At 46.9% G+C, this 121,896-nt stretch overlaps 1 pseudogene; it reads right to left on the reverse strand.

The window, feature by feature from the left end:
- Positions 1-53,975: 53,975 nt before the first annotated feature.
- On the reverse strand, positions 53,976-103,144 carry LOC141212364 (uncharacterized; annotated as a pseudogene).
- Between the last annotated feature and the right edge of the window lie 18,752 nt (positions 103,145-121,896).

Here is a 121,896-nt window from a genome sequence, read left to right on the forward strand (position 1 = left end):
GAAGATACGACGCAGAAGTCTGGCCTGCACATTGTGACAGAAGGAAAGCATTGTACATTGCCATCTGTACAATGTGCACGGCCAGCTTCTTGTACCACACTCTGGCCTTTCTCAAAGCACTGTATGGCTGGAGGACTTGATCAGAGAGATCAACTCCCCCCATGTACTTGTTGTACCCCACTACACAGTCTGGTTTGACGACCTGTGTAGTGGAACCTCGTACAGTGCTGAGTGTGCTGCCATCACCATGTGTGGTGGTCAAGAAAAGGACATCCCTTTTGTCCTTGTACTTGACCATCAACAGGTGGTCGCTACATTGGGCTCTGCTCTCACCCCTTTTGAGCAGCTGCCCAATTAGCGTCTTTGGGAGGCCTTTCTGAATTTTGCGGACAGTACCGCAGGCTGCGGTACGTCGCGCAGAGAGGGACTGGAAGAGCGGGATACTTGTATAAAAGTTATCCACGTAGAGGTGATAACCTTTATCAAGCAGTGGGTGCACCAAGTCCCACACAATTTTCCCACTCACTCCCAGAACAGGGGGGCATTCAGGGGGTTCAATCAGGGAGTCCTTCCCTTCATAAACTCTAAACTTGTGAGTGTATCCTGAGGTACTCTCACAAAGTTTATACAGCTTGATCCCATACCTTGCCCTCTTACTGGGCAGGTACTGCCGGAATCCAAGCCGCCCCTTAAAAGAAATTAAGGACTCATCCACGCAGATGTCCCTTTGGGGCACGTACACTTCACCAAACTTGTTGTTGAAGTGTTCGATGACTGGCCGAACTTTGAAAAGACGATCAAAGTTCGGGTCATCGCGTGCAGGACACCTTGCATTATCTTGGTAATGCAAGAACTTGTGGATGGCCTCAAAACGTGTCCGGGGCATGACCATTCGGAACACTGGAGTGTTATACAAAACGTCAACACTCCAGTATTGCCGAAGCTCGGGCTTCTTCAAGATCCCCATAAGAAGGACCAGGCCCCAAAACTTCATCATTTCTACTGCGTCTACAGGAGACCAGTTAGAAAATGATGACGAGGGGTTTTGTTCAAAAAATTGATGAGCGTATAAATTAGTTTGGCCCACCATGAGGTTTATAAAATCCTCAGAGAAAAAGACTTTGAAAAAGTCTATTTCTGTGAGGCCGGTGGTGTCAAACTTGATTCCTGATTCCGCTACGAAATCTGGAATCAGCGGTCCATATAGGCTCAGTAGTGGGGGGCGCTGGAACATCTCTCCTGCGACGACGGCGGGGTGGGCCAGCAGAACCTGAGGAAGAGGAGGAAGAAGAGAAGGAGGAAGACGACGAGAAGTCGGAGAAACAAAGAAATGTGGGATCCTCACCCTCACTGTCAGTGTCAGTGTCGGAGGCAAGAATAGCGTAAGCCTCCTCCGCTGAATACTGAGTTTGGGATGAGCAGGACATTGTTTGTTATGTATGTGGTGCGTGTGTGTCAATACTTTGAGAGTGTGTGTGTGTCAGTACTTTATTTAGAGTGTGTGGAAAAAGGAAATACTGTATGTGGTGCAAACAGCGAGCACGAGTGTGGATTGGTGAACTATGCCACCGATCAACACTCGGCGGCTGCTGGATGTGCGCACAAATGTGTGGGGAGTGGGAAGAGGGGAGGATGAGGGGAGGATGAGGGGAGATCAGATTACTTACCAAAGTCCTCTCTGTTCTTCTATCAGGACCGGGAGCCCGGCGCTGGTGACCGGGAGCCCGGCGCTGGAGACCGGGAGACCGGCGCTGGTGACCGGGAGCCCGGCGCTGGAGACCGGCGCTGGTGACCGGGAGCCCGGCGCTGGAGACCGGCGCTGGTGACCGGGAGCCCGGCGCTGGAGACCGGCGCTGGTGACCGGGAGCCCGGCGCTGGAGACCGGCGCTGGTGACCGGGAGCCCGGCGCTGGTGACCGGGAGCCCGGCGCTGGAGACCGGGAGCCCGGCGCTGGAGACCGGGAGCCCGGCGCTGGTGACCGGGAGCCCGGCGCTGGTGACCGGGAGCCCGGCGCTGGTGACCGGGAGCCCGGCGCTGGTGACCGGGAGCCCGGCGCTGGTGACCGGGAGCCCGGCGCTGGAGACCGGGAGCCCGGAGCAGGAAGACGGGAGCCCGGAGCAGGAAGACGGGAGCAGGAGACCGGTACTGGAGCTGGAGATCAGAAGCAAAAGAATTAACAGGGACACTGGGGTGAGGCGGATTGGGGTGGGAAGGGGGGTAAAAAGACAGGGGAGTGGGAAGAGGGGTAAAAAGACAGGGGAGTGGGAAGAGGGGGATTGGGGTGGATGAGGGGAGATCAGAGATGGACTTACCAAAGGGTCAGCAGGACTGGAACAGAAGACCCAGAGCAGGAGCCCGGGAGCCCGGAGCAGGAGACCAGGAACCCGGAGCAGGAGACCAGGAGCCCGGTGCAGAAGACCAGGAGCCCGGTGCAGGAGACCAGGAGCCCAGTGCAGGAGACCAGGAGCCCGAAGCTGGTGACCGGGAGCCCGGCGCAGGAGCCCGGAACAGGAGACCAGGAGCCCGGTGCAGGAGACCAGGAGCCCGGTGCAGGAGACCAGGAGCCCGAAGCTGGTGACCGGGAGCCCGGCGCAGGAGCCCGGAACAGGAGACCAGGAGCCCGGTGCAGGAGACCAGGAGCCCGGAGCAGGAGACCGGTACTGGAGCTGGAGATCAGAAGCAAAAGAATTAACAGGGACACTGGGGTGGGAAGGGGGGTTAAAAGACAGGGGAGTGGGAAGAGGGGTAAAAAGACAGGGGAGTGGGAAGAGGGGGATTGGGGTGAATGAGGGGAGATCAGAGATGGACTTACCAAAGGGTCTGCAGGACTGGAACAGAAGACCCAGAGCAGGAGACCGGGAGCCCGGCGCTGGTGACCAGGAGCCCGTCGCTGGTGACCGGGAGTGGAGCTGGATACTCGGACCAGAGCTGGAGACCGCTGCAGGACACAGAAAAAAAGGTAAGGGGGGGTAAAAATAGGGGGCAGGGGGAATTGGGGTGGATGAGGGGAGAACAGACTTACCAAAGTCTTCTCTGCAGGATCAGCAGCAGGCTCTGGAGCAGGAACCACAGCAGGTCAGGAGCAGAAGATCCAGGAGCTGGAGCAGAAGATCCAGGACGCTGGAACAGAAGATCCAGGATGCTGGAACAGAAGATCCAGGACGCTGGAACAGAAGATCCAGGACGCTGGAACAGAAGATCCAGGACGCTGGAACAGAAGATCCAGGAGCAGCGACTGGAACAGTGAGAAGATGGTCTTGTGGTGTCACAGAATATTCTGTGGCACTACAAGGCCCAGCACAGACACATCAGATGTGACCGCTCTGTAGAAATCCTCACCAAATGTGAGGGTCTGCAGGTCGGTCACAGGGTGATGATGGGGTGGTGACAGGTGGAGGTAATCTGATTGGAGCAATTATTGATGACATTGATTGCTCCAATCAGAGTACTTGAATACAGGTGACCAGGCGGTCACAGGGAGGTGTCACCTTTCTGTGACCCCCTGTGGTGCATGTTGTGCCCCAGCCATCTGATTGGTGACACTGATTGCACCAATCAGACATGGCTGGAGCAGAGCACGCACCACAGGGGGTCACAGAAAGGTGACACCTCCCTGTGACCGCCTGGTCACCTGTATTCAAGTACTCTGATTGGAGCGATCGATGTCATCATCGATCGCTCCAATCACAGCAGTCTGGGGGCTTGAATCACTTTACAGGGGGTCATGGGGCGGTGACAGGCAGGTCACAAGCCGGTCACCGCCCCATGACCGCCCTGTCACCGCGCGGTCGCGCTACGATCGGTGCGATCGATGTGATCGGCGATCGCACCGATCATAGCAGTCCGGGGCCAGGGCTGGGGTGTCCTAGCAACAGTCTAGGATCAGTGCTCATAGGAGCACCGATCCTAGGCTGCAGATCACTGTTTCCGGCAATCACATTGCCGGAAACAGTGAGAAATGCTGTGATTGGCTGTTCAGATTTGAACAGCCAATCACAGCGATCGCCGGTGCGGGGGGGCGGCGACGGCCCCCGGGATGATGACGCCATCTACCAGGAGGTAGGATGGCACCGTAACTTTAATGCTGTCACCGCGACTTAAGTCGCGGTGCCGCATTAAAGGTATGACGTACTAATACGGGTCTGGGCATTAAGTCCCAGTGCACAGACGCGTATTAGTACGTCAGATGTCAGTAAGGGGTTAAACAGAGAGAAACCAAAGACAAGAAAAATACCCAAATAACTGAAAGTAAATATATAGATCGCACAGTGCAAAAATAATAATAAATAATGAATAATAAAGGGTATTGAGTTAACATAATTTTGATCAAAATAATGTAAAAGCTATCCCGCCACTTCACGGCAACCCTTATGGGACAGTCCTAACTCAGGTTTTATGTTTTATAATGAGTCCGTAAAAGTGGCGCAATACCTCTGACAACGTTGACATCAGTGACCTGGGAGTCAGATGCTTCCAGGGGTCTTCCCCATGCTGTTTCCATGTCATTTGAGCACTGTTCCCATCGATTTGGGCAATTTTTTAGGCCCTCTGCAGACTGCCAGGGGGGCCACCAGAAAAATGCTCGAGTTTCCCATAGACTTACATTGGGCTCGTTACTCGGACCGAGCACTCGAGCATTCCAATTTGCTCTACCCGAGCATTTTAGTGCTCGCTCATCACTAATAGGATCCTCAGTTACAGGGGGAAACAGCCCTCAAGTATGATTTCAGTCACTAGCAGAGCTGATCTAGGTCATGCTGGAGAAACAATTGAGTAAACCTGGCAATCACAAGATTGCCGGGTTCAGTAAAAGTTATGGCATTGCTGCTGTCTATGGTCACAGTATATGGATGTGACAGAGACTGTTGTGTTCCTGCCCCTGAAGACAACAATTGTGTAGTGTGAATACTGTCATGCGTTTTTCCTGCGTTTTATGGTGACATGTAAAATGTATAGAGTGTAATGTAACTAATGTATAATGTGATAGGTACTGATGCTGCTGCGTGGGTACGGCAAAGGCAATGCTTAAGGTAACTCTGGTACACTCAGCTCAGGTGTAGGGAAAGTATAGAATATAGTTTAGAGTTTAGGACATAGAGAAAATGAGACAATGATAGGCATTGTACTATGCTTAGTGCATCCTGTTAGAAGATAGTGACTGTAGTTAAGTAGGTGAATGGTTAAGGTTACCTAGCAACAGACTGCTGGGGCAGACAGAGTAAAGAGACAGTTAATGATTGGTCTAGCGCACCGTGGGAGGGGTTCAGGCCAGTAAAAGGGAATCACTTCCCGGTTTAGTCACTTAGTAAGAGTTAGTGAGAGACAAAATCGAGTTCAAGTGGCAGTGAAATACATATTGTTCTGGCAGTATGAGGTCGTATCAAATTTGCTGCGGACCTTCCTGCAATGTCCGGGGCCTAAGGCCCAAACTAGACACTGAGGAGAGTGCCTTTATCCCTTCCATGCTGAGGAAAACAGGACGGGGAACTGCGTGAGAGAAACGTAGTGGATCTCGGGAATACTGTGGTGCCAGATGGGGAATCCGTAGGGCTAGCAGGACCTGTTAAAGTAGGGATAGTCCGAGCTAAACATAAGCAAATGCTTGAAATATACTGTGTTGATGTACCAAGAACCGGAGGGTGCTGTGCCTGATACTGCGTGTTAAAGACTGATGTACTTGAAATGTCCAGTAAGGTTGAACTTGTTATAATGAACCGGGTGTCCCCTGATGTGTGTGCTGCTGGTCCTGGAAATGAGGACGTGGAGACAGTGAAGACCTCCGGCTTGCAAGTGAATACAATGCAATGTACACAGCACAACACTTATGGACTGGGACACATTTCGTTTGTAAAGTGCCAGGGTGTTATGGAGCAGCAGTTCGCCCATGGCTATTTTCCTGGGCACCTTACAACTTGGCTTAGTTGGCAGGATGAAATCATGCATCAAGGAAACTGGAAAGATGCAGGGAAGCTTTTGGATGCATCTACAGATGGTGACTGTTAGGGAACCCAAAATGATGGACGATGCCGCAAAAACCAGAGGGAACGCCGCCTGTCGTGGGCATTCAGAGAACAAAATGGCACGAAAGCCCGTCCGACTTGGAGAGTGACCTGTCTGGAGAGGTCATCCCATCGTGAATGGTACCCACCCAGGCCCAGTTGTGTCATCCCATCATAAGTTGTGCCATGGGCAAAAAAAGAAACCCCACCCATTAATGCTAACCACGGAGAAATGGGCGGATACTCCCAAGAAATGGACAGGTGATCCAGAAGAAGTCCCAGCCCGGAAGAGGTGGAGCAACTGAAGATTATGCCTCAAGCAGAGCAGGCTGGCGCCATTTCTAGTGAGAATGATGGAGAAGGAGCAGTCCGGAGTGACTAGAGAGAGAGACAGCCGGCGATATGGCGTGGCGACCGTGGGGGACGGGGAAGGTCCGAGTGGAAGCTGCAGCTGGTCTGGCAGTCAGAGGAGGTGCGGCCGGGAAGACTGAAAAAGCCCGAGGTCCCGAGTCAGGAGCCGGATCCCAAGACAGAAGCAACCATGACAGTGTGGCTGAGGCCCTGTGGCCAGCCGAATGTCTGAAGTCCCTGAAAAAGGTGCCAGTTCAGGAGGTGGCCCCGATATCTCGACCACAGATGTATGTGTAGGAGGAACCCCGTCAAGGCTAAGGTGGTGGCGGGACTCATCCAAGAGAAGAAAAGGAGGGAAAAGCGGGTGCGGTTCCAGTTGGATCTCCCCAGGGGTGGAACGGCCGACGAAGGGGTGGAGCAGCTGAGCATAAGCAGATGCTTGAAATGTACTGTGTTGATGGAACAAGAACCGGAGGGTTCTGAGCCCGATAGTGCGTGTTAAAAACTGATGTACTTGAACTGTCCAGTAAAGTTGAACTTGTTAAAACAAACCGAGTGTCCCTTGATGTGTGTGTGGCTGGTCTTGGAACTGAGGACTTGGACACAGCGAAGGCCTCCTGCCTGCAAGTGAGTCCAATGTACACAGTACAACACTTATGAAGGCCCCCACCTCAGTAGGCCATTATGAGGGGGGTCTCATGATAATACAGACCCTTATATTCATTTTTGGTGGTACAATTGCTCTGTTTTATTTTTGGTTATGAAAGGGTTAACTGCTTTATACAGGTCAGCTGTGGTAGCCACAAGCAGATTATTCTTGTTTAAACTGGATTTTTGGCAGTCAAATCTCCTTGGATTTGATTGGCTGTCATGAAAAATGGGGGAAGGAATGCAAGATATAAAGACAGCTGTTTGCCAGCTGTGCGGCATTCCAGCTGTCAGAAGAAAAGAAGATCCCGCCCTCCCTCCCCCTTGTTTTAGTTTTTTTCTTTTTTAATTTGTCATGATAGTTGATTTGCGGAAAAATCGCCCAATGAATGTGACGCGCCCCCTGGGCCGTGGGGTACTCGGCAGCCGGGCCTTGTGGCTGCTTTTGGGGGAATATCACGGTGGCTGGCCCGGTCCGTGACCCAGGGCGGTCAGTAAAAATAGAAAGGGGGAAAGGTTTATATGGGATAGGGGAAATGTTTGTGACGCCACCTGTAGATTCTGGTGAGGATCACCAGCGCTGCGGCAGTCCTCTGAGGCCGATGTTCTGGCATCGTAGTTGGTATAGCTCTCCACAGGTGGAGCGGGGCCTCAGGGCAGTGTAGATGCAGGGATGCAGGACAGAGGGGACCCAGCCGGGTCAGAGAAAGGATGGGCACACACAACGGTTCACTTCAGTACCTTTACTGGTGGTGTTTCAGGCACGATCCAGGGCACTCTAGGGTGAAGGATGCATTTCAGGATTCTCCCCAGTGAGCGGGTGTGGGGCCTCCATTCTCTGCCTTTCCTCGATAAGTTTCTGACCTGCCTAGAGCTATGCCTAACTTGGTTTCTATCTTGCACCTGCTGATCCTGGTGATAGGGCCTTCGGTTGGAGTACGCACTCCCTGGTATATGGGGCTTCGGTAACTCCTGACCCTGGTACATTGTCAGCGTTTGGTTAGCCTGGGACATGTAGTTCGCCAGGGGTTCCGGTTGTTTTCTGCTGGGTGTAAAGAATCCCTGCAGACTCGGACCCGGTGTCTGGTATATTGTTTTGGGGTGAGCGGGTAAAGCTCCTCTGCCCCCTATGTTACTCTCTTTCCACTCGCCTTCGGCCACGCTCGGGGCCCTGACTAGGCTTCACACGGGCAGTAGGCCTCGCTGCGCTCGGTGAGTCTGGACTGTGCTCCACTGCAGGCTAGCAACTGCAGGAGCTGGAAGTGGCTCTGCCCCCTGAGGTAACTGTTCTTAGACTGTACTTCTCACAGACTGGACTTCAGACTCCTCTCAGACTCCAGACAGCTTCCAGACTGCACTGCCTAGCTCCACCTTCCCTATTTATATCCCTAACGGGCTACCTCTGGTGGTCTGAGGTGGAAGGTGGAGGTGTGTGAATGCTTATGAGGGCCTCTTGTGGAGGAATGCGTCCATGCACGCCTCTGGGATCTGTGGCACCTAGGCGCAGCGGGGCGCCACAAATGCTGGGTGGATTGGATGTATTTATATGGAAAATTATTTTATTGATTGTTTGGTTATTAATATTCTAATTATGTAATAAAGTTACCCAAAATAAACTTCACGGCCATTATTTATCCATACCTGAGTTGTTGTGATTTTTATAAAAAAAAAAAAAAAAAGGGTTTTGTAGTATCATGAACTGGGACAATGTGTTTGTAAAGTTCCACGGCGTTATGGAGCAGTAGTTTGCCCACAGCTCCCGTCCTGGGCACCTTACAACTGCATCGTGCTCACTGAGCAGTATATAGGCTGAAAGAGACAGGTTATATATATGTTATCATCAGGGTTCCCAGCTGTCTCTGAACGTTTGGCACCTGACCAGGTCCTGATAGATTGAAGGAGCAGGAGTGTAATGTAGCGACGTTCACAGACATTGCTGCCGGCTTCGCACCGCCTGCCATGTAAACAGGAGTTTAAATTCACATTTCTTCTCCTTACACACGTTTGCTTTCATTTTGGGCTTTACTAGAAGTAAAAATAAGGGCAAATAAAAATATCTCCTAATAAAGGCACTGCTGTAGTCTGTGCGATGTATATTGTCTACAGGAAATTGCAATTGCACATAGTAACATGATGTATAATAAACACTAAAAGCTCTGTATTGAGTAAGAGTTGGAAACTGACCACAACTTCTTCCAGAAAATGAACTGCTATTACATTATGCAATAGATCGTGTGAATTATATTTTTTCCCTGGAATGTGTAGCAAGAAATTCTATATAAAACTGAATATGTCACAGGGTTTTTCCAACCTTTTTTGACACCTAAGAACCCCTGAGAACCGCTATAAAAATAAGTGATCGTTCATGTGAATGATTCTTTTTCCTGCAATGCGTAGCAAGAAATATTCAATATAAAACCAAATATGATAGTGTTTTTCCAAACAATACCATAAAAACTACAAGGAAAAGTGAGTGGATGGTTTTGTGCAAAAACAATAAATTCTGGTAAAAAGTCCCAGTGCGGCAACACAGCGAAGTTGGTAAAACTTAAAAGTCAATTGAAAAAAAATGCAATGCATGTAAATGAAAGGGGTTGACCACTACTTGGACAACCCCTTCTCAATCCCTATGTTTTTCCCCCCAGTAAAATAATAATAGTTCGGCTGCGGTCACACGAGTGATGCTTCTTCTGAGAGAATCCGATCGATCGTGTAAATGACTCTCGACTCAACCTCTGATCAGCGTTTGATAATCAGCTTAGTGTGATGTGATTCTCTCGTAGTAGAGAACTGTATCATAAGTAGTGTTGAGCCACCCCCGTAGTGTTCGGGTTCGGTTCGGTTCGTCGAACACCGGGATGTTCGAGGAACTGTTCGTCGAACTGTTCGTCGAACACCTTAGAACACCGTCGAACACCGTTAAAACCAATGGCAGGCAAACAAAAACACATAGAAACACATAGAAAACACCTGCAAAGGTGTCCAAAAGCTGACAAACTGCTCAGAAGACACTCTCTTTAAAAAAGCCGGCCGGCAAATTCAGCAGCGGCATACACCGGTACCCGACAATTTAGACAAGAAGGAATAGAGCATCACACATAGATTAGATAGATAGAAACATGTCAGTCACACATATAAGAAGCACAGTGACAGTGTTGGTTACTGCACTTGTCATTTAGTGTAAAGGATTTATTAAAAAAAAATATTAGTGTTTTCATGCACCTTCTCTTTAAAAAAGCCGGCCGGCAATTCAGCATCTGTACCCGACAATTTAGAACAGAAAGAATAGAGCTTCACACATAGATTAGATAGATAGAAACATGTCAGTCACATATATAATAAGTACAGTGATAGTGTTGCTTACTGTACTTGTCATTTAGTGTAAAGGATTTATTTAAAAAAATAATAGTGTTTTCATGCACTGTCTCTTTAAAAAAGCCGGCCGGCAATTCAGCAGCGGTACCCGACAATTTAGAACAGAAAGATAGAGCATCACACATAGATTAGATAGACAGAAACATGTCAGTCACATATATATGAAGTACAGTGATAGTGTTGGTTACTGTACTTGTCATTTAGTATTAAAATAAAGGATTTATTATTAAAAAAATTGGCGTTGGGTTCCCCTTAATTTTAGGCTCTAGCGGAGGTTAAGCAGACGGCTGGGGCAGATGTTTGAAGCCTGGGAAGGGGGTAATACCCACGGAGCTTCCCAGGCTACTAATATCAGCCCCCAGCTGAATACATAGCCTTTACTAGCTATTAAAATGGGGGACCCCCCCAAAAAAATGACGTGGGGTCCCCCCTAATTTAATAGCTAGCAAAGGCTAGGCAGACAGCTGGGGGCTGATATTAATAGCCCAGGAAGGGAGCCATGAATATTGGCCCCCTCCCAGGCTAGAAACACCAGCCGTCAGCCGCCCCAGAAATGGCGCATTCATAGGATGCGCCAATTCTGGCACTTAGCCTCGCTCTTCCACGCTGCCCTGGTGCGGTGGCAGGGGGTAATAGGGTTGGGGTTGATGTCAGCTTATAATGCCAGCTGACATCAAGCCCAGGTTAGTAATGGAGAGGCGTCTATAAGACACCCCCATTACTAACCCCATAGTCAAAGTTAAAAAAAACACAAACACCCAGAATAAAGTCCTTTAATTGAAATAAAGACACAATCCTTTATTGTTCTAAATTAAACCATACTTACCATCACGCCCATTCCAGCTGAAGCCAACGATCTCCTGCAATAAAAGAAAAATAATAAAGCAACCTCATCCTTACCTTTCCATGGTTCCCACGACAGCTTCAGCTCTGCTACATCGAGATGACAGGCTGGACCGCAGCAGAACGCTGCCATCCAGCCTGTCATCCCGCAGACACTGAGAAGCGCAGGCTTGCTTGCGCTGCTCAGCATCTCTCTGTGACGACATCCAGAGGAGCCGAGTTCATGTCCAATGAACTCGGCTCACCTCATGCACGTCACTGACAGCGTGGGAAAATTCTCACGCTGAAGCGCTGATTGCAGGAGAATTTTCCCACGCTGTCAGTGACGTGCAGGAGGTGAGCTGAGTTCATTGGACATGAGCTCACCTCATGCACATCACTGACAGCGTGGGAGAATTCTCCTGCACTCAGCACTTCAGCGTGAGAATTTTCCCACGCTGTCAGTGACGTGCATGAGGTGAGCCAAGTTCATTGGACATGACCTCGGCTCATCTGGATGCCGTCACAGCGAGACAGTGAGGAGCGCAAGCATGCCTGCGCTTCTCAGTGTCTGCGGGATGACAGACTGGATGGCAGCGTTCTGCTGCGGTCCAGCCAGTCATCTCGATGTAGCAGAGCTGAAGCTGTCGTGGGAACCATGGAAAGGTAAGGATGAGGTTGGTTTATTATTTTTCTTTTATTGCAGGAGATCGTTGGCTTCAGCTGGAATGGGCGTGATGGTAAGTATAGTTTAATTTAGAACAATAAAGAATTGTGTCTTTATTTCAATTAAAGGACTTTATTCTGGGTGTTGTGTTTTTTTTAAATACTTTACTAGAAATTCATGGCGGTCATGTCTAATACTGGCGTGACCCCATGAATTTTGGGCTTGGAGCCAGCTGATAATACCAAGCTGGCCCTAACCCCTTTATTACCCAGTGAGCCACCGCACCAGGGCCCTGGATGAGTTGGGTACAGCGCCAGAAGATGGCGCTTCTATGAACGCGCCATTTTCCGGGGTGGCTGCGGACTGCAATTTGTAGCGGGGGGGGGGCCCAGAAAGCTTGGGCCTCCCTGCGCTGCAGATTCCAGCCGCCTAGTTGTACCTGGCTGGACACAAAAATAGGGCGAAGCCCCACGTACTTTTTTTTTAATTATTTCATGAAATTCATGGAATAATTAAGAAAAAAAGGGCTTCCCTATATTGTTGTGTCCGGCCAGGTACAAATAGGCAGCTGGTGGATGGGGGCAGCCCGTTCCTGCCTGCTGTACCTGGCTGGACACAAATATAGTGCGAAGCCCCACTTCAATTTTTTTAAATTATTTCAGGAAATTCATGAAATAATTTAAAAAAAATTGACGTGGGGCTTCGCACTATATTTGTGTCCAGCCAGGTACAGCAGGCAGGAACGGGCTGCCCCCAACCACCAGCTGCCTATTTGTACCTGGCCGGACACAACAATATAGGGAAGCCCTTTTTTTCTTAATTATTTCATGAAATAATTTAAAGAAAATTGACGTGGGGCTTCGCCCTGTTTTTGTGTCCAGCCAGGTACAACTAGGCAGCTGGGGGCTGGAATCCGCAGCGCAGGGAGGCCCAAGCTTTCTGGGCCACCCCCGCTGCAAATTGCAGTCCGCAGCCACCCCGGAAAATGGCGCGTTCATAGAAGCGCCATCTTCTGGCGCTGTACCCAACTCATCCAGGGCCCTGGTGCGGTGGCTCACTGGGTAATAAAGGGGTTAGGGCCAGCTTGGCATTATCAGCTGGCCCTAAGCCCGAAATTCATGGGGTCACGCCAATATTAGACATGACCACCATGAATTTCTAGTAAAGTATTTAAAAAAAACACAACACCCAGAAAAAAGTCCTTTAATTGAAATAAACACACAATTCTTTATTGTTCTAAATTAAACCATACTTACCATCACGCCCATTCCAGCTGAAGCCAACGATCTCCTGAAATAAAAGAAAAATAATAAAGCAACATCATCCTTACCTTTCCATGGTTCCCAGGACAGCTTCAGCTCTGCTACATCGAGATGACAGGCTGGACCGCAGCAGAACGCTGCCATCCAGCCTGTCATCCCGCAGACACTGAGAAGCGCAGGCTTGCTTGCGCTCCACAGTGTCTCTCTGTGAGGGCATGAGCCGAGTTAATGTCCAATGAACTCGGCTCACCTCATGCACGTCACTGACAGCGTGGGAAAATTCTCCTGCACTCAGCGCTTCAGCGTGGGAGAATTCTCACACTGAAGCGCTGAGTGCAGGAGAATTCTCCCACGCTGTCAGTGACGTGCAGGAGGTGAGCTGAGTTCATTGGACATGAGCTCACCTTATGCACGTCACTGACAGCGTGGGAGAATTCTCCTGCACTCACCGCTTCAGCGTGAGAATTTTCCCACGCTGTCAGTGACGTGCATGAGGTGAGCCGAGTTCATTGGACATGAACTCGGCTCATCTGGATGTCGTCACAGAGAGACGCTGAGCAGCGCAAGCAAGCCTGCGCTTCTCAGTGTCTGCGGGATGAGAGGCTGGATGGCAGCGTTCTGCTGCGGTCCAGCCTGTCATCTCGATGAAGCAGAGCTGAAGCTGTCGTGGGAACCATGGAAAGGTAAGGATGAGGTTGCTTTATTATTTTTCTTTTATTGCAGGAGATCGTTGGCTTCAGCTGGAATGGGCGTGACGGTAAGTATGGTTTAATTTAGAACAATAAAGGATTGTGTCTTTATTTCAATTAAAGGACTTTATTCTGGGTGTTTGTGTTTTTTTTAACTTTGACTATGGGGTTAGTAATGGGGGTGTCTTATAGACGCCTCTCCATTACTAACCTGGGCTTGATGTCAGCTGGCATTATAAGCTGACATCAACCCCAACCCTATTACCCCCTGCCACCGCACCAGGGCAGCGTGGAAGAGCGAGGCTAAGTGCCAGAATTGGCGCATCCTATGAATGCGCCATTTCTGGGGCGGCTGACGGCTGGTGTTTCTAGCCTGGGAGGGGGCCAATATTCATGGCTCCCTTCCTGGGCTATTAATATCAGCCCCCAGCTGTCTGCCTAGCCTTTGCTAGCTATTAAATTAGGGGGGACCCCACGTCATTTTTTTTGGGGGGTCCCCCATTTTAATAGCTAGTAAAGGCTATGTATTCAGCTGGGGGCTGATATTAGTAGCCTGGGAAGCTCCGTGGGTATTACCCCCTTCCCAGGCTTCAAACATCTGCCCCAGCCGTCTGCTTAACCTCCGCTAGAGCCTAAAATTAAGGGGAACCCCACGCCAATTTTTTTAATAATAAATCCTTTATTTTAATACTAAATGACAAGTACAGTAACCAACACTATCACTGTACTTCATATATATGTGACTGACATGTTTCTATCTATCTAATCTATGTGTGAAGCTCTATTCTGTCTGTTATAAATTGTCGGGTACCGCTGCTGAATTGCCGGCCGGCTTTTTTAAAGAGACGGTGCATGAAAACACTATTATTTTTTTTGATAAATCCTTTACGCTAAATGACAAGTACAGTAAGCAGCACTTTCACTGTACTTCGTATATATGTGGCTGACATGTTTATATCTATCTAATCTATGTGTGAAGCTCTATTCTTTCGGTTCTAAATTGTCGGGTACCGGTGTATGCCGCTGCTGAATTGCCGGCTTTTCATGTTTCACTGTTGGCACTGTTCCCATCGATTTGGGCAATCACTGTAATGCCACAACCACCATGGCTGTGGCATTACAGTGAGTGGCAGACAATCCCTGCATGATTGGTGCTCTAAATAGCGCCAGACATGCAGGACACGCTTTTGGTGCACGAACAGTTATCGAACATAACCTCGAACAGCCGAATTTTTTGCAAATCGTTCGGGTTCGTCGAACAACTCGAACACCGCCCAAAACAGCTCGAATTTGAGATTGGCGAACAGTTCTAGTCGAACACCGCTCATCTCTAATCATAAGTGCGGAGAATATAGAGACCTTCATTCCTCCATCTTCTCCATTGTCTGAGTGCGTATATCGGACTGCACTGGGAAGTCATTTGAGTGCAGTCTGATGTTTTACATGCACCCATAGACTTCAAAGGGTCTGCGTGATTTAATTTCTGGAGCCACTTGCAGCCAATTTGATCTGTAGAAAAAGACGCAGATCTGCACTGCCCCATCATATAATATTGGTCCGAGTGCTATCCGATAAAACATCGGATTGCACTCGTCCGAGTTATACGCTCATTTGAGCGAGCCCTTATATTCCCCTCCGATGCTAGTGCCATTCCATTGATTCCGGTACAGGCTCTCCCGGCAATCGCGTGACAATGTCTGTCAAATAAATCAGACTTCCGGTGGAAGCCGGAGCAGCTGCTGTTCTCTCATTTCCTCCAGAAGTCAATGTGGAAAAAAGTCCAAACTCATTAGATTTTATTGCTACCTGCTTGTCGCAGTCACAGGACCCTTGGGGTTGCAATGTGACCCCATTCACTTGCACTTCGATATAGTAGAGTAGAGATTGGTTGCAAGACAGGTGCAGTGTTCAAAGTCGCCGTATAGCCGTAACCTAGGACAGAAGAGGAGGTAGGAGAATGTATGGGCTCCTGTCAGGTATATATTATTGGAGGCAGGAGAATGTATGGGCTCCTGTCAGGTATATATTATTGGAGGCAGGAGAATGTATGGGCTCCTGTCAGATATATATTATTGGAGGCAGCAGAATGTATGGGCTCCTGTCAGGTATATATTATTGGAGGCAGGAGAATGTATGGGCTCCTGTCAGGTATATATTATTGGAGGCAGCAGAATGTATGGGCTCCTGTCAGGTATATATTATTGGAGGCAGGAGAATGTATGGGCTCCTGTCAGGTATATATTATTGGAGGCAGGAGAATGTATGGGCTCCTGTCAGGTATATATTATTGGAGGCAGCAGAATGTATGGGCTCCTGTCAGGTATATATTATTGGAGGCAGGAGAATGTATGGGCTCCTGTCAGGTATATATTGTTGCAGGCAGCAGAGTGTATGGGCTCCTGTCAGGTATATATTATTGGAGGCAGGAGAATGTATGGGCTCCTGTCAGGTATATATTATTGGAGGCAGGAGAATGTATGGGCTCCTGTCAGGTATATATTATTGGAGGCAGGAGAATGTATGGGCTCCTGTCAGGTATATATTATTGGAGGCAGGAGAATGTATGGGCTCCTGTCAGGTATATATTATTGGAGGCAGGAGAATGTATGGGCTCCTGTCAGGTATATATTATTGGAGGCAGCAGAATGTATGGGCTCCTGTCAGGTATATATTATTGGAGGCAGGAGAATGTATGGGCTCCTGTCAGGTATATATTATTGGAGGCAGGAGAATGTATGGACTCCTGTCAGGTATATATTATTGGAGGCAGGAGAATGTATGGGCTCCTGTCAGGTATATATTATTGGAGGCAACAGAATGTATGGGCTCCTGTCAGGTATATATTATTGGAGGCTGCAGAATGTATGGGCTCCTGTCAGGTATATATTATTGGAGGCAACAGAATGTATGGGCTCCTGTCAGGTATATATTATTGGAGGCAGGAGAATGTATGGACTCCTGTCAGGTATATATTATTGGAGGCAGGAGAATGTATGGGCTCCTGTAAGGTATATATTATTGGAGGCAGGAGAATGTATGGGCTCCTGTCAGGTATATATTATTGGAGACAGCAGAATGTATGGGCTCCTGTCAGGTATATATTATTGGAGGCAGGAGAATGTATGGGCTCCTGTCAGGTATATATTATTGGAGGCAGGAGAATGTATGGGCTCCTGTCAGGTATATATTATTGGAGGCAGGAGAATGTATGGGCTCCTGTCAGGTATATATTATTGGAGGTAGGAGAATGTATGGGCTCCTGTCAGGTATATATTATTGGAGGCAGGAGAATGTATGGGCTCCTGTCAGGTATATATTATTGGAGGCAGCAGAATGTATGGGCTCCTGTCAGGTATATATTATTGGAGGCAGCAGAATGTATGGGCTCCTGTCAGGTATATATTATTGGAGGCAGGAGAATCTATGGGCTCCTGTCAGGTATATATTATTGGAGGCAGCAGAATGTATGAGCTTCTATCAGGTATATATTATTGGAGGCAGCAGAATCTATGGGCTCCTGTCAGGTATATATTATTGGAGGCAGGAGAATGTATGGGCTCCTGTCAGGTATATATTATTGGAGGCAGCAGAATCTATGGGCTCCTGTCAGGTATATATTATTGGTGGCAGCAGAATGTATGGGCTCCTGTCAGGTATATATTATTGGTGGCAGCAGAATATATGGGCTCCTGTCAGGTATATATTATTGGAGGCAGGAGAATGTATGGGCTCCTGTCAGGTATATATTATTGGAGGCAGGAGAATGTATGGGCTCCTGTCAGGTATATATTATTGGAGGCAGCAGAATGTATGGGCTCCTGTCAGGTATATATTATTGGAGGCAGCAGAATGTATGGGCTCCTGTCAGGTATATATTATTGGAGGCAGGAGAATGTATGGGCTCCTGTCAGGTATATATTATTGGAGGCAGGAGAATGTATGGGCTCCTGTCAGGTATATATTATTGGAGGCAGGAGAATGTATGGACTCCTGTCAGGTATATATTATTGGAGGCAGGAGAATGTATGGGCTCCTGTCAGGTATATATTATTGGAGGCAGGAGAATGTATGGACTCCTGTCAGGTATATATTATTGGAGGCAGCAGAATGAATGGGCTCCTGTCAGGTATATATTATTGGAGGCAGGAGAATGTATGGGCTCCTGTCAGGTATATATTATTGGAAGCAGGAGAATGTATGGGCTCCTGTCAGGTATATATTATTGGAAGCAGGAGAATGTATGGGCTCCTGTCAGGTATATATTATTGGAAGCAGGACAATGTATGGGCTCCTGTCAGATATATATTATTGGAGGCAGGAGAATGTATGGGCTCCTGTCAGGTATATATTATTGGAGGCAGGAGAATGTATAGGCTCCTGTCAGGTATATATTATTGGAGGCAGGAGAATGTATGGGCTCCTGTCAGGTATATATTATTGGAGGCAGCAGAATATATGGGCTCCTGTCAGGTATATATTATTGGAGGCAGGAGAATGTATGGGCTCCTGTCAGGTATATATTATTGGAGGCAGGAGAATGTATGGACTCCTGTCAGGCATATATTATTGGAGGCAGGAGAATGTATGGGCTCCTGTCAGGTATATATTATTGGAGGTAGGAGAATGTATGGGCTACTGTCAGGTATATATTATTGGAGGCAGCAGAATGTATGGGCTCCTGTCAGGTATATATTATTGGAGGCAGGAGAATGTATGGGCTCCTGTCAGATATATATTATTGGAGGCAGGAAAATGTATGGGCTCCTGTCAGGTATATATTATTGGAGGCAGCAGAATCTATGGGCTCCTGTCAGGTATATATTATTGGAGGCAGCAGAATGTATGGACTCCTGTCAGGTATATATTATTGGAGGTAGGAGAATGTATGGGCTCCTGTCAGGTATATATTATTGGAGGCAGCAGAATGTATGGACTCCTGTCAGGTATATATTATTGTAGGCAGGAGAATGTATGGGCTCCTATCAGGTATATATTATTGGAGGCAGGAGAAAGTATGGACTCCGGTCAGGTATATATTATTGGAGGCAGGAGAAAGTATGGACTCCTGTCAGGTATATATTATTGGAGGCAGGAGAATGTATGGGCTCCTGTCAGGTATATATTATTGGAGGCAGCAGAATGTATGGGCTCCTGTCAGGTATATATTATTGGAGGCAGCAGAATGTATGGACTCCTGTCAGGTATATATTATTGGAGGTAGGAGAATGTATGGGCTCCTGTCAGGTATATATTATTGGAGGCAGCAGAATGTATGGGCTCCTGTCAGGTATATATTATTGGAGGCAGCAGAATGTATGGGCTCCTGTCAGGTATATATTATTGGAGGCAGCAGAATGTATGGACTCCTGTCAGGTATATATTATTGGAGGCAGAAGAATGTATGGGCTCCTGTCAGGTATATATTATTGGAGGCAGCAGAATGTATGGGCTCCTGTCAGGTATATATTATTGGAGGCAGGAGAATGTATGGGCTCCTGTCAGGTATATATTATTGGAGGCAGGAGAATGTATGGACTCCTGTCAGGTATATATTATTGGAGGCAGGAGAATGTATGGGCTCCTGTCAGGTATATATTAATGGAGGCAGCAAAATGTATGGACTCCTGTCAGGTATATATTATTGGAGGTAGGAGAATGTATGGGCTCCTGTCAGGTATATATTATTGGAGGCAGCAGAATGTATGGGCTCCTGTCAGGTATATATAATTGGAGGCAGCAGAATGTATGGGCTCCTGTCAGGTATATATTATTGGAGGCAGCAGAATGTATGGGCTCCTGTCAGGTATTTATTATTGGAGGCAGGAGAATGTATGGGCTACTGTCAGGTATATACAATTGGAGGCAGCAGAATGTATGGGCTTCTGTCAGGTATATATTATTGGAGGCAGGAGAATGTATGGGCTCCTGTCAGGTATATATTATTGGAGGCAGGAGAATCTATGGGCTCCTGTCAGGTATATATTATTGGATGCAGCAGAATGTATGGGCTCCTGTCAGGTATATATTATTGTTGGCAGCAGAATATATGGGCTCCTGTCAGGTATATATTATTGGAGGCAGGAGAATGTATGGGCTCCTGTCAGGTATATATTATTGGAGGCAGCAGAATGTATGGGCTCCTCTCAGGTATATATTATTGTTGGCAGGAGAATGTATGGGCTCCTGTCAGGTATATATTATTGGAGGCAGGAGAATGTATGGGCTCCTGTCAGGTATATATTATTGGAGGCAGCAGAATGTATGGGCTCCTGTCAGGTATATATTATTGGAGGCAGGAGAATGTATGGGCTCCTGTCAGGTATATATTATTGGAGGCAGCAGAATGTATGGGCTCCTGTCAGGTATATATTATTGGAGGCAGGAGAATGTATGAGCTCCTGTCAGGTATATATTATTGGAGGCAGGAGAATGTATGGGCTTCTGTCAGGTATATATTATTGGAGGCAGCAGAATGTATGGGCTCCTGTCAGGTATATATTATTGGAGGCAGGAGAATGTATGGGCTCCTGTCAGGTATATATTATTGGAGGCAGGAGAATGTATGGGCTCCTGTCAGTTATATATTATTGGAGGCAGGAGAATGTATGGTCTTCTGTCAGGTATATATTATTGGAGCCAGCAGAATGTATGAGCTCCTGTCAGGTATATATTATTGGAGGCAGCAGAATGTATGGGCTTCTGTCAGGTATATATTATTGGAGGCAGCAGAATGTATGAGCTCCTGTCAGGTATATATTATTGGAGGCAGGAGAATGTATGGGCTCCTGTCAGGTATATATTATTGGAGGCAGGAGAATGTATGGGCTCCTGTCAGATATATATTATTGGAGGCTGGAGAATGTATGGGCTCCTGTCAGGTATATATTATTGGAGGCAGCAGAATGTATGGACTCCTGTCAGGTATATATTATTGGAGGCAGGAGAATGTATGGGCTCCTGTCAGGTATATATTATTGGAGGCAGCAGAATGTATGGGCTCCTGTCAGGTATATATTATTGGAGGCAGGAGAATGTATGGGCTCCTGTCAGGTATATATTATTGGAGGCAGCAGAATGTATGGACTCCTGTCAGGTATATATTATTGGAGGCAGGAGAATGTATGGACTCCTGTCACATATATATTATTGGAGGCAGGAGAATGTATGGGCTCCTGTCAGGTATATATTATTGGAGGTAGGAGAATGTATGGGCTCCTGTCAGGTATATATTATTGGAGGCAGCAGAATGTATGGGCTCCTGTCAGGTATATATTATTGGAGGCAGGAGAATGTATGGGCTCCTGTCAGGTTTATATTATTGGAGGCAGGAGAATGTATGGGCTCCTGTCAGGTATATATTATTGGAGGCAGGAGAATGTATGGGCTCCTGTCAGGTATATATTATTGGAGGCAGCAGAATGTATGGGCTCCTGTCAGGTATATATTATTGGAGGCAGGAGAATGTATGAGCTCCTGTCAGGTATATATTATTGGAGGCAGGAGAATGTATGGGCTCCTGTCAGGTATATATTATTGGAGGCAGGAGAATGTATGGGCTCCTGTCAGGTATATATTATTGTTGGAAGCAGAATGTATGGGCTCCTGTCAGGTATATATTATTGGAGGCAGGAGAATGTATGGGCTCCTGTCAGGTATATATTATTGGAGGCAGCAGAGTGTATGGGATCCTGTCAGGTATATATTATTGGAGGCAGGAGAATGTATGGGCTTCTGTCAGGTACATATTATTGGAGGCAGGAGACTGTATGGGCTCCTGTCAGGTATATATTATTAGAGGCAGGAGAATGTATGGGCTCCTGTCAGGTATATATTATTGGAGGCAGCAGAATGTATGGGCTCCTGTCAGGTATATATTATTGGAGGCAGGAGAATGTATGGACTCCTGTCAGGTATATATTATTGGAGGCAGGAGAATGTATGGGCTCCTGTCAGGTATATATTATTGGAGGCAGCAGAATGTATGGGCTCCTGTCAGGTATATATTATTGGAGGCAGGAGAATGTATGAGCTCCTGTCAGGTATATATTATTGGAGGCAGCAGAATCTATGCGCTCCTGTCAGGTATATATTATTGGAGGCAGGAGAATGTATGGGCTTCTGTCAGGTATATATTATTGGAGGCAGCAGAATGTATGGGCTCCTGTCAGGTATATATTATTGGAGGCAGGAGAATGTATGGGCTCCTGTCAGGTATATATTATTGGAGGCAGGAGAATGTATGGGCTCCTGTCAGTTATATATTATTGGAGGCAGGAGAATGTATGGGCTTCTGTCAGGTATATATTATTGGAGGCAGCAGAATGTATGAGCTCCTGTCAGGTATATATTATTGGAGGCAGCAGAATGTATGGGCTTCTGTCAGGTATATATTATTGGAGGCAGCAGAATGTATGAGCTCCTGTCAGGTATATATTATTGGAGGCAGGAGAATGTATGGGCTCCTGTCAGGTATATATTATTGGAGGCAGGAGAATGTATGGGCTCCTGTCAGGTATATATTATTGGAGGCAGGAGAATGTATGGGCTCCTGTCAGATATATATTATTGGAGGCTGGAGAATGTATGGGCTCCTGTCAGGTATATATTATTGGAGGCAGCAGAATGTATGTACTCCTGTCAGGTATATATTATTGGAGGCAGGAGAATGTATGGGCTCCTGTCAGGTATATATTATTGGAGGCAGCAGAATGTATGGGCTCCTGTCAGGTATATATTATTGGAGGCAGGAGAATGTATGGGCTCCTGTCAGGTATATATTATTGAAGGCAGGAGAATGTATGGGCTCCTGTCAGGTATATATTATTGGAGGCAGGAGAATGTATGGGCTCCTGTCAGATATATATTATTGGAGGCTGGAGAATGTATGGGCTCCTGTCAGGTATATATTATTGGAGGCAGCAGAATGTATGGACTCCTGTCAGGTATATATTATTGGAGGCAGGAGAATGTATGGGCTCCTGTCAGGTATATATTATTGGAGGCAGCAGAATGTATGGGCTCCTGTCAGGTATATATTATTGGAGGCAGGAGAATGTATGGGCTCCTGTCAGGTATATATTATTGGAGGCAGGAGAATGTATGGGCTCCTGTCAGGTATATATTATTGGAGGCAGGAGAATGTATGGGCTCCTGTCAGGTATATATTATTGGAGGCAGGAGAATGTATGGGCTCCTGTCAGGTATATATTATTGGAGGCAGCAGAATGTATGGACTCCTGTCAGGTATATATTATTGGAGGCAGGAGAATGTATGGGCTCCTGTCAGGTATATATTATTGGAGGCAGCAGAATGTATGGGCTCCTGTCAGGTATATATTATTGGAGGCAGGAGAATGTATGGGCTCCTGTCAGGTATATATTATTGGAGGCAGGAGAATGTATGGACTCCTGTCAGGTATATATTATTGGAGGCAGGAGAATGTATGGGCTCCTGTCAGGTATATATTATTGGAGGCAGGAGAATGTATGGACTCCTGTCAGGTATATATTATTGGAGGCAGGAGAATGTATGGGCTCCTGTCAGGTATATATTATTGGAGGTAGGAGAATGTATGGGCTCCTGTCTGGTATTTATTATTGGAGGCAGCAGAATGTATGGGCTCCTGTCAGGTATATATTATTGGAGGCAGGAGAATGTATGGGCTCCTGTCAGGTATATATTATTGGAGGCAGGAGAATGTATGGGCTCCTGTCAGGTATATATTATTGGAGGCAGCAGAGTGTATGGGATCCTGTCAGGTATATATTATTGGAGGCAGGAGAATGTATGGGCTTCTGTCAGGTACATATTATTGGAGGCAGGAGACTGTATGGGCTCCTGTCAGGTATATATTATTGGAGGCAGGAGAATGTATGGGCTCCTGTCAGGTATATATTATTGGAGGCAGCAGAATGTATGGGCTCCTGTCAGGTATATATTATTGGAGGCAGGAGAATGTATGGGCTCCTGTCAGGTATATATTATTGGAGGCAGGAGAATGTATGGGCTCCTGTCAGGTATATATTATTGGAGGCAGCAGAATGTATGGGCTCCTGTCAGGTATATATTATTGGAGGCAGGAGAATGTATGGGCTCCTGTCAGGTATATATTATTGGAGGCAGCAGAATGTATGGACTCCTGTCAGGTATATATTATTGGAGGCAGGAGAATGTATGGACTCCTGTCACATATATATTATTGGAGGCAGGAGAATGTATGGGCTCCTGTCAGGTATATATTATTGGAGGTAGGAGAATGTATGGGCTCCTGTCAGGTATATATTATTGGAGGCAGCAGAATGTATGGGCTCCTGTCAGGTATATATTATTGGAGGCAGGAGAATGTATGGGCTCCTGTCAGGTTTATATTATTGGAGGCAGGAGAATGTATGGGCTCCTGTCAGGTATATATTATTGGAGGCAGGAGAATGTATGGGCTCCTGTCAGGTATATATTATTGGAGGCAGGAGAATGTATGGGCTCCTGTCAGGTATATATTATTGGAGGCAGCAGAATGTATGGGCTCCTGTCAGGTATATATTATTGGAGGCAGGAGAATGTATGAGCTCCTGTCAGGTATATATTATTGGAGGCAGGAGAATGTATGGGCTCCTGTCAGGTATATATTATTGGAGGCAGGAGAATGTATGGGCTCCTGTCAGGTATATATTATTGTTGGAAGCAGAATGTATGGGCTCCTGTCAGGTATATATTATTGGAGGCAGGAGAATGTATGGGCTCCTGTCAGGTATATATTATTGGAGGCAGCAGAGTGTATGGGATCCTGTCAGGTACATATTATTGGAGGCAGGAGACTGTATGGGCTCCTGTCAGGTATATATTATTAGAGGCAGGAGAATGTATGGGCTCCTGTCAGGTATATATTATTGGAGGCAGCAGAATGTATGGGCTCCTGTCAGGTATATATTATTGGAGGCAGGAGAATGTATGGACTCCTGTCAGGTATATATTATTGGAGGCAGGAGAATGTATGGGCTCCTGTCAGGTATATATTATTGGAGGCAGCAGAATGTATGGGCTCCTGTCAGGTATATATTATTGGAGGCAGGAGAATGTATGAGCTCCTGTCAGGTATATATTATTGGAGGCAGCAGAATCTATGCGCTCCTGTCAGGTATATATTATTGGAGGCAGGAGAATGTATGGGCTTCTGTCAGGTATATATTATTGGAGGCAGCAGAATGTATGGGCTCCTGTCAGGTATATATTATTGGAGGCAGGAGAATGTATGGGCTCCTGTCAGGTATATATTATTGGAGGCAGGAGAATGTATGGGCTCCTGTCAGTTATATATTATTGGAGGCAGGAGAATGTATGGGCTTCTGTCAGGTATATATTATTGGAGGCAGCAGAATGTATGAGCTCCTGTCAGGTATATATTATTGGAGGCAGCAGAATGTATGGGCTTCTGTCAGGTATATATTATTGGAGGCAGCAGAATGTATGAGCTCCTGTCAGGTATATATTATTGGAGGCAGGAGAATGTATGGGCTCCTGTCAGGTATATATTATTGGAGGCAGGAGAATGTATGGGCTCCTGTCAGGTATATATTATTGGAGGCAGGAGAATGTATGGGCTCCTGTCAGATATATATTATTGGAGGCTGGAGAATGTATGGGCTCCTGTCAGGTATATATTATTGGAGGCAGCAGAATGTATGGACTCCTGTCAGGTATATATTATTGGAGGCAGGAGAATGTATGGGCTCCTGTCAGGTATATATTATTGGAGGCAGCAGAATGTATGGGCTCCTGTCAGGTATATATTATTGGAGGCAGGAGAATGTATGGGCTCCTGTCAGGTATATATTATTGGAGGCAGGAGAATGTATGGGCTCCTGTCAGGTATATATTATTGGAGGCAGGAGAATGTATGGGCTCCTGTCAGATATATATTATTGGAGGCTGGAGAATGTATGGGCTCCTGTCAGGTATATATTATTGGAGGCAGCAGAATGTATGGACTCCTGTCAGGTATATATTATTGGAGGCAGGAGAATGTATGGGCTCCTGTCAGGTATATATTATTGGAGGCAGCAGAATGTATGGGCTCCTGTCAGGTATATATTATTGGAGGCAGGAGAATGTATGGGCTCCTGTCAGGTATATATTATTGGAGGCAGGAGAATGTATGGGCTCCTGTCAGGTATATATTATTGGAGGCAGGAGAATGTATGGGCTCCTGTCAGGTATATATTATTGGAGGCAGGAGAATGTATGGGCTCCTGTCAGGTATATATTATTGGAGGCAGCAGAATGTATGGACTCCTGTCAGGTATATATTATTGGAGGCAGGAGAATGTATGGGCTCCTGTCAGGTATATATTATTGGAGGCAGCAGAATGTATGGGCTCCTGTCAGGTATATATTATTGGAGGCAGGAGAATGTATGGGCTCCTGTCAGGTATATATTATTGGAGGCAGGAGAATGTATGGACTCCTGTCAGGTATATATTATTGGAGGCAGGAGAATGTATGGGCTCCTGTCAGGTATATATTATTGGAGGCAGGAGAATGTATGGACTCCTGTCAGGTATATATTATTGGAGGCAGGAGAATGTATGGGCTCCTGTCAGGTATATATTATTGGAGGTAGGAGAATGTATGGGCTCCTGTCTGGTATATATTATTGGAGGCAGCAGAATGTATGGGCTCCTGTCAGGTATATATTATTGGAGGCAGGAGAATGTATGGGCTCCTGTCAGGTATATATTATTGGAGGCAGGAGAATGTATGGGCTCCTGTCAGGTATATATTATTGGAGGCAGCAGAGTGTATGGGATCCTGTCAGGTATATATTATTGGAGGCAGGAGAATGTATGGGCTTCTGTCAGGTACATATTATTGGAGGCAGGAGACTGTATGGGCTCCTGTCAGGTATATATTATTGGAGGCAGGAGAATGTATGGGCTCCTGTCAGGTATATATTATTGGAGGCAGCAGAATGTATGGGCTCCTGTCAGGTATATATTATTGGAGGCAGGAGAATGTATGGGCTCCTGTCAGGTATATATTATTGGAGGCAGGAGAATGTATGGGCTCCTGTCAGGTATATATTATTGGAGGCAGCAGAATGTATGGGCTCCTGTCAGGTATATATTATTGGAGGCAGGAGAATGTATGAGCTCCTGTCAGGTATATATTATTGGAGGCAGGAGAATGTATGGGCTCCTGTCAGGTATATATTATTGGAGGCAGGAGAATGTATGGGCTCCTGTCAGGTATATATTATTGTTGGAAGCAGAATGTATGGGCTCCTGTCAGGTATATATTATTGGAGGCAGGAGAATGTATGGGCTCCTGTCAGGTATATATTATTGGAGGCAGCAGAGTGTATGGGATCCTGTCAGGTATATATTATTGGAGGCAGGAGAATGTATGGGCTTCTGTCAGGTACATATTATTGGAGGCAGGAGACTGTATGGGCTCCTGTCAGGTATATATTATTGGAGGCAGGAGAATGTATGGGCTCCTGTCAGGTATATATTATTGGAGGCAGCAGAATGTATGGGCTCCTGTCAGGTATATATTATTGGAGGCAGGAGAATGTATGGGCTCCTGTCAGGTATACATTATTGGAGGCAGGAGAATGTATGGGCTCCTGTCAGTTATATATTATTGGAGGCAGGAGAATGTATGGGCTTCTGTCAGGTATATATTATTGGAGGCAGCAGAATGTATGAGCTCCTGTCAGGTATATATTATTGGAGGCAGGAGAATGTATGGGCTCCTGTCAGGTATATATTATTGGAGGCAGGAGAATGTATGGGCTCCTGTCAGGTATATATTATTGGAGGCAGCAGAATATATGGGCTCCTGTCAGGTATATATTATTGGAGGCAGGAGAATGTATGGGCTCCTGTCAGGTATATATTATTGGAGGCAGCAGAGTGTATGGAATCCTGTCAGGTATATATTATTGGAGGCAGGAGAATGTATGGGCTTCTGTCAGGTATATATTATTGGAGGCAGGAGAATGTATGGACTCCTGTCAGGTATATATTATTGGAGGCAGGAGAATGTATGGGCTCCTGTCAGGTATATATTATTGGAGGCAGGAGAATGTATGGGCTCCTGTCAGGTATATATTATTGGAGGCAGCAGAATGTATGGGCTCCTGTCAGGTATATATTATTGGAGGCAGGAGAATGTATGGGCTCCTGTCAGGTATATATTATTGGAGGCAGGAGAATGTATGGGCCCCTGTCAGGTATATATTATTGGAGGCAGGAGAATGTATGGGCTCCTGTCAGTTATATATTATTGGAGGCAGCAGAATGTATGGGCTTCTGTCAGGTATATATTATTGGAGGCAGCGGAATGTATGAGCTCCTGTCAGGTATATATTATTGGAGGCAGGAGAATGTATGGGCTCCTGTCAGGTATATATTATTGGAGGCAGGAGAATGTATGGGCTCCTGTCAGATATATATTATTGGAGGCTGGAGAATGTATGGGCTCCTGTCAGGTATATATTATTGGAGGCAGCAGAATGTATGGACTCCTGTCAGGTATATATTATTGGAGGCAGGAGAATGTATGGGCTCCTGTCAGGTATATATTATTGGAGGCAGCAGAATGTATGGGCTCCTGTCAGGTATATATTATTGGAGGCAGGAGAATGTATGGGCTCCTGTCAGGTATATATTATTGGAGGCAGGAGAATGTATGGACTCCTGTCACGTATATATTATTGGAGGCAGGAGAATGTATGGGCTCCTGTCACGTATATATTATTGGAGGTAGGAGAATGTATGGGCTCCTGTCAGGTATATATTATTGGAGGCAGCAGAATGTATGGGCTCCTGTCAGGTATATATTATTGGAGGCAGGAGAATGTATGGGCTCCTGTCAGGTATATATTATTGGAGGCAGGAGAATGTATGGGCTCCTGTCAGGTATATATTATTGGAGGCAGGAGAATGTATGGGCTCCTGTCAGGTATATATTATTGGAGGCAGGAGAATGTATGGGCTCCTGTCAGGTATATATTATTGGAGGCAGGAGAATGTATGGGCTCCTGTCAGGTATATATTATTGGAGGCAGCAGAATGTATGGGCTCCCGTCAGGTATATATTATTGGAGGCAGGAGAATGTATGGGCTCCTGTCAGGTATATATTATTGGAGGCAGGAGAATGTATGGGCCCCTGTCAGGTATATATTATTGGAGGCAGGAGAATGTATGGGCTCCTGTCAGTTATATATTATTGGAGGCAGGAGAATGTATGGGCTTCTGTCAGGTATATATTATTGGAGGCAGCAGAATGTATGAGCTCCTGTCAGGTATATATTATTGGAGGCAGGAGAATGTATGGGCTCCTGTCAGGTATATATTATTGGAGGCAGGAGAATGTATGGGCTCCTGTCAGATATATATTATTGGAGGCTGGAGAATGTATGGGCTCCTGTCAGGTATATATTATTGGAGGCAGCAGAATGTATGGACTCCTGTCAGGTATATATTATTGGAGGCAGGAGAATGTATGGGCTCCTGTCAGGTATATATTATTGGAGGCAGCAGAATGTATGGGCTCCTGTCAGGTATATATTATTGGAGGCAGGAGAATGTATGGGCTCCTGTCAGGTATATATTATTGGAGGCAGGAGAATGTATGGACTCCTGTCACGTATATATTATTGGAGGCAGGAGAATGTATGGGCTCCTGTCAGGTATATATTATTGGAGGCAGGAGAATGTATGGGCTCCTGTCAGGTATATATTATTGGAGGCAGGAGAATGTATGGACTCCTGTCACGTATATATTATTGGAGGCAGGAGAATGTATGGACTCCTGTCACGTATATATTATTGGAGGCAGGAGACTGTATGGGCTCCTGTCAGGTATATATTATTGGAGGCAGGAGAATGTATGGGCTCCTGTCAGGTATATATTATTGGAGGCAGGAGAATGTATGGGCTCCTGTCAGGTATATATTATTGGAGGCAGGAGAATGTATGGGCTCCTGTCAGGTATATATTATTGGAGGCAGGAGAATGTATGGACTCCTGTCACGTATATATTATTGGAGGCAGGAGAATGTATGGGCTCCTGTCAGGTATATATTATTGGAGGTAGGAGAATGTATGGGCTCCTGTCAGGTATATATTATTGGAGGCAGCAGAATGTATGGGCTCCTGTCAGGTATATATTATTGGAGGCAGGAGAATGTATGGGCTCCTGTCAGGTATATATTATTGGAGGCAGGAGAATGTATGGGCTCCTGTCAGGTATATATTATTGGAGGCAGGAGAATGTATGGGCTCCTGTCAGGTATATATTATTGGAGGCAGGAGAATGTATGGGCTCCTGTCAGGTATATATTATTGGAGGCAGGAGAATGTATGGGCTCTTGTCAGGTATATATTATTGGAGGCAGGAGAATGTATGGGCTCCTGTCAGGTATATATTATTGGAGGCAGGAGAATGTATGGGCTCCTGTCAGGTATATATTATTGGAGGCAGGAGAATGTATGGGCTCCTGTCAGGTATATATTATTGGAGGCAGGAGAATGTATGGACTCCTGTCAGGTATATATTATTGGAGGCAGGAGAATGTATGGGCTCCTGTCAGGTATATATTATTGGAGGCAGCAGAATGTATGGGCTCCTGTCAGGTATATATTATTGGAGGTAGGAGAATGTATGGGCTCCTGTCAGGTATATATTATTGGAGGCAGCAGAATGTATGGGCTCCTGTCAGGTATATATTATTGGAGGCAGCAGAATGTATGGGCTCCTGTAAGGTATATATTATTGGAGGCAGGAGAATGTATGGGCTCCTGTCAGGTATATATTATTGGAGGCAGGAAAATCTATGGGCTCCTGTCAGGTATATATTATTGGAGGCAGGAGAATGTATGGGCTCCTGTCAGGTATATATTATTGGAGGTAGGAGAATCTATGGGCTCCTGTCAGGTATATATTATTGGAGGCAGCAGAATGTATGGGCTCCTGTCAGGTATATATTATTGGAGGCAGGAGAATGTATTGACTCCTGTCAGGTATATATTATTGGAGGCAGCAGAATGTATGGACTCCTGTCGGGTATATATTATTGGTGGCAGCAGCATGTATGGGCTCCTGTCAGGTATATATTATTGGAGTCAGCAGAATGTATAGACTCCTGTCAGGTATATATTATTGAAGGCAGGAGAATGTATGGGCTCCTGTCAGGTATATATTATTGGAGGCAGGAGAATGTATGGACTCCTGTCAGGTATATGTTATTGGAGGCAGGAGAATGTATGGGCCCCTGTCAGGTATATATTATTGGAGGCAGGAGAATGTATGGGCTCCTGTCAGATATATATTATTGCAGCCAGCAGAATGTATGGGCTCCTGTCAGGTATATATTATTGGAGTCAGCAGAATGTATGGACTCCTGTCAGGTATATATTATTGGAGGCAGGAGAATGTATGGACTCCTGTCATGTATATATTATTGGAGGCAGGAGAATGTATGGACTCCTGTCAGGTATATATTATTGGAGGCAGGAGAATGTATGGGCTCCTGTCAGGTATATATTATTGGTGGCAGGAGAATGTATGGGCTCCTGTCAGGTATATATTATTGGAGGTAGCAGAATGTATGGGCTCCTGCTAGGTATACAGTTAGTACTAATAGTACAACCCGTCTATAGCTATGTTGGTGTTTATGGGAGAAGGTGCTTCCTACAAGCCCCAAAGAGTGCCGACTCATGATACACATATCAAATTGAGAAGAAAGAGTTTTATCGGCATAAAAACAGATTTTATTACATTATTATTCAATATATAAAAAGAGTATTCAAGCAATGATAGAAATAAAGTGCATGGAGATAGCAGCGATGACCACCGGTTTCACTAGTCCTATATGTAGATAGAGCTCATGTATTCCACATGCAGTGGATAGAAGACAATATAGCCAAGCCACATTATTTAGTGAATTAATGTGTCGGTCCTAAGATAAATATGTAAATTAGTGGTACTAAATAGAAGGAATAGTTTCAAAATAGGACTGTTAAGTTACCCATATATTACACAAACAATGGTGCATGGCAAAAGAGAGCTATCTATTAAAGATTAAGTAAATCATCATTAGTCTTACCAAGTGAGCAGGCAATAGGACACCAGCGGTTTAAGGGTGTGCAATGGCGTACCCCAGCGTACCCCGACGCGCGTTTCGTGGCTCCCAATGGCCACTTCCTCAAGGGGAATGAGGAGGGACGGAGGAGCGGATCCCTTAAACCCCATTGTGTGGGTCACGTGTGGACTCACGTGACCGATCACATGGGGTACATCCAGGTGTGGCCTGATGCTGGTATACGGCGCATGCGTTGCCGCGCGCCCAAGCCATCAGGAGCCAGTGCGCAAGCGCGGGCACGCGGCACAAAAAGTGCCTGGGCGTCCGCGCGAACACCAGCCCCGCAGAGACAGCCAAGCGCGCGTGACGCGCCCCCTGGGCCATGTTCAGGGGATACCCGGAGCCAGATCTGGATAGGGGTAGTAGTCCTTGTGGCGGTGACCCGGTCCGTGCCCAGGGTGTCAAACTAAGTGGCAGTCTATGGCAGTAGATGTTAATTTGTTCGACTACGCCACCCGTTGAGTGCGGCTTTGAAGCCGCCGCTGCAGAACAGTCCGCTGAGGCCGGTGGTATGGGTGCAGCGATGATGGTATAACCCCCAACGGGAGGGGTATGGCCTCAGGGCAGCAGGTGAAGATGATGGGGGTTGTTATGTTGTAGAAAGGAGAGTCAGAGTCAGGAGATGCAGTTTCAGGGTTTTTACTCACTGGTGTTCTCTCAGTCACTCTGGCCTTGAGTGACCACCCGAGCCGTGCTGCGTCCACCAGGTCCTGGACTCGGCCAACCCCCAGGCAGTCCGGAGCGTGGTCCTGAGCTTCCCTGTCTCTCTTTCTTCCTCCTGGCCGTTCCCACCAGGGATCCACCTTTGGCCGGCTCCCTTGGGTCTCTTGGTGGTCAAACCTCCTCTGGGTTCCCTGACCCTATGCTTGGTGTGCCTTTCTGGTGGATTTGGTGAGGGTCGTGGCAAATCTTGACCACGACCTCCGGTTTCTGGCTGAGGATTAGTGGCCTCCACCAGTTCGGGTTCCGGTACCCGTGTCCGCCAACCCTTCACCCTTTTTGGTTTAAGACTGGGTTCTTGGGGTTCCCTCTGTCTTTCTCTCTGGGTCCTTCTTACTCCTCTCTCTCTCTCTCTGCAGACCTTGCTCTGGAGCTGGGCCCAGCCGGAGCCACAGCTCCCTGTCAGCCCTCCTGGCTGAGCTCCTCTGCTCTGCACTCCCCTACTACAAGACTCACCCTGTCCTAAGATGGTGCCCACCTTATATACTCCCTCTATGTGTGAACCCAGGTGACCAGCACCCAATGGGCTCCTAGCTTTACCCAGACTACTCCCCCTATCTGCCCCTACACTACTGGGATGTTCCACCCCCCTCCCACTCCAGCCAGGGACAGACGCTGTCGTACCTGCACATATACTGGTGGGAGTACCGTAGTTCTGTCCCCCGGAAATGGGATGTATGTAGTGCATGCAGCCTACTAAGCTCAGTTCCACACTCCATCCTTACCCGGGAGTGGAATACCACACCTCTGGCTTGAGGTGTAATACCCCTGTAGCAGCCGAATCCTCAGGGTGCTACATTCCCCCCTGGTAAACCACAGCACGTCCTCGGGCTGTAAAAGAATAAAATATCCAAAAACATACAATTTTTTTTCAAAACATACTAAAACATATCAAACATTATAAACATTATCAGCTTTTAGCAAAATAAACTTTTTCTTTCATATAAAACTCTTTCATTGTAATGTTCTTCCCCCTCTGGCCACTGTGCGCTTGTGACCAGGTAAAAGTGCAACAGTCAGTTTAAGAAAAAAAAACAGTTTTCCTATAAAACCAGTAGGGGGCGCCTTAGAAAGCGCAACTATTTACAAGGGGATGGCCGCTCTCAGTCCTCGGCCAGTGGGATTAGGGAAGAATGACCGCTCTCAGTCCTCGGCCAGTGGGATTAAGGGACATACGGGTAACAGTTTAATTTGCTGGTCCCAACGGGGACTATAACAGTTCCTGTACCCCGACGGGTAACTATGTACAGTTCTTTTTACCGTACTTTAATAACGGCGTCCTCCTGATGCTTCCTCCCTGTATTCTTCAGACCCGTCCGGGTCCTCTTGCTCCTCCTGACACCTCAGCTCTTCCTCTGTCAGCCGGTGTACATGAAGGGCATAGGGTCCTTTGGCACATTGGTGCCGGGTAAAGGTGACCTCATCACCCAAGTATAGGTCACGACCTCTGTGTCCCTCCGGTAGGTGGGACTCGACATCTCTTCTGGTCACGAAGACGTCGCCGGGGGTGCGGTGATCTCTGATGAAGCCCCAACCGTGCTGCAGTTGGAATTTAATTACAGTCCCGGTGGCACGGGGACCGTGGGCTGCACGGGGGTTCTGTCGGGTCCGGCTCTTCTGTTCTGCACTCTTCACTTGCAGCCGCTCCTCGCGGACCCGCCTCTCTCGTCGTTCCCGGTCGAAAACCTCTAATTGCTGCCGGCAGCACTCCGCACGCTCAGCTGCAGCCGCCCGGGTCTCTTGAGTGAACCCGATGAGGTCTCCTCCAGTGGGGTCCCACGAAAACTGCGCTTCCTCCAACGAGAGTGGGGTGATCTTGGCGGGCGCCGGAGCCGGGATCAGGGGCTCATCCAGGGGTCTTTCTTTCCGGAGTCGGGGATGGTGGTACTCCGGTGGCCACACAAAGGGCTGCCCATCCGGGCAAGTGTGCTGGGCAAACAAGTCTTCAACCAGGTGCGGCACTGTGGAGGTTGAGGGCGCGGTGGTGGCAGCGGCGCCCGGGTTCACCAGGCCTTGCGACCAGGCCTGGGGCACCCTGAACGTAAAGGGCACCGTGAAGACGGCGGCGCCCGGGGTTACTTGACCTTGCGACCAGGCCGGTGGCTCAGTGGAGGTAGAGGGTGCTGTTGGTACTGCGGCGCCCGGGGGCACTCAGCCTTGCGACCAGGCCGGTGGCGTCTCCTGCTTGGCCGCACTCGGGGTTGAGGCACGTGACGTCACAGGGGGCGTGGCCACGGCTTCTGTTTGAGGCCTAGTCTGGAGCGGTGGCGGTGCGGCAACGGGCACGATCGGTGGGATTTCGGGCTCTGCGACGGGGAGCGGGGGTAGGCTTACGGTGGCTGGGCTTGGGGTAGTGACGTCCCCTTTACTTGCCTCCGTCTCTTCAGCTCCCTCTGCGGCGTCGTCTCCGGCCTTCATCCCTTCTGCATCCTCTTCAGGGGCAGGCGTGCTCCTCGTTGCGGGTGGTGTGCTCCGCTGGCGGGTTCCAGCCTGCTGGGCCATCTCCCTGCTCCATTCCGTCAGCGTTTCTCGCTGCACCTGGGCCATCCTCCGTGCGAGGCCCTCCAGCGCGGTCTGTGCACGCTCCCGGTCTCGGGGGAGCTGTGCCAGGATCTCCACCAGGTCTAGTGGGGTGGTCGCTTGCAACAGGCTCCTGACCACAGGGTCGGTGCTGCCTGACTCTCCCTCCATCTCCGGGTACGGCTTCTCCAGACTCCTCCAGGCTGCACCCATCTTCTCTGTTTTGTTCTGTATACGCCCATACTGAGGGCGGTCCTGGGGTAACTCGGTGATTGTCAGTTCCAGGGGCAGACCCCCCACGCTGACGGACATCTCAATCATTGCAGTCTCTGCTGGTGGGGGCGGTCTTCGTTTTTGGCGCCATTCTTGGTCCTGGCCCACGATGGGAGGTGGCCTCTTGCCACCCTCTGGCACGCCCATAATGGCGTCTGCTCTGCCAGGGCGGGAAACTGTCCAAGATGGCGGGAATCGTCTCCCAGTGGCGGGAAACTCCGTGGATGGCGGGAAAAGACTGCAGATGGCGGGCAAACGGCGGGAAACGATCCGAGATGGCGTCCGATGGCGGGGACCCTCCGGAATTGGCGGGAGACTTATTTTTGAGGTAAATGTGAACTTTTCTTAAGGCACGCAGTACCCGGTGGTTGCGGGCACGTTATCCTGCCGACTACGCCAAAAGTTGACGCGCCCCCTGGGCCATGTTCAGGGGATACCCGGAGCCGGATCTGGATAGGGGTAGTAGTCCTTGTGGCGGTGACCCGGTCCGTGCCCAGGATGTCAAACTAAGTGGCAGTCTATGGCAGTAGATGTTAATTTGTTCGACTACGCCACCCGTTGAGTGCGGCTTTGAAGCCGCCGCTGCAGAACAGTCCGCTGAGGCCGGTGGTATGGGTGCAGCGATGATGGTATAACCCCCAACGGGAGGGGTATGGCCTCAGGGCAGCAGGTGAAGATGATGGGGGTTGTTATGTTGTAGAAAGGAGAGTCAGAGTCAGGAGATGCAGTTTCAGGGTTTTTACTCACTGGTGTTCTCTCAGTCACTCTGGCCTTGAGTGACCACCCGAGCCGTGCTGCGTCCACCAGGTCCTGGACTCGGCCAACCCCCAGGCAGTCCGGAGCGTGGTCCTGAGCTTCCCTGTCTCTCTCTCTTCCTCCTGGCCGTTCCCACCAGGGATCCACCTTTGGCCGGCTCCCTTGGGTCTCTTGGTGGTCAAACCTCCTCTGGGTTCCCTGACCCTATGCTTGGTGTGCCTTTCTGGTGGATTTGGTGAGGGTCGTGGCAAATCTTGACCACGACCTCCGGTTTCTGGCTGAGGATTAGTGGCCTCCACCAGTTCGGGTTCCGGTACCCGTGTCCGCCAACCCTTCACCCTTTTTGGTTTAAGACTGGGTTCTTGGGGTTCCCTCTGTCTTTCTCTCTGGGTCCTTCTTACTCCTCTCTCTCTCTCTCTGCAGACCTTGCTCTGGAGCTGGGCCCAGCCGGAGCCACAGCTCCCTGTCAGCCCTCCTGGCTGAGCTCCTCTGCTCTGCACTCCCCTACTACAAGACTCACCCTGTCCTAAGATGGTGCCCACCTTATATACTCCCTCTATGTGTGAACCCAGGTGACCAGCACCCAATGGGCTCCTAGCTTTACCCAGACTACTCCCCCTATCTGCCCCTACACTACTGGGATGTTCCACCCCCCTCCCACTCCAGCCAGGGACAGACGCTGTCGTACCTGCACATATACTGGTGGGAGTACCGTAGTTCTGTCCCCCGGAAATGGGATGTATGTAGTGCATGCAGCCTACTAAGCTCAGTTCCACACTCCATCCTTACCCGGGAGTGGAATACCACACCTCTGGCTTGAGGTGTAATACCCCTGTAGCAGCCGAATCCTCAGGGTGCTACACGCGCACCAGCAACGGAGACAGCAGCGCACGCGCACTGCATCATTGTATGCCAACGTACCCAGTAAGTGGAGAACATCTTTGCCAGACATCACTGGTTAATGGATACATACACAGAGGGAGACATATTATAACATTCATATTTAACTCCGCAGATGATCAATCATCCTTCATGCAAAGAAATTCTTATTTCATCCAGGTCAGTTGGAGACACATTCAGGCAATGTGACACGGATATGATCCGTAGTACATGTAAATGAAAACTGAGAAAAATGCAATAAATAACGAATAATGGAAAAACCAAAAATCCCAAACTACAGATTAAAAACAAAAGCACGCCATGGCAATAAAAATAGTGGAGAAGCGGGGAGGGATTGGGGAGAGAAAAGGAAGAGGAGAAGGGGGAGGGGGAAAGGAAAGGAAGGATGGAAACGGTAAAATTATAGGGACCCACATTGACATTCAATAAATTGAAATGTCATCACACGAAGGAAGAAAATGATAAGGATTCGTTAAGGCCTTCTGGTGATAGGGTGCCCAGCAAAACAATCCACTTGGCCTCTACTTGGGCTAAGATTTTCTTTACATTGCCCCCCCAGGTGCCCAGATGAATAACATCAATTCCACGGACTTTTAGGCCCCCAGGGTCGCAATTATGGACCTCCCTAAAGTGTCTAGGGATAGTCTTAAGTTCTGTAACTTTGGCCACCGTCCTGGCCGCACCAATGTCCCGCACGTGCTCCCGCACACGTACTCGGAGTTCTCTAGATGTAAGTCCAATGTAAATCAATGAGCAATCACATGTTGCATAGTAGATTACATTGCTTGTACTACAGGAGATATGATGTCTAATATTAAATTCACTTTTACCATCCGAGGACGTAAATGTGGTGCAGCTTAGCACATTGGTGCAGGCACGACAGTGGCCACATGGGAATGTCCCCAATGTGGGGCCATGCGAGCCAAAGGGGTTAGGTTTCGCTGGAATATAATGGCTGGAGACCAGCATATCCTTAAGGTTGTGGGATCGTCTGGGGGTCATGAGGGGATAACTCCCAAGGATTGGTCCCAGGGAGATATCGGTCGTCAGGATGTCCCAGTGTTTCCTCATTATTTTTCTCATGTTCTCCCATTCATGATTGATTATAGGTAGATATATAACGTATCTTTCTCTGCCTATCCTCAGATGTATTTTGTTTATTGGGATATAATAGTCATATCCCTGCTTTATACATCTTTTGCTATAACCACGTAGTTCAAATCTGTTTTTTAAATCGGTAGCATGTTGTTCGAATTTAGGGTCTGAAGAGCAGATCCGTCTCGCCCTCAGGAACTGTCCGACTGGAACAGCCCTAATGGTTGTGGGATGGTGTGCACTTGTGGCATGAATGAGGGAATTGTCTGACGTAGGTTTCCTGTGTATGTCTGTCTGGAGGTGCCCGGCGCTGTCCACCTCAAGACAGACATCCAGGAACTCCGTCTTGTGCTTGTCAAATTTGTACGTCAGCCGAATTCCCCACATATTACAATTTAATTGTGCCATAAAACTCTTGAGCTGCGGCACCATGCCACACCCAAAAAATAAAATATCATCGATAGAGCGGAGCCAGCAGAGCCCACGGTCCGCAGCCCGGGCACCCCTGTAGCCAAAAATCTGTCTCTCCCATGCGCCCAAGAAGAGATTGGTGTACGAGGGAGTGCAGGCCGCCCCCATAGCCCTGCCACGCCTCTGCAGATATATCATATCTTTAAACAAAAAATAATTATGTGTGAGCACGAAGTGCAGCAGCTCGAGAGTTAATTTGCACAAAGGGCCGCCCAGGTCGGATGCCTCGAGGAAGAGACGGACCGCGTCCAGACCAATTGCATGTTCAATGCAGGTATACAAAGTCTCAACATCTGCCGTGACGAGCAAGACGCCTTCATCCAGGCGGACGCCGTCGACCCATGTTAGGACATCCGTAGTGTCATGAGTCCATGTCCATGAGTTCAAGACTTCAGGCAGTCATTGCCAACAAAGGGTTTTCAACCAAGTACTAGAAATGAACATTTTATTTACAATTATTTAATCTGTCCAATTACTTTTGGTCCCTTTAAAAACAGGGTGGCACATGTTAAGGAGCTGAAACTCCTAAACCCTTCATCCAATTTTAATGTGGATACCCTCAAATGAAAGCTGAAAGTCTGAACTTCAACTGCATCTGAATTGTTTTGTTTAAAATTCATTGTGGTAATGTCTAGAACCAAAATTAGAAAAATGTTGTCTCTGTCCAAATATATATGGACCTAACTGTATATTATTGGAGCCAGCAGAATCTATGATCCTTTCCCAGGTATATGTTAGTGAAGCTAGCAGAATGTAGCCTACAATGTATGGTCTCCTTCCAGTTCTTGACTGCAGCCCATAAAGTCAAAAGGATGGTCTATTCTCATCAGATCTATATCCACAGGTGTGCACCACCAAAATAGTCATGTTAGGTAGAGGAAAGGGGAAGTAGGAGAAGTGTGGATATATAGAAATATTTAAAATTTATAAACTTTATTAATTTATTAAAATACTTTTAAACACAAAATTTCTCATGCATCAATAGATGCATATAAGGTAACCATCTATTGGAGTATAAAGATGGTACCTACTAATAAATCTGGCTCCTCAGTGTTATAAGAGATATGATCGCTTGGCAATGAGGTTTTCCTCCTGCTAATGATTTCAAATGGTGCCGGCTCAGCTATAACAAGTACAAATACACACACTGTGCAATTCATTATGGACAACTACGGGATTGGGCAGAGAGTGAGTGATGATAGTTGATATCTATCACTGCCATAATATCACTAACCGCTAGATAAATGTCAGCTTATGTATACATGTTAATCAGGTGGTGAATAGTCGTGCCCCAAGGCAGACTCATACATGATAGTGGTATAAAATATTTTGCCATGATAGTGTTATGGTTAATTTTTAATACCTATATATTATTAATTAGATAAAACAATTCTGATTCATGAGGCCTCTGCTTGAGTGTTTTAAGACATACATTGTGAAATGTCTGACTAAGATACTGGTTTCCTGTGAAAGTCTCTGAGAAGATTTTACATTGGGTCAAGGGAAATGTGTTTGTTACTGATAAGGCTATTTTGGTTGTCTGTTCAGTTGTATACAAAAACGAAGTTCCGCTTTTTTGTCTAGCTAATAAATTGGTGAGTCTAGGTTGCCACACCAGAAGACTCTACTTGCTGACAATGAATGTCACATGTATTCTGTCTCTCTCCCTTCATCGATGACGTACCTTAATTTGAATCTCGCTGGCAACGTGAAGACCCTTTGCTGTCTAAACCAAAGTTCTCCTTAAACCAAAGAGGGTCTCCATAACAGTACATGGTGCCGAAACCCGGGATTGTCATAACCGGACCTCCTCTGACCCGTCAACAAGGATCTCTCTGGGAATTACTGAATGAAATCCGCGGTAAGTAATCCCTTGCATTACTACTAATTCAGTACTACCTAGAGGACTCCAGGACGGGTAATTGGTGGTCCTAAGAATCATTTTTTAACCCTTGCCAGTGATTGATTTTGTTGTCTTATATGTTTCAATGTGGTTTTTAGATGTATAATTGACGATTGAATGACGGTTGAATGATAATTGAATGAAGTGACGAGTAACCAACCTTGCCCAGCGTGTCGGGATTAGGCACCTCTGCAGTTCTTCTGTATATTTCAGGAGTCAGAGGATTGTTTTATGTTGTTTGTTTTGTCTACGTCATAAATGTCTGGTATGATATTGTAAACTATGAGGATCCTTGAATGTGGGACCGAATGATTTTTGATTGACCAATAAGGGACTACGGTCTCTGCTTGATAAGGGATCCCGTTAGGTGTGTTCCTTCACATGTGGTGGAGAGGAAAATCGGTCCGTAAGAGGATCAGGGAAGTGTGATTGCCTATAACAGAGGAATCCTTCATGGTAAGGTAGTACTCTGAGGGTATTGAATTCCCCTGTAAATTGATAAGGGCACCCTCAAGAAAGGGGTAACTGAATGCAGTTTTTAGCCCGAATACAGTAGGGGGATTAATATCAGCGATTGTGCAGTGTGCATTGAATGATTGACGTATTGTTAAGTCGTTTTTGATGAATCAGAATCGTTGTCCTCAGTGTCTGTGTTATGTTTTGTGTAAGCTCAAAAGAGGGAAAATCATAGTAGCTGAAGTTCTTGCTTAGCCTGTATACCCAGACTGGGAAACATATAGTATAAAAAGTAACACTTATTGCAGATATAGTTGTCATGCAGTGCATTTACAAGGTGTAGAAGGAAAACCTCTGAACTGGGAAATGTTATATGATCATGTAGAAATAATTGGAATAGTAAGTGGAGCAATAGGCTTGGTATTGTTATTTGTTTGGTTGTGTGTAAGAGTCTCCCTAGCTCACAGGGCTGGAAAATTGGTGTTAGTACTTCCTTAAAGATCTGTCTTCCGAGGCTCAGGGGAGACTGGGACAGGATCAGATCCGTCTTTCGAGGATCAGAGGAGACTGGGACGGGATCAAATTTAGAGTCTGAGAGGCTCTAGGTGTGCTGAAGAGAGTTCTGCGGTAACTCTGGCACAGTGGTTGCAGTCATGGGGACTGGCAACAGTAAGGAATTGACTAACCTAAAGGGCAAGGCCCCAGTTCCAGCATGTGAGATAGTGGAGAGACTAAAAGGGAAAGAAGCGGTAGAAGGATGTGAAGTAATATTGAGGAAATTTGGTATGGGAAATTGGAAGAGAAGGAATGGGAGAACTATATCTGCAATTGGGAAGGATGGTTGAAAGATAAAAGCAAACTAGAGCAGGCTAGGATGTGGTTAGAAGTAGCAAAACGTCTCTCAATGAGTGAACATAAATCAGAGGAAACCAGGCATGGAACTGTCTATGTAATCTATGATAGTTTGGAAAACTCTCAGACCCCTGTAGTCTCAGTACCTGATGTAAATTCTGCATCCCCTTCAGCACCACCGCCTTATGCTGAGTCAATGGGATGGACTTGCAGACATTGTGGTCATCAGAATCCCCCTGGGGTAAAGTGTTTTAGATCCTGTGGGTCTTCACACCCAGGGACAACACCCAGGGTGCTTCTGTTACCTATGAGGACCACTAGTCATGTACAGTTTCAACCTCCTAGGATGGTTGATAATGTTCCGGTACACGATCCCCCCAAGTATGGCCAATAGAAACATATCGGCCTTGGTCCCCCAGTGAACTTATTGCCCTCGCTACACAGCTCCCAGATCCCCGAAAAACCCCCGTAACATTCAGAATGCGCCTCCAGGGTGTTCAGGAGGCATATCGGGCCACATGGGATGATCTAGTTTCTGTCATTCTGCATAAAGGCAGTGACCCCTTACTTATGACAAGTTTTTTACTTTGTACTGCCACGAACAGGCTGGACATGCGTCTGGTGTCCTTACCCAAGAACATAGTGGTAGGCAGCGCCCTCTAGGGTATTACTCTGTAACCCTTGATCCAGTCATTATGGGTTCTCCTACTTGTGTTAGAGCTGTGGCAGCTGCTTCAGAACTTGTTAAAAAGACAGAGGACATAGTGTTAAGAAGCCCCTCACACTTCAAGTTCCTCATGCTGTATCTGAAATACTTCAACAGGCTCAGACCCGTCACCTCTCAGCATCAAGGTTGACAAAATATGAAGTCTCACTCCTTACACCTCCCCATATAACTATCAAACGCTGTATTGTTCTAAATCCAGCTACACTACTTCCAGTGGATTTAGAAAAGGGAGGAAAGTATCAGGATGGGGAAGAGGGAGAGACCATGAGCCAAGATTTTCCCCTGTTTTTCAAATTAGCAGATGAGGAAGCTCAGTTTGATATGGCACATGAACATGATTGTCAGGCATTGATGAAAGCTGAAATAAAGGGCTTGGCAAATATTACTGATGTACCACTCACTAACCCCTCTGCTGAGTATTTTGTAGATGGTTCCAGAGCTTGGGACAGTGAACAAGGACGATTCATCACCGGGTATGCAGTAGTCCACAATGGTAAGGCAGTGATACAAGAACCACTCCCCTCCAGCTGCTCTGCGCAAGAGGCAGAGCTTAAAGCACTCGCTGCAGCGTGCAATCTGGGAAAAGGTAAAGAAATTAATGTATTTTCTGACTCGCAATATGCTTATGGTGTTGCACATGACTTTGGCGCCATTTGGCGAAGCCATAATTTCTTGATCTCTGCTGGCAAACCTATAAGGAATGCACAAGGGGTAGAGCAGCTACTCACAGTACTCACCCTTCCCCGAAGGGCAGCCATAGTCAAAGTGTCAGCACACACTAGGGAACAAACTCCCCTTGCAGTAGGGAATGCCTTGGCCGACCAGGAGGCTAAGGAAGCAGCACGATTACCTCTGACAGAGATACTGGCTATCGCAAGTGCAGGAACCCCAGGAGACTCAGAGTCAGGGAGTGCAGGAAGCCCCCTTTCAAATAAGGAGACATCCTCTGCACCGGTCCCAGTGGCCGTGGACCTCGAACTACTGCAGGTCTTCCAGACCCAGGCTTCCCTCAACGAGCAGAATGCATGGGTCAAAGCGGGCGCCGTACAGTCAGTGTCAGGGGTATGGCAGGTAAACAAGCGTATTTGCCTTCCACGCTGCCTGTTCCCCATGATGGCGGCCCTTGCACATTCTCCGGTGCATAACTCAAAGGGTGTTATGTGTGCAGTGGTGCTACAAAACTGGTGTGCCCCAGGGTTTCCGAATACAGCTGCAAAGTATGTTCAAGAATGTCTAGTTTGTGCAAAACATAACCCTGGTAGGCCTATTCGAGTCCCACGAAAATGCACACTAAAACCAGATTACCCATTTCAGAGACTGCAGGTGGACTACATACCGCTACCTAAGGTGGGTAATTATGAATACGCCCTGGTATGCATTGACCTTTTCCCTGGGTGGCCAGAAGCTTGGGCGGTGACTAAAGCAAACACAAAAACTACTGCTAAAAAATTAATCAGTGAGGTGGTTTGTAGATATGGGGTGCCCGAAACTATAGAAAGTGACAGAGGAACCCACTTTACTGGGGAACTAATGAAACAAATCATGGTCACTCTTGGGATAGAACAGGCTTTCCATGTTCCCTATCATCCACAAAGTAGTGGAACGTCTCAATGGTACCTTGAAGCTAAAAATCCAAAAGTGCATGGAAGAAACATACTTGTCCTGGGTAGATTGTTTGCCCATAGCATTGTATTCAGTGAGGACTGCCCCAAGGGGGAGGGAGAAGCTGTCCCCATATGAAATACTGTTTGGTAGTGTCCCTAAGACAGGGTTGTATTTCCCACAGCAGCTGCGGCCTCCTATGGTTCTCTCACTGAATATGTTCTGGAGTTGCATAAACATTTGACTGTTACTCATAATCGTTTTCTTTCCTCTATCCCAGACCCCAATTGGCTTAGCGGCACTCACATTTTGGTACCAGGAGACTGGGTCGTGGTAAAGAGACATATGAGGAGACCACTGGAGCCCAGATACAGTGAACCATTCCAAGTGCTGTTAACCACTGCCACTTTGGTCAAGCTTCAAGGCAAGGACACTTGGATCCATGCCAGCCATTGTAAAAAGATTTTGAACCCCAGCAGCAGCAAAGATGATGACCCTGTTTGTTTGGACTATGGTGATAGCAACCGTACCCCTTGCCCTAACTCTCCATGAAGTACTTAAAGAGAACTGGGATAACAAACTGATAAAGCATCACGAAGTCTTACTCCAAGACATGAACTCCAATGACCGTCCTAAGAACTGTTGGATATGCACCCATAGTCCAATATCCTCCAATACTATGCCTTATTTAGCTATTCCTGTGACTTTGAATGAAATGTTTTACTTAAGTAACCACACTCTTCCTATTAGATTAAGAACAACAAAGAAAACGAAGCCTGTAGGTCTAACTGTAGCTGCTTGGGTGACTGAGCCATGGTTGTTGTTTAACAGGAGTGGTCCGCCTCTAAGTCAGACTGGAATGCCTTGGGCGACCAGTCGTGTCGACCTCTCCTGTTATCCGAACTTTACCTCTTGCAGCTGTATTCAGATAAAATCCAGAGGGTTTCCTTTCTCTACAGCTGACTATTCAGAGTGTAATGGATCTGCTACCACTACTACGCAGTGTATAGCGGTTGATGCCACTCTCAATCCTAAGCTTCATTGTGTAAATGTCACCTTGCAAAATCTAATATCAGGTTTTACCTCAAATGACACTCAGTATCGGGAAAGAATTATGGAACAATTAACCACCACCTTGTTATCTAAATGGATTGCTAGTCTGTTCAACAACACTGTGGTTGGAGCACCAGAGAGTTTATACATTGTATGTGGACATCAGGCTTACAAGTGGTTACCCAACAATTTCACAGGAGTTTGTACACTGGCCTTTCTGACACCTTCTACTTTTATAGTACCTCACACAAGAGTAGATATTAAAGCAATCCCGCTACACACACTGTACAGACGAGCTGCAGACGACAAGCCCAGACCTGATGGTAAACCGCATCTTGTAGAAATGGGGGTGGCTAACAAATTTTTTAGTGTTTTATACATTTACCCATTCATAATGCAAATGTGGGATAAGTTGGTAGAGGCAACTGATTATCTAGATGACCAGATCTTCCAGATTCTTGACGTTCTCAATACATCTAATATTGTACAGAAACAACTAATTGCAGTTACTAACCAACACACCATAGTGCTAGATTACTTGACTGCTAGAGAGGGCGGGATGTGTCAGATAATAGGCCCTACCTGTTACCACTACATAGACCCTGCCGGAAATTTCCAGGTAAAGACAAAGATAGAGATAATTAGAGAAATGAGGGATGCGTGGCTCCAAGAACATCATGTCAACAAAGATTCCTGGTGGAGCGACACCTTCTCATTTCTTAATCCTGTCAATTGGTTCAAGGGTTTAGGTGGATGGCTAATGGGTAACCTACAAGGTATTCTACAGATGGGAATTTTGATATTACTAGTGTATATAGTTGCCAGGATTAGTATATTTTTTATTAAGAGACTATGCAAGCAACACAGGCCTGCGAAATATAATGCCACTTCTCCTATAAACATATATGATGAGATTTACAAGCAAGTGTTACGGGTCAGGGAGGTGGAACCTCTGTGCTACGGTGCAAGGAGGGACCCAGAGGGGCGTAACTAAGTATCAACTCGGACCGACCCTGGTCGTACGGCGGCTAACGACTCCGTGACCAGGGAGGGACCGAGACGAGGGACTAGGTGCTACTCTGGGGACGACCTTGTAAGGGAGCAGGTGACTCCCACGGTACAGATGGCAGGGACTGACTGGAATAGCAGGTAGGCACAGCAGGCAGGCTGACGAGCAGAAGCCTCCAGGTAGGCTATCAGGTAGACACGGCAAGTGACGGCAGAAGTCTCTAGGTGGGCTGGCAGGTGGTCATGGCAAGTGACGGCAGGAGTCTCCGGGTAGACTGGCAGGTGGTCACAGCAAGTGATGGCAGGAGCCTCTAGGTGGGCTGGCAGGTGGTCACGGCAAGTGACGGCAGGAGCCTCCGGGTAGGCTGGCAGGTGGTCACGGCAAGTGACAGCAGTAGCCTCCGGGTAGGCACAGCAGGTAACAAGCAGGTAACAGGCAAGTGCTCCCAGGTGAGCAGGCACGGCAGGTAACAGGCAGGCAACAGGCAAGTGCTTCCAGGTGAGCGGACAGGCAGGCACGGCAGGTAACAGGCAGGTAACAGGCTGGCGGGCAAGACTGGAAGTCAGGCTAGCAGCAGGACCTGAGGGCTGAAGCAGAGGTCAGAAACACTGTGCAACAACTTTTGCTCGGGCACCTCCATTTTGGAGGAGGTGCATTATATATGGGAGGACACTCGGCTATTGGCCGGGGACTCCTTAGGACGGCGCGCGCGGCCCCTTTAAGAGGGAGGGAGCGCGCGCCCTAAGCACAGTGCCCGTGGAGCTGCGCACCGGCAGCAGGAAGAGGAGCGCTGGTGAACGGGGAGCGAGGAGGTGAGTGGGACAGCGTCTCTGCCTGGCAGGGGGCAGATACGCAGATTCTATAGCAAGATATTTGTCGGTGAACGGGATTCGTCCCCTCCAGGCTTTTATAGCATGGGGAAGTAGCTGATGAATAAATTGTTTTGTAAAATAATAAAAAGTGAGGAGTTGTTATGGTTAATTTTTAACATCTAGATATCATTATTAACCCCTTTAATACGTATCTGTGCCCTGGGCCTTATGGACCAGATACGTATTTATATGCCCTATCTTTAATGCGGCACCGCGACCGAAGTCGCAGTGATAGCATTAAAATTCCGGTGCCATCTTTCCTTAGGGTAGATGGCGCCGGCATCTCAGGGGGTGTTGCCGCCCCTTCACACCCACGATCGCTGTGATTGGCTGTTCAATTCTGAACAGCCAATCACAGCATTTCTCACTGTTTCCGGCAATCAGATTGCCGGAAACAGTGATGTGCAGCCTAGGATCGGTGCTCTTAAGAGCACCGATCCTAGGCTGTTGCCTAGTAACCCCAGCCCTCTCCCCAAACTGCTAGGATCGGTGCGATCGCCGATCAAATCCATCGCACCGATCACAGCGGGACCGCGCAGTAACAGGGCGGTCACGGGGCGGTGACCGGCTTGTGACCTGCCTGTCACCTCCCCATGACCCCCTGTGATGTCATAGATCCCCCAGCCAGCCCCTAGCCAGCTCTTTTTGAAGCGATCGATGATGACATCGATCGCTCCAATCAGAGTACCTGAACACAGGTGACAGGGCGGTCACAGGGTGGTGACAGGCTTGTGACCCCCTGTGGTGCGTGTCCAGGCCCCAGCCATCTCTGATTGGTGCGATCAATGTCATCATCGATCGCACCAATCAGAGTACCTGACCGGCCTGTGACCTGCCTGTCACCACCCTGTCACCCCTCTGTGACCGCCCTGCAGATCCTCACACTTCGTGAGGATTTCTACAGAGCAGTCACGTCTGATCTGCGCTGTGCTGGGCCTTGTAGTGCCACAGAATCTTCTGTTACACTCCAAGACCTTTCTCCTACCTGCTCCAGTCGCTGCTGCTGCTCTGGCATCCTGCTGCGGTCTCCAGGGTCCTGGATCTCCTGCTCCGGCGTCCTGCTGCTGTCTCCAGGTTGCTGGGTCTCCAGCTTCGGCGTCCTGCTGCTGTCTCCAGGGTCCTGGGTCTCCAGCTACTTATCCTGCTGCTGCAGATCCTGCTCCAGAGCCTCTTCCAGACCCAGCTGATGATCCTGCTGAAAGAAGAACAAAGAAGACTTTGGTAAGTCCATCTCTGTTCTCCCTTCATCCACTCCCCCCTCCTTTTACCCCCAATTCCCCCCCCCCCCAGTTTTTTTTTCGTGCGTCCTGCAGCGGCCGAGCGCTGAGCAGTGTCTACGTCACTGATCAACGTCCGTGCTCGCTGCTTTTCAGGACTTTTTCTTGTCCCTGTCAATTCCCCCCCACACCTTTGCACCACATCCGCGCACACACCCAGCAGCTGCCAAGAGTTGATTGGTGACATAGTTCACCGATCCGCACTCCTGCTCGCTGTTTGCACCACCTACGGTAGTTCCTTTTTTTCTCAGAAAAAAAAAGTTCACACCAAGCACACTGACTCACACACACACTCTAAATAAAGTACTGACACACACACACCACATACACGAGAAAAAAAAAGTGTCCGGCTCATCCCAAACTCGCTATTCAGCGGAGGAGGCATACGCTATTGTTGCCTCCGACACTGAGACTGACAGCGAGGGCGGGGATCCCACATTTCTTTACTTTTCCGACGCCTCATCGTCCTCCTCTTCCTCCTCAGGTGCTGCTGGACCGCCCCGCAGTCGTCACAGGAGAGAAGATGATCCAGCGCCCCCCACTACTGACCCCATATGGACCTCGCCCCCCGAAAATTTTGAGCCACTGATTCCTGATTTCATGGCGGAATCAGGAATCAAGTTTGACACCACCGGCCTCACATAAATAGACTTTTTCAAAGTCTTTTTCTCTGAGGATTTTATAAACCTCCTGGTGGGCCAAACCAATTTGCATGCTCATCAATTTTTAGAACAAAACCCCTCTTCATCATTTTCTAACTGGTCTCCTGTAGACGCAGAAGAAATGATGAAGTTTTGGGGCTTGGTCCTTCATATGGGGATCCTGAAAAAAAACAGAGGTTCGGCAATACTGGAGTTTTGACGATTTGTATAACACTCCAGTGTTCTGAATGGTCATGACCCGGACACGTTTTGAGGCCATCCACAAGTTCTTGCATTACCAAGATAATGCAAGGTGTCCTGCACGCGATGACCCGAACTTTGATCGTCTTTTCAAAGTTCGGCAGGTCATCGAGCACTTCAACAACAAGTTTGGTGAAGTGTACGTGCCCCAAAGGGACATCTGCGTGGATGAGTCCTTAATTTCTTTTAAGGGGCGGCTTGGATTCCAGCAGTACCTGCCCAGTAAAAGGTCCAGGTACGGGATCAAGCTGTATAAACTTTGTGAGAGTACCTCAGGGTACACTCACAAGTTTAGAGTTTATGAAGGGAAGGACTCCCGGATTGAACCCCCTGAATGCCCCCCTGTTCTGGGAGTGAGTGGGAAAATTGTGTTGGATTTGGTGCACCCACTGCTGGATAAAGGTTATCACCTGTACGTGGATAACTTTTATACAAGTATCTCGCTCTTCAAGTCCCTCTCTGCGCGACATACCGCAGCTTGCGGTACTGTCCGCAAAAATCAGAAAGGCCTTCCAAAGACGCTAATTGGGCAGCTGCTCAGAAGGGGTGAGAGCAGAGCCCAATGTAGCGACCACCTGTTGGTGGTCAAGTACAAGAGGGATGTCCTTCTCTTGACCACCATACATGGTGATGGCAGCACCCTCAGCACTGTAAGAGGTTCCATTACACAGGTCGCCAAACCAGACTGTGTAGTGGGGTACAACAAGTACATGGGGGGAGTTGATCTCTCCGATCAAGTCCTCCAGCCGTACAGTGCTTTGAGAAAGGCCAAGGTATGGTATAAGAAGCTGGCCGTGCACATTGTTCAGATGGCAATGCACAACGCTTTCCTTCTGTCAAAATGTGCAGGCCAGACTTCTGCGTCGTATCTTCACTTTCAGGAGAGTTATCAAGGCCCTGATATTTGGCAGTGGGACAGAGTTGGCCCCACTACTTCTGGAACTGAAGGACCTCGAATTGTACCGGGCCAGCATTTCCCGGGGCAGATCCCTCACAGCAGAAAAAAAGGTAAGTCACAAAAGAAGTGCCGAGTGTGTTACCGAAGGGTAATACGCAAGGACACCATTTACCAATGTGACACCTGCCCCGACAAACCTGGCCTCTGCATGAAAGACTGCTTCAAAACGTACCATACTTCCATGGACTATTGAATTAATTTCTGACGTATGACAACCTGACGAACACAACACAGCTGACGTAGTGTTCGTCAGGTTGTCATACTTCAGTTGTGTAGTGTTTGTCAGGTTGTCCTACACAACTGGCGAATAAGACTACATTATAAAATTGACAAATCAGGTATCCGTTCCAAAAAGGGGGCACTTGTTGGGCATTTCCACTGTTTAGGCACATCAGGGGCTCTGAGAACGTGACATGACGCCCGCAGACCATTCCATCAAAGTCTGCATTCCAAAGCGTCACTCCTTCCCTTCCGAGCCCTGACATGCGCCCAAACAGTAGTTTTCTCCAACACATGGGGTATCAGCGTACTCAGGAGAAATTGCACAACAACTTTTGCAGTCCAATTTCTCCTAGTACCCTCGTGAAAATAAAAATATTGCGGCTAAAAGAGCGTTTTTGTGGAAAAAAATGATTTTTTTTTTTTCACGGCTCTACGTCATAAACCTTTGCAAAACACTTGGGGGTTCAAAGTGCTCACCACACAACTAGATAGGTGCCTTGGGGGGCCTAGTTTCCAAAATGGGGTCACTTGTCGGGGAGCTCCAATGTTTAGGCACACAGGGGCTCTCCAAACGCACATGGTGTCCGCTAACAAATTGAATGGAAAATCGGCTCAAATTGTTAGCGGACACCATGTTGCATTTGGAAAGCCCCTGTGTGCCTAAACATTAGAGCTCCCCCACAAGGGACCCCATTTTGGAAACTAGACCCCCCAAGGCACCTATCTAGATGCATAGTGAGCACTTGGAACCCCCAGGTGCTGCACAAATTAATCCGTAAAAATAAAAAAGTGTTTTTTTTTCCACTTTTCATTTTTACGAATCAACTTGTGAAGCACCTAGGGGTTCCAAGTGCTCACTATGCATCTAGATAGGTACAAAACCTACAAAAGACAAAAAATATATCACATACCCTACCATCATTATATATAAATGTAAAGCAAAGTTGCATATGAAATATAGGGTACTTAGTGAACTATTTTTGATCAAAAAATGTATACAAGGTTTTTAATATAGACAGTGTAGGACCGTCCCAATTAGGGTCACCTTGTCGCTGGTGGGACGGCTTGTATACATTTTTTGATCAAAAATAGTTCACTAAGTACCCTATATTTCATATGCAACTTTGCTTTACATTTATATATAATGATGGTAGGGTATGTGATATATTTTTTGTCTTTTGTAGGTTTTGTATCTTTTTGCTAGTGTGAACATACTCTTATTTCTTGCATGTGTACCATCTTAGACCTCAGTTCACATTGCTTGGTTTTTTGCATCTAGATAGGTGCCTTGGGGGGTCTAGTTTCCAAAATGGGGTCACTTGTGGGGGAGCTCCAATGTTTAGGCACACAGGGGCTCTCCAAACGCAACATGGCGTCCGCTAATTATTCAAGCAAATTTTACAATCAAAAAGTCAAATGGTGCTCCTTCCCTTCCGAGCCCTGCCGTGTGCCCAAACAGTGGTTTTTCCCCACATATGGGGTATCTGCGTGCCCAGGGGAAATTGCACAACAAATTTTGGGGTCCATTTTTTCCTGTTACCCCTGCGAAAATAAGAAAAATTGGGTCTAAAGTAACATTTTTGTGAAAAAAGTTAAATGTTCATTTTTTTCTTCCACATTCCAAAAATTCCTGTGAAGCACCTGAAGAGTTAATAAAGTTCTTGAATGTGGTTTTGAGCATCTTGAGGGGTGCAGTTTTTAGAATGGTGTCACTTTTGGGTATTTTCTGTCATAAAGACCCCTCAAAGTCACTTCAAATATGATGTGGTCCCTAAAAAAATGGTTTTGTAAATTTTGTTGGAAAAATGAGAAATCGCTGGTCAACTTTTAACCCTTATAGCTCCCCAATAAAAAAAAAATTTGGGTTCCAAAATTGTGCTGATGTAAAGTAGACATGTGGGAAATGTTATTTATTAACTCCTTTGTGTGACATATCTCTCTGATTTAAGGGCATAAAAATTCAAATTTTGAAAATTGCAAAATTTTCGCCAAATTTCTGTTTTTTTTTCACAAATAAACGCAAGTGATATCGAAGAAATTTTACCACTATCATGAAGTACAATATGTCACGAAAAAACAATCTCAGAATCAGGGGAATCCGTTGAAGTGGTCCAGAGTAATTACCTCATAAAGTGACAGAGGTCAGAATTGTAAAAATTGGCCTGGTCATTAACGTGCAAACCACCCTCGGGGGTAAAGGGGTTAATTAGAAAATCTATTTTTATAAACCATCTATTCCATGAGGCCTCTGCTTGAGTGTTTAAGACATACATTGTGAAATATCTGATTAAGATACTGGCTTCCTGTTAAGTCCCTGAGAAGGTTTTTACCTTGGGCCAAGGGAAATGTGTTTGTTACTGATAAGGCTGTTTTCGGTTTTCTGTTCAGTTGTAACAATGAAGTATCTTAATTTGAATCTCGCTGGCAATGTGAAGACCCTTTTGCTGTCTATTCCAAAGTTCTCCTTAAAGCAAAGAGGGTCTCCATAACATCAGTAACTTTCTTTGTCCCGTCCATTCCTTCCCAACTGTGATTTTTCATCCAAGCATTGAGAGATGAGCTAAGAGAAGACAATTTTTCTCTATAGAGGAATGGCAGACATGGGTATTGTCCACATAGAAAGCCTCTCCTAAATCCCATGCACAAAAAAGCCGCCCTACAATCTGCCAGGACACATGCGGAAACATATGAAGACTCCTGGGACTTTATACTCTGGAGTGATGAGACCAAAATAAATGGGTTTTTTTTGGAACTGATGGCTTCAAAACTGTATGACATTGAAGAGGTGAGGAATACAATGAGAACGCATGGTGTCTACAGTGAGACCTGGTGGTGGGGCTGCATGAGGAGCTACATTTCATTGATGGGATCTTGAATTTACAGATGTTCTGCTCTGTAGTGAAAGAGAAGATGCTGCCATCACTCTGTTCCCTTGGTAGGCCACTGTTACATTTCTGAAGAACAGGGTGACAGTGATTCAGTGGCCAAGTGTCTCCTGATCTGAACCCAACCAAACACCTATGGGGAATTCTGAAGAGACAAGTTGTCATCGCTCCATCCAGCATCCAGGCTCTAAGAGCTCGTTATTGAAAAAGAGATAAAAGATAGATATAGTATTGTCACTAACTTGTTCATTCCAGGCCTAGAAAACTTGGGGCCGTCCTTTAAAATTATGGAGGCCATACAAAATAATAGATGTAGTAGCTTTTTATGTGGGGTGTACTCATTTTTGCATTAACTAATTTGAGTAAAACTGAAGATTTTCTAATGAGAGTTATATTATTACCCTTACTTTCATGTTTTGATTACAAAAAAATGTTCTATGAAACTTAGTGTTGGCAAAATTTTAGAAATTGATCTTGTGTTCAGTGAGCTATTAAATAAAATCTTACTCATCAAAGGGGGTGTACTCATTTATGCTGAACAATGTTTATTAAACTTTATAAAACACAGTGAACATAATTACACTTTCTTTCCCGTATGACTTCTCTCATGTTTTACAAGGTGCGATTTATGTATAAAAGATTTCCCACATTCTGAACATGAATACGGCTTCTCTCCTGTGTGACTTCTCTCATGCTGCACAAGATAATTTTTTTTAGTAAAGCATTTCACACAGAATGAACATGAATACGGCTTCTCTCCTGTGTGAATTCTTTGATGTATAACAAGTTCCGATTTATATATAAAACATTTCCCACATTCTGAACATGAAAATGTGTTTTCTCCTGTATGAATTCTCTTATGTGCAGCAAGTTGATATTTATGTATAAAAGATTTCCCACATTCTGAACATGAATACGGCTGCTCTCCTGTGTGAATTTTCTTGTGTGTCACAAGTGTTGATTTCTCTGTAAAGCATTTCCCACATTCTGGACATGAATACGGCTTTTCTCCTGTGTGAATGCGGTGATGTTTAACAAGATCTGATTTATAACTAAAACACTTCCCACATTCTGAGCATGAATATGGCGACTTTCCAGTATGAATGCTCTGATGTCTACTAAGATGCCCTTTAGCTGTGAAGGTCTTCCCACATAGTGAACACACAAATGGTTTTTCTCCTGTGTGAATTCTCTGATGTGTTATAAGACTCCCTTTATTTGTGAAGGACTTCTCACATAGTGAACATGAAAATGTTTTTTCTCCTGTGTGATTTCTCTGATGTGTAATAAGATTCCCTTTATTTCTAAAGCATTTCCCACAATCTGAACATGAATATGGCTTCTCTCCTGTGTAAATTCGCTGATGTGGAATAAGACTCCTTTTATATGTAAAGGACTTCCCACATTCTGAACATGAATATGGCTTCTCTCCTGTGTGAATTCTATGATGTATAATAAGACTTCCTTTACCTGTGAAGGACTTTCCACATTCTCAACATGAATACGGCTTTTCTCCTGTGTGAATTCTCTGATGTATAACAAGTTGTGATTTATCTGGAAAGCATCTTCTACATTGTAAACATGAAAAAGGTTTTTCTCCTGTGTGAATTCTTTGATGTTTAACAAGGTCTGATTTACTTCTACAACATTTCCCACATTCCGAACATGAAAATGGCTTCTCTCCTGTATGAATTCTCTGATGGTTAATAAGACTCCAGTTATTTGTGAACGACTTTTCACATTCTGAACATGAATACGGCTTCTCTCCAGTGTGAATTCTCTCATGTGTAGTAAGACTTGATTTACAAGTAAAAGATTTCCCACATTCTGAACATGAATACGGCTTTTCTCCTGTGTGAATTCTCTGATGTATAACAAGTTGTGATTGATCTGGAAAGCACCTACTACATTGTAAACATGAAAAAGGTTTTTCTCATGTGTGAATTCTTTGATGTTTAACAAGGTCTGATTTACTTCTACAACATTTCCCACATTCCGAACATGAATATGGCTTCTCTCCTGTATGAATTCTCTGATGTGTAATAAGATACCCTTTATGTTTGAAGGACTTCTCACATTCCGAACATGAAAATCGCTTTTCTCCTGTGTGAATTCTCTCATGTATAACATATTTTGATTTATATGTAAAGCATTTCCCACATTCTGAACAGGAGTATGGCTTTTTTCCTTTGTGTTTTCTGTGTGTTAAAAAATCTGAGCTTTTTGTAAATTGCTTGTCACACTGAAATCTTGAATCCACTTTGCCACCTGGACTTTTGGTAATAATGTGAGATTGTTCAGGAGATGATTCCTCATGATCAGGAGGATTATAAGAAAGTGAAGCGCTGTGAAGTCCAGGAGGTGCAGGAAGGGTGATGAGGTTTTCTCCATTAGAGTGCTTCATAAGATCTTCTTTTTTACAATTTAGTGATGAACCGTTATTCTCACAAGGATTTCCTATTAGGATGAAAGATAAATTAGATCTGAGGTTTTTTTTCAACACAAAAGAGATTTCTATATGTATTTTTTGGATCTCACAATGAAGACCCTCGTCAGTAAAAGTACCGGGAATAAGGAGGACAACTACATGCCATAACATTAACACAATGACAGGTAAAGTGAATGACACTTATAAACTGGTGACATTGGCACAAGTCAGGGGTGGCAGAGATTAGACAGCAAATAGTTATTTAAGTGGTAATTACTGATGACAGGTTCCCTTAATGTACCTCCAGTGCCATTTCACTCTCTCAAGCTTCGTATCTTGGCCTTAATATAGAAAATTGTCCACGCAATTAAAGAAGATGTCCACTACTATTAAAAATGCCCCCAATGTAATTAACCCGTTGAGAGAAGATTTTTTCTAATTACCTTGCTTTGTCTTTATTGGCTGCGAGCGGCGCTATCGCTGGCCACTCACCGGCATCACGCGATCCCCGGCTGCAGCCGGCTCTTGCTTCTCCTGATGTCACGTCAAGTGAGGCGTGACTCGGTGATGCGATCCCCGCGGTGGATGCCGGGCTGTGGGTGGGGTTTCCCCGCGCGTCACATCCAGAATCCACCGCTCACTTTCCCAATGAATGCAAGGTAATTGTGATACACAAAATGTTATACAATTGAACAGTGAAGAAAAAAAAAATTACATTTTTCCACTATAATATTATTTTAGCCCCAGATTTTACATTTTCACAAGGGAAAATGGGTAAAGATGACCACATAATTTGTTATACAATTTCTGCTGAACGGGGCAATACCCCATATGTGTCTGTACAGTACTGCTTAGCCACATGGCGAGACTCGGGAGGGAAGGAGCAATATTTTACTCTTGGAGAACAAACTTTAGTAGAACAGTTTGCAGACTCCATATACAAAGCCCCTAAGTGGCAGAAGAGCAGAATCCCCCCTCAAGTGACACCAGTTTGGAAATTACACCCCTATGGAAATGTATCTACAGGTGTAGTGATGAATTTGACTCCATGGGTGCTTTCCAGAAAAGAACAGTAATGGATGTTGCGAAGTGAAAATGCAAATATTCCCTTATAGTGGCCAGTACATTGTAGTGTCCGGTACATTGCAGAGCCCTTACGTTGTAGCGCCCAGTACATGATTCCCAGCTAGTGCTTTCTGTAGAAATAAATTGTCTCTCCTCGCTACAGTAATGCCAAACATGTGGATGCTAACTGCACACTGTGGGGCTCAGGAGGAGGGGGCATTTGGATTTGGGAGCGCAGATGTCACTGAATTTCTTTAAGTGGGAGCCAAGTCACTTTTCCAGAGCCTTTGTGCTTCCAGTAATATGGACACCCCCTATATTACTGTTTACAGATGATGAACCTGAGTGGGGACTTGTTTTTTGTGGGTTGAGTAGAAGCTCTTAATGGTGGCATTTTGGGGTACAGAACATTTTGGATCATATTTATCCTGTGCTGTACGCTGAACACTTACAGTGGGTACGGGAAGTATTCAGACCCCTTTACATTTTCCACTCTTTGTTTCATTGCAGCCATTTGGTAAATTCTAAAAAGTTCATTTATTTTTCTCATTAACCCCTTAAGCCCCGAGGGTGGTTTGCACGTTAATGACCAGGCCAATTTTTACAATTCTGACCACTGTCACTTAATGAGGTAATTACTCTGGAACGCTTCAACGGATCCCCCTGATTCTGAGATTGTTTTTTCGTGACATATTGTACTTCATGATTGTGGAAAAATTTCTTCGATATCACTTGCGTTTATTTGTGAAAAAAACAGAAATTTGGCGAAAATTTTGAAAATTTTGCAATTTTCAAAATTTGAATTTTTAAGCCCTGAAATCAGAGAGATATGTCACACAAAAGAGTTAATAAATAACATTTCCCACATATCTACTTTACATCAGCACAATTTTGGAACCAAAATTTTTTTTTGTTAGGGAGCTATAAGGGTTAAAAGTTGACCAGCGATTTCTCATTTTTCCAACAAAATTTACAAAACCATTTTTTTAGGGACCACATCACATTTGAAGTCACTTTGAGAGGTCTTTATGACAGAAAATACCCAAAAGTGACACCATGCTAAAAACTGCACTCCTCAAGGTGCTCAAAACCACATTCAAGAACTTTATTAACCCTTCAGGTGCTTCACAGGAATTTTTTGAATGTGGAAGAAAAAAATGAACATTTAACTTTTTTCACAAAAATGTTACTTTAGACCCAATTTTTTTTATTTTCACAGGGGTAACAAGAAAAAATGGACCCCAAAATTTGTTGTGCAATTTCCCCTGGGTACGCAGATACCCAATATTTGGGGAAAAAACACTGTTTGGGCGCACGGCAGGGCTCGGAAGGGAAGGAGCGCCATTTGACTTTTTGATTGTAAAATTTGCTTGAATAATTAGCGGACGCCATGTTGTGTTTGGAGAGCCCCTGTGTGCCCAAACTTTGGAGCTCCCCCACAAGTGACCCCATTTTGGAAACTAGACCCCCCAAGGCACCTTTCTAGATGCATAGTGAGCACTTGGAACCCCCAGGTGCTTCACAAATTGTTTCGTAAAAATGAAAAAGTGAAAAAAAAAAACACTTTTTCATTTTTATGAATCAATTTGTGAAGCACCTGGGGGTTCCAAGTGCTCACTATGCATCTAGATAGGTGCCTTGGGGGGTCTAGTTTCCAAAATGGGGTCACTTGTGGGGGAGCTCCAATGTTTGGGCACACAGGGACTCTCCAAATGCAACATGGTATCCGCTAACAAATTGAATGGAAAATCGGCTCAAATTGTTAGCGGACACCACGTTGCGTTTGGAGAGCCCCTCTGTGCCCAAACTTTGGAGCTCCCCCACAAGTGACCCTATTTTGGAAACTAGACTCCCCAAGGCACCTTTCTAGATGCATAGTGAGCACTTGGAACCCCCAGGTGCTTCACAAATTGATTCGTAAAAATGAAAAAGTGAAAAAAAAAACACTTTTTCATTTTTATGAATCAATTTGTGAAGCACCTGGGGTTCCAAGTGCTCACTATGCATCTAGATAGGTGCCTTGGGGGGTCTAGTTTCCAAAATGGGGTCACTTGTGGGGGAGCTCCAATGTTTGGACACACAGGGACACTCCAAATGCAACATGATATCCGCTAACAAAATGTCGGCTCAAATTGTTAGCAGACACCATGTTGCGTTTGGAGAGCCCCTGTGTGCCCAAACTTTAGAGCTCCCCCACAAGTGACCCCATTTTGGAAACTAGACCCCCCAAGGCACCTATCTAGATGCATAGTGAGCACTTGGAACCCCCAGGTGCTTCACAAATTGATTCGTAAAAATGAAAAAGTGAAAAAAAAAACACTTTTTCATTTTTATGAATCAATTTGTGAAGCACCTGGGGTTCCAAGTGCTCACTATGCATCTAGATCGGTGCCTTGGGGGGTCTAGTTTCCAAAATGGGGTCACTTGTGGGGGAGCTCCAATGTTTGGGCACACAGGGACACTCCAAATGCAACATGATATCCGCTAACAAAATGTCGGCTCAAATTGTTAGCAGACACCATGTTGCGTTTGGAGAGCCCCTGTGTGCCCAAACTTTAGAGCTCCCCCACAAGTGACCCCATTTTGGAAACTAGACCCCCCAAGGCACCTATCTAGATGCATAGTGAGCACTTGGAACCCCCAGGTGCTTCACAAATTGATTCGTAAAAATGAAAAAGTGAAAAAAAAAACACTTTTTCATTTTTATGAATCAATTTGTGAAGCACCTGGGGTTCCAAGTGCTCACTATGAATCTAGATAGGTGCCTTGGGGGGTCTAGTTTTCAAAATGGGGTCACTTGTGGGGGAGCTCCAAAGTTTGGGCACACAGGGGCTCTCCAAACGCAACATGGTGTCCACTAACAATTTGAGCCGACAATTTGTTAGCGGATATCATGTTGCATTTGGAGAGTCCCTGTGTGCCCAAACATTGGAGCTCCCCCACAAGTGACCCCATTTTGGAAACTATACCCCTCAAGGATTTTATTAAGGTGTATAGTGAACATTTTGAACCCAGAGGTACGGCACAGAATTTGTTTACATTAGGTCATCATATTGAATAAGTTGTCATTATTCTTGAGCGCAAGTGCTCGCTACTTGAGTTTGCATCGGGTACTCAGGTATGCACCATGTACAGCGTGTGCTCGAGTGACATGCTCGAGTCCCTGCTCCGCATGTTTCACGGTTATTAGACACCCAAAAAAAAACATGCGGGGATCGCTCGTGCATGGCAGGCAATCCCCGTAAAGTTTTTTTGGCCGCGAAGCATATGGGGCAGAGACTCGAGCATGTCACTCAAATACCCACGATACTCAATGCATACCAGAGCACCGGATGCAAACTCAAGTAGCGAGCACTTGCGCTCAACACTAGTCGCCATATCGTCATCTTTTTTTCTTACTTTTGAAAAAAATCCCAACCCCAGCCCTAACCCTAGCACAACCCTAACCATAGCACAACCCTAGCCCTAGCACAACCCTAGCCCCAGCACAACCCTAGCCCCAAACCCAGCCCTAACCCTAGCCCAATCCTAACCCAAGAGTTTATTTTTGACGCCGTTCCTTGTGCGGTATAAGTGATTAGACGACTTTATTCTTCAGGTCGGTGTGATTACAGCAATGCCAGAATCATATGGGGTTTTTATGACTGACAGCTGTCACACACTAAAAGACGCATTTTTTGTAAAATCTACTTTTTGCATAGCCATATTTTGAGAGCTATAATTTTTCCAGATTTTGGCAGACAGTCATGTGACGGCTCGTTTTTTGCGGGATGACTTGACGTTGTTATTGGTGCCATTGACATTTTTTGATCGCTTTCTATTCCGATTTTTGGGAGGCAGAATAAACAAAAACCAACAATTCAGGAATTGTTTTTTTTTATTTTTTATTCTGTTCCGCGTGTGGTAAAATTGGTGAGGCAGCTTTATTCTTCGGGTCAGTACGTTTACAGCGGTACCACATTTGTATCATTTTTCTATGTTTTGGCGCTTATACACAATAAAAGCTATTTTATAGAAAAAAATATTTTTTAGCATCGCTTTATTCTGAGAGCTATAACTTTTTTATTTTTCGGCTGATGGAGCTGTATGGCGGCTTGTTTTTTGCGGGACGAGATGACGTTTTCAGCGGTACCATTTTTATTTATATGCGTCTTTTTGATCGCGTGTTATTCCACTTTTTGTTTGGCGGTATGGTGATAAAGCACTGTATTTTGCTTCGTTTTTTTTTTTTTTACCGTGTTCACTGAAGGGGTTAACTAGTGGGACAGTTTTATAGGTCAGGTTGTTCCGGACGCGGCGATACCAAATATGTGTACTTTTATTGTTTTTTTTTTTTTTATAATAATATTTATTGATGGGTACATTATATTTTTATTTTTGGTGGATTATTTTTTATTTATTTTTTTTATATTTTTGCAATTTTTTTTAATTTTTTTTTCCACTTTCAGACAGTTTATACACTTTATTACTTTGTTCCACTCTGGGACTTTCACTTTTTTTTCCCTGATCGCCTGCATGGCACAGGAATGCAGCACCATCCCTGTGCTATGCAGGCTATCAGCGCTGCACAGTGTGAAGATTGTTTGGAGATGCACTGCGCATGTCCAAACAATCTTCCTGCTGTCTGGTGACCCGGATGTTGTCATGACGACATCGGGTCGTCATGGCAACACCCGGGAAGCCTTTGCAGACTGCGCTGGAGGCCGGAAGAGAAGGTGAGTATCGGCGATCACCTCCCCTTGCCCCCGCAATGCCGCGATCCCAGCATCGCAGGGGATAATGTGCTGGGAGCGGTGCAGGACCGCTCCCTGCACATAGTACCGGGTGTCAGCTGTGACAATCAGCTGACACACAGCGGCGATCGCGCTCGCACAGCCTGTGTGCGCGCGCGATCGCGATGACGTACTAATACGGGTCTGGCTCTTAAGTCCCAGGGCACAGACGCGTATTAGTACGTCAGATGTTGTTAAGGGGTTAAAGTACACTCTGCACCCCATATTGACTGAAAAAAAGCAGAAATGCAGACAATTTTGCAGATTTATTAAAAAAGAAAAACTGAAATATCACATGGTCATAAGTATACAAACCCTTTGCTCAGACACTCATATTTAAGTCACATGCTGTCCATTTCCTTGTGATCCTCCTTGAGATGGTTCTACTCCTTCATTGGAGTCCGGCTGTGTTTAATTAAACTGATAGGACTTGATTTGGAAAGGCACACACCTGTCTATATAAGACCTCACAGCTCACAGTGCATGTCAGACCAAATGAGAATCATGAGCTCAAAGGAACTGCCCAAGAAGCTCAGAGACAGAATTGTGGCAAGGCACAGATCTGGCCAAGGTTACAAAAGAATTTCTGCATCACTCAAGGTTCCTAAGAGCACAGTGGCCTTCATAATCCTTAAATGGAAGAAGTTTGGGACCACCAGAAGTCTTCCTAGACCTGGACATCCAGCCAAACTGAGCAATCGTGGGAGAATAGCCTTGGTGAGAGAGGTAAAGATAAACCTCAAGATCACTGTGGCTGAGCTCCAGAGATGCAGTAGGGAGATGGGAGAAAGTTCCACAAAAGTCAACGATCACTGCAGCCCTCCAGCAGTCGGGCCTTTATGGCAGAGTGGCCAGATGGAAGCCTCTACTCAGTGCAAGACATATGAAAGCCCGCATAGAGTTTGCTCAAAAACACATGAACGACTCACAGACTATGAGAAATAAGATTCTCTGGTCTGATGAGACGAAGATAGAACTTTTTGGTGATAATTCTAAGCGGTATGTGTGGAGAAAACCAGGCACTGCTCCTGACCTGCCTAATACAATCCCAACAGTAAAACATGGTGGAGGCAGCATCATGCTATGGGGGTATTTTTCAGCTGCAGGGACAGGATGACTGGTTGCAACTGAAGGAAACAAGAAAGTAGCCAAGTACAGAGAAGTCCTGGATGAAAACCTCTACCAGAGTGCTCTGGACCTCAGACTTGGCCGAAGGTTCACCTTCCAACAAGACAACGACCCTAAGCACACAGCTAAAATGACAAAGGATTGGCTTCAGAACAACTCTGTGGCCATTCTTGACTGGCCCAGCCAGAGCCCTGACCTAAACCCAATTGAGCATCTCTGGAGAGACCTGAAAATGGCTGTCCACCAATGTTCACCATCCAACCTGATGGAACTGGAGAGGATCTGCAAGGAGGAATGGCCGAGGATCCCCAAATCCAGGGGTGAAAAACTTGTTGCATCATTCCCAAGAAGACTCATGGCTGTACTAGCTCAAAAGGGGCTTTTACTCAATACTGAGCAAAGGGTCTGAATACTTATGACCATGTGATATTTCAGTTGTTTTTTTTTTAAATAAATTTACAAAAATTTCTACATTTCTTGTTTTTTTCAGTCAAGATGGGGTGCAGAGTGTACTATAATGAGAAAAAAATGAACTTTTTAGAACTTACCGAATAGCTGCAATGAAACAAAGAGTGAAAAATGTAAAGGTGTCTGAATACTTTCCGTACCCACTGTACATCGGGGTTTCCATCTAAATCTACAAAATACATGATTCAGATGACACCCCCGAGGGATCCATTCAGAATAATGAGGCAGCAGAGTTACACCGGACTCCGTCTACCCTCTGGTCGACTGCGCTTTTATGCACGCTGAAAAAGATGGACATCACTGGATCATAGGCCAGACGGCGTCCACAGCGCCTCATTATACGGAATCTTCCCCCGGGGTTCTGTCCGAATCGCAAGCTCAGTCATTTATATGGCAGCATGAGACTTGTGTAAGAATAATATGGAAGTAAAAGATGGAAGTAATATTAAAAAACACAATTAGGAAAATTAAAAATGTGCTTATTAAATCATTAAGAAGAGGTGTGAATGCGGCCCAGTTATTCATCGGTGCGCAACCGGACTCTGTACAAGAGCAGCCGCGCCATCACCGGACGCTTCTGCTGTGATGTGGACGGCGGATAAAGCTTCACTGCACCGGAGACTTCATACAATATCACACAACGGTCATCGTCACACGCCGCTAATCATAGTCACATGCCAATCATCATCATCACACACCGCTAATCATAGTCACATGCCAATCATCATCGTCATACGCCAGTCATCATCACACGCCGCTAATCATAGTCACATGCCAGTCATCATCATCATACGCCAGTCATCATCATCACACGCCGCTAATCATAGTCACATGCCAGTCATCATCGTCATACGCCAGTCATCATCATCACACGCCGCTAATCATAGTCACATGCCAATCATCATCGCCATACGCCAGTCATCATCATCACACGCCGCTAATCATAGTCACATGCCAGTCATCATCGTCATACGCCAGTCATCATCATCACAAGCCGCTAATCATAGTCACATGCCAATCATCATCGTCATACGCCAGTCATCATCATGACACGCCGCTAATCATAGTCACATGCCAGTCATCATCGTCATACGCCAGTCATCATCATCACAAGCCGCTAATCATAGTCACATGCCAATCATCATAGTCATACGCCAGTCATCATCATCACACGCCGCTAATCATAGTCACATGCCAATCATCGTCATAAGCCAGTCATCATCATCACACGCCGCTAATCATAGTCACATGCCAATCATCATCGTCATACGCCAGTCATCATCATCACATGCCGCTAATCATAGTCACATGCCAATCATCATAGTCATACGCCAGTCATCATCATCACACGCCGCTAATCATAGTCACATGCCAATCATCATCGTCATACGCCAGTCATCATCACTCGCCGCTAATTATAGTCACATGCCAATCATCATCGACATACGCCAGTCATCATCACTCGCCGCTAATCATAGTCACATGCCAATCATCATCATCATACGCCAGTCATCATCATCACACGCCACTAATCATGGTCACATGCCAGTCATCATCGTCATACGCCAGTCATCAACATCACACGCCGCTAATCATAATCACATGCCAATCATCATCGTCATACGCCAGTCATCATCATCACACGCCGCTAATCATAGTCACATGCCAATAATCATCGTCATACGCCTGTCATCATCATCACACGCCGCTAATCAGTCACATGCCAATCATCATCGTCATACGCCAGTCATCATCATCACAAGCCGCTAATCATAGTCACATGCCAATCATCATCGTCATACGCCAGTCATCATCATCACTCACCGCTAATCATAGTCACATGCCAATCATCATTGTCATACGCCAGTCATCATCGTCACACGCCGGTCATTATTACACACCTGTGGAAACATCTCCCGGAATCTTCTCCTTCCCGTCACTCACACACGGCTGATCCCTCCTCGTCATCGCTTCTTCTTCTGTCTCGTCCTTCACTTTATTCTTAGTTGGATCTTCCTCCTGATATATCAGATGTAACAATCAGCACAATACAAGAAACCACCAAAATCTGTGACATCTATGACCTCGATCAGAAATGTCCCCCCATATACAGATCCGGTACAGGGCTCAGCACCGTCTACCTGATGACTCTCCGGGATGTTGTGATTCTCCTCTGGACAGTCCTGGGAATACAGAGGACGGGGACATCTCTCTGGTGGATTTCTTTCCACGAGTCCATCTGTAGGAAACACATAGTGACGGAATACAGTGACATGTAAAAGTTTGGGCACCAATGGTCAAAATTACTGTTATTGTGAACAGTTAAATTGAAGATGAAATAATCTCTAAACGGCCTAAAGTTACAGATGACATTTCCTTTGTATTTTAGGCAAAACAATAAATAATAAATTATATATATTTTCATCTTTTACATTTAAAAAAAAATTCAATAAGGGAAAATGGGCAAATGCAAAAGTTCTGGCACCCGGCAAGGTTAGTAGCTAGTAGCGCCCCCTTTTGAAAGTATCACAGCTTGTAAATGCTTTTTGTAGCAGACTATAGTCTTTCAATTCTTGATTGAGGGATTTTCTTTCATTCATTCTTCTTTGGAGAATTCTTCCAGTTCTGTGAGATTCTTGGGTCGTCTTGCATTCTCTGCTATTTTGAGGTCTAGCCACAGATTTTCAATGATGTTCAAATCAGGGGACTATGAGGGCCATTGTAAAACCTTCAGCTTGCGCCTTTTGACGTGTGTTTAGTATCATTATCATTTGCCATCCTCTTTTCACCTCCAGCTTTTTTGCAGATGGTGTTATGTTTGCATCAAGAATTTGCTGAAATTTCATGGAATCCATTCTTCCCTCTACCCGTTCCCTGTGCCAGTGGCTGCAACACAACCCCAAGGCATGATTGATCCACCACCATGCTTAATGGTTGGCGAGATGTTCTTTTCCCAAAATTTTGTGCACTTTTTTCTCCACACAACTTTGATCATTGCTTGTTTCCAAAATGCATCAGACCTTCTTAGATGTACTTTTGCATACTTCTGACGCTGAATTTAATGGTGAGGTCGCAGGAGAGGTTTTCTTCTGATGACTCTTCCATGAAGGCCATATTTGTGCAGGTGTCTCTGAAGAGTACAACAATGTACCACAACTCCAGAGTCTGCTAAATCTTTCTGAAGGTCTTTTGCAGTCAGGCGGGGGTTCTGATTTGCCTCTCTAGCAATCCTACTGAAAATTAGCTTGGTCTTCCAGACCTTATCTTGACCTCCACTGTTTCTGTTAACTGCCATTTCTTTATTACATTTTGAACCGAGGAAAGGGCAAATTGAAAACGCTTTGCTCATAGCCTTCTCCTGCTTTGTGGGCCTCCACCATTTTCAGAGTGCTAGACAGTGGATTAGAAGAAGCCATGGCTGCTGTTTTTTGGCACATTGTTAGAGTAGGCAGGGTTTTTATAAAGCTGGACTTTCCTAACGATGATAGGGAATGAGCCCTTACCCTAACAGGCTAAGTAAGGTCTGAATCATTGGTCAAAGTTATCTGAGCACACAAATGTCCAAGGGTAATACAAAGGAAATGTGTCATCTTTAACTTTAGGTCTTTTAGAGATCATTTCATCTTCAACTGGTCACAATAACAGTAATTTTGACCAGGGGTGCCCAAACTTTTACATGCCACTGTAGATTGTGTCATGTGATCATGAGATGATGGGAGTAGTAGTAGATGACCACAGAACCGACATGACAGTCTCCCCTCCTCACCCTGCTGATCGGCCCATATGGCGGTCACCTTTTGTGCTCCATGTATAACCTCAACCTTAATATCAATCAGATCTTCACCCTAAAAAGAAAAATTTAAGATGAGCTCAGGTCCCATCACTTCATGGTCAGATGTTGTGGGGACTTCAGTGTCATCTACATGATGATCCTCCGGGATGTTGTGATTCTCCTCTGGACAGTCCTGGGGATACAGAGGACGGGGACATCTCTCTGGTGGATTTCTCCTCCTGGATCCATCTGTGGAGACACAGAGACTGAATACATGACCTGCCTTGTATCTTCTGTCTATATATGAGACTAGGCTCTCAGAACTGGTAATTCTATGTTTATGTATCTGGGAATAAATTACATTGTTGTGGTCCTCACCCCCGATACCAAGGACCCAACACATTGTGGCCTCAAGTATGAAGTGATAATCAGCGAGGCCAAAGCCTAATGCTCTCTGCTCTGCACTCGGAGGAAGAGGACCCCGAGGAGAGGGACAGAGAAGACCCTCATCAGTCAGATGAAGGAGCCGTACTAAGAAACACAACTTCTCCAAGTTTCGTCTCCACCAGGGATGGAACCACAGAGGAGCTGGAGAAAGCTCCACATTTCCATCCATCGGTTTCTTCTCTCCTAATTCACTGTATGGAGATTGGGGGAAGGACGGTGACCATTTACCAGTGATTGTATTTTTGAGAGCTCATGATGTCACCATGAGGACACGGCCTCCCTCCTGGACAGGATCCTCTGGGATCACTAAGAGGAGAGAACCTGATCTATTAAAAGACGGGTTACCGTGTTTTTCTTCTTCTTTAAATAGAGATAAATCTCAACATCCGCCTCGGTATAAAAACTTAAATAAGCAGCAAGTTCTGCGTTTGTCTCTAAAGGTGGAAAAAAGGCACATGTACGACTAACGTACGAAGTCACAGCACCCGGAAGGACGGTGTTGTGGGGAGCACCCGGTACACAGCGGTTAGTACCTATCAATGTGTAGAAAGGACAACTAGAGAGCAGGCACCGGGGTCATGGGCGCTTACTGATGCACACGAGGAGCCAAGGAGAGATTGTCTGGTCAGACTCCACAGAAAAGTTCCATAATACATAATCTTCTGAACAAACATCCCTTTAAGGGAGACTTACAATTATTACCACCAGACCAGGATCTCAGATTGAAGTTCCCATTAATTTTGCTTTGCCTCCCAAAATTAGAACAAATGTTTTTGTATAAAAATATATATATATATATACACACATACACATATGTATATACACATACATACATACACACATACAGGGTGGTCCAAAATGAGGTGGCCAGAACATAATAACATTTATTTTGATTTATATATAAAATGATATTTACTAACACAAGCAGAACATTGACAATTACATTTTATTCTGAACAATAATACAAAAGCCCTTAAATGTTATCAGCGCAGGGGCTCACACTGTTTTCCATTACAATTTGCACAGCTTTGAAGTCGCCTCTTTCGCTTTAACAAACTTTTTTTGCACAAGTCTCTTTGGGTAATAATTTCTTGAAATTCATCTCTTATGTAATTTTTCAAATCACTGACACTTTTTGGTTTTCGACTATAAACTTTGTCCTTGAGTACTCCCCAAAAGAAAAATCCATTGGGGTCAAGTCTGGTGAACGTGCCGGCCAATCAAGTGGGCCTCTTCAGCCAATCCATTTATTAGGAAATGTTTCATCAAGATACTCGCGGACCACTCTTGAATAATGTGGAGGGGCCCCATCTTGTTGGAAATAAAGGTCATGTGAATTAGGCTGTGGATGTAACTGGGGAACAACTTGATTCAATAGAATTTTCCAGCCAGTTTCACTTTACACCAAGTTTGATAAATCTCCCCCTTCATAACCTTATTACACTTTCTGTCCATCTACTTTTGGACCACCCTGTGTGTATATATATATATATATATATATATATATATATATATATATATATATATATATATATATATATATGTATATACACACACACATACATTATTTTGCCAAATAATAAAATATATACATACAGTACAGACCAAAAGTTTGGACACCCCTTTCATTTAAAGATTTTTCTGTATTTTCATGACTATGATAATTGTACATTCACACTGAAGGCATCAAAACTATGAAGTAACACATGTGGAATTATATACTTAACAAAAAAGTGTGAAACAACTGAAAATATGTCTTATATTCTAGGTTCTTCAAAGTAGCCACCTTTTGCTTTGATGACTGCTTTGCACACTCTTTGCATTCTCTTGATGAGCTTCTAGAGGTAGTCACCGGAAATGGTTTTCACTTCACAGGTGAGCCCTGTCAGGTTTAATAGGTGGGATTTCTTGCCTTATAAATGGGGTTGGGACCATCAGTTGTGTTGTGCAGAAGTCTGGTGGATACACAGCTGATAGTCCTACTGAATAGACTGTTAGAATTCGTTTTATGGCAAGAAAAAAGCAGCTGAATAAAGAAAAACGAGTGGCCATCATTACTTTAAGAAATGAAGGTCAGTCAGTCCGAAAAATTGGGCAAACTTTGAAAGTGTCCCCAAGTGCAGTTGCAAAAACCATCAAACGCTACAAAGAAACTGGCTCACATGAGGACCGCCACAGGAAAGGAAGACCAAGAGTCACCTCTGCTTCTGAGGATAAGTTTATCCGAGTCACCAGCCTCAGAAATCGCAGGTTAACAGCAGCTCACATTAGAGACCAGGTCAATGCCACACAGAGTTCAGAGGTATGGACAAGCGACAGCAGATTAGGTGAAAAATCATCAGTAAATTAACCCCGACTCTGCTGAGTAACGATCAGACTCCGGTACCGAAAGAAATCATAGGAGAGAATGGACAGAAGAGTTGGGACATCTGCAGACAAAATGTGACCGATGCTCTAAGGAAGGTGAAAGTTTCTGAAAGAAGCCGCCGAGGACGAAGACTCAAGACTGATGAAGACGACAGCGGAGAAACCGCGACTCACAGATCAGAAGAGAATAATCAGGGAATGAAAGCTGTGAGAAAATGTAGAGAAAACCAGAGCAAGTCTGGAGAAAAATCATCTATTATAGGACGAGGCCGAGAGAAGTCATCACATCCACCGGAGCCAACAAGAGTCTCCTCTCACCTGGTGATGTCAGAGGCCGGAGCTCCTCCATCATCACCTCCTGGTACCGATCCTGGTGTCCTTCTAGATACTCCCACTCCTCCATGGAGAGATAGACAGCGACGTCCTGACACCTTATAGGAACCTGACAACGACACCGTCATCACCCAGAAACCTCCAGTGCTGTCATGCATAATGTCCCAGAAGTCACCTCTCCGCTCATCACCCAGAATCCTCCAGTGCTGTCCTGTATAATGTCCAAGCAGTCAGCTCTCCGGTCATCACCCACAATCCTCCAGTGCTGTCCTCTATAATGTCCCAGCAGTCACCTCTCTAGTCATAACCCAAAATCCTCCAGTGCTGTCCTGTATAATGTCCCAGCAGTCACCTCTCCGGTCATCACCAAGAATCCTCCAGTGCTGTCCTGTATAATGTCCCAGCAGTCACCTCTCCTCTCATCACCCAGAATCCTCCAGTGCTGTCCTGTATAATGTCCCAGCAGTCACCTCTCAAGTCATCACCCAGAATCCTCCAGTGCTGTCCTGTATAATGTCCCAGCAGTCACCTCTCCGCTCATCACCCAGAATCCTCCAGTGCTGTCCTGTATAATCTCCCAGCAGTCACCTCTACGCTCATCACCCAGAATCCTCCAGTGCTGTCCTGTATAATGTCCCAGCAGTCACCTCTCCAGTCATCACCCAGAATCCTCCAGTGCTGTATTGCATAATGTACCAGCAGTCAGCTCCAGTCATCAACCAGAATCCTCCAGTGCTGTTTTGTATAATGTCCCAGCAGTCACCTCTCTGGTCATCACCCAGAATCCTCAAGTGCTGTCCTGTATAATGTTCCAGCAGTCACCTCTCCGGTCATCACCCAGAATCCTCCAGTGCCGTCCTGTATAATGTCCCAGCAGTCACCTCTCCGCTCAGCAGCTCAATCATCTTGTTGCTGAGCTCTAGGATCTTCTTCTTCTTCCTCTCATGTATCGGGGGGTGCGGGGGAGTCTCTGTGATGGGGCCCGGGCTCCGCCCTCCTGACTCTTGGATATGGATGATGGGAGTCACACCCTCCCGTGGTGTCTTCCTCACTATTGTGTAATCCTGTGTATGGAGAGAGACACTTAGGGAGAAGAATTCCTTTCCGACTCCAGATCTGACAATCAGTAGAAATCCCGGGATCAATAACCGTCTCCAGTAATCTGGGGCCATAACCTGGAATATTATTACACTCAGGACAGACATCCAGGCCCCTCTACAGCTCTTATAGGGAATCCTCATGACAACTCCTCCTGGCAGAGAGCTGCACACAATCACTGCTCTTACAATAAAGAATCCTTCTCTTCCTCTTCTGGATTTCCTCTTCCCGATGTCGGACTTGTTACATAACACAATAAAGCTGATAGAAATGTAGAGGAGTTACCTCTCCGCTCAGCAGGGAGATGATCTCCAGGGTGAAGTGTAATAATCTTCTGGTGGTCTCGTCCTCGTCCATCCTCGGGGGGGTCATTCAGGAGAAGGAGGGATGAACACTGGATCAGCTGGAGGGATCTAGTCCTGCCGGCGTCTTCATGATAAAGGAGAAGATGGAGATCACAGGGGACGATATAACGACAATCACTGAATTTTGCCCCAAATATCCGACATTTATCAGGAAGAATCTGGAGGAAAAGCCACAAACTCCACCGCGACCTCCTCCACCGACCTGACCGCTCATCATCAGCCTCGTAGGAGGTCGGTCACCGTTGTAACTGCCAGTGGAGGACGGTAACCGTGGTAACTACACCGCCAGCGGAGGACGGTCACCGTGGTAACTACACCGCCAGCGGAGGACGGTCACCGTGGTAACTACACCGCCAGCGGAGGACGGTCACCGTGGTAACTACACCATCAGCGGAGGACGGTCATCATGGTAACTACACCGCCAGTGGAGGACGGTCATCGTGGTAACTACACTGCCAGCGGAGGACGGTCACCGTGGTAACTACACTGCCAGCAGAGGACAGTCAACGTGGTAACTACACCGCCAGCGGAGGATGGTCATCATGGTAACTACACTGTCAGCGGAGGACGGTCATCGTGGTAACTATACCTCTAGCAGAGGACGGTCACCGTGGTAACTACACCTCCAGCGGAGGACGGTCACCGTGGTAACTACACATCCAGCGGGGGACGGTCACCGTTGTAACTCCACCTCCAGCGGGGGACGGTCACCGTGGTAACTCCACCTCCAGCAGGGGACGGTCACCGTGGTAACTCCACCTCCAGCGGGGGCGGTCACTGTGGTAACTACACATCCAGCGGGGGACGGTCAACGTGGTAACTCCACCTCCAGCGGGGGCGGTCACCGTGGTAACTCCACCTCCAGCGGGGGCCGGTCACCGTGGTAACTCCACCTCCAGCGGGGGGCGGTCACCGTGGTAACTCCACCTCCAGCGGGGGCGGTCACCGTGGTAACTCCACCTCCAGCGGGGGCGGTCACTGTGGTAACTCCACCTCCAGCGGGGGCGGTCACCGTGGTAACTCCACCTCCAGCGGGGGCGGTCACCGTGGTAACTCCACCTCCAGCGGGGGACGGTCACCGTGGTAACTCCACCTCCTGCGGAGGACGGTCACCGTGGTAACTCCACCTCCAGCGGAGGACGGTCACCGTGGTAACTCCACCTCCAGCGGGGGACGGTCACCGTGGTAACTCCACCTCCAGCGGGGGACGGTCACCGTGGTAACTACACCTCCAGAGGGGGCGGTCACCGTGGTAACTCCACCTCCAGCGGGGGACGGTCACCGTGGTAACTCCACCTCCAGCGGGGGCGGTGAGGTGAGGAGGAGCCGCTGCACATCCCCCATACAACACTGAGGAGCCGCAGTCACATGGAGCAGGAGCCTCCACAGGAACAGCTCTGATCTCACCCCACACTCTCCTCTCACAGATTCACCACAAACCCTCCCTGTAATCTCACCGGAATGGCGGGAAGCGGAAACCTGCTGCTGGCTGATACCAGAGAGCAAGAGCTGCGCACAACCAGGACGGAGCTGCTGCACTGAGAGCGGGAGGACCTGTGGTGACGTCACCGCCATGTGATCAGGGGGCGGAGCTCAGGGCAGAAGTGGTGAAGGACCTGTGGTGACGTCATCGCCATGTGATCAGGGGGCGGGGCTCAGGAGAGAAGTGGTGAAGGACCTGTGGTGACGTCACCGCCATGTGATCAGGGGGCGGGGCTTCGGGTGGTGATTGGCTCCGCAGTGTTTCCTCACAGACTGTAATGATTCTATAAACTATAAAGTTATTATAATGGTGAAGGAGCTGTGATGAGGCTGCGGTCATGTGACAGTGATGACGTCACCGCAGCTCCTCCCCCTCAGGGGTCATTGCCCCGCCCAGATCTGCAGATGATCCCGGCGCAGTCGCTCCTCCGGCTCCTCCTCCCTCTGACGTCACATAGTGGCCGCTTTCTCCAGTGATGAGGATTTCTCTGCTCCCGGAGGTTCTGTAAGTCCAGTAGTCTCATCAGGTCCACATCTATAGTAAGTTCATCTGTTTCCCCAGTCAGGGCTCGCTCTCACTTCAATCTGATAAAACCCCAGACTGCGTCCGTACCCAGTAATCCTCGGATTCTCTGCTCAGCGGCGTTTTGTTTTCCAGCTCCGATCGGATCGCACGCACCCATATAATCTACAGGTGCGTGTGAAACATCGCGCTGCACTCAGATACCACCCGAGTGCAGTGCGATTCCCACCAATGCCAGCAGCAGAGGAGATGGAGATAGTGATTTCCCCGTCCCCTCCGCAGCCGTGCGAGAGGATCAGAGCATGGAGCACTGACATTCAGCTCCCGCTCGCAGCAGAGCAGCAGCGAGTGTCATTAGCATATCACATCGGGGGGTCTCGCATCGCATACCGTACGCTAGTGAGACCCCGGCCTAAGAGATACGTCTGTGTCTTGTATAGCAGAGCGGAGTTGTACAGATACCTGTCTTTACGTAGGCTCAGGTTCTCCCGGGTGCGACTCAGCCTCAGCATCCTCCCGCGCCATCTCCTCCTCTCCATGTTGTTGTGCAGAGTTCTCGGCGCCATCTTGTGATGAGGGTCTGGAGAATTTTTCATATTTTATTTATTATTTTTTTTCTATTTTTTTAATTTTAAAATTTTTTATTAAAATGTTCTAATGCTGATAATTTAGTCGTCCGTTCAGATATTAAAATATTCACCCAATGAGAAATGAAAGCCATTCTAAACCCATAACCCTTCTATGACCTGATCACTGTCTACATACTGAAAACCAATGAGTATACCGACATTATCACAACATAAGAGCCGAAGCCACAAATAGTAATGTGAAAGCTTCTTCCCCGGAATCCAATGTTGCTCTATCCATAAAAAACCTTCATCAAATCTCAACTTCATTCCTGACCCCGATCATTTCTATAACCATAGATGTGTTAGTGCACAATGCGGTATCTGCGCTCCAGCGAGACCACCGTGTCTGTACTGTCTGCAAGAAGAAAGAAGAGAAAGGGGACATTTGTCCCCCAGCTCTACTGACGGACTCACATTATACTCTAGATTCAGGCCTTTAGGAGACAGACGATTTACAGTCAATATCCAGAAGGCTTCCCTCCTTAATAACCTTCTCTTAATACCGCCTCCTCTCCTAGGAGCACTCACTTGTTCCATCACCTGGTATTTTGTCTCAGACAACGATATCTACGGACTTTCTCAAAATATCCACAAGTGAATTCAGGAGACGTGACTGGGAAAGGAATCCAAAAGGTGAGTCTCCTATGAACTTCATGCTGCAACTGTAATGGAATACTGTGGAGAAAAACGCCTATCGCGAGGACTGCGAGTCCATCTGCGCCCCACTCTGTTTTCAGAGGATGGGACTTTCTGCGATCAATTCGAGCAGATTAATAAGTGTTCCCTGGATTTAATCTTGTTGACTGCTGATAGACTTCACGCAGCAGATACAGATTTAAAAGTGGAGATTGCGAAAAATATAAAATAAATAATATATAAATTAGGTCAATAATTTTTCCTTCCCATTTATGATATACAGAGGAGAATTAGAATGTGTTGTGGGTGAATGATGATATGTTTTTTAGACTTTGGTGCGTATAGTTAAATGGTACGATGATTATTATCTTACTTGTTTTAACTTCTACTTTCTCACATCTCGCCCACCCTTTAACACATTCTGTGCACTCTCTCCATATCCACCCCTCCCTTCTCCCCTCTCATGTATAAATCTGAGGCTCTACTGATATTTCTCACCCACTCCAATCCATCCACTTCCTCCGTACAGCACTCAAAACGTTCCTACAAATCATTGCACCACCTGCTCTTTCTCTTTTATCACCTTCTTCTTGTCGCTGGCGACATCTCCCCCAACCCTGGACCTCCCTCCACTAGCATACACCACTCTCCTCCAGCTGCATATAGAAACCCTGCTAATCGTATTAACATTCTGTGTATGCCCTCTCCTATTGCTTTCCATTGTGCTCTCTGGAACGCACGGTCTGTGTGTAACAAACTAACTTACACTCACGATTTTTTCCTCACTAATTCCCTTAACATTCTGGCTATTACAGAAACCTGGATCCAGCATTCAGACACCACCGCAGCTGCTGCTCTCTCATTTGGTGGGCTGAAATTTTCACATATGGCCAGACCTGAGAACAGACAAGGTGGAGGTGTTGGTTTGCTCCTTTCACCACAATGTGCTTTCCAGGTCATCCCCGGTTCCCTCACTTTGAAGTCCACACCGTCAGACTCTTCAAACCCTTCTCCCTGTGAGTGGCGGTTGTGTATCGCCCTCCAGACTCCTGTCGCCAGTTCCTGGATCACTTTTGCCTCCTGGCTTCCTCACTTTCTATCCTGTGACTTCCCCACCATCATCATGGGAGACTTTAACATCCCCATCAATGATCCCCTCTCCCAATCTGCCTCTCATCTACTTTCTCTAACCCCCTCATTCCGCCTCTCACAGGTTACTAATTCTCCTACGCATGAAAACGGGAATACTCTGGACCTGGTTTTCTCCCGTCTCTGCTCGCTGCATGACTTTACTAACTTAACTCCCCTCTCCCGCTCTCGGACCACAACCTTCTTTCCTTCTCTGTCAAGAACTTTCTCCTCCCCCGGGACACCCCCACTTACCAAAGTTATAGGAATACACCTACCATTAATACCCAGCAGCTTATGGACAATCTCCACACATCTTCTGCCCCCATCTCCTCCCTCTCCTGTCCAGACTTGGCATTATCACACTACAATAATACACTGAAGAGCGTCCTAGATGAAGCAGCACCTTCTACACGCAGAAAGACCCTACACAGACAATGGCAGCCTTGGCACACGATGCAAAAACGTTTTCTTCAGCGTTGCTCAAGGTGTGCGGAGCGAAAGTGGAGAAAATCACTTTTAGCAGAGGACTTCATCCATTATAAATTCATGCTCAAATCCTATAACTCTGCCCTTCATCTGGCCAAACAATCCTACTTCACCCCCCTCATCACTTCACTGCCCAGCAATCCAAAATGACTTTTTGAAACCTTAAACTCCCTCCTGAAACCTAATGCACAGGCCCCCACCACCAACCTCAGCGGGGAGGATCTGGCCACTTATTTCCTAGAAAAAATCAACCACATCCATCAGGACATCTCAGCCCAATCTCCTCAGTGCCTGGATCCCCTTCCCTGCCGCACTTCAAGCTCACTAGCCATCTTTGAGCCAGTTACAGAAGAAGAAGTTACCCAGCTCCTCACTTCTTCTCGACCTACAACCTTCGCATCTCATGCAGTCTCTCTCACCGGTGGTCACCACTCACCTGACTAAAATATTTAACCTCTCCCTTTCTTCCGGTATCTTTCCCTCCTCATTTAAACATGGTATCATAACCCCTTTACTTAAAAAGCCATCCCTGGACCAGAACTGTACTGCTAACTACAGACCTGTCTCTAATCTTCCTTACATCTCTAAACTCCTGGAACGCTTGGTCCACTCCAGTCTAATACGCTATCTCTCAGATAACTCTCTCCTCGACCCTCTACAATCTAGTTTCTGCTCCTTACACTCCACTGAAACTGCCCTCACTAAAGTCTCTAATGATCTACTAACAGCTAAATCCAAAGGTCACTGCTCCCTGCTGATTCTCCTGGATCTCTCCGCCGCATTTGACACTGTGGATCACCAGCTCCTCCTCACTATGCTCCGCTCTATAGTTCTCAAGGAAACCGTCCTCTCCTGGTTCTCCTCCTACCTCTCTGACCCTCCTTCACTGTATCTTTTGCCGACTCCTCTTCCTCTCCTCGTCCCCTTACTATCGGGGTCCGCATGGCTCAGTCCTAGGCCCCCTCCTCTTCTCTCTATACACTGCCCCTATTGGACAAACAATCAGCAGATTTGGGTTCCAGTATCATCTCTCTGCTGAGGACACCCAATTATACACCTCTTCCCCTGACATCACCCCTACCCTAATAGAAAATACCAAGGATTGTCTGTCTGCTGTCTCTAACATCATGTCCTCCATCTAAACTTAAACTGAATCTCTCCAAAACTGAACTTCTTGTGTTTCTCCCCTCTACTAACCCAACTCTGCCTGACATTGAAATTACCTTGGAGGGTTCAACCATAACCCCCAAGCAGCACGGCCGCTGCCTTGGGGTCATATTCGACACTAACCTTTCCTTTACTCCCTATATCCGATCACTCACCCACTCTTGTCACCTGCATCTTAAAAACATCTCCAGAATCCGACCTTTTCTCACCTTTGAAACTGCTAAAACTCTTACTGTCGCTTTTATTCACTTTCGCCTGGACTACTGCAACTCTCTTCTGATTGGTCTCCCTCTTACCAAACTTTCTCCTCTTCAATCCGTCCTGAATGCAGCAGCCAAGGTCGTATTTCTGTCCAGCCGCTTCACCGATGCCTCCATCTTGTGCCAGTTATTACACTGATTGCCCATTCGCTACAGGGTCCAATATAAACTCATCGCTCTCACCCACAAAGCTCTCCACAGTTCTGCGCCGCCTTATATCTGCTCTCTCATCTCTGTCTATCGCCCTACACGTGCCCTCCATTCTACAAATAACCTAACATCCCCCATAATCCGAACCTCGCACCTCCGTTTGCAAGGCTTCTCTCGTGCTGCGCCAGTTCTCTGGAATGCTCTACCCCAGACGATCCGACTGATGCCTAGCCCCCATGTCTTCAAGCACGCTTTAAAAACCCATCTCTTTAAACAAGCCGACCACCTTAACTACTCAGTAAACCAACTTTCCCCTGTTAAAAATTAACCTTTAATAGAAACGTTTAAAATAGACCCAAAGTGCAATTGTGCATCCAAAAGTATAAGATGTACCGTATAGTACTAAATGGTATAATGAAAAACCGCATAAAGGCGGAGGTAGCGGTCCTGCTGCTGGGTTGTTGCCCTCCTACGGCTCCCTCCACGTCTCCTGGTGTATTGGCCTGTCTCCTGGTACCGCCTCCAGCCTCTGGACACTAAGCTGACAGACCCAGCAAACCTACTTGCCACAGCTCGCATTGATGTGCCATCCTGGATGAGCTGTACTACCTGAGCAACTTCTGTGGGTTGTAGAGTCGGTCTCATGCTAACACGAGTGTGAAAGCACAACCAACATTCAAAAGTGACCAAAACATCAGCCAGAAAGCATTGGTACTTTGAAGTGGTCTGTGGTCCCCACCTGCAGAACCACTCCTTTATTGAGTGTGTCTGGATAATTGACAATAATTTCCATTTGCACAACAGCATGTGAAATTGATTGTCAATCAGTGTTGCTTCCTAAGTGGACAGTTTGATTTCACAGAAGTTTGATCCACTTGGAGTTATATTCTGTTGTTTAAGTGTTCCCTTTATTTTTTTGAGCAGTGTATATTTTATATAATGAGACTAATATGATTATATTGTTATGGAGACCCTCTTTGTTTTAAGGAGAACTTTGGAATAGACAGCAAAGGGTCTTCACATTGCCAGTGAGATTCAAATTAAGATACTTCATCGATGAAGGAAGAGAGACAGAATACATGTGACATATATTGTCAGCAGGTAGAGTCTTCCTCGTGTGGCAGCAAAGACTCGCCATATTTATTAGCTAGACAGAACAGAACTTCATTGTTACAGAAAACTGAAATAGACTTATTAGTAACAAATTTCCCTTGGCTCAGCGTAAACCTTCTTGTCAAGGACTTTTCAGGAAACAAGTATCTTAGTCAGACATTCCACAATGTAAAATTAGAAAACACTCAAGCAGACTTCAGACATAGCAAAAATATACATTGTTTTTATCTAAATTAATAATGATATCTAGATATTAAAAAAATTAACCACAACAATATGAATGTTTGTGGTTTTCTTCATTTTCTATTTCATTGTGATGTCATTTCCTTGTTTTTTTTCTATATAAATGTTGTATTTCTATGTGATTGCCCACAATTGACAAAAGCTCTGGAGGAGCTGAAACGTTTTGCAGATTTGTGGATGTGAAATAAATGATTGACTACAGGTGAGTGCCGGGATCTCTTTCCTTTCCCTCTCCATTACTAACCTGAGGGCTTGAAGACAGCTGTGTTTTATGACAAATCACAGCTGTCATCAACCCTAACCACCATTACCCCGATTGCCACCGCACCAGGGCAATCGTGAAGAGCTGTGCAAAGCACCTGAATTGGTGCGCCATTTCTGAGGCGGCTGAGGGCTGGTATTTTTAGGCTGGGAAGGGCCCAATAACCGAGGATCTTCCCACCCTGATAATATCTGCTCACAGCTGTCTGCTTTACCTTTGCTGGTTATCAAAAATAGGGAGGACTCCACATCTCTTTTTTAATTAGCTAAACACAAGTGCAGTAAACTCCACACACAGGGCAGTAATTATATATCTCACGGATATCTATCATCTATCTCGATCTTTGCACATCTAACACCTAAATATCTGTCATTTCTATTCTGCGCTCTCTTCCGGCACGTGTCACACAGACGTGTGTGCGGATGTCACACTTTATGTCATCTGTGTGCAGGACGTACTGACGTCCGAGCTGCCGGCAAAAACGGACATGTCCGGTCCGTGTGACCATGTGCGCAGCCTATAGATTATAATGGGTGTACGTGTGTGTCTCCGGTATGTGTGAAGGGGGCCTAAAGGGTATGAGCACTTTTAGTATGAATTACCAGTAGGGGGCGTGACCACTTAAAGAGCCTAGGGCAGCATGAATGCCAGATACGGCCCTGAGCACAGCCCTAATAAAGTCATTAGAGCTGCAGATAAAGGGGGCTCGATCACAGCTCTGGATAGTGGGTTGTATGAGCTGGAGGTTATGAACATGGACGACGATACTAATATATGCCGCACTCTAGATGGAGATCCTACTAATTCATACAATACCCCCTTACATTGTCTTTTGGAGGAGGGTTTGGTATCGGCTGTACTTAATGCCAAACAAATAGAACGATTAAAGGAAAATCACCCACAATGTCCAATATTTCATACATTACCGAAAACTCACAAAGAAGGAAACATCCATCAGTCTAGAGATACATTCAATACTGGCTGCAGAGAAGATTCCTATAATATAGTGAATATTACCAGAAAACATTTACCTATGTTATACACTGACAAGAATCCAGCAACAAGAAAGACAACTGACACGTGGAGGACAAACACCAAAGGTTTCATTGAATGTGGGAGAAATAAATGTGGTTTGTACAAGTCTGTGCACAAAGCAAAAATGTCTGCATCTACTAACCATAATAAACCCTATAATATCCGACATCTCATTAGTTGTAGCTCCACACGTCATTGACACCATACAATGTGAAGCTTGTCTGCTGCAATATGTGGGGGGCACGGTCAGACCCTTACGTCACCGCATTGGGGGACACGTTAGGGACGTTCTTGGCCCCACAACACGTAATACATCTGCAGCATCACAACATCTCATACAACACAATAGGGATTAATCACTTTACAGTTGTGGGTATTGAATATGTCACCAGACTAGCTAAGGGGGGAGATTGGTATAAAAAGTACACCCCAGAGAAGCCTTGTGGATTCTGGAATTGGACCCCAGATTCCCCAGTGATATGAATCTTCCTTCAGACCTTGTATCCATTTACTGAATTGTGTTTTTTCCTCTTTTATAGTAATTATACATAATATACACATTATAGATGCAGACACTTCATTCTTCTATTGCACGGATGCTTTTTGTTGTGGATATATGATCATCCATAGGGGTAATGTAGACATACTTGCACACATCCATTTGGGGCTGGGGGTCTCCGCTGTGCATTAGACCCTATGATGTGTATAAGAAGCCGGTTACTGGTGATTTATTATGTCATGAAGAAGAACTGAACACAAATACCAGGTAGAAACGCAGAGATGTTTTACTCCTATCTGTTTTTTAATGTTTCTATGATTTTAATTTGGATTATTCAATAAAAGTTTTTGGTTTTATTCACACTGGAAAACAAGTGCTGGATTATCAGTAACTTTCTTTGTCCCGTCCATTCCTTCCCAACTGTGATTTTTCATCCAAGCATTGAGAGATGAGCTGAAAGCAGACATATTTTTCTATAGAGGAATGGCAGACATGGGTGTTGTCTACATAGAAAGCCTCTCCTAAATCCCATACACAAAAAAGCCGCCCTACAATCTGCCAGGACACATGTGGAAACATATGAAGCCTCCTGGGACTTTATACTCTGGAGTGATCAGACCAAGATAAATGTTTTTTTTGGAACTGATGGCTTCAAAACTTTATAACATTGAAGAGGTGAGGAATACAATGAGAATGCATGGAGTCTACAGTGAGACCTGGTGGTGGCCGTGTCCTTATGTGCGGCTGCATGAGGGGCTACATTTCATTGATGGTATCTTGAATTCACAGATGTTCTGCTCTGTAGTGACAGAGAAGATGCTGCCATCACTCTGTTCCCTTGGTAGGCCACTGTTACATTTCTGAAGAACAGGGTGACAGTGATTCAGTGGCCAAGTGTCTCCTGATCTGAACCCAACCAAACACCTCTGGGGAATTCTGAAGAGACAAGTTGTCATCGCTCCATCCAGCATCCAGGCTCTAAGAGCTCGTTATCGAAAGAGAGAAAAAAGATAGATATAGTATTGTCACTAACTTGTTCATTCCAGGCCTAGAAAACTTGGTGCCATCCTTTAAAATTATCGAGGCCATACAAAATAATAGATGTAGTAGCTTTTGATGTGGGGTGTACTCATTTTTGCATCAACTAATTTGAGTAAAACTGAAGATTTTGTAATGAGAGTTATATTATTACCCTTACTTTCATGTTTTGATTGCAAAAAAATGTTCTATGAAACTTAGTGTTGACAAAATTGTAGAAATTGATCTTGTGTTCAGTGAGATATTAAACAAAATCTTACTCATCAAAGGGGGTGTACTCATTTATGCTGAACAATGTTTATTAAACTTTATAAAACACAGTGAACATAATTACACTTTCTTTCCCGTATGACTTCTCTCATGTTTTACAAGGTGTGATTTTTGTATAAAAGATTTCCCACATTCTGAACATGAATACGGCTTCTCTCCTGTGTGACTTCTCTCATGCTGCACAAGATAATTTTTTTTTGTAAAGCATTTCTCACAGAATGAACATGAATACGGCTTTTCTCCTGTGTGAATTCGTTGATGTATAACAAGCTCTGATTTATTTGCGAAGCATCTTCCACATGCAAAACATGAAAAAAGTTTTTCTCCTGTGTGAATTCTTTGATGTATAACAAGCTCTGATTTATATATAAAACATTTCCCACATTCTGAACAAGAAAATAGCATTTCTCCTGTATGAATTCTCTTATGAGCAGAAAGATTTGATTTACGCATAAAAGATTTCCCGCATTCTGAACATAAATACGGCTGCTCTCCTGTGTGAATTTTCTGATGTGTAATAAGATTCCCTTTATTTGTAAAGCATTTCCCACATTCTGAACATGAATACGGCTTTTCTCCTGTGTGAATTCTCTGATGTTTAACAAGATCTGATTTATAACTAAAACACTTCCCACATTCTGAACATGAATATGGCTTCTTTCCAGTATGAATGTTCTGATGTCTACTAAGATGCCCTTTAGCTGTGAAGGTCTTCCCACATAGTGAACACAAAAATGGTTTTTCTCCTGTGTGAATTCTCTGATGTGTTATAAGACTCCCTTTATTTGTGAAGGACTTCTCACATAGTGAACATGAAAATGTTTTTTCTCCTGTGTGATTTCTCTGATGTGTAATAAGATTCCATTTATTTGTAAAGCATTTCCCACATTCTGAACATGAATATGGCTTCTCTCCTGTGTGAAGTCGCTGATGTGGAATAAGACTCCTTTTATCTGTAAAGGATTTCCCACATTCTGAACATGAATACGGCTTCTCTCCTGTGTGAATTTTCTGATGTGTAATAAGACTCCCTTTAAATGTAAAGCATTTTCCACATTCTGAACAGGAATATGGCTTCTCTCCTGTGTGAATTTTCTGATGTGTAATAAGACTCCCTTTAAATGTAAAGCATTTCCCACATTCTGAACATGAATATGGCTTTTCTCCTGTGTGAATTCTCTGATGTATAACAAGTTGTGATTTCTCTGTAAAGCACCTTCCACATTGTAAACATGAAAAAGGTTTTTCCCCTGTGTGAATTCTTTGATGTTTAACAAGGTCTGATTTACTTCTACAACATTTCCCACATTCTGAACATGAATATGGCTTCTCTCCTCTGTGAATTCTCTGATGTATAATAAGACTTCCTTTACCTGTGAAGGACTTTCCACATTCTGAACATGAATACGGCTTTTCTCCTGTGTGAATTCTCTGATGTTTAACAAGTTGTGATTTCTCTGTAAAGCACCTTCCACATTGTAAACATGAATACGGCTTTTCTCCTGTGTGAATTCTTTGATGTTTAACAAGGTCTGATTTATTTTTACAACATTTCCCACATTCCGAACATGAAAATGGCTTCTCCCCTGTATGATTTCTCTGATGTGTAATAAGATCCCCTTTATGTTTGAAGGACTTCCCACATTCCGAACATGAAAATGGCTTTTCTCCTGTGTGAATTCTTTGATGTTTAACAAGCTCTGATTTACTTCCAAAACATTTCCCACATTCCGAACAAGAAAATGGCTTCTCTCCTGTGTGAATTCTCTCATGTATAACAAATTGTGATTTATATGTAAAGCATTTCCCACATTCTGAACAGGAGTATGTTTTTTTTCCTTTGTGTTTTCTGTGTGTTAAAAAATCTGAGCTTTTTGTAAATTTCTTGTCACTCTGAAATCTTGAATCCATTTTGCCCCCTGGACTTTTGGTAATAATGCGAGATTGCTCAGGAGATGATTCCTCATGATTAGGATTATAAGAAGGTGAAGTGCTGTGAAGTCCAGGAGGTGCAGGAAGGGTGATGAGGTTTTCTCCATTAGAGTGCTTCATGATATCTTCTTTTTTACAATTTAGTGATGAACCGTTATTCTCACAAGGATTTCCTATCAGGTGGAAAGATAAATTAGATGTGAGTTTTTTCTTCAACACAAAAGAGATTTCTGAATGTATTTTCTGGATCTCACAATAAAGACCCTCGTCCGTGAAAGTACCAGTAATAAGGAGGACAACTACATGCCATAACATTTACACAATGACGGGTAAAGTGAATGACACTTATAAACTGGTGACATTGGCACAAGTCAGGGGTGGCAGAGATTAGACAGCAAATAGTTCGTTAAGTGGTAATTACTGATGACAGGTTCCCTTAATGTACCTCCAGTGCCATTTCACTCTCTCAAGCTTCGTATCTTGGCCTTAGTATAGAAAAGTGTCCACGTAATTAAAGAAGTTGTACACTACTATTAAAAATGCCCCCAATGTAATTAACCCATTGAGAGAAGATTTTTTTTTTAATTACCTAGCTTTGTCTTTATTGGCTGTGAGCGGCGCTATCGCTGGCCACTCACCGGCATCACGCGACCCCCGGCCTCAGCCGGCTCTTGCTTCCCCTGATGTCACGTCAAGTGAGGCGTGACACGGTGATGCGATCCCCGCGGTGGATGCCGGGCTGTGGGTGGGGTTTCCCCGCGCGTCACACCCAGAATCCACCGCGCACTTTCCCAATGAATACAAGGTAATTGTGATTCACAAAATGTTATACAATTGAACGGTGAAGAAAAAAAAAAAAACATTTTTACCACTATAATGTTATTTTAGCCCCAGATTTTACATTTTCACAAGGGAAAATGGGTAAAAATGACCACATAATTTGTTGTACTGTACTGCTTAGCCACATGGCGAGACTCGGGAGGGAAGGAGCGCTATTTTACTCTTGGAGAACAAACTTTAGTAGAACAGTTTGCAGACTCCATATACAGAGCCCCAAAGTGGCAAAAGAGCAGAATCCCCCCTCAAGTGACACCAGTTTGGAAATTACACCCCTATGGAAATGTATCTACAGGCGTAGTGATGAATCTGACTCCATGGGTGCTTTCCAGAAACGAGCAGTAATGGATGTTGCAAAGTGAAAATGCAAATATTTCATTATAGTGGTCAGTACATTGTAGTGTCCGGTACGTTGCAATGCCCTTACGTTGTAGCGCCCAGTACATGATTCCCAGCTAGTGCCTTCTGGAGAAATAAATTGGCTCTCCTCGCTACAGTAATGCCAAACATGTGGATGCTAACTGCATACGGTGGGGCCCAGGAGGAGGGGGCATTTGGATTTGGGAGCGCAGATGTCACTGGATTTCTTTAAGTGGGAGCCAAGTCACTTTTCCAGAGACTTTGTGCTACCAGTAATATGGACACCCCCTAGATTACTGTTTACAGATGATGAACCTGAGTGGGGACTTTTTTTTTTGTGGGTTGAGTAGAAGCTCTTGGTGGCATTTTGGGGTACAGAATATTTTGGATCATATTTATCCTGTGAAGTACGCTGAACACTTACAGTGGGTACGGGAAGTATTCAGACCCCTTTACATTTTTTCACTCTTTGCTTCATTGCAGCCATTTGGTAAATTCTAAAAAGTTTATTTTTCTCATTAAAGTACACTCTGCACCCCATCTTGACTGAAAAAAAGCAGAAATGCAGACAATTTAGCAAATTTATTAAAAAAGAAAAACTGAAATATCACATGGTCATAAGTATTCAAATCCTTCACTCAGACACTCATATTTAATTCACATGCTGTCCATTTCCTTGTGATCCTCCTTGAGATGGTTCTACTCCTTCATTGGAGTCCAGCTGTGTTTAATTAAACTGATAGGACTTGATTTGGAAAGGCACACACCTGTCTATATAAGACCTCACCGCTCACAGTGCATGTCAGACCAAATGAGAATCATCAGCTCAAAGGAACTGCCCAAGGAGCTCAGAGACAGAATTGTGGCAAGGCACAGATGTGGCCAAGGTTACAAAAGTATTTCTGAATTACTCAAGGTTCCTAAGAGCACAGTGGCCTCCATAATCCTTAAACAGAAGACGCTTGGGACCACCAGAAGTCTTCCTAGACCTGGCCGTCCAGCCAAACTGAGCAATCGTGGGAGAAGAGCCTTGGTAGGAGAGGTAAAGAAAACCCCCAAGATCACTGTGGCTGAGCTCCAGAGATGCAGTAGGGAGATGGGAGAAAGTTCCACAAAGTCAACGATCACTGCAGCCCTCCACCAGTCAGGCATTTATGGCAGAGTGGCCAGATGGAAGCCTCTCCTCAGTGCAAGACATGAAAGCCCGCATAGAGTTTGCTCAAAACACATGAAGGACTCACAGACTATGAGAAATAAGATTCTCTGATCTGATGAGACGAAGATAGAACTTTTTGGTGATAATTCTAAGCGGTATGTGTGGAGAAAACCTGGCACTGCTCATGATCTGCCCAATACAATCCCTACAGTGAAACATGGTGGTGGCAGCATCATGCTATGGGGGTATTTTTCAGCTGCAGGGACAGGATGACTGGTTGCAATTGAAGGAAACATGAATGCAGCCAAGTACAGAGATATCCTGGATGAAAACCTCTTCCAGAGTGCTCTGGACCTCAGACTTGGCCGAAGGTTCACCTTCCAACAAGACAATAACCCTAAGCACACAGCTAAAATGACAAAGGAGTGGCTTCAGAACAACTCTGTGGCCATTCTTGACTGGCCCAGCCAGAGCCCTGACCTAAACCCAATTGAGCATCTCTGCAGAGACCTGAAAATGTCTGTCCACCAACGTTCACCATCCAACCTGACGGACCTGGAGAGGATCTGCAAGGAAGAATGGCAGAGGATCCCTAAATCCAGGTGTGAACAACTTGTTGCATCATTCCCTAGAAGACTCATGGCTGTACTAGCTCAAAAGGGGGCTTCTACTCAACACTGAGCAAAGGGTCTGAATACTTATGACCATGTGATATTTCAGTTTTTCTTTTTTAATAAATTTGCAAAAATGTCTACATTTCTGTTTTTTTTCAGTCAAGATGGGGTGCAGAGTGTACTATAATGAGAAAAAAAGGAACTTTTTAGAACTTACCGAATAGATGCAATAAAACAAAGAGTGAAAAATTTAAAGGTGTCTGAATACTTTCCGCACCCACTGTACATCGGGGTTTCCATCTAAATCTACAAAACACGATTCAGATGACACCCCCGAGGGATCCATTCAGAATAATGAGGCAGCAGAGTTACACCGGACTCCGTCTAGCCTCTGATCGACTGCGCTTTTATGCACGCTGAAAAAGATGGACATCACTGGATCATAGGCCAGACGGCGTCCACAGCGCCTCATTATACGGAATCTTCCCCCGGGGTTCTGTCCGAACCGCAAGCTCGGTTATTTATATGGCAGCATGAGACTTGTGTAAGAATAATATGAAAATAAAAGATATAATAAGTAATATTAAAAAACACAATTAGGAAAATTAAAAATGTGCTTATTAAATCATTAAGAAGAGGTGTGAATGCGGCCCAGTTATTCATCAGTGCGCAACCGGACTCTGTACAAGAGCAGCCGCGCCATCACCGGACGCTTCTGCTGTGATGTGGACGGCGGATAAAGCTTCACTGCACCGGAGACTTCATACAATATCACACACCGGTCATCGTCAGGCACCGCTAATCATAGTCACATGCCAACCATCATCGTCATACGCCAGTCATCATCATCACACGCCGGTCATTATTACACACCTGTGGAAACATCTACCGGAATCTCCTCCTTCCCGTCACTCACACACGGATGATCCCCCCTCGTCATCGCTTCTTCTTCTGTCTCGTCCTTCACTTTATTCTTAGTCGGATCTTCCTCCTGATATATCAGATGTAACAATCAGCACAATACAAGAAACCACCAAAATCTGTGACATCTATGACCTCGATCAGAAATGTCCCCCCATATACAGATCCGGTACAGGGCTCAGCACTGTCTACCTGATGACTCTCCGGGATGTTGTGATTCTCCTCTGGACAGTCCTGGGAATACAGAGGACGGGGACATCTCTCTGGTGGATTTCTTTCCATGAGTCCATCTGTAGGAAACACATAGTGACAGAATACAGTGACATGTAAAAGTTTGGGCACCAATGGTCAAAATTACTGTTATTGTGAACAGTTAAGTTGAAGATGAAATAATCTCTAAACTGCCTAAAGTTAAAGATGACATTTCTTTTGTATTTTAGGCAAAACAATAAATTATATATATTTTCATCTTTTACATTTAAAAAAAAAATTCAATAAGGGAAAATAAGGGGTGCCTATACTTTTACATGACACTGTAGGTTGTGTCATGTGATGATGGGAGTAGCAGTAGGTGACAAAAGAACAGACATGACAGTCTCCCCTCCTCACCCTGCTGATCGGCCCATATTGTGGTCGCCTCTTGTGCTCCATGTATAACCTCAACCTTAATATCAATCAGATCTTCACCCTAAAAAGAAAAATGTAACATGAGCTCAGGTCCCATCACGTCATGGTCAGATGTTGTGGGGACTTCAGTGTCATCTACCTGATGATCCTCCGGGATGCTGTGATTCTCCTCTGGACAGTCCTGGGGATACAGAGGACGGGGACATCTCTCTGGTGGATTTCTCCTCCTGGATCCATCTGTGGAGACACAGAGACTGAATACATGACCTGCCGTGTATCTGTCTATATATGAGACTCGTCTCTCAGAACCAGTAATTCTATATTTATGTATCTGGGAATAAATTACATTGTTGTGGTCCTCACCCCCGATACCAAGGACCCAGCACATTGTGGGTCTCAAGTATGAAGTGATAATCAGCGAGGCCAAAGCCTAATGCTCTCTGCTCTGCACTCGGAGGAAGAGGACCCCGAGGAGAGGGACAGAGAAGACCCTCGTCAGTCAGATGAAGGAGCCGTACTAAAAAACACAACTTCTCCAAGTTTCGTCTCCAGGGATGGAACCACAGAGGAGCTGGAGAAAGCTCCACATTTCTATCCATTGGTTTCCTCTCCTAATTCACTGTATGGAGATTGGGGGGGGGGGGGGGGGACGGTGACCATTTACCAGTGATTGTTTTTTGAGAGCTCATGATGTCACCATGAGGACACGGCCTCCCTCCTGGACAGGATCCTCTGGGATCACTAAGAGGAGAGAACCTGATCTATTAAAAGACGAGTTACCATGTTTTTCTTCTTCTCTAAATAGAGATAAATCTCAACATCCACCTCGGTATAAACATTTAAATAAGCAGCAAGTTCTGCGTTTGTCTCTAAAGGAGGAAAAAAAAGGCACATGTACGACTAACGTACGAAGTCACAGAACCCGGAAGGACGGTGTTGAGGGGAGCACCCAGTACGCAGCGGTTAGTGCCTATCAATGTGTAGAAAGGACAACTAGAGAGCCGGCACCGGGGTCATGGGCGCTTACTGATGCACACGGGGAGCCAAGGAGAGATTGTCTGGTCAGACTCCACAGAAAAGCTCCATAATACATATTCTTCTGAACAAACATCCCTTTAAGGGAGACTTACAATTATTACCACCAGACCAGGATCTCAGATTGAAGTCCCCATTAATTTTGCTTTGTCTCCCAAAATTAGAATAAATGTTTTTGTATAAAATATAAATATTATATATATACACATACACACACACATACATTATTTTGCCAAATAAAATATATACAGATAGTACAGACCAAAAGTTAGGACACACCTTCTCATTTAAAGATTTTTCTGTATTTTCATGACTATGAAAATTGTACATTCACACTGAAGGCATCAAAACTATGAATTACCACATGTGGAATTATATAATTAACAAAAAAGTGTGAAACAACTGAAAATATGTCTTATATTCTAGGTTCTTCAAAGTAGCCACCTTTTGCTTTGATGACTGCTTTGCACACTCTTGGCATTCTCTTGATGAGCTTCAAGAGGTAGTCACCGGAAATGCTTTTCACTTCACAGGTGTGCCCTGTCAGGTTTAATAAGTGGGATTTCTCGCCTTATAAATGGGGTTGGGTCCATCAGTTGTGTTGTGCAGAAGTCTGGTGGATACACAGCTGATAGTCCTACTGAATAGACTGTTATAATTTGTATTATGGCAAGAAAAAAGCAGCTGAGTAAGGAAAAACGGGTGGCCATCATTACTTTAAGAAATGAATGTCAGTCAGTCCGAAAAATTGGGCAAACTTTGAAAGTGTCCCCAAGTGCAGTTGCAAAAACCATCAAGCGCTACAAAGAAACTGGCTCACATGAGGACCGCCCCAGGAAAGGAAGACCAAGAGTCACCTCTGCTTCTGAGGATAAGTTTATCCGAGTCACCAGCCTCAGAAATCGCAGGTTAACAGCAGCTCAGATTAGAGACCAGGTCAATGCCACACAGAGTTCAGAGGTATGGACAAGCGACAGCAGATTACGTGGAAAATCATCAGTAAATTAACCCCGACTCTGCTGAGTAACGATCAGACTCCGGTACCGAAAGAAATCATAGGAGAGAATGGACAGAAGAGTTGGGACAACTGCAGACAAAATGTGACCGATGCTCTAAGGAAGGTGAAAGTTTCTGAAAGAAGCCGCCGAGGACGAAGACTCAAGACTGATGAAGACGACAGCGGAGAAACCGCGACTCACAGATCAGAAGAGAATAATCAGGGAATGAAAGCTGTGAGAAAATGTAGAGAAAACCAGAGCAAGTCTGGAGAAAAATCATCTATTATAGGATGAGGCCGAGAGACGTCATCACATCCACCGGAGCCAACAAGAGTCTCCTCTCACCTGGTGATGTCAGAGGCCGGAGCTCCTCCATCATCGCCTCCTGGTACCGATCCTGGTGTCCTTCTAGATACTCCCACTCCTCCATGGAGAGATAGACAGCGACGTCCTGACACCTTATAGGAACCTGACAACAACAACACCGTCATCACCCAGAATCCTCCAGTGCTGTCCTGTATAATGTCCCAGCAGTCACCTCTCCGGTCATCACCCAGAATCTTCCAGTGCCGTCCTGTATAATGTCCCAGCAGTCACCTCTCCGGTCATCACCCAGAATCCTCCAGTGCTGTCCTGTATAATGTCCCAGCAGTCACCTCTCAGGTCATCACCCAGAATCCTCCAGTGCTGTCCTGTATAATGTCCCAGCAGTCACCTCTCCGGTCATCACCCAGAATCCTCCAGTGCTGTCCTGTATAATGTCCCCGAAGTCACCTCTCCGGTCATCACCCAGAATCATCCAGTGCTGTCCTGTATAATGTCCCAGCAGTCACCTCTCCGGTCATCACCCAGAATCCTCTAGTGCTGTCCTGTATAATGTCCCAGCAGTCACCTCTCCGCTCATCACCCAGAATCCTCCAGTGCTGTCCTATATAATGTCCCAGCAGTCACCTCTCCGCTCAGCAGCTCAATCATCTTGTTGCTGAGCTCTAGGATCTTCTTCTTCCTCTCATGTATCGGGGGGTGCGGGGGAGGCTCTGTGATGGGGCCCGGGCTCCGCCCTCCTGACTCCTGGAGATGGATGATGGGAGTCACACCCTCCCCCGGTGTCTTCCTCACTATTGTGTAATCCTGTGTATGGAGAGAGACACTTAGGGAGAAGAATTCCTTCCCGACTCCAGATCTGACAATCAGTAGAAATCCCGGGATCAATAACCGTCTCCAGTAATCTGGGGCCATAACCTGGAATATTATTACACTCAGGACAGACATCCAGGCCCCTCTACAGCTCTTATAGGGAATCCCCATGACAACTCCTCCTGGCAGAGAGCTGCACACAATCACTGCTCTTACAGTAAAGAATCCTTCTCTTCCTCTTCTGGATTTCCTCTTCCTGATGTCGAACTGGTTACATAACACAATAAAGCTGATAGAAATGTAGAGGAGTTACCTCTCCGCTCAGCAGGGAGATGATCTCCAGGGTGAAGTGTAATAATCTTCTGGTGGTCTCGTCCTCGTCCATCCTCGGGGGGTCATTCAGGAGAAGGAGGAATGAACACTGGATCAGCTGGAGGGCGTCTTTACAATAAAAGGAGAAGATGAAAATAGAGGACAACATCAGAATCCATTAAAAAACCTTCAACAAAGGTTTGGGTGTGTCAGTGGTTTGTTTGCTAAGCTGCAGAGCAGGAGGCGCTGTACAATGCAAGCCTGGGTGAAGGTACAACAAAGGCTTGTGAAGGCAACGTAACTGGCGCACCCGAGTGAAACGGCGGCAGGTTTACACGGACTGTTTGGATCACCCGGCTGCGACCCGGAGGACATTGTGCAAATAAAGACATTTAAAGTTGAACTTTCCTTGGGTCACTGCCTCATTACAATTTGGTGGAGAATGCGGGCAGTGTGAACTGAGGCATACCCCAAAAGCAGCATGTCTGATCAAGTCTGCAAAGCTACAGCTCAAGCCTGCTGACATGGAGGGGCTACTAAAGCAGTTAGTACTCACCCAGCAGTACCAACATCTCCAGAGGCAACAGCAGGAGCAGCAACAGCAGGAGCAGCACCAGCAGCGCACTAATGACTTGATCGTGCAGCAGATTGCGGCTCTGCGAGAGATGCCACCAGCACCGATCCCGGAAACTCGTGAGGCCCGGGACAAGGTCCGTTCAGTCTTGAGGAAGCCGAGTCCGGAGGATGACGTAGAAGCCTTCCTCACCATCTACATGCACACCATGGAGTTGGAGAACCTGCCAACTTCCCAGTGGGCTGACGTGGTGGCTCAGTTTCTGATAGGCGATGCGCAGAAGGCCTACTTTGGCCTGAGTTGCGATGATGACCAGGACTATGGGAAGCTGAAAGGTGAGATCCTTGCCCTACTGGGAGTTAATACATATTTGACAACCCAACAGGTGTTTTCATGGACCTTTGTGGAGGCCCGGCCCGCCAGGTCTCAGGCATATGACTTGCTGCATCTAGTTAAAAGGTGGCTCCAGCCTGAGACTTTGACTCTGGCCCAGATGGTGGAGCGGGTGGTGGTCGATCGGCTAGAGAGGACTCTGCCAGTAGCTATACAGAGTTGAGGTCGGCAAGGGGACCCGGGCACTTTAGACCAGGTGGTTAGCCTGATTGGGCAGTACACGGCCCAATCAGGGCCAAGGACTTCATACGGGTCTCTGCCCCACTGCTACTATCATGCAGGACCCTGCAAGCCCAGGAGCCGGTGAAACGGTCACGTCCCTCTACTGGGGACAGTCAGTACCGAGCCCATAATGAGGGGGTACCCTGGAGTGAGGGAGGCAGACCAGTGTCCCCTAAAACGGTCTCAAAGACAAATGGTGCCTCCACTATCAGGTGCTGGCAGCGCCAAGGGCCAGGACATGTGGCTGACAACTGCCCCCTGACTGTTGAACCCATGGACTGTGGGTTCACGCGCAGAGTCTCGATGTATACCCAGACAGTCTGCACCGTGACTGCAGACGCTGCGGGCAGCAAACCCCAATTGTGCCAGGTACTCGTCAAAGGGTACCAGAAGGAGGCTCTCTTGGACTCAGGGAGCCTAGTGACTCTGGTGCATGGGTCACTGGTTGCCAAGGAGAACCCCAGTGGACGGAAAGTCGGCGTTGTTTGCATACATGGGGACCTCCGAGAGTACCCGACAGCAGAGGTTACTTTTTCCACCCAGTGTGGGGAGATGAAACATGTGATGGGAGTGGTGAAGACCCTTCCTGATGGGACTGTTTTGGGAAGATACTTGCCCCTATACTGGTCCCTATAGGAGAACAAAGTTAACCCTCCCAGGGTAAATGTCCAGGCACAGAACCCAAAGATTCCGAGTCAGGGATACCTGCCGTAGGGGGTCGCTGACCTAGAGACAGAGTGTAACCCCGATAGGTTCCCCTTGAGGTATTGGCAGGAGAGGTTGAGGAGACCCCGTCGATCCCAGAGCTGGAAGTGTCCCCTGGTACTTTTGGGACAGCTCAGCTGCAGGATCCCACTCTAGCACGCGCACGAGAAAGGGTGGTAGAAATAAAAGGGGTGCCTCAGCAACCGGGTGCAGAGGCGGTTTTCCCACGCATGGCTGTCAACCAGGATCTATTATATAGAGTTGATAAAATCCGGGATGAAGTGGTGGAACAGCTGGCAATCGTACCGCCGGGCGCTGCTAGAGATGGCTCACTCTCTCTCACACACACACACACACGCTGGGTGAACACCTAGGGGTGAAAGAAAAACACAAGAACGTATTTTGCAGCGGTTCTTTTGGCCCAGGATTTATGCTGAGGTACAGAGGTATTGTGAGTCGTGTCCCAAGTGTCAACTTACCACACCCACTGCAAATTTCCGGACTCCATTGGTACCTCTACCCATTATAGAGGTACCTTTTCAGCGGATTGCGATGAATCTGGTGGGGCCTATAGTAAAATCTGCCCGTGGCCACCAACATATTTTGGTGGTAGTAGATTATGCCACCCGTTACCCGGAGGCAATACGTATCCCCTGCGAGCTGTTTGCCATATTCTGCTGCCTTGGGCTACCCAAGGAGATCAAGTGGCAAGGGCCAAATGAAGTCCGGGAAAAGGTCGGGGAGGTGAATTACCGAGTGTAGTGTACCAGCCCGGAAAGAGAAAACCGGAACAACTGTATCATGTGAACCTGCTAAAAGCCTGGAAAGTCCAGGAATGTTTGATTATGGATGAGACGCCAGTCGTACCGTCTCGGAACCCTTTGACACCAGCCAGGGACGAGTGTGAGGTTAAGATAAGTGATGCTCTCACTAAACAGCAGCGATGGGAGGCTCGGAATTTGATGCAGCAGAATACAGACGTATTCCAGTACTGCCTGGCGGTACATCTGTGATCCCACATGACACTGTCACCGAGCCTCGGGTAAGGGTAGGAGTGAAACAGTACTGTGTACCACCCTCCAGGCTCCTCCCGCCAGTTCCTGGATCATTTTGCCACCTGGCTTCCTCACTTTCTATCCTGTGACATCCCCACCCCCATCATGGGAGACTTTAATATCCCCATCAATGATTCCCTCTCCCAATCTGCCTCTCATCTACTTTCTCTAACCCCCTCATTCGGCCTCTCACAGATTACTAACTCTCCTACACATGAAGACGGGAATACTCTGGACCTGGTTTTCTCCCGTCTCTGCTCGCTGCATGACTTTACTAAATCCCCTCTCCCGCTCTCGGACAACAACCTTGTTTTCTTCTCTGTCAAGAACTGTCTCCTCCCCGGGACAACGCCACATACAGCAGCTTATGGACAATCTCCACACATCTTTAGCCCTCATCTCCTCCCTCTCCTGTCCAGACTTGGCATTCTCACACTACAATAATACACTGAAGAGCGCCCTAGATGAAGCAGCACCTTCTACACGCAGAAAGACCTGACACAGACAACGGCAGCCCTGGCACACAATGCAAATACGTTTTCTTCAGTGTTGCTCAAGGTGTGCTGAGCGTCAGTGGAGAAAATCTCTTTTAGCAGAGGACTTCTCCACTATAAATTCATGCTCAAAACCTATAACTCTGCCCTTCATCTGAACAAACAATCCTACTTCACCCCACTCATCACTTCACTGTCCAACAATCCAAAATGACTTTTTGAAACCTTAAACTCCCTCCTGAAACCTAATGCACAGGCCCCCACCACCAACCTCAGCGGGGAGGATCTGACCACTTATTTCCTAGAAAAAATCAACCACATACATCAGGACATCTCAGCCCAATCTCCTCAGTGCCTGGATCCCCTTCCCTGACGCACTTCAAGCTCACTAGCCATCTTTGAGCCTGTTACAGAAGAAGAAGTTACCCAGCTTCTCATTTCTTCTTGACTTACAACCAGCAACAGTGACCCCATTCCTTCACATCTCCTGCAGTCTCTCTCACCGGTGGTCACCACTCACCTGACTAAAATATTTAACCTCTCTCTTTCTTCAGGTATCTTTCCCTCCTCATTTAAACATGCCATCATAACCCCTTTACTTAAAAAGCCATTCCTGGACCAGAACCGCACTGCTAACTACAGACCTGTCTCTAATCTTCCTTACATCTCTAAACTCCTGGAATGCTTGGTCCACTCCCATCTAATCCGCTATCTCTCAGATAACTCCTCGACCCTCTACAATCTGGTTTCCGCTCCTTACACTCCACTGAAACTGCCCTCACTAAAGTCTCTAATGATCTACGAACAGCTAAATCCAAAGGTCACTGCTCCCTGCTGATTCTCCTGGATGTCTCTGCCGCATTTGACACTGTGGATCACCAGCAAATCCTTACTATGCTCTGCTCTATAGGCCTCAAGGAAACCGTTCTCTCCTGGTTCTCCTACTTCTCTGACCGCTCCTTCACTGTATCTTTTGCCGGCTACTCTTCCTCTCCTCATCCCCTTACTATCGGGGTCCCGCAGGGCTCAGTCCTAGGCCCCCTCCTCTTCTCTCTATACACTGCCCCTATTGGACAAACAATCAGCAGATTTGGGTTCCAGTATCATCTCTATGCTGAAGACACCCAATTATACAGTTCTTCCCCTTACATCACCCCTACCCGAATACAAAATACCAAGGACTGTCTGTCTGCTGTCTCTAACATCATGTCCTCCCTCTATCTTAAACTGAATCTCTCTAAAACTGAACTTCTGGTGTTTCTCCCCTCTACTAACCCAACTCTACCTAACATCGAAATTACCTTGGATGGTTCAACCATAACCCCCAAGCAGCACACCCGCTGCCTTGGGGTCATATTCGACACTAACCTTTCCTTTACTCCCTATATCCGATCACTCGCTCACTCTTGTCACCTGCATCTTAAAAACATCTCCAGAATCCGACCTTTTCTCACCTTTGAAACTGCTAAAACTCTTACTGTCGCTCTTATTCACTCTCGTCTGGACTACTGCAACTCTCTTCTGATCGGTCTCCCTCTTACCAAACTTTCTCCTCTCCAATCCATCCTGAATGTGGCAGCTGGGGTCGTATTTCTGTCCAGCCGCTTCACCGATGCTTCCATCTTGTGCCAGTCATTACACTGGTTGCCCATTCGCTACAGGGTCCAATATAAAGTCATCGCTCTCACCCACAAAGCTCTCCACAGTTCTGTACCGCCTTATATCTCCTCTCTCATCTCTGTCTATCGCCCTACACGTGCCCTCCGTTCTACAAATGACCTAAGACTAACATCCCTCATAATCTGAACCTCGCACCTCCGTCTCCAAGACTTCTCTCTTGCTGCGCCAGTTCTCTGGAATGCTCTACCCCAGACGATCCGACTGATGCCTAGCCCCATGTCTTTAAGCGCGCTTTAAAAACCCATCTCTTTAAACAAGCCTACCAACTTAACTACTCAGTAAACCAACTTTCCCCTGTTCCCTCCTTCTAAATATTATTCAGAATCTGTTCCCTACTCTTCATCTGTCTCCACACCCTCCATGCACACGATAACTGTACTCGATACTTGATTATTGCACTTACAGTGCCTACAAGTAGTATTCAACCCCCTGCAGATTTAGCTGGTTTGATAAGATGCAAATAAGTTAGAGCCTTCAAACTGCAAACGAGAGTAGGTTTTATGAACAGAAGCATAAATCTTACAAACCAAAAAGTTATGTTGCTCAGTTGAATTTTATTAAATTTTAAACATAAAAGTGTGGGTCAATTATTATACAACCCCTATGTTTAATATTTTGTGGAATAACCCTTGTTTGCAATTACAGCTAATAATCGTCTTTTATAAGACCTGATCAGGCCGGCACAGGTCTGTGGAGTTATCTTGGCCCACTCCTCCATGCAGATCTTCTCCAAGTTATCTAGGTTCTTTGGGTGTCTCATGTGGACTTTATTCTTGAGCTCCTTCCACAAGTTTTCAATTGGGTTAAGGTCAGGAGACTGACTAGGCCACTCCAACACCTTGACTTTTTCCCTCTTGAACCAGGCCTTGGTTTTCTTGGCTGTGTGCTTTGGGTCGTTGTCTTGTTGTAAGATGAAATTACGACCCATCTTAAGATCCTTGATGGAGGAGCGGAGGTTCTTGGCCAAAATCTCCAGGTAGGCCGTGCTATCCATCTTCCCATGGATGCAGACCAGATGGCCAGGCCCCTTGGCAGAGAAACAGCCCCACAGCATGATGCTGCCACCACCATGCTTGACTGTAGGGATGGTATTCTTGGGGTCGTATGCAGTGCCATCCAGTCTCCAAACGTCACGGCACCAAAGATCTCGATCTTGGTCTCATCAGACCATAGAACCTTGAACCAGTCTGTCTCAGAGTCCTCCAAGTGATCATGAGCAAACTGTAGACGAGCCTTGACATGACGCTTTGAAAGTAAAGGTACCTTACGGGCTCGTCTGGAACAGAGACCATTGCGGTGGAGTACGTTACTTATGGTATTGACTGAAACCAATGTTCCCACTGCCATGAGATCTTCCCGGAGCTCCTTCCTTGTTGTCGTTGGGTTAGCCTTGACTCTTCGGACAAGCCTGGCCTCGGCACGGGAGGACACTTTCAAAGGCTGTCCAGGCCGTGGAAGGCTAACAGTAGTTCCATAAGCCTTCCACTTACGGATGATGCTCCCAACAGTGGAGACAGGTAGGCCCAACTCCTTGGAAAGGGTTTTGTACCCCTTGCCAGCCTTGTGACCCTCCACGATCTTGTCTCTGATGGCCTTGGAATGCTCCTTTGTCTTTCCCATGTTGACCATGTCTGAGTGCTGTTCACAAGTTTGGGGAGGGTCTTAAATAGTCAGAAAAGGCTGGCAAAAGAGATCTTTAATCCACACATGTGAAGCTCATTATTCTTGGTGCCTGAACTACTTCTTAATACTTTAGGGGGACCAAACAGAATTCTTGTGGTTTGAGGGGTTGAATAATAAATGACACTCTGAATTAACTTTTAACGTTTTAAAAAAAAATAAAAAAAAAAGTTGCTGCAGTGCATTTCCCACTTCCAGGCTGATCTACATTACAAATGTCACAATGCCAAGTTAATTCCGCATGTGTCAACCAGCTAAATCTGCAGGGGGTTGAATACTACTTGTAGGCACTGTATACATATGGGCTGATGACTGGATCATGCAGCTTTATATTAAAATCCCTATTTATTATAAATTGTCAGACCTGAAATAACAAGCACTTTTCACCTATTGTGTCCCCCCATTCCCTTGTAGATTGTAAGTGTGCGAGCAGCCGGACCCTCGCTCCTAATATAACTGTTTAAACTGTCTTACCTTGTGTTGAATTTATTGTCTGTACATGTCCCCGCTTAATTGTAAAGTGCTGCGTGTCAGGGACGGCATCGGCAGGATCACACAATATCCCACCGCTGCCACCAATTTGTCAGGGACGGCACCGGCAGGATCATACAATATCCCACCGCTGCCACCAATTTGTCAGGGAATCCCCAACACACACAGTCAGGACGACACCGGGGAGATCACACAATATCTCACCGTGCCGTCACGCTGTCCGTATTTCGTCCAGAGTCGCAAGCACGCGATCCAGACTACTCTCTACGTAGGTATCGGTAAGTGACCAGTGAGCGTATGGCACAACACCCTGGGTTCCACAGCCTGGAAACCGTATTGAACGCCTTCCATACGTCACTGTCAGCTTCACGATAGCCCAATTATTAATGCTCGGTGACAGTAGGTGCATTGGAGCCTGCATGACTGAAAGCCGGCGGCTTCTCGATGCCGCACACTCAGTGCAGCGGCCGGGCACCTCCCTAATGCTATTAACAAGCGGATTAACCCCATATGTGCATGATACTGGCGATATCCAACCAGACAGGTTCCCTGTAAGGAACAATGCACAATAAATGTAAATCACTACAAATCTGAGACCTCAGAGAAATGTAACATCTTATTCTGGTCGTGTCCGATACGAAACTCTTTCTATTCCCCCCTAACATGTAGACTGAGCAGGGCCCTCCCTTATATTGTACCATACTGATACCGGGGGAGGGACGTCACCAGAGTAACCGACCAGTGTGGGACGTCGGATCAGGGGACAGAGGACCCCATCAGTCACCAGAACAGGAGTCCTGAGACCCCAACAAGCTCAGGAGGAACGACCCTTCATAGCCCTCATTACTGTTCGGCCATTATGTCATGAAGCGATGAATCTTCCTAATATTTCTTCTGCTGTCGCCTTATGAGGCTTCATTGTCCTCCAAACACAATCAGAAATCTGCAGATTTATCCACAGAATTTAAAATCAAACGCTGTGGACAATCACTTTCCTGTGTGAGCGATGGGGGAGGGGAGCGGAGAAGACGAGACAGGGAGGGAGCGAGAACAGCAGCACAAGAGTCACATGTACAAGGCAAAAAAAGAGGAGAAAAGCCGAAAATGGGAGATTCATCATTACACGTCATCTACAGCGAACCTGGTGTAAGAGGCCGGAGCTCCTCCATCATCACCTCCTGGTACCGATCCTGGTGTCCTTCTAGATACTCCCACTCCTCCATGCAGAGATAGACAGCGAAGTCCTGACACCTTATAGGAACCTGACAACAACGACACCATCATCACCCAGAATCCTCCAGTGCTGTCCTGTATAATGTCCCAGCAGCCACCGCTCCGGTCACAACCCAGAATCCTCCAGTGCTGTCCTGTATAATGTCCCAGCAGTCACCTCTCCGGTCATCACCCAGAATCCTCCAGTGCCATCCGGTATAATGTCCCAGCAGTCACCTCTCCGGTCATCACCCAGAATCCTCCAGTGCTGTCCAGTATAATGTCCCAGCAGTCACCTCTCCGCTCATCACCCAGAATACTCCAGTGCTGTCCTGTATAATGTCCCAGCAGTCACCTCTCCGGTCATCACCCAGAATCCTCCAGTGCCATCCGGTATAATGTCCCAGCAGTCACCTCTCCAGTCATCACCCAGAATCCTCCAGTGCCGTCCTGTATAATGTCCCAGCAGTCACCTCTCCGGTCATCACCCAGAATCCTCCAGTGCTGTCCAGTATAATGTCCCAGCAGTCACCTCTCCGGTCATCACCCAGAATACTCCAGTGCTGTCCTGTATAATGTCCCAGCAGTCACCTCTCCGGTCATCACCCAGAATCCTCCAGTGCCATCCGGTATAATGTCCCAGCAGTCACCTCTCCAGTCATCACCCAGAATCCTCCAGTGCCGTCCTGTATAATGTCCCAGCAGTCACCTCTCCGCTCATCACCCAGAATCCTCCAGTGCTGTCCTGTATAATGTCCCAGCAGTCACCTCTCCGCTCATCACCCAGAATCCTCCAGTGCTGTCCTGTATAATGTCCCAGCAGTCACCTCTCCGCTCATCACCCAGAATCCTCCAGTGCTGTCCTGTATAATGTCCCAGCAGTCACCTCTCCGCTCAGCAGCTCAATCATCTTGTTGCTGAGCTCTAGGATCTTCCTCTTCCTCTCATGTATCGGGGGGTGCGGGGGAGGCTCTGTGATGGGGCCCGGGCTCCGCCCTCCTGACTCCTGGAGATGGATGATCGGAGTCACTCCCTCCCCCGGTGTCTTCCTCGCTATTGTGTAATCCTGTGTATGGAGAGAGACACTTAGGGAGAAGAATTCCTTCCCGACTCCAGATCTGACAATCAGTAGAAATCCCGGGATCAATAACCGTCTCCAGTAATCTGGGGCCATAACCTGGAATATTATTACACTCAGGACAGACATCCAGGCCCCTCTACAGCTCTTATAGGGAATCCCCATGACAACTCCTCCTGGCAGAGAGCTGCACACAATCACTGCTCTTACAGTAAAGAATCCTTCTCTTCCTCTTCTGGATTTCCTCTTCCCGATGTCGGACTTGTTACATAACACAATAAAGCTGATAGGAATGTAGAGGAGTTACCTCTCCGCTCAGCAGGGAGATGATCTCCAGGGTGAAGTGTAATAATCTTCTGGTGGTCTCGCCCTCGTCCATCCTCGGGGGGTCATTCAGGAGAAGGAGGGATGAGCACTGGATCAGCTGGAGGGATCTCGTCCTGCCGGCGTCTTCATGATAAAGGAGAAGATGGAGATCACAGGGGACGATATAACGACAATCACTGAATTCTGCCCCAAATATCCGACATTTATCAGGAACAATCTGGAGGAAAAGCCACAAACTCCACCGCGGCCTCCTCCACCGATCTGACCGCTCATTATCAGCCTCGTAGGAGGACGGTCACTGTGGTAACTACACCGCCAGCAGAGGACGGTCACCGTGGTAACTACACCGCCAACGGAGGACGGTCACCGTGGTAACTACACCGCCAGCAGGGGGCGGTCACCGTGGTAACTCCACCTCCAGCGGGGGACGGTCACCGTGGTAACTACACCTCCAGCAGGGGGTCAGGGAGATTCCATGCAAGTAACAGGACCTCCTCCTCACCCACGCAGTCTCGCACCTACAGAATCCCCCCGCTCCCTGTGCAGCCCCCATACAGGAACATCCACTTATCTGCGCCCCCAAATCACCTCAGCTCCTCGGTGTAATCACCACAGCCTCAGCAGAGAGCAATGGAGAGCGAGGCCCCGCCCCTTCCGGTGACATCATCAAGTCACATGGCTATGTCGTCCTTTAGCCCACGTGTATTTAGTCTCTATCTCTCCTGAGCCCCGCCCCTGATCACATGACGGTGACGTCACCACAGGTCCTCCGCTCTCAGTGCAGCAGCCTCTTCCTGTGGTGTCTCTCTCCCTCTCCGCCGTCTCTCTCTCCCCCCCCCTCCGCCGTCTCTCTCCCCCTCCTCCGCCGTCTCTCTCCCCCTCCTCCGCCGTCTCTCTCCCCCTCCTCCGCCGTCTCCCTCCCCCCCCTCCGCCGTCTCCCTCCCCCCCCCCTCCGCCGTCTCTCCCCCTCCTCCGCCGTCTCTCTCCCCCCCTCCGCCGTCTCTCCCCCCCCCTCCGCCGTCTCTCTCCCCCCCTCCGCCGTCTCTTTCCCCCTCCTCCGCCGTCTCTCTCCCCCTCCTCCGCCGTCTCTCTCTCCCCCTCCTCCGCCGTCTCTCTCCCCCCCTCCGCCGTCTCTCTCCCCCTCCTCCGCCGTCTCTCTCCCCCTCCTCCGCCGTCTCTCTCCCCCCCCTCCGCCGTCTCTCTCCCCCTCCTCCGCCGTCTCTCTCCCCCCCTCCGCCGTCTCTCTCCCCCTCCTCCGCCGTCTCTCTCCCCCTCCTCCGCCGTCTCTCTCCCCCCCCCCTCCGCCGTCTCTCTCCCCCTCCTCCGCCGTCTCTCTCCCCCTCCTCCGCCGTCTCTCTCCCCCGCCTCCGCCGTCTCTCTCCCCCTCCTCCGCCGTCTCTCTCCCCCTCCCCCGCCGTCTCTCTCCCCCTCCTCCGCCGTCTCCCTCCCCCCCCTCCGCCGTCTCCCTCCCCCCCCCTCCGCCGTCTCTCCCCCTCCTCCGCCGTCTCTCTCCCCCCCTCCGTTGTCTCCCTCCCCCTCCTCCGCCGTCTCTCTCCCCCCCTCCGCCGTCTCTTTCCCCCTCCTCCGCCGTCTTTCTCCCCCTCCTCCGCCGTCTCTCTCCCCCTCCTCCGTCTCTCTCCCCCTCCTCCGTCTCTCTCCCCCTCCTCCGCCGTCTCTCTCCCCCTCCTCCGCCGTCTCTCTCCCCCCCTCCGCCGTCTCTCTCCCCCTCCTCCGCCGTCTCTCTCCCCCCCTCCGCCGTCTCTCTCCCCCTCCTCCGCCGTCTCTCTCCCCCTCCTCCGCCGTCTCTCTCCCCCTCCTCCGCCGTCTCTCTCCCCCCCCCTCCGCCGTCTCTCTCCCCCCCTCCGCCGTCTCTCTCCCCCCCCTCCGCCGTCTCTCTCCCCCTCCTCCGCCGTCTCTCTCCCCCGCCTCCGCCGTCTCTCTCCCCCTCCTCCGCCGTCTCTCTCCCCCTCCCCCGCCGTCTCTCTCCCCCTCCCCCGCCGTCTCTCTTCCCATGCGGGGCCGTGTATTCTGTGCGGAGCACCGTGCAGAGCCGTGTATACTGTGCGGAGCACCGTGCGGGGCCGTGTATACTGTGCGGAGCACCGTGCGGGGCCATGTATACTGTGCGGAGCACCGTGCGGGTCCGTGTATACTGTGCGGAGCACCGTGCGGGTCCGTGTATACTGTGCGGAGCACCGTGCGGGGCCATGTATACAGTGCGGAGCACCATGCAGGGCCGTGTATACAGTGCGGAGCACCATGCGGGGCCGTGTATACTGTGCGGAGCACCGTGCGGGTCCGTGTATACTGTGCGGAGCACCGTGCGGGGCCATGTATACTGTGCGGAGCACCGTGCGGGGCCGTGTATACTGTGCGGAGCCGTGTATACTGTGCGGAGCACCGTGCTTGGCCGTGTATACTGTGCGGAGCACCGTGCTTGGCCGTGTATACAGTGCGGAGCACCGTGCTTGGCCGTGTATACAGTGCGGAGCACCGTGCGGGGCCGTGTATACTGTGCGGAGAACCGTGCGGGGCCGTGTATACTGTGCGGAGCACCGTGCGGGGCCGTGTATACTGTGCGGAGCACCGTGCGGGGCCGTGTATACTGTGCGGAGCACCGTGCGGGGCCGTGTATACAGTGCGGAGCACCGTGCCGGGCCGTGTATACAGTGCGGGACCGTGTATACAGTGCGGAGCACCATGCGGAGCCGTGTATACAGTGCGGAGCACCATGCAGAGCCGTGTATACAGTGCGGAGCACCGTGCGGGGCCGTGTATACAGTGCGGAGCACCGTGCGGGGCCGTGTATACAGTGCGGAGCACCGTGCGGGGCCGTGTATACTGTGCGGAGCACCGTGCGGAGCCGTGTATACTGTGCGGAGCACCGTGCGGAGCCGTGTATACTGTGCGGAGCACCGTGCGGAGCCGTGTATACTGTGCGGAGCCGTGTATACTGTGCGGAGCACCATACGGAGCCGTGTATACAGTGCGGAGCACCGTGCGGAGCCGTGCATACTGTGCGGAGCACCGTGCGGGGCCGTGTATACTGTGCGGAGCACCGTGCGGAGCCGTGTATACTGTGCGGAGCACCGTGCGGGGCCGTGTATACTGTGCGGAGTACCGTGCGGGGCCGTGTATTCTGTGCGGAGCACCGTGCGGGGCCGTGTATACAGTGCGGAGCACCATGCGGGGCCGTGTATACTGTGCGGAGCCGTGTATACTGTGCCATGCGGGGCCGTGTATACAGTGCGGAGCACCATGCGGGGCCGTGTATACAGTGCGGAGCCGTGTATACAGTGCGGAGCACCGTGCGGGGCCGTGTATACTGTGCGGAGCACCGTGCGGGGCCGTGTATACTGTGCGGAGCACCGTGCGGGGCCGTGTATACTGTGCGGAGCACCGTGCGGGGCCGTGTATACTGTGCGGAGCACCGTGCAGGGCCGTGTATACTGTGCGGAGCACCGTGCGGAGCAGTGTATACTGTGCGGAGCACCGTGCGGAGCAGTGTATACTGTGTGGAGCACCGTGCGGAGCAGTGTATACTGTGTGGAGCACCGTGCGGGGCCGTGTATACAGTGCGGAGCACCGTGCGGGACCGTGTATACTGTGCGGAGCACCGTGCGGAGCAGTGTATACTGTGTGGAGCACCGTGCGGAGCAGTGTATACTGTGTGGAGCACCGTGCGGGGCCGTGTATACTGTGTGGAGCACCGTGCGGGGCCGTGTATACAGTGCGGAGCACCGTGCGGGACCGTGTATACAGTGCGGAGCACCATACGGAGCCGTGTATACTGTGCGGAGCACCATGCGGAGCCGTGTATACTGTGCGGAGCACCATGCGGGCCGTGTATACTGTGCGGAGCACCATGCGGGGCCGTGTATACTGTGCGGGGCCGTGTATACTGTGCGGAGCACCGTGCGGGGCCGTGTATACAGTGCGGAGCACCGTGCGGGGCCGTGTATACTGTGCGGGGCACCATGCGGGCCGTGTATACTGTGCGGAGCACCATGCGGGGCCGTGTATACTGTGTGGGGCCGTGTATACAGTGCGGAGCACCGTGCGGGGCCGTGTATACAGTGCGGAGCACCGTGCGGAGCCGTGTATACTGTGCGGAGCAGCGTGCGGAGCCGTGTATACTGTGCGGAGCAGCGTGCGGGGCCGTGTATACTGTGCGGAGCAGCGTGCGGGGCCGTGTATACTGTGCGGAGCACCGTGCGGAGCCGTGTATACTGTGCGGAGCCGTGTATACTGTGCGGAGCTCCATGCGGGGCCGTGTGTACTGTTCGGAGCACCGTGCGGGGCCGTATGTACTGTGCGGAGCCGTGTATACTGTGCGGAGCACCATGCGGGGCCGTGTATACAGTGCGGAGCACCATGCGGAGCCGTGTATACAGTACTGTATGGAGGGCTGTGTGGGGCCCATTATACTGTATGGAGGGCTATGTGGGGGTCATTATACTGTATGGAGGATTGTCTGTGGGGCCCATTATACTGTATGGAGGACTCTCTGTGGGGCCCATTATACTGTATGGAGGGCTGTGTGGGGGCCATTATACTGTATGGAGGACTATGTGGGGCCATTATACTGTATGGAGGGCTGTGTGGGGGCAATTATACTGTATGGAGGACTATGTGGGGTCCATTATACTGTATGGAGGACTCTCTGTGGGGGCCATTATACATGTATGGAGGGCTGTGTGGGGGCCATTATACTGTATGGAGGACTCTGTGAGGCCCATTATACTGTATGGAGGACTATGTGGGGCCCATTATACTGTATGGAGGGCTATGTGGGGCCCATTATATTGTATGGAGGGCTGTGTGGGGATTACAGTTGGAGAATCATACTGTGATGGGGTCACCATTCTTTGTTGGGGGAATTGAGGGAGAGGGGTACAGTAGGGTCATCATACTGTGAGTGTGGGGGTATCATACTGTGTTTGGGGGCACTTTTGTTTGCATCATACATTATTTCATTCAAGGATTTTTATCCTCTATTAAATTACATATATAAATTAGGCCATTGGGCCATATGCTTTTTATTGCTTTTACATAACATATTATAATATTCCACTATAATTTTTAAATTAATCGTTTTAGACATATATTTTAATAAATATCCAGGTTGGTCGGCGACTTTGTCCGAGCTTTGACCTTTGGCCTCTGTGTATTTGAATGTGACATCCCTGGCTGTAAAGGGAACCTGTCGCGTCCTGGCTGCGCTCTACACGGCCCCCATTGCTTTGTTAGTGATGCAATGTGCATCACACTAACAAGCTTTTTTCATTAAAATCGGTGGTAGTATAATGATTTTATAACATTATATATACATTGTCCTACCTGCTCGTTTTCAGTCATAGGGGTGTGATCCCGCTATTCAATCAGGGGCGGCGCTGCATACAGTCACTGCTGGCGCCGTCCATGTATTGGAATGTTGCTCCCAGAAAGCTCTGATATTGTGGGGCGCATGCGCATTTCTACATGTCCGGCCGCTGGTCCTGCGCCTGCGCAGTGAGGCTGTGGCTCCACAGATATTTCTATACTGTACGTATATTTTGTGGAAGCATAATTGCCGTTTATGTTTTGTCAGGAGCATCTTTCTTATTACAACATTACCTGATCCCAGTATTTACATATGATCCACAATGGGTTAACCTCAAATGGTCTATTGTAACCGTACAATGACAACTAGTCTAATGCTGCTGTCAGATTACTCTGGGCCAGGGGCTCCTTCCCTGTCCTAACTCTAGGGGCACCCTAGTCATCCCTGATCCCCAGGTTACTTCTGATGGTGAAGATGCTGGGGCCACCGACCTTGCCGTACTCCTGAATCAACCCTTTTCTGTCCCCTCCCCCACCCAGGGAAGTGGGGGGAGAATAATGTATATAAATACACAAGGATAATAAAAATACCAATCATACTGATATGTACTGACAGACAACAGAGAGGAACACCGGGGAGGAAAGGAAGGAAAAACCAAATAGGAGAGGATGGGACAATGCACACAACCGAAACACCAAGCAACAGTCAAAGATCAACACTCCATATGCCTCTACCGAACACCGAATCCTGCGCTCCTCACCAGGCAGTACAAGACTTACACTGGCAATGCAGATAGCCAGAGCAAAGACTATATAGGAGAGGGGAGTGGCTGATGCTGCACAGCTGAGAACCTCCAAGAAGGAAGCTACAGAGACGCAAAGCTGAGCAGTTTAACTCCTGCACTGCTGACAGAAGCCTGAACTGTTCAATATGAAGGAGAAGTGCTTCTATTCGATGCAGGAGTACGTGAACTCAGACGCTGCTGTCTTCTGACCTCTCTCTGTTGCGGTAAACCTGTGACAGCTGGGTTTTCTGTTCCATGTCTGTTCTCACTTGTTCTCAATGAGTAACTTTGCAATTTAATTAAGATACCTGTGTGTTAACCGGAACTCAGTATATAAGCAGCTACTCACCGTTGTCGATCATCATGATTAAGGGTAGATATCGCCTGTCATGTGAGCTGTATTGCTGATGGCTTGTTTTATCCTCCACTGAGCACTTTGTCAATAAAGCCATTTCACAGTCCGTTGAGCTGGATTCCCCTCTCTTCTTTGGGTAACAGATATTCCCTGGACCCACTGCTTGAAGTTGCTTCTCAGCCCATCCACCACATCAGAACTTTTTGCGGTGCACCTCAGGAGTCAGCTGTTATTTCCTTATCAGGGCCTATTTGGTGGCCTCATAGTCTCCGTCTTGATCTCGAGGGAGAGAGGCGAACACATCCAGAGCTTTGCTTTATAGCAGTTACATATCGGGCTCACTGGTAATCAGGCAGTTGGTATTGACAGCAGAATTTCGCAAATCTTCTCAAAAATGTGTCCCGATCAGCGTCTTTCTCCATGACAGGATAATGCTCAGGACTGGATTTAACCCTTACTGAAATTGTAAGTAATAGTACGTCCCTGTGCCCTTGGCCTTATGGACCAAGTACGTACTATTACGCACAATGTCATAGTGCCCACACAGCTTCTGTGCGGGGAGATCGTCGCCGGGTGTCAGCTGACTCTCACAGCTGACACACTGTGCTATATGCCAGGAGCAATCCCGCACCTCTCCCGGCACATTAACCCCTGAAATGCTGTGCTTGAAGTCGATCGTAGCATTCTGGGAGCAAGCAACACTCCTCTTACCTTGAATGGGGACTCCGTGATGTGTGCTCAGGGTCCCGATCGATGCCATGGTGACCCAGCGACATGTGGGTCGCCAGACATCAGGAAGTTAGGTAGCTTGTGCTCAGTGCATGCTCTACTTAACTTGCGTCTGCAGGACTGACAGCCTGCAAAGCATAGAGATGCTACTGCTGCATCTGTATGCTATGCAAGCGATGAGCCTGCAAAAAGTGAAAGTCCCATAGTAGGACAAAGTGTAAAAGAAAGTGTCAGAAAGTGAAAAAAAAAATTAAAAATATTAAAGGAAAAATAATCCAAAAATAAAAACTATATACTGTACTAATAAATATAATGAAAAATAAATAAAAGTACACATATTTGATATCGCCACATCCAGAACGACCTGACCTATAAAACTGTTCCACTAATTAACCCCTTTAGTGAACATTGTAAAAAACAAAACCTGAAGCAAAAAACGATGCTTTATCAACATACCGCCAAACTGAAAATGGAATAAAACACAATCAAAAAGACAAATGTAAATAAAAATGGTATCGCTGAAAACACCATCTTGTCCCGCAAAAAAACAACCCACCATACAGCTCAATCAGCCGAAAAATAAAAAAAAGTTATAGCTCTCAGAATAAAGCGATGCACAAAAAAATTCTTTTTTCTATAAAATAGTTTTTATTGTGTAAAAGTGCCAAAACATAAAAAAGATATAAATGTTGTACCGCCGTAAAAGTACTGGCCTTATCAATTTTACCACACGCAGAACCGCATAAAAAAAAAAAAAAAATCCTGAATTGTTGTTTATTCTGCCTCCCAAAGATCCCAAAAATCGGAATAGAAAGCGATCAAAAAATGTGTGCCCGAAAATGGTAGCGATAAAAACGTCAACTCGTCCCTCAAAATACAAGCCCTTACATGACTGTTGGCCAAAATATGGAAAATGTATGGCTGAAATATGGAAAAATGATTGCAAAAACTAGTCTTTGCAAAAAATAGCATCTTTTAGTGTTTGACCGCTGCCAAACATAAAAACCCGAAATGAATCCAGTATCGTTGTAATCGCACCGACCCGAAGAATAAAGTCATCTAATCACTTATACCGCACGAGGAACAGCGTAAAAAATAAACTCTAGGTTTAGGGTTGTGCTAGGGTTAGGGTTGTGTTGGGGTTGGGAGTTTTTCAAAAGTAAAGAAAAAAAAATAATGACGATATAGCGACTAGTGTTGAGCGCAAGTGCTCGCTTCTTGAGTTTGCATCGCGTGCTCTGGTATGCACCGCGTATTGCCGGTGCTCGAGTGTCATGCTCGAGTCTCCACCCCATATGTTTCGCGGCTGTTATACAGCCAAAAAAGCCTTCCGAGGATTGCCTGCCATGCACGAGCGATTCCCGGATTCCAGCCAATTTTCTGTTCAAAATGTCACACAGTGTTCTTTCCCTTGTGAACCCTGCTGTGTGCCCAGTGTATTTTTCCCACATATGTGGTATCAATGTTTTGTAAATTTTGTTGGAAAAATGAGAAATCGCTGGTCAACTTTTAACCCTTATAACTTCCTAACAAAAAAAAAATTGTGCTGATGTAAAGTAGACATGTGGGAAATGTTATTAACTATTTTGTGTGAGATTTCTCTCTGACTTAAGGGCATGAAAATTCAAACTTTGAAAATTGCGCAATTCATATCAAATAAATTTTGCCACTATCATGAAGGACAATATGTCACGAAAAAAACAATCACAGAATCCGGGGGATCCGTTGAAGCGTTCCAGAGTTATTACCTCATAAAGTGACAGTGGTCAGAACTGTAAAAATTGGCCTGGTCAGTAACCCTAGAACGCATGACCATAAAAATCTACTTTTTCACATACCTGGGGCCTTTTAGGCCCGTGTGCAAATAACATGGAATAACTTAAACAAAAATGACAAACAACTACATACCTGAGGAATACCTGGAGTTTCTAAATTCTAACTAAAGTAATCTTGCAGAAAATAGAAAACAATTAACAGGGCGGGCCTGCGAGGCCCCAGGTATGCGTTCTAGGGTTAACGTGCAAACCACCTTCAGGGGTAAAGGGCTTAAAGGTGTGGACATTACTGGACTCGCTGTTCAGTAGGGTGGATGGCTCCGTCTGGAGTCGTGCTAACGCCAGCTGGTGCTCTCGTTCGAGTTGGGCCTGTTGCTCGGCTCTCTCAGCCTCCCGCTTGGCCTGACGCTCAGCAGACTTTCACACGGCTTGTTGCTCAGCCTGTGCCTGACGATCGGCTTGTGGAACAGCAGCCTCTCACTCTTGATGTTGCTGAATCTGCTTTAGTTGTCCCTCACAATCGTTTGTGTCGAGTTGCAGGAAGGCCATCTGCAGGTGGTGGTCCATGCTAGGCTTACCAAGTGACGGGTTAACAAACACAGCTTATCAAGGAAAATACCAGCCAAAATATAACATTTATTAGATCATATAATTAAAATAGTCAAAGACCAGAAAAAAAACACTCCATATGGGACAAATACGCGCAATAACACTTTTAGATAATATAAAACTTGCTGCCCCAAAAATAGGTATGGAATGATAAATCTCTATCTCACCCTAGTGATACCTTGAAAAGTGTCCCTCCCAGGCTGCGGAAGTTGGCACCCTAGCTTTGACGTAATGTGGCGCCCCTGCCCACTGACGGCTAGCCCTGGTAGACCACTTATTTCCACCAGAAATACCAGTTGACCTGAAGTCCATCACCCACCAGACAAAATACAATGCTTTACTAATATGAAGGCAAGTCAGAGGAAAAACCTAATAGTTAGATAAACCTTAGTATGCTTAAAAGGTATATCGCGGGTGAGAGTATCACAAATAATTAAAAAATCCCATTTACCAGGCATCAAATGCTCAAAACAAGGCATAGAAATTGGCATCAATTTGTTTCAGCCTCGGTGAAGTAAACATAGTCTCTATAGGCCGTGCAATAACAATAATATCGGTAGATACAGTTATATGAAAAAGTTTGGGCACCCCTATTAATCTTAAGCTTAATGTTTTATAAAAATTGGTGTTTTTGCAACAGCTATTTCAGTTTGATATATGTAATAACTGTTGGACACAGTAATGTTTCTGCCTTGAAATGAGGTTTATTGTACTAACAGAAAATGTGCAATCTGCATTCAAACAAAATTTGACAGGTGCATAAGTATGGGCACCCCACCAGAAAAGTGACATTAATATTTAGTAGATCCTCCTTTTGCAAAAATAACAGCCTCTAGTGGCTTCCTGTAGCTTTTAATGAGTTCCTGGATCCTGGATGAAGGTATTTTTGACCTTTCCTCTTTACAAAACAATTCCAGTTCAGTTAAGTTTGATGGTCGCCGAGCATGGACAGCCCTCTTCAAATGATCCCACAGATGTTCAATGATATTCAGGTCTGTGGACTGGGATGGCCATTCCAGAACATTGTAATTGTTCCTCTGCATGAATGCCTGAGTAGATTTGGTGCGGTGTTTTGGATCATTGTCTTGCTGAAAGATCCATCCCCTGCGTAACTTCAACTTTATCACTGATTCTTGAACATTATTGTCAAGAATCTGCTGATACTGAGTGGAATCCATGCGTCCCTCAACTTTAACAAGATTCCCGGTGCCGGCATTAGCCACACAGCCCCAAAGCATGATGGAACCTCCACCAAATTTTACTGTGGGTAGCAAGTGTTTTTCTTGGAATGCTGTGTTTTTTTGCCGCCATGCATAACGCCTTTTTGTATGACCAAACAACTCAATCTTGGTTTCATCAGTCCACAGGACCTTCTTCCAAAAAGAAATTGGCTTCTCCAAATGTGCTTTTGCATACCTCAGCCGACTCTTTTGTGGCGTGCTTGCAGAAACGGCTTCTTTCGCATCACTCTCCCATACAGCTTCTCCTTGTACAAAGTGAGTTGTATAGTTGACCGATGCACAGTGACACCATCTGCAGCAAGTTGATGCTGCAGCTCTCTGGAGGTGGTCTGAGGATTGTCCTTGACTGATCTCACCATTCTTCTTCTCTGCCTTTCTGATGTTTTTCTTGGCCTGCCACTTCTGGCCTTAACAAGAACTGTCCCTGTGTTCTTCCATTTCCTTACTATGTTCCTCACAGTGGAAACTGACAGGTTAAATCTCTGAGACAACTTTTTGTATCCTTCCCCTGAACAACTATGTTGAATAATCTTTGTTTTCAGATCATTTGACAGTTGTTTTGAGGAGCCCATGATGCCACTCTTCAGAGGAGATTCAAACAGGAGAACAACTTGCAAGTGGCCACTTTAAGTAGCTTTTCTCATGATTGCATACACCTGGCTATGAAGTTCAAAGCTCAATGAGGTTACAAAACCAAAAAAGTGCTTTAGTAAGTCAGTAAAAAGTAGGTAGGAGTATTTAAAACAAAAAAATTATAAGGGTGCCCATACTTATGCACCTGTCAAATTTTGTTTGAATGCAGATTGCACATTTTCTGTTAGTACAATAAACCTCATTTCAAGGCAGAAACATGACTGTGTCCAACAGTTATTACATATATCAAACTGAAATAGCTGTTGCAAAACCACCAATTTTTATAAAACATTAAGCTTAAAATTAATAGGGGTGCCCAAACTTTTTCATATAACTGTAAAAGAGTTTATTGCCTAGACAATCGAATGATATAGTAACCTAACTTCTTGTCCTATTAAGTCGCTAGTAGGTGTCCCTGCCTTGCTGCGTAGGTTGGCACCCTAACTTGAAGGTAACATGATGCCCCCGCTCACCAACGACTCCTAATACAATCTGATATGTGTCCTATGCTGAAGCATACCCAAATAACCACATAGCATCCATGAAGTGAAGTCAACCAGTCTGACTGTACAGACCGCAGCAAGAACCTCCTTATTCAGCTGTCTGTACCAGACCTCCCCAACTGTAGCCATGATTCCCAAATAGAAGATTGGTGAGAAAAACAGGAAAGGGTGCAACTGCTACACGTACACTATTGTCCCAGGTAAAAAATGAAACATTGAGTCTGATCCTCAAAACTCTGCACAGAATCCTCGCAAGGACCGTGCAAGTTTTAGTGACAGGAATGATTTCTCAAACTAGATCATTGATGTTCTGTAATGTTCCACCCCTGCCACCAATTGAGAGATCACCCAGATCCCACTGCTGTCACCAGTTTGTCAGGGGACGCAACTCCGTCGCCTCCAATCGTCAGGACAATTACACAGTTGACTGACGAGTGATGGACGATGCTGCAGCTGCTTCCACTGCTAGTTCGGCTATTGGGCAACTAACAGTGAGCGTATGGTATATACACCTCCATTTCCAATGCTTGGATATATGTTTTAGATACACCCCTACCCCTTACAGTCACTGCCAACTCCACGATAATAAAAAAGGAACCACTACTAGCTACCACTGCCAATCGTTTATACAGGCCAATTGGATACCCGTTACAGGCAGCATAAGGGTATGTGCACACGGTGCGTTTTTGATGTGGTAAATCTGTGTGAATTTGGCCCCAAAAACGCATTGCAAACCTTATCCCAGCATTTTCTATGAGAATTTGTAAGATCTGTGCACATGATCAGGAATTGCTATTAAATTTTATATATTTATGCCAGAAAGATAGGCAGTGTTTATAAAAAATATACACGATGATATAAAATGGTAAAAACACAACACGATATATACAATTACATGAAATAAAAAGGAATAATGAAAGAAAACCACTAAACCTGATGTCACAGAAATGGCTCACAGCTTAGCGGAGGGAAGCACTCCGATTGGGAAAATGGTCAGAACCCACAACAAACTACACTGGCTTGCCAAAGTATTCAACCCCATGGCATGTTTTGTGTTTTGCTACCTCACAACCTGGAATTTCCTTTTTTCTAAAGGTTTGTATCAGTTCATGTAAAGAACATACCTACAACTGTGAACATTTGGTTTTCTTTGTATTTTGAAGCAAACAACAAATAGGACAAAAAAACTGAAACCCAGTGTCCATAACTATTCACCTCTCTAGAGTCAGTACTTTTGTAGATCCTCCTTTTGCAGCAATTACAGATGCAAGTCGCATTGGATAAGTCTGTATGAGCTTTCCACATCTTGCCACTGGGATTTTTGCCCATTCCTTAAGGCAAAACTGCTTCAGCTCCTAATAGAGGGTTTCCTTGGGGGAACAGCAATCCTCTGGTCTGACCACAGATTTTCAATTGGATTAAGGTTTGGGCTTTGACTAGGCCACTCCAAAACATTTACACGTTTCCCCTTAAACCACTCGAGTGTTGCTTTAGCAATATGCTTTGGATCATTGTCTTGTTGACAATGTTACTGTATGTCTTCCAAAGACTGACAAATTAACCAAACTCTAATACTGCTTTTTATTAGCTCAAGGTTACACCCACATACCCCCTATATGATCTTATGTTGGGGCTGTTTGTGGGATGTGCTTGGCCCTTCAGAATTTTAAGCAATCACCAACCTACAGGATATATTGCCCCTGGAGGTCCCAGGTGGGAGATGTTGTCTTGTTCATTATTGCGATTTTATCTTTTTATAGAGATGAAACACGACATGTATAGCACCATCACTTGGACTGATATTAAGTTGGAGGGGTTCTAATGGCTGTAGGGATTGTACTGACTCAGGTGCGATGAGAAGCAAACAGGAGGCATGTTCCTTTAAATGTCCATAACTGTTTATTTGCTTCATCAACCAGTCAAAAGCAAAATGCAAACGAACAATGCGGACAAAAATAAAGAAGACAGTCGTTTTCGCAAAGTCTCTGTTTAGCCAGCGCTATCGTCACACAGGCTGGTAAGCATCCAGTCTGGAGACAACCACACTCAGGAGGCCTCCTCCCTTCACATACACAGACCATGTGCCAAACAACAGCCTCCATTATATGGGCTGTTAACCACACCCAGAGGTGAGCTAGACCGCCAAACTCTCACAGCTACCTGTAACCCGTCCCAGGTGCAACAAACGATCCTCTTAGTGCTTACATGCACTAGAGAAAACATTCCAGGTTACATCACAGAGACCAGCCATCTCTGTGACACATACAACCTTCGACTAGGTGACCATTACACATTTTACATACCTCCCCCCTCTGCTTAAAACCATGGGGCTTGACATTTACTACTACCAGACAGGGGATTCTCGATAGGGCATCAGCATTACCATGTAGCTTCCCGTCTCTATGCTCTACATGGAAGTTGAAATCTTGTAGTGCTAAGAACCAGCAGGTGACCCTAGCATTTTAACCCTTTGTTTCCCTCAACCATCTAAGTGGGGCATGGTCGGATACCAATCTAAACTTACGTCCTACCAGATAGTATCGTAAAGTGTCCACCGCACACTTTATGGCCAAGCACTCCTTCTCTATGACCAAATAATTCCTCTCACATGAGGACAGCTTTCTACTCCGAGAACAAGAGAAGGTGATTCTTCCCGTGTATCTCCTGGGAAAGGACTGATCCTAAACCGACATCTGAGGCGTCCGTTTGGAGCATAAACTCTTTCTTAAAGTCAGGGGAAACCAGGACTGGTTGCTTACACAGAGCTCCTTTCATTTTTTGAAAGGCAGTCTCTGCCTCTTCAGACCATTTGGCCATTGCCGATTTCATCCCCCTAAGAAGGTCAGTCGGGTGTGGCCATCATGGCGAAGTTTGGTATGAACGTCCTGTAGTATCCCACGATCCCCAGGAAGGCTCTAACCTGCTTTTTTGACAGCGGTCTTGGCCTGGTTTGGATTGCCTCCACTTTACTGATTTGGGGTTTGATCTCGCCTCTACCCACTACATAACCCAGGTATTTGGCTTCTTTCCCCATGGCACATTTCTTCGGGTTTATTGAAAACCCCGCCTTCCTTAGAGCATCAAACACCACCTGGACCTGGTGACTCAGATAAACTTATCCTTAGAAGCAGAGGTGACTCTTGGTCTTCCTTTTCTGGGGCGGTCCTCATGTGAGCCAGTTTCTTTGTAGCGCTTGATGGTTTTTGCAACCGCACTTGGGGACACTTTCAAAGTTTGCCCAATTTTTCGGACTGACTGACATTCATTTCTTAAAGTAATGATGGCCACTCGTTTTTCTTTACTTAGAATTTGTATTATGGCAAGAAAAAAGCAGCTAACAGTCTATTCAGTAGGACTATCAGCTGTGTATCCACCTGACTTCTGCACAACACAACTGATGGTCCCAACCCCATTTATAAGGCAAGAAATCCCACTTATTAAACCTGACAGGGCACACCTGTGAAGTGAAAACCATTTCCGGTGACTACCTCTTGAAGCTCATCAAGAGAATGCCAAGAGTATGCAAAGCAGTCATCAAAGCAAAAGGTGGCTACTTTGAAGAACCAAGAATATAAGACATATTTTCCGTTGTTTCACACTTTTTTGTTAAGTATATAATTCCACATGTGTTAATTGTTACGCACACGCCCGGACTGACTGGCGTGAGCGTGATTAGTGATCCCACTGGACCATGAACCGAGGAGTGCCTGGAGGGGCGTAACTAAGTATCAACTTGGTCCGACCATGGTCACACGGCAGCTCAGTCGACTCAGTGAACCAGGGAGGAACCGAGCAGAGGGACCAGGTGCTACTCCAGGTCAGACCCCGGTCACAGCTGTTTACCCACACCGGGGAATGCAGGAACAGGCAGGTTAGGCTGGCATACAGACAGGTGGGTACTGGCAGGCACGGCTGGTATGCAGACAGGTGGGTATAGGCAGGCACAGCTGGTATGCAGACAGGTGGACACTGGCAGGCACGGCTGGCATGCAGACAGGCGGGTACTGGCAGGTAGGAACACAGGCAGAATAGGGACCAGTACAGACTGGGACACAGGAACGGAGCCGCAGGTGCGGTAGACGAGCAGAGCAAAACCTGCAGGTGCGGTAGACAATCAGAGCAGGGCAAAACCCGCAGATGCAGTAGACAAGCAGAGCAGAGCAAAACCCGCAGATGCAGTAGACAAGCAGAGCAGAGCAAAACCCGCAGATGCAGTAGACAAGCAGAGCAGAGCAAAACCCGCAGACCGGTAGACAAGCAGAGCAGAGCAAAACCCGCAGATGCAGTAGACAAGCAGAGCAGAGCAAAACCCACAGATGCGGTAGACAAGCAGAGCAGAGCAAAACCCGCAGATGCGGTAGACAAGCAGAGCAGAGCAAAACCCGCAGGTGCGGTAGACAAGCAGAGCAGAGCAGAAACCGCAGGTGCGGTAGACAAGCAGAGCAGAGCAAAACCCGCAGATGCGGTAGACAAGCAGAGCAGAGCAAAACCCGCAGATGCGGTAGACAAGCAGAGCAGAGCAAAACCCGCAGATGCGGTAGACAAGCAGAGCAGAGCAAAACCCGCAGATGCGGTAGACAAGCAGAGCAGAGCAAAACCCGGAGATGCGGTAAACAAGCAGAGCAGAGCAAAACCCGCAGATGCGGTAGACAAGCAGAGCAGAGCAAAACCCGCAGATGCAGTAGACAAGCAGAGAAGAGCAAAACCCGCAGATGCAGTAGACTAGCAGAGCAGAGCAAAACCTGCAGGTGCGGTAGACAAGCAGAGCAGAGTTAAGCCTGCAGGTGCGGTAAACAAGCCGAGCAGAGCAAAACCTGCAGGTGCGGTGAACAATCAGAGCAGAGCAAAACCACAGGTGCGGTGAACAAGCAGGGCAGAGCAAAACCGCAGGTGTGTTGAACAAGCAGAACCAGATACACACAAGGTACTTACAATGAAGTAGCGAATGTACACAAAACTCACAAACAGAAGTTCAGAGACAACGAGTTGGAGTTAGGTGCAGGTTCAGACACTGCACGAAAAGGGAAGGTTCTGACATAGAGACAAACAAGTAACGGGCTAGGACACAGTTCAGACAGAAACTGAACCAGGAATAAGATACAGGAATGAGCCTGGGAACTCAGCCCCCAGGGTGGCGGAGACAGACTAGAAGTCACAGATACAGGTAACAGGCCTGGGTATTCAGCCCCCGGGGGCAGAAACAGACAAGATACAGGACAGGACCTGGCAACTCAGTTGCACAGAACACACTGAATGAAAGTGTTGCTCAGGCACCCCCTACTGGGTGGAGGGGGTTTAAGTATCCAGTGATTCACAGCAATAGGTTGGGGAGGCATTAGGAATGCGCACACAGTAACTATAAGAATCAGGCAGTAGCCGCGCCGCCGCCCTAAGCAATCAGACAAGAGACACAGCAGGTACAGGAGCAAAGTGTGCAGTCTGGATTGATAGGTAAGATGGCGGTCTTGCATGGTGGGAGGTGGTAAGCCATGCCAGCACGCCGCCAGGGATGTTACATTAATTCATAGTTTTGATGCCTTCAGTGTGGATGTACAATTTTCAAAGTCATAAAAATACAGAAAAATCTTTAAATGAGAAGGTGTGTCCAAACTTTTGGTCTGTACTGTAGTTGCTTGGGTTTCCTCTTCCCGGGCTCATATACCCTGTAATTCACCTCCCCAATCTTTTCCCGGACTTCGTATAGCCCTTGCCACTTGGCAATGAGCTTACTTTTTGCTTTGGGCACTGTAAGGTGGCTGCCGGACACACAGTGGATGAGAGATATGCATCACCAAGGTGCATGTCTTCTGTGATATAAGCCTGGAGTAATGCTCTAGTACGCATAGTACTAAGAGAGGTTAATTGGCCATGTTACGTCCAGCTCTAATTGTGAGCATCTGAAGAGTTAGGACGTGTGGGCTGCTCACCATATCTCCACACCTGGGTGTGGTTCACATGATAAAATGTAGTCTGTTTATGGGTACCCCCTCTATATCTGTTCTTTACTCTGTAATGATGTCCAATTTACTGGGGGTGTGTGACACCCCAGGGGTCTGGTTGCCACAGTAATAGAGATATTATGTCTGAGAGCAAGTGGGAGGTTTCTCTGGTCAGGAGCCCTAAACATGCAACACGGCCCACCCAGACCTGGGAGGGGAGGAATCTGCCCTTATAAACTGGGTCTGGGGCGGGATTAGAGAGAGAAGCTGCAGACAGAGTCAGAGTCAGAGTGGAGCTGCAGACAGTTCCAGACACAGGGAAAGCAAGAACAGGAGCTCTGTAGGAGCAGTAGCAGAAGTCCAGGGGCTGGAGCTGAGCAGAGTTCGCCCTGGACGAAGATACTAAAGCCGGACACAGGAGTCCGAGGCTGTGGGGACTGATATACACCCAGCAGCAGAAACCAGCCGGCAGGGGATTCCAGGTCCTCTGGCCATAGAAGCCCGGAGGCTCAGTCACAGAGAAGGGACCAGCGCCGCCATCCAGGAGCGGAGGCTAACAGAAGGCCCCAAGTCACCAGTCATACGGGTGAGCACCACACGGTATACTCAGGGACGTGGGCTACTTGTAACCGCTGACAGCAAGGTAGCCAGGAAGAGTGCAGATTAACGGGGAGGCCTACAACTCCACCTGGCCAGGGGAACTCCTGCTTGCTCGCAGACTGACCAGGCCCCTTATACTAGCCAGTACTCCCGGGAGGGTCTGCCTTGTACCGTCAGTAAAGACCCTGAACTGCACCACACGTCTTTGTGATTCCTTGCCGCACCAGCACCATTAGTACTGGGACGCTCACACCATCACTCCCATCATCTTCCACCTTAGCTGCCCTGAGGCAATACTTCTCCCATGGGGAGTCATCCCATACTCGGCTGCGCAAACAACATCAGCCTCAGCGGTCTGCAGCGCAGCGGCGGTCCCCACTGACCGCAATCCACGGGTGGCGTAGTCGGACACTTATTCCAATACAAATAGACTGCCACTGGTTTGACCACCCTGGGCACGGACCGGGTCACCGCCACACGGAGACTACAACCCCCAGCATTCTACAACAGGCCCGGTTCCGGGTTCCCCTGCACAGCACAGGCCCAGGGGGCGCGTCAACTTTGGCGTAGTCGGCAGGATTTCGTGCCCGCAACCACCGGGTACTGCGTGCCTGAAAAAGAGACTTTTATACTTACCTGTGGTGAAGTTTCCCGCCGTCCGGAGTCGTTTCCCGCCATCCGGAGCCGATTCCCGCCATCAGACGCCATCTTGGACCGTTTCCCGCCGTCTTCTGCATTCTTCCCGCCATCCGCAGCTGCTTCCCGCCTTCGGAAGCCATCTTCAGGACGCCGCACGGGAAGAAGAGGGGCGTGGACGCCGAAAGCGCGCGAGATCCGAAGCTCCGCCCCACGCTCCGCCCCACGCTCTGACGCTGCGCAAGGTCCTGGAAGGGAGGAAGAGCGATGCTGACGTCATCGGAGCGCGACGCCAGGTCCTCAACCCCGACGATCGACTGCGGAGCCGCGGCCTACGGAAGAAGAGCA

This window comes from Phyllobates terribilis, unplaced genomic scaffold (assembly GCF_046119375.1).
Source record: "Phyllobates terribilis strain yellow unplaced genomic scaffold, ASM4611937v1 Scaffold_171__1_contigs__length_4068163, whole genome shotgun sequence".
NCBI classification, from domain to species: Eukaryota; Metazoa; Chordata; class Amphibia; order Anura; family Dendrobatidae; genus Phyllobates; species Phyllobates terribilis.